General features: G+C 39.5%; 10 protein-coding genes and 1 long non-coding RNA gene across 33 annotated transcripts; 8 read left to right on the top strand and 3 right to left on the bottom strand.

Moving 5' to 3' along the window:
* Positions 1–18,328: 18,328 nt before the first annotated feature.
* On the top strand, positions 18,329–20,669 carry LOC112577100. The gene is made up of 4 exons (XM_025260049.1): positions 18,329–18,575; positions 19,110–19,247; positions 19,718–19,834; positions 20,437–20,669. Exons 1-4 carry the CDS (start codon positions 18,492–18,494, stop codon positions 20,599–20,601), a joined length of 504 nt encoding a protein of 167 aa, XP_025115834.1. The 5' UTR covers positions 18,329–18,491; the 3' UTR covers positions 20,602–20,669.
* A 300-nt stretch (positions 20,670–20,969) lies between these two features.
* On the bottom strand, positions 20,970–27,082 carry LOC112577101 (RNA polymerase II subunit A C-terminal domain phosphatase-like). Its single transcript, XM_025260050.1, is given in 8 exon segments — positions 20,970–23,853; positions 23,856–24,117; positions 24,490–24,635; positions 24,637–24,738; positions 25,362–25,487; positions 26,001–26,091; positions 26,471–26,569; positions 26,834–27,082. Coding segments are annotated over 8 exon segments (3,138 nt in total). The 5' UTR covers positions 27,055–27,082; the 3' UTR covers positions 20,970–21,762.
* Positions 27,083–27,235: 153 nt separating this feature from the next.
* On the top strand, positions 27,236–36,002 carry LOC112577099 (centromere protein L-like). 4 transcript variants are annotated; one of them, XM_025260048.1, is made up of 12 exons: positions 27,236–27,282; positions 27,620–27,776; positions 28,307–28,381; positions 29,914–30,038; positions 30,637–30,718; positions 31,212–31,259; positions 32,789–32,946; positions 33,589–33,676; positions 33,919–34,030; positions 34,300–34,402; positions 34,802–34,861; positions 35,152–36,002. In XM_025260048.1, the coding sequence occupies exons 2-12, from the start codon at positions 27,662–27,664 to the stop codon at positions 35,236–35,238; spliced, it is 1,053 nt and encodes a 350-aa protein (XP_025115833.1). In that variant the 5' UTR covers positions 27,236–27,282; positions 27,620–27,661; the 3' UTR covers positions 35,239–36,002. The 4 variants fall into 4 exon arrangements, with proteins under 4 accessions (XP_025115833.1, XP_025115829.1, XP_025115830.1 ...); XM_025260044.1 differs by having other exon boundaries at positions 27,236–27,314; XM_025260045.1 differs by having other exon boundaries at positions 27,236–27,319.
* A 4,837-nt stretch (positions 36,003–40,839) lies between these two features.
* On the top strand, positions 40,840–44,497 carry LOC112576528. Of its 2 annotated transcripts, none has more exons than XR_003101862.1 (4): positions 40,840–41,132; positions 42,013–42,082; positions 42,314–42,385; positions 42,827–44,497. It is a non-coding gene; the product is annotated as an uncharacterized LOC112576528 (long non-coding RNA). The 2 variants fall into 2 exon arrangements; XR_003101863.1 differs by having other exon boundaries at positions 40,840–41,328.
* A 16-nt stretch (positions 44,498–44,513) lies between these two features.
* On the top strand, positions 44,514–76,302 carry LOC112576527. 18 transcript variants are annotated; one of them, XM_025259057.1, is made up of 12 exons: positions 44,514–44,741; positions 48,166–48,235; positions 53,552–53,630; positions 53,879–54,027; positions 60,858–60,977; positions 63,348–63,452; positions 64,345–64,401; positions 67,682–67,756; positions 68,231–68,436; positions 70,654–70,720; positions 72,776–72,905; positions 74,889–76,302. In XM_025259057.1, the coding sequence occupies exons 2-11, from the start codon at positions 48,188–48,190 to the stop codon at positions 72,863–72,865; spliced, it is 996 nt and encodes a 331-aa protein (XP_025114842.1). In that variant the 5' UTR covers positions 44,514–44,741; positions 48,166–48,187; the 3' UTR covers positions 72,866–72,905; positions 74,889–76,302. The 18 variants fall into 18 exon arrangements, 17 of the variants coding, with proteins under 17 accessions (XP_025114842.1, XP_025114841.1, XP_025114843.1 ...); XM_025259056.1 differs by having other exon boundaries at positions 60,822–60,977; XM_025259058.1 differs by lacking the exon at positions 48,166–48,235 and having other exon boundaries at positions 60,822–60,977.
* A 4,872-nt stretch (positions 76,303–81,174) lies between these two features.
* On the top strand, positions 81,175–86,328 carry LOC112577253 (zinc finger protein 665-like). The gene has a single exon (XM_025260300.1). The coding sequence runs from the start codon at positions 81,358–81,360 to the stop codon at positions 83,653–83,655; it is 2,298 nt and encodes a 765-aa protein (XP_025116085.1). The 5' UTR covers positions 81,175–81,357; the 3' UTR covers positions 83,656–86,328.
* Positions 86,109–96,138, bottom strand: LOC112577258 (coiled-coil domain-containing protein 102A-like). Of its 2 annotated transcripts, XM_025260304.1 has the most exons (9): positions 96,009–96,138; positions 94,370–95,523; positions 93,872–93,980; positions 93,051–93,086; positions 91,684–91,800; positions 91,067–91,276; positions 90,391–90,561; positions 88,992–89,095; positions 86,109–88,656 (listed from the first exon to the last, which is right to left on the bottom strand). In XM_025260304.1, the coding sequence occupies exons 2-9, from the start codon at positions 95,038–95,040 to the stop codon at positions 88,542–88,544; spliced, it is 1,533 nt and encodes a 510-aa protein (XP_025116089.1). In that variant the 5' UTR covers positions 95,041–95,523; positions 96,009–96,138; the 3' UTR covers positions 86,109–88,541. The 2 variants fall into 2 exon arrangements, with proteins under 2 accessions (XP_025116089.1, XP_025116090.1); XM_025260305.1 differs by lacking the exon at positions 93,051–93,086.
* Positions 96,139–96,288: 150 nt separating this feature from the next.
* On the top strand, positions 96,289–101,070 carry LOC112577270 (adenine phosphoribosyltransferase-like). Its single transcript, XM_025260323.1, is given in 5 exon segments — positions 96,289–96,388; positions 97,909–98,006; positions 98,009–98,145; positions 99,496–99,574; positions 100,077–101,070. Coding segments are annotated over 5 exon segments (528 nt in total). The 5' UTR covers positions 96,289–96,311; the 3' UTR covers positions 100,214–101,070.
* Positions 101,071–101,319: 249 nt separating this feature from the next.
* On the bottom strand, positions 101,320–106,745 carry LOC112577275 (NEDD8). Its single transcript, XM_025260328.1, has 5 exons — positions 106,656–106,745; positions 106,399–106,416; positions 103,052–103,081; positions 102,281–102,363; positions 101,320–102,012 (listed from the first exon to the last, which is right to left on the bottom strand). Exons 1-5 carry the CDS (start codon positions 106,671–106,673, stop codon positions 101,925–101,927), a joined length of 237 nt encoding a protein of 78 aa, XP_025116113.1. The 5' UTR covers positions 106,674–106,745; the 3' UTR covers positions 101,320–101,924.
* A 2,031-nt stretch (positions 106,746–108,776) lies between these two features.
* On the top strand, positions 108,777–116,846 carry LOC112577252. Its single transcript, XM_025260299.1, has 13 exons — positions 108,777–109,104; positions 109,773–109,952; positions 110,307–110,541; positions 110,972–111,353; positions 111,670–111,844; positions 112,136–112,993; positions 113,377–113,552; positions 114,309–114,465; positions 114,785–114,876; positions 115,121–115,160; positions 115,253–115,378; positions 116,386–116,556; positions 116,707–116,846. The coding sequence occupies exons 2-12, from the start codon at positions 109,808–109,810 to the stop codon at positions 116,403–116,405; spliced, it is 2,406 nt and encodes an 801-aa protein (XP_025116084.1). The 5' UTR covers positions 108,777–109,104; positions 109,773–109,807; the 3' UTR covers positions 116,406–116,556; positions 116,707–116,846.
* LOC112553133 (fibroblast growth factor receptor 4-like) lies at positions 116,443–119,332 on the top strand. The gene is made up of 6 exons (XM_025220158.1): positions 116,443–116,556; positions 116,707–116,916; positions 118,072–118,160; positions 118,364–118,495; positions 118,713–118,935; positions 119,252–119,332. Exons 1-6 carry the CDS (start codon positions 116,443–116,445, stop codon positions 119,330–119,332), a joined length of 849 nt encoding a protein of 282 aa, XP_025075943.1.
* Positions 119,333–131,096: the final 11,764 nt, after the last annotated feature.

Raw genomic sequence — 131,096 nt, 5'->3', positions numbered from 1 at the left:
CTCCATTTTCGGTTGATGATGACATGGTCTATCTGGTTCTTTGTGGTCCCATCTGGTGATGTCCATGTTGCCTTGTGGATGTCTTTGTGTGGGAAGAGTGTGCCACCAATCAGTAGGTTGTTTTCTTCACAAAAGTCTGCCAGTCTCTCTCCGTTGTCATTGATGGTTCCGATTCCATGTTTGCCCATGACATGCTCCCTGCAGGTGTTGTCACTTCCCACCTTGGCATTGAGATCGCCGACGATGAGCAACATGTCATGGGCTGGAACGCTTTCTGAGGCTGCCTGGAGCTGATCGTAAAAAGCATCCTTGTCTTCTGCCTCAGAGTCATTCGTTGGTGCATAGCAGGCTAGCACTGTCAGCTTGGTGTACTTGGAATGGAATCTTGCTCTCAAAAGCCTAGGTCCATAAGGCTTCCATTCCAGCAGTGCCTTTTCCGTTTTCTTGTTGAGGAGTAGAGCTACTCCTTCAGAGTGCTGAGCGTCTGATCTTCCTGAGAACAAGATGGTATGTCCTGACGCTAGTCTCCTCTTTCCCGTGCCGGTCCATCTGACCTCACTGACTCCCAGGATGTCCAAGTTGTAGTTGTCAACTCCTTGACTAATTGGAGCATCCTGCCAGTCTGGTACAAGGTCTGGACGTTCCAGCACCCCACCCTCAACTTTTGCCTCGGCTTCAGCAAATCCACTGTCGGGGCGCCAGCTCCCTTTCGGGTTTGGCTGTCGTCCGTCATTAGTCCAGTCACCTGGTGTGCTTCATTACCTCCGCCATCTGTGACGAGTTCTCTGGTTTTAGTTTCTGTAACATACTTTTTTTTACATGGTGGGGTTGTTAGCCCTACCACAACCTATTTTACCTCTAGGTGAGGTGTCCACCTTAGTCGCCTCTTACGACATGCCTGGCTGGATGGCAGGGACCCTATTCTTACAATGCTTGCTAGGCAAGCATACCCCGGGGTCCCACAGGGGCAGTCAAACTACATTCAGACTTTTTAAACTGCTTTGGGAGAAGTACTTGATCCACATTCTTACTTCTGACTGAAGGCAGCAGTCAGTGAGAGCACACGCTAATGGGGCGTTGCCATGACACCGAGCCTACCTGTGTTACTTAGAGAGAAATGAGGCTGACCTCCACTCGCAATGGTCACATTGTCTGAAGGCTTCATCCTTGTGATGGGAGCTCAGCTATTTGCTTATAATCCTTGTCTTGATAAAAGACGATAAATCGAGATGTTTGACAGTAAACTGCACTAAAGTTAGTTTTTACAGAAAACTCCGACAGTTGTGTATGTAAACTACACACAGACTCACCGACAGCCTTTACCTCTGTGCGGCTTACTTCAGTCTTTCACTTCTTTGTGTTTGTAATGTCATTTGACAAAAAGTATTTTACTGTCGAAATGGGATTAATTTATATAAAGAAAAGCATTTTTACAAAAACTAATATAACTGTTTCTTTCAAACCTGTTTATGGATCCCACAAAATATTCGGGAATTTATACTTTGCTCTCTTGAACGGCAGCTTTACTTGCTTGTTTGGTAAGTCGTCTGGCTGTTTACTCGGGGTCCAGCGACCGGGTGTAGAGTATGTAGATGTCCTAGACGGATGCCTGATGACTAGCACTTAGCTAAAGTCCTGATACACAGTTTAGCTGCTGTTGGTTAGCCACCCAGCTTGGGGCTAGCTGCGGACTGTGCACCCGCCACCAACATTTTCAATATTCTTTAGGAAGCTTCGTGCAAAGTCCACGGAAAACCCTGAAAATAAAGCAGTTTGGCGCTTTTCCTTGCAATTTGTGTGCTGGAGAGAAAGATTTGTGTGATATAGCAGCTTCAACACATCCATTCTTAGGTCTTATTTGCTTTCGTTAACCAACTTCCCAACAAAATACCGAGAGCACGCAAGCGCGCGCACACACACGCACACACACATATATGATTGCAGTGATTATAGTTATTTTGTTATCCTCTCACCTAAAATGCTATTTCAAATTCACGTGAAGGAAAAAAATTACTTCCTTTCCATTTGTATTTAAAAAAATGTGATCTGTAACGAAAACTGTCACATTTTATGAAATTATTTTGGTTTACCATAAAATATTAAATCTAGTAAATAGAAAATTCTTTTTGTTCCAAGCGTGAGCAAAGTGCTTTTGAACAATAATATTTAAACTTCTATATTAAAAATTTTGCGACTCAATTTCATTAATTTTGTTTATCCTTCATTAAGGATTATGATACAATTTCCGTTTTTCTGTGAAGCAGAATTGCACTGGGAATACACATGTGGAAATCTTATAGTTGCTTTGGTAGAGATATGTTTATTGACATATTTCTTGTTTTACGAGTGACTTGTCTTTAGGACAATCGTCAACTATGTCAACATTTCTTGCAGATGTTTTATTTTTTTAATCACTCTATCAAGTTTTGACAAAATAAATATCCTAATTTTATTTTTAAAAGGGGAAAATTGAAAATTACAGTACAGAGACTATATTTTTCTTTTGTTCTAGATATTTTAAACAAAATTGCAGCAATTACTTTGTACACAGTCGATTTTTCTTTTCAATAAAATTCAATGATATATTAACTTACTGGGAGATAATAACTTATTTTTCAAAGTTCGACCGTGCTCTGCCAAAAAAGTATATATGTATGTCAGAATTAAAGAAAAGGACATTTTTACTAGTAACTATTACTTTAAATGAAACGAATATTAGAACTTAATTATTTTAGTCTTGGAGTAAATGTTAGTAACCACGCCCAACATGTCTTGCTTCTTAACGGAGACCTGTGCTCTTGTAACAAGAAACACTTTTGGATCTCTTACAATTGTTCTCTCCTTAATGCTGCTGGCTAATTTATCGACTGGTTCCGCGCTCACCACTTCAGTTTTTCCCGAGGGTTATCTACTCTGATACTCGAGAAGCAAGATATTCCCTCATTACAAACACCCAGCAGCATTAGCAGTCATGGACTGCCTGCAGTCTCCACATTCCACGGATCGGAACCTACGACTGGTGGTTGTTGACATCACAGTCATGTTGCTGAAGACGCTGTCTCACAAACGCAGGACCTCTCTGTGACATCCACAACGCGGGTAGAACTCTTTCCTTTGCCATGTCTTCGCCGAGAAACAGCAGCACATCTGTTTCTGACACAGCCCAGGGTATGGTTGGTGTTAATGAATATCTACAAACTCTGGCAGTAACTTCTACACTAAGACTGATAATTCATCTGACTGCCCTCCCATTGAATTCAATAAACATTTTCGTGTATTCAAAGAAAGCCATGCGTAGTCCCACAGCTACATACCAGGTGGCCATGAGTACCTCTCAGGTAATGTACCTTCTTGCAGTGCTTGTGATGCCGATCACCAGATTGTTGTACCCGGGGGTCGACTCCAGTTACTTCGGCCTCGTGTATAGCATGGGATTCGGTCATTATTTCATGCTCAGTGTAAATCGTATCATGAACGGTTTAATGTGCTAATGTCGGTTGAGCGGTTCCTAGCCATAGCCTTTCCACTGAAGGCCAAATTATTTAGTATTAGCAAAACTCCTTCAGTGCCCATAGTACTTCTCTGTGTGGCATCTTTTGTGTCACATCTACACCAAGCGATAAAGTATGACTTCTACGAAGTTAGTGGCACCGTGAGTTATTCCTCCTCCGCTTCTTCGTGCAGCGATACTTTCTATGTACCTAAGCCTTCTGTGGCTCCTTACATCGTCTCCACATCCACAAGACAAAATCAAGTAACATCACCTCGACCAGAAACTTTCACGGTGAATCTTTCTGAAACTAATAATAACATCCCTTTCTTATACTCAATGGCACCACAAGACGATCACAGCAGCGGTAATATGCTTTTCTCACAAACATCAACAGAAGTTATAAACTCTGTCTGCACTCCATCGAAAAACCAGTCCGTGTCATCAACAGCTGTCAGCTCCTCGTGGTCGATGCGGTACAGCGACATGTATTTGTGGAACCTCGGCCTGATGGACACGTGGGCGACCGTGGCAAGTGTGGTGTGGATGTACGGAGCCTTGATGTTCGGGCTTCTCGCTAACATACTCCTTGCTGCCTGCCTTTGGAGCTACACCCGTGTACGCAGCAACATCACAACTAATGACAGCACCGGCAAGAGAGACAAGTGAGGAAGATAGATGTGCGCTAGCTCTGTGTACTCTGTGTTTTGTTTTCTTCTGGTTTATTTTGTACATGTTAGTGATACTTATAGTATTGAAGTTTGAGTACCATGACTTAGTGAAACAGTGCAGCTAAGCCCTCTGAAGAAGCTTCTAAAGACATCTTAACATTGCATATACATGTATATATAATGATAAGTCCTCCCAGTTGTCGCATCTGCTTTCAGTTGTACAGCGATCATGAAACTTGCTTTAAGACACCCTGAATGGCAAACCAACCCAAACGTCTATCACCATATGTTCGGAAATCTTTCGGCTTCCTTAAAACCCGAGATAAATGTGGGTAAATAAAATGAAAGCAGTTAAACACAGAATTTAGTGTTTGTGTAGGCCAGGATCCCTCCAATAAACTGGCGTCTGCCCCAAATAAAAAACATCTATTTAGGTTGTTGAGAAGGAACCTAACCTAACCCTGTCAGCGACAACACTAAAGTAACTCGATCTGTAAACTATGAAATTGTACCATGTACATTTGCTTGTTCAGACAGGTCAGGCAGACGACCGTAACGGTGCTGGTGTCCAACCTGGCCTTCGTGTTCCTGAGTCTGCTGCCAGTCAGTAATTCCCTGGCAAACTACCTACAGCCTGCCTACAGTAGCCGCGGCAACTTTCGCTACACCTACCTCCTGGTCCACGAAGTCGGACAGCTGTCCTTTAGCTTGCGAATGTGTACTGACCTTTTCACCTTTCTCCTGCTCAGCTCCGGGTACCGTGCCACGCTCTTGAAGCTGATTGGTCGGGCGTTCTCCAGATTAACGGGTGAGGAAGGGACGAAGTCTAGAGTATACCACAGCGACTCCGGAACGACAGTTCAGTCATTTTCTCTTGTTACTATATAAGCCTTGCCAGTTGTATAATCGTTAAGGTAGTAAATAACAAGATGGACAACACTTCTTTGCACTGAACAAGAACTAATAATGACAGACGACCAAGAAGCTTGTGACTAATCGCGCTGACCTCGACCTGGAAAGCAGTTATTGTAAGGTTTGATTTAAGCACGGGTAGACATGTATAGTACAACAGGCCTGATGATAGAAGAAATAGACTCTCAGAGAAAAAGGCGATGACGATGACAATGACGATGACGATGACGATGACGATGACGATGACGATCTTTATTTACGAGGGTAATAGGATAAGGTAAAAATGTTTTGTTACATTCAGCACTTTCCTAAAACAGGAAAATATGCTAAATTAATAGACTATTACAAGAACAAAATATAACATCGAAAGAACGGAAATAATTATTAAAATACGTGCGACTGTAGAAGCTATTAACTCCTATATTCAGGCTTTGCCTGGAGTCTGGAAGTGTCTGCCAAACAGGCTTTATGGCATTTACTTGTATCTTTTATTCTCCACACCTCTGAACTCTTCGACTGAAACAACAACCCATGGCTGAATAGTCAGCTCTAGTCGTCCATTGGTTGGGTTTTTTTTTCCTTTCCATGGGAAAATAAGAAAAACGATATTGTCATTGGCAGCAAACTTAATTTTTTTCTACGTTTCCTAAGAACAGTGTTTTCTCGATTTTTTCCTCGCTCTGCCTGCGCCAGTGTTAGTTGTATCTTGTTGTTCCAATGTTAATTATATCTGACTGTTCCAGTGTTAGCTGTATCTGACTGTTCTTGGTTCCTCTAAGAATATACGGGACCTTAGTCTTGACCGACTAGCATGGAGTATGGAGTATGGAGTGTGGAGTGTGGAGTGTGGAATATGGAGTATGGCGATATTGCGTGTAACCATGACTAGTCATTTCTCACGAGTTCTTGTTCCTCCCAAATTCTTGCACAAAACCATTTCAAGTATATGCGATCCACACTGAGCCTGTTATAGCACAGGCTATCCATAAGTTTTCTGCATTCTGACTAATTTTCTCTCTTTTATCTGCGTTTCACACGGGTATCGTGTTATGAGTGTTCAGAAAAGTAAGAAGGTTGCTTAATTTTTTACCTGTTCAAACGGATTTCTTTCTCATCTTCTTAATGGGTTAAATCAACATTTTAGCCATTTCTAAGTCTGTTTCCATTGTTTGCAACTAATAAAACCAGGATTCAGCCCTTTTTGAATTTTGTGAACACCTTTGATTTTGCTTCTGTCCTATCATTTACAAATAACTTCTATCATTACTGGCTTCTGATGTTCTAGGGAGGGACCAAAGGTCTACACACAGAGGTCGTAGCTATTTCCAGTTTTATCGGTGCCGACTTCAGAGAGCGACTCATACCCTCTGGTATCACTTGTCAAAATATTTCATATCTCTATCACCTCATTTATGAAGATGTATGTAATCATGACTTCCCGTCGTAAGTGTTTTTTGATCTCACCTTCTCTTTTTATTGTGGTTTCAATCCTATAAATGTCAAAAACATTTCCATTTTTAAATGAAGTCAGAAGGAATTCATAACGCCTCGCTGTTTTGACTAATAACAACAACAATAACAACAATAACAACAATAACAATAACAATAATAAAGTTAATTTGTATAGCCGTTTTCCCCACCGTTAAAGGCGGGCTCAAAGCGATTTACTAAAAAGAAAACACAGAAGCATAATAATAATAATCAATGCTGGTCTCAAACTATGGATTCTATGAAGCAGTTCAAGAAACATAGTGCCAAATCAACTGGTCTGGTTAACTCCTTTATATCTGTGTCATTTAAACATTAAAAACACTTCACTGAGATTGTTTGAATAAGGCAGCTGTTTCTTCAAAACAAGAAGGTTTAAAGCAATTATTTGATGATGAGGCCAACCAGACATTACACGATGTGGTGAATGGCAACGAGTAAGAGACCACTCTTTTTCAGTCTTTTTTTCAACTGAATAAGTTAAAGATAATTCTACCTACACTTTTAACTGTAAAAAATACACCATTACTTCACTCATTGAGTTATTCAACTGTTTGCCATGCATGGTAATTTGGCAGTTCATAGTTGAAACTAGCAGGGTTGACAAGAGCGAAGTCGTGAAATAAGGGATAAGTACAATCGCCTTTCGAGAGATTTATTTTGCGATTTTTCAATGCAAGTGCTGGTTACTTGATCCCCTTTTGGTGACCATGTAGGAAGTATGGCTCCACCCTTATGATCCCAGCGGCACGAAACAAACAATAGAATTGTGGCCTGGCATGCCCATTACCAAGGTCTGAGTTCAGACATCGACTGGACTAATCGTGGCTGTCGCATTCTGGGACAAGGACGGGGATCATCTTTAAAAATGATCAACCACTGCACATTTCTGCTGGACGAAATTTCCCGAAGGAACAACGCCAACAGCGCTTATCAAACCAGAACGAAAATCAAGGAACTGTTTCTCACCTGACCATCCACCTGACCTATTTCCCTGACCCTCCACTTGAACTAATTAACATCTTTTGTGTGAGTTGATATTTCTCTTGAAGGTAACGATATTTCCTTCCGATCACCAGAACACTAGTGCCATAGACGCCAGGTTTGTAGATTAGTCCGATGTTATTTTTGTGGAGTTTGCACAGATTTTCTTACTGGAAAAATGTAGAGATATGTATCTGACGTCCTTTGTGCTCGTTGTGCCACCTGCTGACGACCTGGAGTTGTTGGCCTTGTGTGGTGGCTGTTGCAATGTTCCTGAGTTTGCGACACTGACGATGAGCACATAATAATTTTCTTGCATAACATTCTGTATGGAAATAGGTGTTAATACGCTAAATAGTTCGGATCACTCTCGGCTACTGGCATTTAGTGTGTACCAACACCGAGTACGAATAATCGTATAGAGGTGACGACTACTCTTACTCTACCAATGTGGCGACCGTCTCTAAAGGTTTGTAATAAAATAAGTGCAAATTAAACGAAAGACCGCAATGAGGTGTTATCCTAAAATTTCTCCAAATTACCTCTTTGAACTTCATGTCTTAACAGAAAATAAACAATGCAAAAAAGATCATTTGCACTTTATAAATAAATTATCATGTTAATATAATAGCATTCTATATTAATACTAATAGCAATATCTGTCCGGCTTTCGCCGATTCATACGAGAATTCGCCCTTTTGACACAGTCAGTGGTCACTTAATTGGCCGAGAAAACATGTGACACCCTCTACTGGAGGCACCCTCTTCGCTCACCCCGTCTCTCCTCCTCACTCCCATCCCCCTTCTGCTTAAGTACTGTGAACTTTGTTGTGAATAGTCTTGGGGCGCACATTCACTCACAGGACGCCCTACAACCAGCCCAAGCCTCAATGAATGGCAAAACGCCTCCCTCAGTTTGGAAAGGGAATGGTTTTCCAACGAGAACCTTCCTTCCTAGCTAACCGTCCATTGCGTCTGACCTTTAATTAAGGCCAGTTTACCCACACTCCCCCCAACTTCCCTTGCCACACTGGACACCCCGGTTAGCGACAAATCGTTTAAAAAAAATACATACAGTGTGCTTGCTGCCAGACACGATTGGCAGACGATAACAGGGATGAGTGAAGAACCTGGGGGAAGGGGGAACCACCAGTCTGAGATGGTTGACAGATATTTACATCGATATGATAACAATATTTCTGTAACTGATTAGACGATATTAGCTAAACAGTTCAATATCATTCAAGATCAATATCATTCTATTTTTCTCCCTTTTTTAATCACAATAAAAACAGAGATATGAAAATCGCTCCCTTCCCCAGCAACTGCTATAAGTTTGTATTATTTTACAGAACTACAGTCTTCATTCAGCCACTAAATTTTTATTTCCTATTTTTTCCATGTTTTTCATGACTACTTCAAGAATTATAATAGTGTGTTCTTTTTTCAAATGCGTTACATCAGAATACAAAGAAATCGTTAGGCTGCGGGTTGTAGACCTAAATGGACTTTCAAGTTAACGGACTTTTACGATGTATGTCATCCGGTGATTGCAGCTTTGTCATTGTAAATAATTAGTTTACACTGGCTTCTTTTCATAGTTTATCGTTCGTACTGGTGTTTAGTGTTAATGTTTTGATTAAGTTTTACTTTAAGAAGAAACATGGCCGAGAGACAAGCAAACAATTAAGTCATGAAAAATCTTAATAAATAAATAAATGTGTTGGAATTATGTAGACAGATCGAGGTGTGGCACAGCAGTGACGGTCATGATGTCCAGTTTAGTCTTTATAGTTCTCTGCGGCTATGGAAAGGGAGAGAGTTTCATTGTTTTGTTGCACAAAAAAATAAAAATCTTGTGACCATATCTTGTTCTGGTAACAGGAGTAATTAAAAGACGGTTGACAGATGAAAGCTTACGAATTCTATACATGAACACCATCAAACAACTAATCTTAAAGAGTTAAAACCTTGCTTCATGCCTGTCTGTACTTTACACCCATTGTTCTATCACTGATTGCTATGGACACAAAATGTTGCTCGAGGTGAAGGACTGTTGTGATTGCACAACGAATACCTGCGTTCACAAAATAAGAAATTTGCAGATACGTTTATCATAGGTAAACAAAAGTTTATAGCACCTAAACACAGGGTTATGGTCCGGAAACACAAATTTATGGTGTGTTAACACACAGATTTAACATTTGTAAAGAGATGTTTATCATGAGTGGATGATGACACGGCTGTCTGATGGGTTCTCTGACCATGGAGGTGGACCACTTTAACGAACACATCGACCGAGAAAGAGAACGTGAGTAGGGAAAAACGAGAATGCGATAAAGAATACTTGTCCATGATGAAGAGACAACTTTAAATATCACAGTCTATAGGCAAACAAGAGCCAAAAAGTACACAGAAACATTTATTCAAGAGCCTTTCTTCCCTTAATACCGAGATTTAAAGTACAATGGTCGATTGTTACCGAAGGAATACGGTGAAACTACGTGAAATGCCGGCAGCAAATTGTGGGGAAGACAAGTGTCAATATGGGAGTGTTGAGCAAGACTGACATGCGCCTCATCGATGCAACAGGATGCCCCAGAGCAAGTTTGCTTGATAATTGTCGAGAACTGTGTTTGTAAATATCAATTAGAGTTTGTAAGTCGATTGGGACTGAGGAAAGGTCACGTGCACGCCAGTTCACCTGCACTAAGTATGCGTTGGTGCATGTGTTCGTACATCTGCCGAACAAAGACCTGCACCCACACGCGCATGCAAGCACACAGACTACGCAGTCAACAGTAGGAAAAGTATAGATTATAAGTTTTTATTAAATATTTTTAACCATAACAACAGAAGTTATTCCGAAAAGTAATCGTGCCTTCAGATGTTAGCAACAACTCAAACGCTTCGAGAAGTCAATGAAATCCGATTGTTTTGTTTTTTTCCTGATTTTGAAAATCGTGTGCATCTCAAGAAAGGCGTTAAACTGGATAACTGAACTGATGTCTTTCTTCTCTGTTTGGTCTTTACTGAAAATATTCTTGCCTAATCAATAATGTATTTCTCTTCATTTGCTATATAACTAAACAGGAAGGACGTCTCTGAAAAATAAAACAAATCATCAAAATAAATAAATAACATTATGACATTCTTCTTTCAAGCGTGAGACTGAATCAGTAGGTTTATTCTAAGAGCTAATTCAGGTTTTGATACACTGTTGAAATATTTCGAGTAATTGATGTTTTCATCTTTTTTAAGTACCGGAACAATATTGTGACCTTTATGACCAGCACTGCCTCTCCCTAAATAATATCACGATACTCTCTAGCAATAAACTATACATTCTTACCAGTAACCTAAATGAAAACTTATACAATTGCAAATTCTTGACAAAACCCTCCAGCTTCTCCCACACTGAGCAAAAAGTGATCACATCACTCACTGCCAGTTCACAAGAGAAGGCTGAGACATAAAAAAAAAATATATTTCACTTTTAGGTTTATCTGCGGTCAGAAGTTTCAGTAAATACAACAAAGGACAAGTGATTTACCTTTCCAAGCGAATTTTGTTTTCCTTAAAAGCGGGGTCCTCGTGATAACCGAAGCTGGATGCATATTACATTTACTAATATCATTTTCCCTTTGTTTGAAATATTAATTTGAAATGTTGCCCTATTTAGTTCTTATTTATACTGTTTCTACTTGAGAGGTCTTAAAAGTAAAAATGTTAAAAATAATATATTTAAGCAGACAAAAATGACATCAAATTATTTAATTCTTAGTAATATCCATCATTTATAAAATGCTGAATATATTTTGTGCTCCAACTTTGTAATTTTCTCTCTCTATTAAGTCTGACAATTTCTTAGTCCTTAAGAGATGGTTCAAACGTTTTTTGAGTGCATCCAAAGCAATTACTAAAATAGGTTTGCTGGAAATTTCCAAGCAAACATCCTAAAAAATAATTTCAAGTTTTCTTAAGGACAAAAAACAAATATTTTTGTAATTCAATGTCTTATTCCCATTTAAGAATAATTATTTCAATATTTTTAAATTTACATTGATGTTTAGGAATCCATTTTATCAGGACCTGCTTCCCTCACTCCTTTTACCTTCTTAATGTTTAATTAAAAGTAAACGCACTCGCTAAAATATATTTGTACGCACGCACGAGCGCACAAAACACAAAAACACATATACACAAACTCGGGTGATTCGCACACACATACACACGCACGCACACACACACACACACACACACACACACACACACACGCACGCACACGCACACGCACACGCACGAATACAAATACAGGTGGACAAATGTTATGTGCCTTCCTCTAGACTCATTAGTACGGGTGTATCGACCTAACTCTTCAATAAACGATGTCAGAAACCATTGATTGCAATAACCCATTATTAATGTAAGCTTTGATTGGTGAACTCTGAATAAACGTGACCTTTCTCGATCATTAAGAGACTTTGCGGCGCCCATTTAAACTCTAATGGCGAAGAAAATTTTATTACTTAGTAATTGTCCTCTATAAAAATAGTCAGAGGCCTTCCACACCCACCTTTAACCCTGTTTCTTATCTTAGAGACAGTGCGTCGCCCTGACGAACATCAGATGAAAAAGGGAAAGTTTTATGAGTAACTTCCACGTGTTTACCTCTCGAGTGAAAACAAAGGACAAGCATTGACTTGTCTTTTCGTCGCTTGATGTTTAAACATTCATGGAAATCCGTATTGTCTATCACTTCTCTGCATCCAGGCTTGTTCACAGTTATGAAAAGCTGAATGTGTATGTTCAGAGGAAATTTTTAATAAAATATAGATTGTTTTCTCGTTCTAATTATAGTTTTATCTACTGCGTTTATTAGAAGAAGTGTCCAGTCAAGCTCAATATCTATTGCAAAGGCTCTCTAATGTATGACAAGTCTACAACATCGGTGTTCTGCAGTGAACTTGTCTCAGCATACGAACAGTCTGATAGCGTGTCCTTAGGATGCATCAGACAAAATGTCGCTGCCGGAATCAGTTCCTCTGCGAGAACATCCGTGCAGGCAGATGAACTCATGGGGATGCAGACATATCTCAAGGCCACGGATGTCTTGAAGCATGCCACGTACGCTAGTGAAGCCATCGCCATCGTCTTCAACATCATCAACGTGTGTGTCCTGAGCTCGAGGAGAATGCGCAGTCCCACAATGGCCTATGTCGTGGCGCTGAGCGTAGCTCACCTCGTCTACACTTTCGTCAGCCTCGTCGACACATTTCGACAACTGGTCATCCCCTACTCCCTGAAAGATGTTTTTTATTTGACGTACGGAATTTACATATCAAACTATCTTTTGTCCTGCATCGCTCGGATAATAAACGGTTACCACTGCTTGATGTGTTTAGAACGTTTGCTGGCTGTTCTGGTGCCTCTCAAAGCCAGACAGTTTCGTCTCGTTCGCTCCCCACTATTGTTTATTTTTCTTATACCTGTGGTGACCTTTCTAGCCCACATTCATGTCTGTCTCAAGCTGGAAGTTTTCCAGGTCACGGCGCCAGACAATAGTACCTACCCATTCTATCGTTATACTAGTTTATGTATCTTCGCAACCCGGAGCCCTTCGATAATCTTAGTATAGCTGTGAAGTCCATCTTCGTGTACGGGCAGCTGCTGGTTCTAATGGTAGTAGTATACTGACCATTGCTGTGCTAAAAAAACACTCGGAGCATCGGCGCCAGATGAAGACCAACGTGGATGCTCGTGCTTCTCAGATGTAAGTAAACCAACCGAAACATCAACAGCACCCGACTCAAAGTTCTATAGGTAAAAATTTAAAGTTTTTGAGCAATCAAAAAAAGCCAAACCAAACTGCTCCAGGCATCACTCATGGCAAACTTGATCCCAATCAAGACTTCATTGTAAGGCAGGTTATATTGTTACAGGCATCAGCGATGGCAAATTTGCATAAGACTACTTATTAATGTTAGTCTATGTTAACCAAGGTTAGGGAAACTTAGACAAATTCGACAATAATGCTAGTCTGCGCTAGTCAATTCTGTGTAAATTTAGAACTCAGTGCTAGTGATGTGCACGACATGGTCACGAGTCACACCGGAGTCACGAGTCCGTGATGCAGAGGCTGTGATGATGCCCCACGATACCGCATACCCGTACTCACTAACTCACTAACTATGCGATGTTGCAGGCGCGAGCTCCAGTTGACCATCACCATTCTGGTCTCCACCATCCTCTTCGTGCTCCTGAACCTGCCCACGGTCAGCAACTCTATCGCGTACAACGCTTACCCTGTGACTTACGGCCCTTTCAGCGTCCAGAAATATCTCTTTTACTTCCTCCAGGACTTTGGTGGTGTTTGTTTCCTGCTAACATTTTCCACAGATTTCTTCACCTACGTCGCTCTCAGTTCCGCTTACCGGTCGTGTTTAAGAGGGTTCTTCAACGCTGGGCAGAAGGACAGCCTCGAAGAAGAGCGAGACGAATTCCGAGATAACCACCTCAACAGCTACCTGATTTAAACAACGCCGGGAGCTGATGACAACAAAGCAAGCAAGCTGGAAAATAATTTTGTCAATGATATGTTTATCCGAAGCTTCTTACGCTGAAAATATCTGGAAGAAATATAAAACTTTCCTTTGAGGAATGCAACATTAGAAACCAAAATTTCTAAGTATATATATATAGTTTTCTCTTTAAACGGCTTTTTGTCTCCAACGTAAATGGCTATTTCTGGCATGCATGCAGGATTCTTGACTGCTGTTACTCAGTTTGTTTTTCAGCTTCTTCGTCCCTTGCCTCTTTATAAAGAATTAGAGTATAAAGACCAGGACATCTCGGGGACATTGCATCTAACGCACCACTCGAAGAAAGGAAACAAGCTACCGGACTGAGTAGAGAACGGACATACATGGAGTGGCCACAAAGACTTGCCCCGTAACACTGGATCATCGCACTGCAAAGATATTTTCTGTCTCAGCCTCAACTACAATGACTTTTAATATTTTAGTCTTTGGAACAACTTTTGTTTCTTGTAGATGTCAGTACAATGTCCTTCTCTCTTTTAGCTTTCACTACAGTGACCTCTCGCTCTCCTTGCCATCTCATGATCTCTAACTCAAAATCTCAAAATGTCGTCAACATAATGACCGGTTTTAATAATAATAATATAAAAAGACCTCTCCCACACCCAGTTAGTGCTGGTAGAACAAGGACACCACCATACTTCCAGCGAGATGAACGCTTAGTGTGGCTGGAAGCTGATCCCAGTGTCTCAACATGTGGAGGCTCCTGGCTCACCCTCTCAAAACCACAGGCAGCATGGGGCCTCGATGACATGTAGTCACAGCATGATGGAGGTAGGATATGTAACACTTCAGTTATATTACTGTGCTGCATTTTCTGCTCTCCCCACCACCACCTACCAAAGAAAAAAATATGCCGTCTATCGGTTTCGAATATCGAGCTTTCTGTACCAACGGGATTCCTATGATAACTACAGAAAGAGTTGTTCTCAATGCCTACGGTGTTGTGACTGATCTTCGATGATAAAAAAACGGAAACCGTTGAGAATGAGATAGTGTAAGAAAGCACCCAGTTACTTGATGATTCCTTTTTCATTTATTTATTTATTCTGTGAAAAATTATTTATATATATACGAGTAAGCGAGTAAACCTTCATATCAGTGTCCACTTGCTCGCGGTGTAAGCAAAGGCGTTTCTTTATGTTTGACTTGTATCTCCCATACATGAAGTAAGTATGTTACTTTTCCGAACATCAGGCAGTATTTGTATTTTTAAGACATATTTCAATACATGAGCAATAATAACACTGTGTTACTTATCCATACATCTTATGCTCGGTATAATAATCGGTAACCTACTATCCACTTAAAAATATTAGTCATGTTAAATACCGGTAATATATCTTGATGTTGTTTGATATACAACATTGAGGCAATAGTTCTATGCTTCGAAGATTAAGGCAAGGCAACGGTTTTTTAATAACCCATTTGTGAAAAAAATACGCTTTAAAGATTTAAGATGTAAGGAATAAATTAATAAAAAAGAAAAATTAAGAACCTTATTTCATGACAAATAATTCGGAAGAGAAGGGGGTGTCTGGTGCATTTAAAGAACAGTTTATAGTAGCCAAAGCAATAAAATGGTTAATCAATGGTTTGTAAAATGAAATTAGTACTGAACTTGCAATAAATGATAGACAGCAATAATTAATATTATTTAAAAACCAGACACCACATTTACCTCAAACAATTGTATCGTGCAAACTGAGACATAAATACATAAATAAGATGATGAGGACTGACCTCTGTACCTCAGACAGTCATGCCGCCAATGAAGACCGTGAAGAACCCTGCAAAGTAGAACTATATTTTGTCCGTTAATCTACCCCTGAACAGTATGGAGGCAGAGAAAGTGGTTCACCGTCACGGCTTCTCTTTTCTTGCTGAGCAGCTGCTAGATGAGCATAGGGAGCTGAGGCTTGACGAGACAAGGTGATGATCGCTTCCTGTCTGCGGCTGGAGGTGGCCTTGTTGGTAATGGGTTGCGGATCAAACCTTCTGAAGAATGCTAACGAACCGTCCTCGATTCCTTGTGGGGTTAGGAGGGTATTACTAAGTTCAGTCAGTGAGTGCGTGCAAACTTATTTGTTTCTCTTTTGACCAGATTTTTCTGTTTTTCCCGATCATTGCTGGCAAGTATCTGGGTTAACTTTTGGCTCTAATCTCCGAGTGCTTCTATGACATCTTTCTTGGGTACTACCTTTTAGGTTATGCTTCATTTCCGGTCAACAGTAAAGGTATCCCATGAAGAAGAAGCTAAAAGACTACCAATCTCGTGGACACTGATGATGTGTCACAATATAGGAACTAGGAAGCTGCCTGCTTCTAAGACTGATGGTGCCTGACTGACCTTATCTCTCATCATGTATGTGTTCTCGGGGTGTGTATAGGATACCCGGTGTACAGCACTTCTGCTTATTTGATGTTTCTCTGAAACACACTGCTGTAGCCTGTAGCCAGCTACATCGTGTATCGATGCTTAAACAGCACAAAACAAAGCCTTGTGTGGACTGAACATAATTAGGTTCATACTAGAGGTCAGTATGCAGGTCAACATACAGCGATGCCTGTCTCGAAGGCCACCTGGCATAGAAATCAAGGGCATCGCAAGTGACTTTATGTGATCATGCAAAGAATATGCACATTCCACATTAAAAACATATGATTTTATTATGGTATTGGTGTATTACTCATATACCCATCCAAAGCAGCACATCCTTAATACCGACAATTTGTAATATGAACAAACCTGCGAAACAGATGAAACTATGGAGAAAACTGTAATGAAAATGATACATTCTATCTTACAGAGTTCTGAAACCCCCTGCTTGACAGACGGGCACAAACAAATGACCGAACAAATGTTTTTTTCAGTCTTTAATCTGCGCGGGTTGTTCTCTGGCAATAGTTTAGGAAATTGATGATTGAAACCGTTTTTCGTGTGATTGCGCTTTATAGTGATACATGATAAATTTCGTACTTAGGTTCCTCATTAACAATTTCACTCGGAATTTCGAGTATCATTACTCAGGTGTGTCGGTACTTCTCCCTAAAGTGTTCTAAGTGTGAACCACACAACAGACAAATCGCTAAGATTTAATTTATTATCTAAATATGCTTTACTATGCACGCACAATATAAGAAGGTTATGTAATATATATAGAGAGAGAGAGGGGCGAAACTTCTATCGAATGGTGGGAAAGAATGGTACAGCTAGAGGGAAGAGGAGGGGAGAAGCAGACACAGTTCCGGCGACCCTAGTGGTCATTCTTGGCTGATTGCTTCTATATGATCCGACAATGGACCCACACCTCCCTCCGCCGGATTGAGTCCATTCTTTCCTGAAGTTCCACCCTTCGGTGTACCCTCTAAATACGACTTCACAAAAGCGCACAATGATGTTATTTTTCTTCAACACAACAACCATAAAACGCAGACTCATCGAATTTAAACACATTTTTTCTTACCTTCTTGACAGCATTCGGCCAATGCTTTAACCAGTGATCTAATAATAATAATACAGTTGATTTATATAGTACTTTACGGAAAAAACATGATGATGATGATTGAGGAGGAGAAGGAGGAGGAGGAGGAGGAGGAGGAGGAGGAGGTGGAGGTGGAGGAAGATGGAATCTTTGAACAGTTAATAAAGTTTTACTTTGAAAGGTAACTGAAAGATATTATGATGTTTGTATGAATGCTCATTTCAAAACCGTTGATGCAGTGGCCTAACTTTCTAAGACAGAAATATCATTCAATCTACACAACTATTGTTACAGCACTATTTTTTTTAAACGTAAGAAATAAGTTTATAAAAACTTGATCTTTTAACAACTGCACTTTAAATATACAAAAGTTTCGCTGGAGATTATCAGTTTGTATCCACACAGCATCATCATTTGGGTGCACTGAGCTAAAATGTACATCCACATAAAGATCTTTATTTTACTGCGGATGTCAAATGAACGACTCAGAACTTGCCTGCTTCATCTCTCTAGGCTTCTTCTAGAATATCAAAAATTTATATTCATTCAGAATAATCTAATGAAATTAATAGCAACACCTCCACTACAAAGTCTTCCTCATCTCTTCATTTTACCAAGTGTAATCCACACTCGAAAAAAAAAAGGTCTTATCGAAAGAATTATCAGTGATGTAAAATGATAAGTGACGTTTAGTTAACGATGTAAACACAATACCATCTCTGAAGGCTTTACTGAGTCCGGGTACCCAGGCACTTGATACAGCTACCCCCATTTCGTTGCTGTTCACCAGAAGTGACTGTGTGCCGAGTGTTTCACACAAACCAGGAGACACGGCATCGAAAGTCAGTCTGCAGCAGACGACATGCAGCCTGTGACGACGGGCTACGTCACCAAGGGACACTACACCGAATCCCAACTGCTAAACTATTACCGACAGCGGGTGCAGGCAAGTGTGATGGGGACCTCTTTCAAAAGGGCGTATCAATAAATATTGACAAAACAAACAGACAAACAGATTGACGGTAGGTGACCTTTGTGGCGATAGAAAGATAAGTTGGTTTTCATAAGGTATCGACCGCAATATTGAGGAAAATAATATCGGCTAAATATTTTTTAAAATTCTATCACATCTTTTAAGTAAAAAAGCTTACCCAAACTAACTATATGAAGACGACCCCTTTCGTTACGAAAAGTAGAAGAAATGTTGGGCGCTTATCAGTAGACGGAACGCTGACTAAAGAATGAATGGCTCGGTCGATTGACCAGCAGAGGGGACAGGGAGAATGATAGAGGGCGGATGATAGAGATGGTGAGCATGGGGTTAGATGACCGGCTCCTTTGCATTTAGTTGCACGGATTAACTGGTTGCCATAAATAAAGGACATCGTAAACCAGATGATAGACGATGAAAGTGAACTTGGTTATGCCAAACTATTGATGTGTTTTGTCTGTGTGTGTGTGTGTGGGTTCGTGTGCACAGAAAGAAAAGGCAGCGGTTCGGTTCCACGAGAAAGTCACCAATAAAGCCTTGAACATCAAACCGCCTTTGGCAGATGTCAGCCTGGAAGACCTTGCCAAAGCGAGATCCGTCTATGGCGTCAGGCGTCCGCTGACTACAGTAAGTAGCTACTCAAAAAGTCAAATAATCTAGTGGTCATACGGGAAACGAACTGTGTTCGCTTTGTCTAGGAAACGGTATGTGGAAGGCATTCAACCACTCACCATCCCTTCTGCCCCCACTGTTACCTTCCCTCATAAATCAGATGCTCCCTTCTGCATGACAACTGCTGGTTGGGCAGGTGTGTGTGTGGAGTGGGGGCGATGAAAAGAGTTTTCAAGACAAGCTTCGAACTCCTGACCGAGTGTTGTTTATTAACCCCCAACTGCTGAACTCAGTTCACGCCGACGGTCCTATTCCACTGTTATGATGTTAGACTTGCCCACTTCAGCTTGGGAGGGAAAAAGAAGTGCTATCAGGGTATGACAGTTTGTTTCAGAGATTTCTTGTGAAGACCATTAAAATAATTACTATAATTTCGTTCATGAATTTCTGTTTGGTTTTTTTTTTTTTTTTCGTGTCTCACGCAGTCACCGCCCGTACGACTTTACGATCACTTTCACCGTGTGGACCACTCGTGGGACCAGAAAGTGGCGAAGGAAGCCCTGCGAAACTTGACCAAGTACAAGATTTCTGCTAGAGAGGAAGTACGTAGCTCTCTCAATGTGTGCACGAGCCCGCTATAGGTACGTATGTGCTCTATTCTCATACACGACGAAGTGATTAGAGGGTAGCAATCGCCATGTCGTTTTTCCAACTTTCCTAAAGTGAGAGGAGCAAGCATCCAACTACCAGCCACAGGAGGATAAACACACTCACACACACAAAACACGACCTGACAATATTTCTCCAAATGTATGTCCCAGATATGCATTAACCCGTGGCCGCTTGGAATACTTGTCTGAACCCAAATCATGTAAACCAAATGGATATGCACCGGAAGCATACATGTGAAGGCCAAACAGACACAAAGGTACATAACTCGAGGGCATGACACCGGAAGCAGACGAGAGGGGAGCGAGAGAAATGAGGTACTTGAACAGATGTGTTGAGTACAGCAGAGCTGAATATATTACGTAATAGTAAATGGGACGTGGAGTCAATGAACCGGTTGATGCGTGTTGTTTAGCTTGTTTTGTTTTTTCAAGCCTGGACCGACTACAGTTCGGATGTGTTGTACCAGCGTCGCACTTTCCGGGCTTGAACATAACAAGAATCTATTGTTGCGCTCCTCCTTCTTGTGCTGCAGGAGCATTACCGAGATGTCACCGTGCTGTCGAACAGTGTATACGGTCATCGTCTCCACAAGCCCGTTGAGGAGCTGAGACGTCACCACGTCCGCATCGCCCATTTGCGCTCCAATGTCTTCCGCCGTTCCGGCATTGAATTCGGCGATGGCTACCCCACGCCATGAAATCTTTACAAGAAAAAAGTCACTAAATTCTACTGATCAATGCAGTAAACAAAACTTTTTTTAAAGTCTATTGCTTGCACTGATAAATGATGCCTACTTTTTGTAGTTTTTATTTTTCAATTCGTTTTTTGGTACCGCTTCACTTCTTCACTTAGTTTCCTTGAGAGCAGCAAACATCACAAAAAAACAAAAACAAGAGCTCAAAATTGTGCTTAAAACAGGAAAACATTGCCACATAAAAACATACACATAAAAAGCCAAGCTGCCATAGCTGTCATGCACTGGTCTTTGTGGCAACTGACTGGGTCACTGCCAATTGCTTAGATTCTGCCCTTTCCAAATGTCACTATTTCCCAAAGAAAACAATATGAACCAACACATTTTTTAATGCTGAGCCTAAATCACATTAACATTTAATAATTTTCCACAAGAAAGAACTACTAATTGAAAATATTTTTTGCTGTTTCTCATTTACTGGACTGAATGGGCAAAGGCTATCAGCCTTAGAGAAAGTCTTCAGTATCATAAAGTATCAATTCAAACAATTTAGTTGCAATCCCTCACAAATGCAAATATGAATATTTAAATATTATACAGATTTTAGAACAAAAACAACTTACTGAACATTAAGTTTTCAATTAAACTCAGAAATGAATTTCTTCTGTACAATGTTTTTGAGAATATAAAACTATTGAAAATTTCAACAAAAGTACACAAAAGATGGCTTAGAAATGAAAAAAAAAAAACTATCACAATGTAAAAACAACTCAACATACAAGCTGCCTATGGTCAATTATGACCCACCAACAATGGCGTAGTCTTAATGTGTTCTGCTTTGATCCAGTACACCAGCAAAATGGTATCCTTTTGTGGGGGGAGCTTTAAATGAAGAGATGTGACAATGCTCAGAATTTAAGGTCTGGGAAAAATTATCACATGCTAAACATTACCGCCCATTACATGGCAATAAGCTGGATACTTTTAGTCTTTAAGCAAACTATACCACTGAAGCTCAATGCTTTACTTAAAAGCAAATGCCATATTGTAGAGTTCAAAATTTAATATTATAATTTCATGCAGAGTGAGCTGTAAGTTTAAATATGTTCCAAGTCTCTATCATGCCAATTTTTCACCTTTATCAGAATAGGTTTTTAACACATTTCACAGAGAAGCCAAAAATTCTTTCTCGACTGCATCTGCAATTTCGTCATCTACTGACCCAATAGAATCAGCATCTGAGGAAGAAGTGTCAGTATCTGGTGCAAAAGTATCCACAGTCTTTTGGAAACGGTCAAACTCATTCTCTGTGTCTTCAGTTTCTATCTCAGACTCTTTCAGCTGCCTCTTTTCGAGATCATCATCAGCAGAACGAGGCGAGGAAACTTTTCGCTTCAATCTCCAGCCTCTAGGAAAGTCTCCACTAAGAGAGTCAGACGAAGAATCAGTCTCATCTGCTCCACCAAGTACCTTTTTACGGAGTCTCTCATTTCGTTCCTCAGACTCTTCTGAGGAACCAGAGGCATCCTCGGCCAGGAGATCATCCACTTCTTTGTCCATGCACTCCAAATCTTCATCAGAGAATGAAAGAAGTGGATGTACAGTGCTGGCAAAGGATGCACCACCTGACTCTGACAATATCCCTGCTTCTTCATCTGGAAGCTAGTTCTGCTTTAGCCTGTGCCACAGCTGCCACCCTTCAGACCTCTGAACATTGTCTTCCATTTTCTGACGTTTATTTTGTTCAAAATTAACTGTTTCCTCTCTACCCTCATCCCAAACTTCATCATTATTAGACATACGCTTCAGACACTTCTGTTTGTTGTCCAGTTTCAATCCTTTCTCTGGTATCACTGAAATCAGATTGCTGTTGGCACTGTCCTTGCTGAGTGGAAAAAGACATGGGTCACAGTTTTCCCATCGTTCTGAACACGCCCAGAGCCAGTCACTGCTGACAATGTGTATTTTCCCTACACGTAGAGCCACCTTATGCTTGCTAGTACCTGGCTTGGCTGCAACAAGGTGAGTTGTAGCCAGTTCTTTACTGCCCACTTGCTTGGCATCAACAATATCAGGCTGAACATTTGCTCCAAGAGCTCTAGCAACAATATATGCTTGACTTTTCTCCAGGGGTGTGTTAAGTGGAACCAGACCACTGAACACGATGTTGCACCCCCTAAGTGTCTTGCGTTTGACATATGGAATAATAGATTTGAGATCGGGAAGAGGTTGGTTTGGGAACAAACTTGAGGATGAAAATAAAGGAATACTGGAGTCAGCTGAACTGCTAGCAGATGGGACTGTGGCATCTTTTGAAGGCATCGCTGAAGTTTCAGCATGTGTAGCTGGTGTATCAACTGTGTCTACACTGGAAGAATCACTGGAAATAGTACTGACACTTGCAACATTGAAAATGGATGTCTTTGCTTGATTTGAGATGGATCCCTTATTCAGACTCTCATCATACATTGTGTAAAACGCTTTGTGAATTCTTGTGAGTATGTCTTCAAGATGCAACAGATAATCATCATTGTCATCCCACTCAATACTTTCATCCTTTTCTTGCGGATGTTCCTTATCTGAAGAGGACATTTTGTTTGTGTCTGTGAAGTCATCCACAGGTCTGTTTTTTTCATCACCAGTAGGAGTAATCTCTTTCTTCACATTAGGTTCACAACTGTCAACAGCTAGTGGGATTTGTAACACTTCTTGACTTGTGAGATGGTTATTGTTAATGTTCCCTATTCCTGTGCTGTCTTTTGATTTGTCACTTTTCTTATCTTCAACAATGTTTATATCAATTTCAGATTCATTATTCTTTTCATCAATCCTCCCTGAAGCCTGGGCACTTTCCTCCTGCCTTCTATTATCAACAGATGCCAACATGTCCCCTGAATCCTCATCTGAGTCACTAGACAGAGAAAGATCCTCAGACACTTGGTTTTGCATTTCCGCTGATTTCACAGCACATTCACCTGACGTCTGCTCTGACTTCAAGTCTTTCTGATCTGACTCTTCCGAACTCTTCTTAGGTTCTGCAATTTCATCTATTTCCATCATTTTTTCACATTTTGAAGAATCACCTGTACCACCTTCAGGTGTGTCAACTGTGATCTCAGTGCCACTCTCCTCACCTCTGACACTGCTAATGGATTTAAGTGGAACTTCTTCAGGTACAGTCACATCACCTTCACTTCTAGCCACCTTTTGTAGAATGCATTCTTCGCTGCTGCCTGAAATATCAGTTTCTGGAGTTATGCCTGTGGTGACAGAACAATGGGATTCACATCAGGTGCAGCAAATGTGGTAACTGTTGACTCCTTCTGGTGATCAATGATTTTGTGTTTGATGGGAATGTCATCATTTTCAGATTTTGTCAGGCCAGGTGGAGCATTGATGTCTGCAGTACCTTGGAAAAAGCGATATGGCTTAACATGCACAAGGTTGGGTGCAAAATTCCAAACGTCCTCTCTGTCATCAATGATGCATACCATAGAGTCGCCGCATGGAAATAAAGCCCTGCAGACACAAGCAAATGTTATTATGACTATGATTCATTGTTCCTTCTATCATCCAAGCCTGCTCTACCTTAGAACTGAGTGCCACTAAAACTGAATGCTTAGAATGCATGGTAACCCCACTATTACCTACTGTGGAAGCACACAAGCTCACAATGGTAAAGCACCAATGTCATACTCTACTAAAAGTTAATGACAATTAATAGTTAATGCCATTTAATTATGTGCATAGTTTAATAATGAAACTACTACTTTTTTCCTTCAACAAAATTCAGCAAAACTATTACTACACAAATAAATGAAACTAACAATTCAGCTAAATTATTGCTTGAGACAAAAATAAATAAAAAGCTTAATTAAATGTTAAACTCACTTCAAGTTTGCTGTTTTTGAAAGAGGATCAAAGCACTCATCTCGTGAAAGTATTCTGTGAGAGAAAAATTTCTCATCAGGGTCTATGAGACGTGCCACAGTGTGGGCATACAGTCGAACCCCAAAGGTACAAATGTGTAATTCATAAAAGTTTGGAGATCTTCTCCAAGAATTCTCTTGTGTATGGCCGTAGGCGTGTATGATACCAAACAGTATGAGGGCCTTGCCAAAGCTGGAAATGGTAAACATCCTGCAAAAGTATAAAGATAAATTAGCAAGACTGCTCTAAGGTCTTGTTTTATTTTGTCATTTATAAGTAGATATTTGCATGGGCATACACACAGACACACCTTTCTTCCCAAGAGAGCTAGTATCAACACCACACAGCTATGCTAATATATTTTAATGCAATGTAATCTCTTTTGCCTTGTGACTATGCTGACATGATCTACAAAATATTTGATATCTGGATGAGTCTATAGAAGTATTGAATGATCTGTTTTCTCTGCTTTCATCACAGAAAATACATCAGAAACAATCTGGACATCTAAACCATAACTTATAAGCATCTTAGACTATGAAAATGAAAAAATAGCATTTAGTTCCATTCCATGGAGTTTTTGTTGTAAAGTGACCTGTTTGGCATTTGTGTTTGATGGGAATGTCATCATTTTTAGATTTACGCTAACTTTTGTTTATGCTAATGTATGTGTCCATGCAAGAGAAGGAGCAAAATAAAAAAAACTTCTGAATAAGCACATACAGCCTTGGGACAAGGGATGAACAAATCGTCATTCTCATCATCAATTATTGAGATGGGATGTTTTTAATTTTCTTATACATGAATTATTCAGTCTATCTTGTCACTAATACCTTGAGATTTGGCGGTATGTCATCATTAGTAGTATGGATAAGAGTCTGATCCAAGTCCACAAGCAGGACCAGCTTTCTTGTCCTCAGTAAGCGCTGTTCATCCTCTTTGCCAAGCTCTAGTGCTTGCTGAAATCAAATACAGTGCAGGAAAACTTAAGTTACATGGTATATATCTCTTCACTCATTCTTGAATATATGTCTGGTAAAAAATAGAGATCATGTGGCTGAGATGTGAGAAGGATGAGATGGTAAACTTTGCAAGTACAGATCTCATTCAGTGTTACAATACCCTTAATCTGGATTTTAAAAATGAAAAGTAATTTTGATGATTAAGCTAGGGCAAGCAAAGGTCAACATCTTTCTTGTCACAATTGATCTCACCTCTGAATAAAACTGTCTATATACATCACACAAAGTATATGTGCTGCAAGTAACCCTGTCACTATTACTACTCATGTGATAGATATCTTGCTAACACCCAAAAAACCCACCATAAGCTCAAAGCCTGGTAGGTGCAGATGGAAAGAGAAACCAATTAATTTCAACAAAAATTCAATGGCAAATGGCAGATCCTTGATACCATTAATGTTGAGGCTATTTAAACTGCTCTCAATGCCGTAGACAGTAAATGTTGCTCACCTCTTTGCTAATTATCAGCTCTGGAATGTTGTGCACCATGGCAACAGATGCTGCTACACTTGTCTTACGTTCTCCCGCAACACCTGCTTCCCTATAAACAAAACATTATAAGCTAGTGTGTACATTACATTGTCAAGCTGCAAATTTTGCTTTAAACCTGAAGTAAACCATCTTTAAAAGGGCTGCAAACATGGGTTTAGTTCAAATCCCTTTCTTCACATAAATTAAACGATAAATATCATCACATGCTAAAAGAAGTCAAAATAGCGATATGACAAATGTTACGTTGTTAATATGGTCTCAGATCCTGCATTGGCTGCAGCCTTGGTGACACATGAATATCCATATGAATATGGGCTGACGAGTTATTATCAAACGTTTTGGAAGCAGACAATTCTTTTAATAATAATCTTAAACCAGTTATGTGTAACAAATTATCCTTCAAGCTGGCCTAACACTTGACAAATTACCTCCTTAAGTCGGCTCCACAATCGGCGCACATATCTTTCATCACTGTTGGATGAGTACAACCGCCAGAATTCTGTGGACGTAGATTCAAAAGCAGTGACCTGAAATGGTTTAAAATTTTAACTCGTCTCAAACAATAAAAAATTTATTAAGTATACTGTCTGAGATCATGCGATTTCTTCGTAAGAAGCATTTTTCACAGACTTAAAATAATTGGGTCAGCAAATGATATTTATCTTTTTTAATGTTTTTTTCCTGCAACATGATTGATTTTTACACTGTACATTGTAAATATGGTTATCTAATTTCATCACGATCTAAAAAACCAAACTAAATAACAAATAAAACATAATACGCATTTTTACCCTGGCGGCGAAATTGATCCTGCTTCGACAAAGATTTCATTCACGATTCCAGACTCTGATGCCTTAAGTTTTATCAAAGCTTTGGATGCATTGTCTTCTTGGGGTTCATACAATGCCAAAACGGAGCCCTTCATTACCGTACTATCCTTCTTCACTTTCCAAGTGACAATCTTAATTGCACAATTTGCAGGGGAAAGCACCTGCGTTACGGAGGCAGCCATTTTTAACTAATATACCGCAGCAAATATTGCTTCGGTATCAAAACTGCGTAACATCATCATTAGACATTATTAAATCAAGTATCTTATTATAATCTTTAATGGTCATCCGTTAAATATTTCCAACTTGGTTCCTGTGTATGTTGTGCACCTCTAAGAAACAAAATGAATTTTGTTTTTATCCAATCAACATAAAGCTATCATGGCGCGGTAGTTGAAGTTTTGGATTGAGTATCTAACTTGTTGTCTTGAGTGTAGATGAAGTAATGTTTGTATGTTTTTGTCTGGCTCTATGCACAAAATTTCTTTTACTTATGCACTGTTTCTGACTATTATTGTTGTATATCTTACCCGTATGATTGAGAATGTTTGAGTCATTGTGATACCACTCATGCAGTCACCGATAAAATTCCCTTCGACTCATGCGCTCTCGTTTGCAGAAATAAGCACAACTGTGCATACCAAATCATCGAATTCGTGAACTTAACATTTTATGTAACTAATACGGGTGTGATGCTTAGAAAAGGAATACTGGTTTCTTGTCACTTGTAAATGTAACATTTTTCAGTAAGCGGAGACTTCGGCGTTGGATACATTGATCACAAATGTAATGGAGCAGAGTGAAACACCAGTTACAAGATCATCATCTCCTCTTATTCAACCATGTAGCAGCATACGGCGTGTATTTCCTTTTAAACGCACACCACATCGTCGGAGGATCGATGGTAAGAATTAAAAATTAACTAGAATAACATATCATCCATTTGTAATGAAATTTTTATGTATACGTATGAAGCATAGTATTATGTATATGTTAAAATGTCGTAACATGTTTACTGAAAATTTGACGATGTAATTATGTATAATGGCAGCTTTTACTTATATAAAAAAGAGTAATCCCCATCAGAGGCAACAAATTGAAGGCACATGTTATAACAGAAGGGGCATTCTGACTGCGAAAGATGCTACTTTGTGTTAATTTTAAGGCAATCATTTGTATAGCTTGCCCCCAAAGTTCATGAAAGATGGTCATAGATGGCATGCAATATTTTTCAATTGCAGCTTAAAATATTTGAGCAAATAATTAAAAACTCTGTTAGTATCTTGTATCCAGTACCTTTGACTTTGCAATACTCCTACTTTACTTCCAGTTTTGGGTTGTTGACATCTAGCATTTATAACATTTACATTGAGAGGCATTAACTTGTGTCTGACTCTGGTTTACTATGTTCAGCTCTCAGTTTGTTTTCTTCAGATGTGCAACCAACATCTAACATTGATTCCACTGAGTCTCAGGAACCAAAGCATCCCGAGTCAGCTAGTGAAGGAGGTGAGATTGATAGTTTTCAGTTGATAATAATCATAATCACTAACATATATCTTGACCCTTTAAAATTTGCATACCAGTCCAAATGAAGTGTTGATGATGCTAAACTGTTTATCCTTCATACTTTGTTCAAACACTTGAAGAATACACAAGCCTGTGCACGACTGTTGTTTGCTGACTTCTTATCGGCTTTCAACAGCATCCAACTACATATCCTAGCTAGAAGATTATTTGACACATTTCCCTTGACCATCAGCTAGTGTCATGGATCATTCATGTTTTGGTTCACAGGCAGTGATGAATACTTGTCAATGGCACTTTTTCCAACTCCGTCACAATGTGGACCAGCTGACCACAAAGCTGTGTTTTATCCCGGCTTCCATTTATTTTGTATGGCAACACCTGTCGCAGTGACCATAAGTCATACCTTGTCAAATTCTCTGATGACCTGCACTGCTCTCTTCTTAGTGTGTCAGTAGATACCCATTGTGTAGCTTTGGATGAATTTATTGCCTGGTGCAATGGCAATTTCTTAGAACTTAATGGGGGTAAAACCAAAAGGATTGTCTTTGATTCCATTTGAATTCTCCACCAAGTCCTGTAAGTGTCACCCATGATGAGATAGATATTGTCCCTGCTTTTAAATACCTGCTCATCATCTTCATATGGAGACTTCGCTGGGATTCCAACACTCAAGCTGTCATGAAGAAGGATCAATAGTGCCTCTTCTTTCTCTGAAAGCTGGACTTTCTTGGTCTCCCAGCAATTACTGTCCTTGTTTATCTGTTTTTGCAGCAGTTTATCGGTGAAGGACAACAGCAGCTTACATTGTGTTGTATCCACCTCCTCCAAAGTCATTAGGACAGCCCAGAGTGTTCTTCAACCTCTGTATACCAGGCAGACACTTCTGAAAGTGTCAGAAATTTTTCGTGATGGCGTGTCCTGTCAGGAGAATTTTTCCTGCTCTCATTGAGCCGCCAATTCTGTGTAACTACATGAAGGGCCAACAGATTGGCTGTCTTTCATTGTTACTGGATATTACTGGTGAATGAATGCAGCTGTTTGAAACATGAATGCAAGAGTTTGTTTGGCAGATATGGAGAGGTTATAGTATTGTTAAGTGCTTTCATATCAAACTGCCTCTAATTACCCTCTAGGATAAGTAAATTGTAATTTTATATGGCATCACTGCAGGCTGCAGAAGCAAGTTCATGTCCTATCTTTGGGTCATTTGAAATCAAATATTTTTTAGCATTTTAGAGCTTGCCTCTGTTAGCCAAGTGACAAAGACTGGCTACTAGTGTTTGTTATGTTTGTTTATTTTGTTGCTATTTTAATGTGATGAAGGGGAGGTAGCTGCAGAAAACAAGTCAATGTGCACTTACTTCTCTTACTCAATTTATAGCATAAATTTCAATCAACAATGCATTTAAATCCTCATTAAGCCTGATAGAGGCAAGCTTATGTCGTGACCAGATGCAGACCAACATCAACAAGTGTGTATGTGCATGTATGCATGTTTAAAAATGTTGCAGTTTCTTTACCTGGGCTGATAAACAAGACATGGTGTGTGTTCTACTTGTCTCCCCTCTATGGGTTTTCATTGGATCCACAGGCACTAAAACAGTATGGGAGATCACTGACCACATACTTTGCTCAGGTTAGTGTTGTATATCATTCATGCTTCGGATGTGCAGGTACAAGCCTATGTTCTCTAAACAAATGAGAGATGAGTGTTTGACTTGCACTGAGTTCTCCACCACACAATGAAGTGCACTTTATTTTTTAAATAAGATTATTTATTGAATATTGATAAAATTTATATCATCGTATATTAATGATTCCTTTTTGTGTATAACTTGGGGTTATAAATGCTATTCTCTTCAAGAAAGTGTTAATGTCTACCTATATTAATGCCTAAATTCAACGTGCAGGCACTCATACACACATATATTGTGATTTACCCCATGTAAAGAGCTAGAAGAGCATATAGACAGTGACTGTTTGGGCTCTCGAGGGAGAGATAGTTTTGGTGCTTTGACACCACTCACAACTTGACACTGAAACTTTACTGGTGAAGAGATGCAGTTATGGCATTTGTTCAGGTCTATTCAAATGAGGGGTAGTACCTTTTGCTGACTCTCTGCCTGCTTTTGGTTGACTGTACTGGGGAGAAAGTTTGCTTGCATTTACTTCCCCACCACCACTGGGTTTCATTGGTAACAGAGATTTAATTCAGATCAATATCTTCCTTCTAGGATCGGAACAAAGAAATTACTGGAGATGGAAATAAAAAAAGCTGCACCTTCAGTGTGTATAAGAATATCAAAGTTGGAGATGGTAAGCTAGCGTGTGTCTGACCTATTTTGCATTGTTCAGATATTTTGTTCTACTATTTCATAATATCTTATACTTCCTTGACCTTCCAGAATTGACAACCTTTTGCCCAGTTATTATTATTTTATCTTTTTTTTGTTTGTAAAGAATTTTAAGCAACCTTGATGCGGAGGAAAGCTGCGATAGAAATCACATCATTGCTATTTAATAAAGGATATATTAGGTCATTCACATACATTTATATTACATACAGATATATATAAATATATGCACACACCCACACATAAAAATTAACTTTTAGATACTAAGCTCACCCTTTCCTTTCACATGTCATCATGTTGTGTAATCTTTTCATGTTTTGTGCTTTATATAATTTATTTTGCTTACAGGGAATGATGAGTGAAATTGCAAGTCAGTGCTGTTTTTTCAAAGAATCAAGAGATTTTGTCTCATTTTTCAGTCATGTCTATATTATTTATTACTTTGGTGTTTTTAGCTGATCCAGAAGCAGTGCAGATCCTTGTTACAGGAAAGCCTCCAAATGGTGAGCCATATGATGTTGGGAAAGTGAAAATTATTTAGTTTAAGTAGAGCTTCACAGTTATTACTTTCTATACGATCCTATTTAAAGGCTTATTCCATTTTTGAAGGAATTAAGAAAACTCCATCGTCCTATAATTCATTTGCCATCTTGCTATTTGCCAAGTATAATTGATCTTTGCATCACACTTGTATGTGTGAAGTCATTTTATCGGATATAATTACTGAGGGTTTTATCAACTAGTTACATAAAAAATATTTATGTGGATTGATACATATATATTGATATATATCAATACAAATATGTAATTGTTATCATGAGGCTGTAAAGAAACTTCTTTAGTTATTGTCTGTCTTTATGGATGTGAAACTGTGTCATTGACTTTTAATAACAAGTAATGCTGAATTATCAGCTTTCATATATCATACTTTTTACTGAATGTCTTATGCAGTTAGGCCTCTAACCCAGTGGTTCTCAAAGTATTTCGGACCGTGGACCACTTTACTTAAGTAAAAAATATGGCGGACCACCAAGGCCTAAAAATCACTTTGTACTATGAATTTCAAATTTAAATTGCCGCATTTGTTTCATTACAATTCAAAACTAAATGTACTTGTGTGACAGTATGATAGTAATACGTTGACATAAAACTACCTCATTATTTGTAATTAAAATGTTAATGCGAGGAATGCATCACTTTAAACATCACTTTGCTGACATATGACGACTGTCAGCCGCGGACCACCTGACCTATGCATGCGGACCACTCTTTGAGAACCACTGCTCTAACCTATGCCCTTACATTTTGAGGTCTCAAATACCAAATCTTTCATTCCCCCCTTTTCCCCAAGAAAATATTTTCTGTGAGATTTGGAGCTCTTTTACGGGACTTACATATTTTTATTCAAAGAGAAACATCGATTATATGATTAGGATTTCATAATTTGAAAATGTAATGGTGTGAATTTGCTTGATGTTGTGTTGTAAAAGTTCTCTTTCACTTTCTTTCTTGTCTAAGTGATTCCTGTCTACTCTTTCAGTTCACTTTTTACACATCATTTGCTGGTCACTAACAAGAGTCGCTAACAAGTAGAAAAAAAAGCATTAATATGATTCTGTGCATATGTGCTTTAAAACACATATGAATGTTATGGCTTAACTAATGAACTAAATAAATGTTTATACTTGTTTATTGATTGTTGACCTCACATTCTTGCTTCATTTTCTGGATTTGAATTAAAATTCATTAGTGATTATCTATAAAAATGAAGCTCTCTGGCATCTGCCATGAAATTTGGCATATGAATCTGCTTATTTCCAGCAGGTATCATTGTTGAAATTGCTGTTCTTGTGAGCATCCACATTGCGTTGTGCAGTCAACCATAACTTGATGAAACTGTACAGGAAAAGATTTTGTAATCAAATTTGCAGGTCTTAGGGGAGAACATAAGTGGTCTTTGTAAAAGTGGAGGAAAACTTAGATGTATACATATAGCAGTCATTCTCTTTATAAAAACAGACCTTTGTTTCAGGGAAGAAAGTGGGTCCTGTTCTCTTGACAGCCATTTTGTGTGGTGTTGATATTGAAGTTGATCCGTGTGTTGGATTTAAAGAGCACTTCGTCTACTATCCCATCATGATCATCAAAGCAAGAATTATCCTTTCCTCACAGCTTTGTTCATGGCTTGAGGTTAGTTAAGTAAAATTAAATAGTAATAGTAGTAGTTATTGTATAGTGGGAATAAACAATTCTAAATCTTCTTTTAAATAACATGTCCCTTAAGTCTCTTTTCCTGCTTCATTTCTGAAAGCCCCTGGAAATAGGGCCATGAAAGAGTAATTCCGCCAAATGATAGCAACATACTTTGCACTCAAGTTCAGATGCGGTTGGTCACTTATTGCAGTAGTAAAAATTTGTATCCTTTATTTCAAAAATTATTTGTCATAAACTACTCCTCAGATAATGCTCGCATTTTAATTGTGCTGAAAATGTACATATTTTAGTTATGCTTTGAAGAGGTACCACCAGTAGTTTAAGACCTTACTTTAGATGGTAATCAAAGTACTTATTAATGGTCCTGTATTAATCCTCTGATTTTCCATTATGAGTTTTGTCTTTGCATGGGACATTTGAAAGGTTATTTAATAGTTGTATGCTGCTGTGATTTAGCAGTGAATGCTGATCCCTCATTGTCTGACTGTAGTTTGGTGCAGCAATCAGCTTATATCTCATGCTGTAATGCTTGTCATCTTCTGTGTACATCATCATTCATGAACTTAGAATGGTGCCAGAAGGGTACAGAATTTAGCATTTCTTTCTCTGTGTTTTCAGAGTCACTTTGACTGCCGCATTGCTCCCTTGCGCCCTACTTCCATGGACTTAGCCTGGATGGTAGGAATGTGGAGTGGGAATGTTACAGGTACAGGAACTTGTATCACATCTCTGCACTAGTGCTGCTATTGTCTGTTCAACCTTATTTAAGTGATTGTGTACTGTACATACTGTATGTGTACATTACTGTCCAACAATTGTAAGTGTTAAAATGTAAAGTGAAAGTTAAAATTATTCTTAAAAAATATTGGCAGACTGTAAAATCCTTTTCTGTTCATATATCAAAGAAAGATATGCTCAAGCTGTTGTTCTGGTCTATTGTATTGGCAGGAAGAAAAAGCAAGCCTGTAGAACTTCTGTACACTGTACCAGAATACTGCTCAGGCATGACCAAAATCACATACACCATAGATGCTGATGACTGCAAGGTCTTGTGGGACAGGTGAGAAAAACAAGGAATAGTCATAAAACTGAGCAACTGCTATTTTAAATTTACAGTTAAGGATGTATTGATAAGGTTTTGCGTTATATTGATGTTAATGATTTGCAATTATTCTGCTTGTTTTTCTGAAACATTCATTTGAATCAGAAATATTTTTCCTTCTTGCACATTAAAGAATGTTATACACTGATAAATCTTTAGAAAAAAAATTAAAATATGTGTGTATGTGCATGTTTGTGTCTGTGTGCATTTACTTCTATGTGACCCAGTATCCACACCGCAGAAAGTGCAGAGTTCACTGAGGAGGAAGTCGGAACATTTATGAAAAGCTTGGAAGAACATTTTTATGAGTGCTTCAAAGTCAAACTGTGGGTAAGGAAAACAGTTTCCTGACAATGGTATTATTTTGATAGAGACTCCTTAGTAACTTTTTCCCCTCTTTTCAACCATCCCACCTTTTTGCTCTTTAGTTTACATTTAATAATTTATTTTTCAATAAACACTTAAATTGTTAACAATTGATTGTTAAATACATTTACATTTCCTCATTTTTTTTCCAAGTCGTCTTTAGACAATTCTGTCTGCCATCTTTTGTTGTATTAAGATTGTTCAACGGTGACATTAACTGTCTTCATGTGATATGCATGTCTGTCAATGCTGACAAAGTGTTTCATTGACTTACTAGATTCAACATAAAGCAAAAAAAAAAATAAAATGCAAGTTGACATCTCTTGTGTCATTTGTATTCATGCTTGAAAATATTTTTTCCAGAAAATGCAGTTAACAAGAATTGGCACTCCCCTGGCTTATGTTGGAGATGGAAGGTTGAAGGTGAGGACTACTGGACAGTTCTCCAACCTTTATTGATTCATGGTTTTTTTCTGTGATGAAGGACATGGATAACAGTCACTACTGACATGATTTAGCCTACTAGAAGTTATCGTTCAAAATAACTTCAATTTTTCCAAATGATCATATACTGTTTGTTCAGTATATAATATATTAATTTCTTTCACTATTGCACTCAAAACTATATTTCTAAGAGATATCACCATGAAATGTGTCTGCTTTGATGTTTAAAAAAAGGGTAGATAACAAGGATAAAATACTTTACATTTCAGATATTTTCTGCAAAGGAGGCCTTGCAAGTTCTTCGATTTATGTCAATTCTTGCTGTTGAGCAATTTCAGACTCTCAGCAATATATAACTTCGTCAGAAATCACCTATGATACAATATGTTAAGACAAGGGCATTAATTACTGACAAGAGCTGGCAAGGTGGCGGTGTTTAGTGCATTTACTTTTGTTTTATTTTTGTTATAACATTACATAACTTTATGATGTGAAGTTGCTACAGACAAACATTCTTCACTTTGGCAGTGAGTCCTGAGAGCGGATGCACATAGGCATTATACATTAGCCACTATTGAGGCTGTTAAACTGACCTCAAGACAATAACCATATGGCTAGCAACTGTGTTTTGCTGTACAGCTGCCCTATGAAATGTTCATTTTAAAAAATAGACAATATACTTATGATGCTATGTGATAATGTATTTCTGCAACTTTTAATAATTAGAACTAATGAATATATTTACTAAGTTGTGGGTATATTTGTACAAGGTATGTTGAAGGACTTAGAATGAAGAGAAGTAAATAGTTGAGCTTTTAAAATTTCTTCACAATTAGAGTTTGAAAAACATTTTACTTGGATAAATCTGGCCACATACGAGGCATCTTTTGCTTTGACATGTCTGATGTTTTCTTCCTTTTATTATTCTGGTAAATGGTGAATGAGACTATTCACTCAAAATGTTTAGGCATTCTTGAGCTGGGCAAGTAATGAATGAAACATGCCTTAAACTAATAGCTTTTTAATTTAAGTATAGTGCTGGAAATGTTTTAGTTAAGATGCTCTTTACTTTTTTTAATTTTTGAGATTTTAATGTGAATAAAACTGTCATTGGAAAGTAGATGTTTTTGAACATTTCTATAAATGATGGCAAGATGACCATTATCAGCCTCGATTTTTATGAGTGCTCGACATGAAAAACATCAAGTGTAGTGCAACATAATTGTGTACACAAGTTTTTGAGGTGGAATTCCCTATTCATCATCCTCATTTTGATATCCTGCATCTTGACACACAAGATTGAATGTGAACTAGAAGGCTAATGACTACCGCATGAGGCATTTTAAAGTGACCAGGACATGGTTTACAAAGTACCTTTAATACTGTTATGTGTTATGTTAAGTAGAGTATCTGGCCTAAGCATTTTTATTAAAATTTCCTAAGCATTTTTATTAAAATTTCCTAAGCATTTTTATTAAAATTTCCTTTTCTGCCAAGTAAATATGCTTGTATAATTGTAAAATATAAAGATTTACACAAATAGTTTTTAAAGGTACTTCAGAATCTTATACCTGCACAGTAATAGATGACGTAAGCATCAAGAGGAAATCTCAAACTGATTGAGTTAGTAACATACCTGTTCCTTCTGAACCTTGTGCTGCTTGAAAAAAGAAAAGGTCATCAGAATGTGCATCTACCAATTGTCACAAATTTGATGTCGAAGGCTCTTTACATAGCTTTCATACATTTCGACAAATCCCAAAACTGTCCTGCAGTGGCCAGAGAACATAAACAGAAAAGAGATGGGAAAGCTTTTGATGCCTGATGATAATGATGATATGGTTTGCTTATGATATTTTACACAAGAGTGCTTTATGACACAATATAATAATTGCAAGAAAAATGGAATTCCCAATATGCCACCACTTTATTGGCCACGTAACATTGCACTCAGAATATAGTCTGATGATGGAAGAGACAAAATAAAGAACAATCAGGACTATCTTGGACGCATGCATATACCTACGCATTATCCCTCTTCCTCGCTCTGTCTGCCACACTCCCTTTCTATCACAGAGAGTCATGACACGTATTGCAAGACTCAGTCAAAACCTGCGAGCACAAATGGATGCTTGGTCACCGACGGGCATCAATCACAATCAGCTATTATGGGGGTTTACTCAAAACAGTTTACAGAATTATTTCAGTGGTCTTTCAAAACATTTAACATAAGTCTGTTTTGAATTTTTATTTATAATGATTCTTGCTTATCAATTCAAAAGGCATACTTGTTATTTGTAAAATCGCTAACATCTGTGTTCATTCATTAATCTAAAGATAAATTAGGTACATATATAAATAGAATGAAGAAATAGCGGCTACCATTGTAGAGGGTAAATTGTTATACTGTATATTTTGAAAGGTTGATTTTCTCAGACCTGTTTCAACATTAATGATTTTAAAGCATAGAAGATACATGGTGCTGTGTTTTACAAAGTTAAGTGAGGCTTTTCTTGTGTTTGCAGACAAGACTAGCCTTCCACTTTTCACGTCTATTTCTTCTATATACCAATCAGTTTTATTTATAATATCACAAAGCATTACCAATGTATCACAAACAGCAAATGACACTTTAATAGCCTAAGGGACTATATATTGTCCCCATGAGCCATGCATCTAAAACAATAATTATTCTCTGACATACTAAGAATGCATTTAATTTAGACAATCTAATTGATAATTATAATTGTTATTCAACAAGATTTGGTAAAATATGTCTTAAATCACCTTAAAGAAGTGTCAGTTCAGCATTTAGAACAAGATCGTTTTCATTCATAAGGAAAAAAACGGGCTCCCAATTTTTCGATATTTTCAAGATATTTGGCTTTTGCTTTTCTTTAAAGACATTAAGAAAACTTTAGAAGAGCCCAGAGACTCGTGGCATATATATATATAGGAATACTATATAGGTGATGAGTGTTTGTGTGTCTGAACTAAACTTGTTTGTGGATGGCCTTGGTAGATATGTAAAAGTAAACAACTACCGCTCAGTTTCAAATTTTCCTTTTCTCTTTAAGATAATTTAGAAAGTAGTTTTGACACAGTTCTGGGATCACTTATAGGAACACCACCTCATCTCTCAGACTCGTCGGCCTTTTCGCGGTGCTGAAACTACTCTCCTTAAAGTAACCACGGACATATCTGCCCTTGGCAATGGGGATGTTTCTGACCTGTCTGCTACATTCGACATGGTCGAATACTCTTTTCTTTTTTAAAGACTCCACACCCTCTGTGGGATTTCTGGATCCGCACTGTCATGGTTCAACTGACACGACCCAGACTGTGTTTATCGAGGATCAAACATTCCCGTTTTTTTTTTTTTTTTTTTTTTTGCGAGGTCCCCCAAGGCTGAGCACTTGGCCCCATTCTGTTCATTTTGCATGCAAAACTACTTTCATCATGCATCTATAGTCTCATTATGTTTTTTATCAATTACATGCTGATGACACTCAGCTGGACTGCTCAATATATCCCGCTGACTGAATCTTGCTCTTCTCCTAACACCATTATAGTCTGTGTTATAGTTAGGTCAAAAATCGGATGGCACAGAATAAACGTAAGCTTAATGATGATAAAACGATCGAGGCCCTCGACTGCTCGAGAAGAAGCAATCGTCCATCGCTCATCAGTCCACCCAAGCATGTCAAGGGGGACGACGCCAACATCACCTCCTCCTCGTCTGTCCGAAATTTTGGATTCATCGTTACTGCAGACACTAACCTTGATAGACCAGTTACAGCTGTCTGTCAGTCTGTCTATTATGATAGACAAGCTACTGTTGTCAGTATGCCATATGAGCTGTAAGATCAGCGCCATCCGCAACATTCTACAAGTGCTGCCGCTACTCGCTCGTCTGTGTGTGTTTTCTTCTTTCTCGGCTTGACTATGTAACTGCTTGCTTGCAAGCTGCCTTCATACCTCTTCATCAACTCCAAGAAAGTACAGAGCTCCACTGCACCTCTGGTGCTTAGAACCACTCCTCTCCTTTGTTTTCTGCACGACTACCCAGTACAAACAGTCTGTGCTGCGTTTTAATTTCTTTGCAGGCTCCTGCCCTGATGATATATTTCTCTGAGCTTCTCTTCCCCTGCATCCCAGCCAGATTACTCCACTATTCGTCTAATGAACATACTATCTATCCCTGTCACCAGAGTAACAACATAATTATGGTTACTGGATTTTTAGTTACTGTGCTGCAAAACAATGGAACTCTCTTCCCTTCCATATCCACCACCTAACCTACCCTTCAAATGTGCACTAAAACATAAAGCATCTGTCGACTATTCTGATTATAGTCAATTGACTATAGTCCGCCTGCTCGTCTTTCTCTGCAGATTTCTGACATTCTCCATCCTTATTGTTTGTTTCCTGATTCCTCTTTGTGTCTTCTATGTTTGTATTTTATTACTTGTTCGCACAGCTGTTTCACCTTCCGTTCTTCGTGTTCTCTTCATGTCTCTTACTTGTCTTAAGCACCAAGAATATGCTCCTTCGTGAGCGTAATAATGCGCTATAGAAATCATACTTTTTTTTCGCTATTAAGTAAAGGTAAATATTTGAGATGCTATCGAATACCAGCATCATTTTTAACATTAAAAAAAGGGTTTGTGGTGTTGCATTGCATCTCATGGACATTTGGCATTCACTCGAATATATATATATTTGCTATAAATGTCATTTAAAAGAATGGTGGTAGAGACTGATGCCACTTAAGCACCGAAAAAGATTTTTTTTTTTTAATAATGTGTGTAGTATTTGACTTGAATTGGTAACTGCAGATTAGCTTATCACACTTGGGACATGTTGTACCTTGTTCCCTTTATTTAATATTCAAAACTGAAAAAAAAAGTGATGAGGTAGTTTGCTCTGGGTATGTCTCTTGAAAATAAGTTGTCAACCTGACCTCAAAAGGATCATGTGTGTGTGTGTGTGTTTAATTTACACATTTCCTTCTATAAATGGCAGTCTTTGTCTTTATCAACTGAGCGATCATTTATTTTTGTGATTTGTGTAATGAATCACGACTTTGTCTTCTACTTTGCTGGTCTGGCGACTTTCTCAGCAGATCAAAATATGATGTATCACGTGAAGATTTGAACGTTTGAAATAATATAATGGCGAGGGCTGTAATGAAAGAGAACGCTTGGTATGCGCGATGCGGTCTTCGCCTGGTCCTTGCTGGTGACGTCACGCGAGGGCTATCCCTTCAGGAAGCCGCCCACGATTCTGGATCTGGTATTTGCCCATCCCCCAGTGGAAAGATACCTATTCAACTTGATTTTAGTGCATAGCATTTTCTTCTAATATCGACCATGTAATAATTTGTCTGGAAATGCAAGTGAAGGGTTCAAACTTTATCATGATAGTGACTATATAGGTGTCTTTCGCGGTGAAGACCGAGTAAAAGATGATTTATGGATATGAAGCAGGCTGTTCCTCACCTGGCAGTCGTTACCCTGCTGTTAGGCAGTTATCCAGATATTGATATCTTATAATATTGTTGTCGCTTTGTTTTCATATCAGTTTTGTTGACAGCTTGTCGGGATCCTCCGCTGGATTTTGTGTTTGATTGCGCATTTTATTCTCTGACCGACGTTTTCAGGAGTATCTCATGAAAAAAGATACAGGTCAAGGTGAGCTCCTCGCAGTCAGATGTTAAATGTCCGACTTAACTGCAAACTGGACTGAACTGAGTGGCGAGAATCGACGTCGGTGTGCATGAGCGCATTTAACTGCTTATACTCAGTTAAAAAATGAGTCAAGACAGTGACCTCTCACCTTGTTCGGAATATCCGGGGATTCTCTGACGTCAATTGCTATTTATATACAAACAGCCAATGAACAATCGCTTAGTTCGCGCGTTACGCGAGATCGAGATTTGCCTGAAATAAAAAATGGAATCTAGTAAGCAGAAGATCGCACGGCCAACTGGAGGGATTGTGAGATTCGGCTCCTAATTACCATGGTTGAAAAACAAAAAGGACTATTTGCGACGCTTTCCAACACATGGACAGCCAACAAACAAAATCAATTATGAAAAGCTATGGCAGTTGCAATAAATGCTCATGGAGATCAGAGAAGGGAATGGCGGCAAGTAAAAATAGAAATGGTCCAGTGTAAGAGCTAGGGCCATTACCTATGCTAGCATGATGAAAAGGGTGCCAACGGGAGGATGACCCAAAGAAGATTGGTGGGTGCAGCCACTACTTAATATCATCGGCAGAGATAACATGGTTATCATCGGAATCGATTTGCAAGCTAAGCTCATTATAACTGATGCATGACGGACAACGGCTGTAACAGTTTTTGCGTCAGTTCCCAAGATTAGTCTACTCGGAAGTCCCTTTCATTTAATTGTACAATTAAAAAATTTCTTAACTGAATCGGTGAGTTCTAATATCTATCAATAGATCAGGTACAAGGGATAAACCACTGCCCACTTAAAATTACCCCATGCGTCTATGAATAAATGTTTACATCTATTGTAGTTCATTTTCACGACTATACATGCACTTCTGGGCAGGTTCTGGTGAGTCAGCTGTGACTGTAGATAGACAACAGTTTGCGAAGATGATATTAAGTTTTTTTCTTTAGACTAAGAAACACAAACTACACGTAGTAACATTAATATATGGTGCTTTATATCTAATATGGGATATCATTTAACCAGGTTTTGTTTAATGTTCAGCTTTCAAAATCGTGCTCAGCAAAAACATGTGCTGATATCATTATTTGTATACTGTGCAGGACATTTGTCCTTCTTTTGGCAAAAATTGATCTGTTAGTGTATTTAGAATTCTGAATTTTTGTTACTGCCCAGGGTAGACAGTCCTTGTTATCAAAGTGTAGCCAAAACTTTGTTGTAAATACAAGTTGTTGATTACCTGCTGTACTCACACTTACACTCTCACTCGCTGGTATATGCTAAAAACAAACATTTCTCTAAATCAAGATGGTTTTAATGGCACTTATGGAAACTTACAGAAAATGCAGTCATTTCATAATGGTAGAATATCAATCATACTATAAGGCATATGTATACAAGAAATTTGTATGGTACCTCTTCACAGGTTTTGCCATTGCCACTGCAGGCAATTGCTGTGCAACAGATGGTTGAAGAAATTAAGGAGAACTATAACAGTATGCAAGTTAATTTTTTTTCACAACATATTTATCTTGCAACCAAGGATCGAGATGAATTGCTTTTATCATAAAAAAACATGAGTTATATGGGATTCAGAATTTGGTGCATCGGCACAATTGCCAAGGTTAGAAAAAAGAAGGCGCATGAACAGGGAAAAAATACAGTAGATAGGGAGTGTACTTTGGACTGTCTTCACTACTTACTAGTAGTTCCATTGTGTTTTCCAGTTTTGGCTCATACAATCAGTTTCCACATGCGCAAGGAAACTGATACTGTGGCTGACTCATCACTTACATTAAGTAAGTAAATAATTGCAAATGAATTTTTAAAACAAATAAGGATATGAACAACATGATGACAGGGTTGTAACTTAGGAAAACTTCAAGGGAGGGAAAGTCTTATCAGTTTAGAGTACACATAGCATATCATCAAAATGAAGTGTCTTCTGAAAGTCATAGATTCTACTTTTTCACTGATTACTTAAAAGTTTTAATTCCCTCAGTTGGTCACTTTATAGTATAAATTAACAGGAACTATGTTTCCAATCCTTGCATTTCAGATTTTTACCTTTCTGAGAGGGGGAAATTAGTTTTATGTATGGAGTAAGTGACAGAACCTACAAACATTATAAATTACATTATGGATTTTTTTGTGAACTCGGTTTAATTTTTCTGAAACGAATAATGCTGTGTAACAAAAGGTGCATTAAATTAAAGAGTAAAAAAACTCCTATGTTACAGCGTCTACATCAAACAGACCTGTAAGTACCGTAGAGCGCAACAGGGCCTTTTTTTAAGGCTCGAGAATGTGACCACTACTACTTTACAGTCCACCATGACAGCATCCACTGGAGGCGCTTGCACTATCACACTCACTGGAAAATCTGGATCATCTTCTTCAAATAAACCAACCAGCAGACTCTGTCAGCTGAAACAATAAAGGCAGCACAGCAATGACTCAAGAAAAGAATCAACATTGACTGTAAGAGATCACAAGGAGATGTTTTTAATTGACAAGGAGATAATATCTCTATCGAAGGTGAATTAATTCTGGAAAGTAGGACTTAAGAATTTGCAGACGCATGCCAGCGTTCAGTCACTATAACCTTGGTGAGAGACATGGCACTCTATCGTGCGCTGTCTGTAGAACATAGGCTGCTGAACACACACAGTTCAGAGCTAAGTCGACAGGAACTTTGAAGTCATCATTTAAGCCCAAACACCACAGTCCAGTTTTTAAAAACGTAAATACGATAATGATCAATATAAACACGCGAGGTCAAAATCCTTCTCTCGAAGCACACGGACGCTGGTATAAAAGTATATATAAAAGTGGTATAAAAGATACGACAACCTGTGTATTCAATAAACACCCGCTTTCAACTGTGGATGGTACATATATAGTTCCCCGCACTCAAGCGCTTCTTTCGCAGTGATGCTAAGCTTTTAAATATTTTTGTCAACTCTTTCTTGTGCGTCTCTCTATCTGAAAGTTGAATTATCTTTATATGTATCATAAAAAGGCGGTCGGATGTTTTTAGTCCATGTAATCTTTCAAGAAGGAATACACGTGCAAGGTCATCCCAAAAGACGCCCACTTGTATTGAAGAGCCTGCAGCTCTGTAGTCTTGTGTTGCTGTATCCCTCTCAAGGTCATATGTAACGAATCCCTAAATAATCCAAACACCATCTTTAAGCACGCTTAAACATGTAAGAAGAATGTGAAGACGGTACTGCACAGCTTCCGCGATTCCCCCTCCCCCCAGCAATGTCTGCGGATGGGGAATTGCGCACACTGCATAAAATTGCGCACTCCTCCTACATCCCTGCCAAAAAAAAAATTGCCAAAGAGGTTTTAGCTGTGACAACTATAAAGGGTTAGAAAGAGAGGCGTGGGGGAGGTGTAGCCAGGTGGCAGCTGCGGCTGTAGTTCATTTAACAAGAAGAGAGTATCAGATTCTTTACCTTTTGCTGTGTCAAGTTTGTGACTTTGCGTTCTGTGTGTATGATTGTGACTAACGCGCTTCTCTCTTACGCGCGCGCGCAAGCAGGGAAAAAAGTTCAGTACACTGTCAGGACAAAAGTCAAGGTAGGCATTTTCAGTGGAAAGAACCGAAATCTCTAGTAGGAAAAGAAAAGAAAAAGAAACCTCCGGCATCAGCTCGCTGAGTCGTCTCTTTATAAATAACTGCGCGTGCACACCTCGCACCTTCTCCACGCTCTCTCCTTGTATAGGCACGCACCACATTGGCTTACAGGAATCCTCACAGAGCGAGTCGACGTTTTCTGGAAAGAGGGGGAGCAGATGGTGATCCCGCTACACGAGCAAAGCTGAACGGTTGCTAGCCTCCATCTCTAGCCATCGTCCCTTCTCCACTCCTAGCGGAGCGACTCAGGACAGTCTGCAGCACGCAGACAGACAGCACGCAGCCAAGGGAAGGAGCTAGCTTAGAACAGCCACGAGGTGTTGGATAAACACTGAAGTCACTCCCTGCCTGCTCCATACCTGTCCTCCCTCGCTGCAGATAGCTGGCTCCAGGTAGAAGCAGTGAGCGGTGGTATCAGCAAATTACCAGTCCGCGTCCACTGTACCACCGTTTCCTTGCCGGATTAAGGTCGCGGAAATTTCGGGGTTTCGGACAGGCGACCAGTGAACGTAAGTACAGTCTTTGCTGTTTATTATTTCTGTCTTTGATAGTATACGTATTCTAAAGTAAAGTTTGTGCAGGATCTCATATGTTGTACAGACGACCTTCTTGCGCGTATGGCACCCCTAGAGTACATGTGCTTACCTTGATACCTGTAAGAAATGTTGTCGCTATCTTATTAGAGTGTAAAATAAAGTACAAGATGGAACGAAGTTTTCAAAAGAATGCAGAATCAATGTTACATTTTCTGAACGACTACAAGTACAGTGACCACATGTTGGCATCGTTGCGGGGAGGCTGATAAATGGCAGGAGATACACCCTATTTGTTTTCGGGCACGCAATGACGTAAACCGGTCTTGCCAGGTGTTTACAGGTGTTTTGCTACCAAGCAAATTGTTAATTCCGTCTGATCGGAATTCTGAAGAAAGCGTTTCCCGTTTTGTTGGGCATAATAAAGATAAATAAACTAAGACTTTTAAAAACTTGTATGTTATGACTTGCTAGAGTAAGTTTATTCTTATTCGTTAAATTAAAAAAAGGCATGAAGGACAAGATAATCTTTTGCTTAAAGACTGTTTTTGACACTTTTTTGGCAATCTTTAAAGACTAGCTTATATAGACAGTACCATCTGTAACTTTTCAAAATCTTTGCACATATAGTTGTCTGTTAATTCATAAAATGCATTTTTTCATCCTTTCTGGATGCTCAGGTGTTCCACTGCCGTTACATACGCTAAAGCTAATTCCAAAGTGCGGCTATGTTAATGCATGTGATAACACTATTGAGCATTTATTATACATTTCACACGTTTGGTGTAAAGTAAGTAAATTATGAGCATTGGGTTGTTGTGAACGCCAGATATGAGGTTTTGGGAGAAGAACGTCACGTATATCATCTGTTAGATGTCCGCGCACACCATCAACACTTCTTGTGGGAAGAGTAGAGTCACGTGCCTTGTCTAAAGCGCTTCAGAACCAAGCTGTTTAATGCGGGTGTGTTAAAAGTGTTATCATTCATGCATTCCACGGCAAGACCGATGCTAAACGCACCAAATAAGTCTAGTGAATAAGTCATGATATTTATACTACAGAACAGCTACCAGACAATCGAGAAAGAGGGAGGGAGAAGGGGGAGCATTTTTATGCCGAGTCAGCAACTAAGGCGATATCGCGGCAAAGCAGTCAGTCAGTCTTGTAAAATGATGCCACATGCAGAGAAAAAACAGCGTGCTCGAGACGAGATCTGAACCAAGAGCAGTGATTCCTCAGTGTATTTATGAAAGGCGCTAACCGTTGCGCACGGACCGCCTGAAGGGGGAGGGAGGAAGGGAGGAGGAGGAGAGACTGACAGTATCCTTATTATGAGTAGTTTTATTCCTGTTATAGCATCAAGTATCTAGAAGTTTTCTTTTCCTCAAACAACCAAAGGGAAAAAAAAAACAAATTACATTGGAACTAAGTTTTATTGCTACTTTCACTTTAGAGGATATTATATGTATTACTGATCTCCAACTACGGCACAATTTAAGAATCTCAGTTTACTTTTGTCGTGGACATCTGAGCCACACATTCCAATCTGCAGTTAGATGAATACGCTCTTGTAAATTTGAGAAAATATTCATGATTTATTCACTAACCTTCAAAAAGGTCATAAGGGGCGGGGGGAAGTGATGGGGTACTGCAAAAGTAGAGATTCCCTGCAGGAACTATTAACACACACACACAAGCGATTGGAAGTAAGCAACAGGCCTGTTGCAAGCTTCACGTTTTAAAAATATCTGAAAGTAGTCTTGTCTGATATTAAGCAAGTAAATAAAGAAAGTAAGGAAGAAATAAAAAGCAAAACAAATAAACCGAAGTCTTTGAGTGGCATATTGCATATTGTAAATGCTAACAAAGATGTTTACACACAATGATGTAAGACTTTGCTTTGGCCTGTTTTGTTGTGCATCCTTGACTCCTGGCCTTAAGTAAATGTACTTTTGCGTCTGTTGAGCATGTATTTTCTCTGTGTTGAGGAGCAGACACCAGTCGTTATGGGTGCATCTTCTCCTTACTCCAGCATCCGGTCAGTGCTGCTACTGGCATAAATGTGTGATATGCCTTGGCCGGAAAAAGTATAATTTCTTCAACGTATTTTCTACCAGGAGAATGAGTGTTGTCTTTAAGATCTTTCCATGGGTGTGTTCCTTACTTAGTCATTTTGAAGCTGATATCCCTTTCCTGAGCAAGTCTAAAAAGCATTTTCACATTTTACTGTCCGCTGTTAATGGCTCTCATTGCACAGGTGAAAATGTCATCTATCTCTTCAGTTCCACCTGGCACCTGATGCTGCTAAAAGCAGTCCTTTGCGGACCAGCTGGTTATCGGTACGGAGGGCACAAGTGTCTCTTATCCCTTTTACTTTTTTTCTTAACTTAATTAAAATCAGGTTCAGCCAAAGACTGGTGCTTCTTTACAACTGGTCTGCTATTTTTAGTAGAATAAGCTTTACTCACACTCTAACTGAAAATTTCTATAGTGCACTCGGGGGCGCTGCTCATCTCTCTTGTTTCTCTCTCGAAGATAAACCGTATGTGGTATTGATTTCTTTCACACACCTGTTGGTCATCTGCCATCTGCATTGCTTTAGAATTGTTCAACCAGTTAAAATAAAAGATGGTCTGTGATCTCATAATTTGAATATTTCCAGACCGCAGAAATGTTTTCAATCTAAAGAAAATGTTAAACAGTATTTTGGCGTGTCTGAGATGACCGCTGACTGGAGGGGAAGAATTAGAATTTTACTTTGTGCTTGACCTGCACTTAGGATGAGAACACTGCTTGAGGGTAGGCAAAGTGGATAAAAGTGAACAAGCTCTGTCCTTTTTTCTAATGATAGATTTCAGCATGACGTATTTTGAAAGATCATGACGTCACCGGCAGCCATCTTGGTAGTCTATATGATGAACAAACTATCGTTATAGTTGTTTTCACTAGTGTATCAATCCACATTGCCTAAAGATAATTGAAAATATGCGTATCAGGACGGGGATCCGTAGAATTGTTAGCTACACATCACCTACCAAGATGGCGTCTCATGCCGTCTCAGCTATTGCATACTCCATAGGCTTGGTGCAGACACCTGCATGTGTATTTGTATGTCCACACCCACGCGTGCCGTTGCAGTAACCAATTTTCTGGGCAATCAAAATCTTCAGACAACAGGCATAATATATCCAAGTAACTCGTAAGTAGGTTTCCAGACTGATGTTTTCCTCAAATACCTTTTTACCCTCAGGTATTATTTGCCTCTTCCTCCAAACCTTCAAATCATGCACGCACGTGCACCAGCGAAATGCAAAACACGCACAACAAGATGGGGATCTGTCTAATCTGAGCTGCATGGCTTGCTGTGATGTGTTTGTTTGTGTGTCTCCTTACCTGACAGGTGTGCTGCTCGGCGGGTAGCGATGGCTATCAGGCGCAGGCTGTTCGCCAGTACCCCGGGCTACTCCGTGGTAAGCCACGCCCTTCAACGGTATAAGCGCCATGACTGGCAGGGTCTTTGTCGTTTCATGGTTTGAATTAATGCTAAACCTGTAAAGTATCCGTGGTATTTTTATGAAATTTTTTTTGGCTTATTACACACGGATCAGTAAGTTTAATAGATGAAATTAATAAAATTTTATCCAAACAAACCCCTGCAATTTTGCAGTTCTCAAAAATACCAAACAATTGCTCTACCTCTTCTAAAGACTATAAAGCTGGATGATGAACTCAAGTAGGGGGTGCTACTTTGTACATGTTCTCTGTACGACAATGACCCTAGCAAAAGTGATGGTGCCACTACGTTCCCTACAAAATTTAATTGTTTATTTTCATTCTCATCGAATTTTCCATTTCTCTTTTACCCGTGCTTCACTTACTAGCATTAAGTACCGCATCACTGACATTTGTCTAAGTTTCATCATCGTAATAATGAAAACGAGAAGACTCAAAAATTATTGGCTACACGAAGAAGTGAACTTTTTTCAACAATAAGGGGAAACTGTAAATGATATGATTGTTTCTTGGCATAGACACGTATACTGTATGACTATTTTTGGTCCAGCAACAGCTTACATGCTGCTCTAACTTTTATGCTGCTTCTGTACGATTTGACTATAAGCTATTGTATGCTTGCATGTGCAGTGTTGAGAAACTTTCAAATATAATAAGGATTTATGTAAACACAATATTTTCTTGCTCTACCGACGGCATGTTTCAAGGCAAGTAAAAAGCATAGTATTATCCAGTTTCGCTTCTACGTGATTGTGTTAAGAAATGTGTGTATTCTTATTGGTTCTTATTAGGTTTTTATTTAGCGCTAGGTATCTTCCGGCTTAATGGTTCTCAAAAGCAGCAACACAGTATTGCCAAGCGCATTTTTAGCGGCTCATTTTTCTTAGGAATTATTTTCGATGTAAATAATTTTTTGTTCTATTTTTTACCTCTGACCTTTAATTTTAAAGTTGAGTGTATTTCTTAGGTACATAACTTGTACAGAAAAATTCGTTTTCGGATGTAAATAAAAGTACGAGATTCAGTGCGCATGACAACGATGGCTTCCTATGAACGAAAATCTGTTAATTTACCAAACATAATGCTGACGGTCTATCTGTAGCTTTTTGCGTTAAGTTAGAAAATTTTAGTTTGTAATTTCTTTTTCATCCTCTTCTAGCGATCTCTGTGAGAAAATGTCTGTGAAATTATCTTTCTGGAAAATTGCCAGGTGGAAGTTAAAACTCTGGAACAGTGCAATGAAGTATGGCTTTGCAGCCAGCGCACGCCAATGGAATTTATCACATTAGTGTAGATGTTAAGATTTTTGTACAATAGGAATGTTATCGGCATAAACTTTCCGTCAGAGTCACGTAGGTTTCAAGAGGCGCCTTTTATATACAAAAAAGAAGGAAACTTAATGGAAAATGTACTATCTTTAAAGAGCACAAACAAATCTGGTAAACGCTTGATAATATGTACTTGATAAAACGTATAGGTAACTCTAGCTTGAGAGTAAGGTTACAAACTGACTATAAAATGTAATTTAGCATAAATAAAACATTTATATATCTATTTGAAGAGAAATTTCTTTAATTCCGTTTTCGAGAAGATTTCAAAAAACGTTAATCGTGACTATTTTGTGAGTAAATGGTTTCTTCTTACCTGGTTTACTTATGAAAACGGGACCAACAATCTAGCTGTTTATGTACACAATACTAATAGCATCACTGCTGCTGCTTTAAAAGCTAGATCGATGTGTCTATATACATATAGCTCTGTTCCTCTGATACCTTTACAATCGTTAACAGCTCTGTTGAACGCAGTGTTAAGGCTGGTCTAGGCGTCTGCTTCCTTATTCTAAATTTTTGTGACGACCAGAAGTATATTAGTTTCATCAGTATGACAAACTGGAAGATTCTCGCCCCATTTTGAGAAACAAGGATTCCTCCAAACCATAATGTAGTAAGGACACTTTCGGTTCAAGATCGTTTTTCGCAGTGGGATAAAAAACGCTTAGTCTGGAAGCGAAGAAACTTAGTTTGCAGGGTATGTCGAACGGTAGCACTGTATCTACATACAAGCAGCATCCCAGAGGAAGGTACTGATTGAGTTGGCTAGGTGCCACGGACTGGAGCGAGCACTCGAGCTTCTTTTGCTATCTCTGAGTTCTTCCCGGGCTGGCTTGGAGCTGAATCCAAGCCAGTTTCAGAAAAGAGCATGTTTTTTTTCTTTTCCTTCTTTTCCATTTTGTTTTGTTTTCCTTCCGTATTAACGTGTAGATGTCTTCCCTCGCGCGCGCGCGTGCGCGTGTGTGTGTGCGTGGGGGGGGGGGGGCGTGCGTGCGTGTGTGTGTGTAGGCGTGCATGTGTGTGTGTAGGGTGTGCGTGTGTGTGTGTAGGGTGTGTGCGTGCATGTGTGTGTGCGTGTGTGTGGGCGTGTGCCTCTGTACGTGTGACTGTGGCATGTTGCGCCTGTGTGCTCTGACACCCGCATCCTGCTGGCATTGGCATAATCAAGACCGCACGCCTTCCTCTCGCGCGCTGAGCACGCGCACCTTACCAAATAAGTGGCACGACCTTGGTGATGTCTGCAACAGTGGCGGGGTACTTTTCCTTTGCCTCATCTCCATGTTGCTTCGACCTAAACACTTAATGCCACTTACAGCACCAGCGACATGAATCTGATAGACTTACTAGTGGAAGCCATCCGTGTGTAAGAAAATACACTCCCTAGTACCCGTGTACATATCTATATAAAAGTATTCTTTGTGTTTGCTTGCTTGGTTGCTGTCGGTGTTTTCAAAATACCTGCTAGCGCTCAACAAGTTTTTTTTGTTTGTTTCCTTTTGCCTTTATTTTGCTAGATTTTTCCTTTTTATCTTCCTTCTTCGTCCATTTTGTAAGAATATTCTGCGTTTCTGTTCTCGATATGCATTATGTATATTTTGTAGTCAAACATAATGAGGACAGCCCTCCTTTTGGAGTATTTTAAACCAGGAATATTTTATTTTCCTCTTTAGTTTATTATTCTTATATTTTATTTATTGTTATATTTTAGCTATCACTCACTTCCTAATCAATCCGGTAATTAACGAGTAGATCGACCAAGTAACTGCTGATAAAACCTAAATATTCATTCTGTTGATGCAGCTTTTCGGATACTGTTTAACCAAAACAAGCTACGGGAGTGGTTAAGCATTCCAGGTCATGGAAACTTCTGCAGGGAATTTACCAGTGAACCGACAGTTGCGATTAGTAAGAAAGTGCTGACTCTTGGCTGCAGGACTGGCATCGCACGTCACAGACTGCGTGCATGCAACGGGTTGCTAGGCAGGGAAGACAGGAAGAAGGGACGAGCGTGGGATGAATGTTTTATTATTTGGCTCCACTCAGCAGCAAGCTTGGAAGATTCCTGTCGACCACGTCAGCGGGGAATGCCGCACACAGCATCTTGCTGGATGCTGCTGACTGGCGAAAACAAAGCCGTTACTGCTAAGAAAAGCAAAAACAATAACAGTTACAAGATATGCTTGTACTTCAGCTTGAGTCATTATGATTGTGTGAGCTTGTCAGTGAACTTTCTTTCCCGTTCTGGAGGCTGAAGCCTGGAGAACACTGACTAACCAGTGTACAAAATGTTCTCGATTATATTTGACCGAAGCTTCTAATAAAGGTGCCAGTGTTTTATCCCTCAGATGTCAGCATCTTTAAAGACACGGGAAGAATAAGAAAGACAGAAAAAATAGGAAGATAAGGAAATATAAAAAAAGAAATGTTATTTGCCTAAAAAGTTAAAAGGCGAATAATACAATTTTAAAGGCGAGAAAGTAATCTTACAACAAAAATTAAAATATTTCACATAGTAAAAACACCACGATATGTTTAGGGTTTATACAAATATTTTGTTGGTCACCAAGTAATCTATAAATCTATATTTTTCGTTTTTTCTTGTCTTTTTGTTTTTTTTTTGGGGGGGGGGAGGGGTCGTTTGTTTGCTTGGTTTGGTTGGTTTGTTTGGTTGTTTTGGTTTTGGTTTTTTTTTTTCTTCTTTTTTTTTTTTTGTGGAGAGGCAAGAAGAAAGTAACCGCAGTGTAAATGATAAGTTGATCGGTGGGAGTAAACAAGGACCAAAGAAAAGGAATAATGCTGTTAGGATGTTTCTTGTCCAAACATCTGATTTATAAGAGATTGTAAATGTCAAAGGATTATTGGTAAGTTTAACATTGTCGTTTTCATCTTTTTACTACCACTTATTCCATCTTGATTACACAAAATGTTGTATTTACGCTTTAAACGGTATTTAAATTTATGTACTGCCAGAAATGTTATTTGCCAGATTCTCAGATGACCACAGAGTCTCAATGGATATCTGCCAAGGAAAGCAAATTATTGTGTAGTTTTTCTGGCATGTTTTGATAAACCGAGTAAATCGTCTGTGATCTCCTACAGAGCATCTAGATAACAGTTGGCTGCTTCCCAGTGGCCTGTGACACTGATCTTTCAAGCAGTGCCAGAACTGCACTTTTACAGCTGAAAGATTTACAAGATCAACCCACTGTGGGTACATGAGGAACTTTTCTACCAGACGGTGGCATTCGGGATCAGTGTTGACTTAGCAAAATGATATCCTTATCGGGGATGGCTATATATGAAACAGGATGTTGTTCATATTCTGAAATCAGATAGCCACACACTAGACTAGCGTGCATTTTGCATGTTCACTCTGTTTCTGCCTTTTTCTTTCTTTTTGATTTTTCTCTTTTCCATAGAGTATACGTTCAGTCTGTTTATTCTATTCATTTGTATTTTTGAAAATGGGATATCTTCTCTTCGTGAGTAAAAGCAATCCTGACCTTGACTAGCTCTTGACTATGAAACACAACACTTGAAGAACTCGTAGTAGTGAAGTCTGACTGCCAAACAGTTATTCCTTACTTGATACTCTTCTCCACAACCAACCAGTTGTAACTTAAAGGTCTGTAACTTGCATTTTTAAGCAGACGTACACGATTACATGCCAGAGTTATGCTAGTCTTTTCGTCTGTTTGAGGTAATAGAGAGAAACCGACTGAAGGAAGACTGAATCTGTTTCTGCCCATAAATACAGGCGCAACTGTCTTCATGTCATTTTACATTGTCATTGTTGCACCGTACCTTGATCTGACTTGAACTTTCCGAAGTTTAACTCAGTCATTTGTACGCATAGTAAATGTCAGACGACTGTTCCCAACAATGAGTCTGCCTTTGCCTTTGCAGATTGAAGAACCTTAATTATTATTATTTATTTTGCAGAGTGCGAAACAGAGAAGTTACGGTATGCCGACCCGAACGCTTCCCACCTACCCGAGGTACTCCCGTAGTGGGCATTATGGTAAGATGTTCCAGAAAAAACAGCTGTCAACACAAATGACACTGGGTTTTTTCAATATCAATTCATATTGGTTTTGTCTTCATTTTCCTTTCTTCTTTCGTTTAAGCCTGAAATACGTTTTAGAACAAACGTCTTTCTAAACTACCTATGGGAAGTGGAAAAGAAATTTAAAATATAACTGTACTCGCCACTAACGCTTTGTAAATGCAAGGTGCAAGGGGTTGAAATGTTTGCAATGTCTGCTGTAGGAGACACGAGGTCGGAGGACACTCTGCTGTTCGACCGGGTATCTCAGGTCAGCTATCTTTCGGATGCCCTTCTAGATGAGGGCTACGACACAGCCAGACGATCCAGAGGGCGCGACCAACAACTGCTCCGGGAGGCCACCAATGCCATCGTGAGTAAATGGATCTTGAGACTGGTATTTCTCCTGTCTTTTTCTTTATTTCTCTCTTTATCTCTGTATAGATATCGATACTTGTACACGATCTGAGCAAAAGAGAGAAAGTATGTGTTTCACATATAAGCACACCCTTCAAAATGTAACTTGCTAATTATGGGAGAATGGCTACAAGCGCCGATTGAATAGAAAATTAAAGTTAGCATATAACGCGTCTTTCTGCATTGTTTTGGGCCTGCTGTTGTTCTGATGTCCTGCACTCTTCAAGAATCTGATTTGTTGTTATTCATCAACATTGGCTAGGAAGTACGCCGTGGGTTTGTGAAATGAAGATGAAGTTCTCTTGTCCAGTCGGTTTCTTTATAACCTTAACTCGACCATAACTAGAGACGGCGGCATACGCTTAATTGCTGATCCCATGATATCCGTACTATAGAAAGTAAGCCCTAATCAGACTGGGCAAACGCCGGCACGCGGGCCGGATCCGGCGCCTCCTGCCCGGCGCCCGCTGGCCCCCCTTATGTATACAGTATTGGTAAAACGGAGTTAACTATATAGTCGGCCCTCTAGCCATTTCTCATGGGCCCTTAGGAAATTAATGCCACCCCTGCCCTACATCCCTTAAATATGGATTTACCGTTCGCATCCGCAGTAAATTTATATAAACTAATTCTAACTCGAATGCCTCGAATTTATTCTCTTCTGCAGTCGAGACTGGATGTAACTAATAAAACATGACAGACTGGTCCACTTTTGTCCGGTTAAAAGGGCCTGTAGGGACTAAATGTCAACTGACTATTAAGTCTTTATTTCCGACGGAGACCTCTCAAGCGGTATGGCGGAAAGGTCACTGGAGGTCCTTGATGCTGATACAGTCTGCTCACACAATGTTGAATCATTGAGATTGACTAACACACTCGAGAAGCCAAACGACAAGTGTTGGTGGCAAGGAATGAAGCTATCGGTAGTGCTTGTACATGAGACCGACATCAAACGAAAGGACGAATTCGTAAATGAAGATGTAAGTGAGGTTTAGAAGGAGTGCATATATGTGGAACAAACTGTGAAGATGTACGTGTGAGCGTTTGATTGTATCCATGTCTGCACCAACAGTAGACAAGCGAACTTTTTTTTAATAGGACATTCAATTGCAAATAACCAACACTGAGACTAACTAGACTGTTTAATCTTATTGAAGTCATCAATATTTTAACAGAATTTATCTTTAGTACATGATGTCGTTCAGTTAGTGAATTTTTATCGTCTACCTGTTTTTAATTAGTAAGCTTATCATTATTAGTTTTGAAGCTAGCGCTTATAGTTGTTACAAAGATTATTATGTGGTGTGGAAGGATGATGATGTGTGTGATGATAGGGTTTCAGGATCATTGCCAAAATATTATTATACTGTATTTTGTTAGTTTTATATTGCTTTCATGAATAGACTATGTGCCGGGTGATATTTTCTACACATATTTCTTACATGACTATTTCTTTTATATATTGTAGATGCTCCCTTTAGTTTCTGTTTGACTGTTTTTAAATGCAGGCGCATTTTCAGAGTGAAAAACATTGTATATATTCTCATTCTTGCCAAATGATGCTCTATTTCAGCCATACGTAAATGTCTTGTGTTGTCTTCTTAAAAAAAGGCCTAATCCATCCGTAGTCCCCACAGATCCCAGTTAAATGAAAACGATAAAACGAAAACTGTCGAAATCTCCCTTTTACATCGACCACTACAACTCATACACGACATGCCCTTCTCTTTATCTCTTTTTTACGGAAATATAATAAGCCTTTTCCATGTTTTCCCCAATTTTCTGTAATGAAACATGCCACTGTTCGTTGTCTCTTAATACAGACTTTCGTGTATGGTCATCTTTCTTGCTTTCGGTATTCTCCAAGACAGGACAGCCCTACGCAGTACGGTTTTTGTCCTTTTGCATTTTCTTTTCTTAGCTTTCTCCTTTTGCTCTTATCCTACCTTTATCCGGCTTTACTCTTTCCTCAGCCGCTTGCCCCGCCTGTCGTGTACAATACGCAGTAGAGCTCACCCGTACTGTAGCAGAGAGAAGAAAGGAAAGGAAAGAAAAAAACGTTTGACACAGAATACTTGGTAGACCCTCCTTTTCTGAAGTCCACCCATGCACGAGGTAGCCGTCTGAACCGGTCCTGCCACTGACATATAGCCTTTGCTTAGAAAGTAGCGCAAAGAATTTGCTGTCCGTTAGATGCAGGGGGGAAATGCATGTACGTAGAGCTAACGTGTGTCTATAAAAGCCTCGCCCTTATTTTAGAAGAGTGACCTGTCGCTGGGAGTCAAACTCACGACGTTAAGCTTCATATAACATAGATAAAGTCCTACGAACCTGCACAAGAAATGATGGATTTACTGGTGCCCACGATGAGTCATGGTGGGAGAAATGAGTAACATAAGGCTACCTTTCCCTGTTGTACCCGCAGCCAAGATCATCAAGCCGGGACACATCCTCTTCCACATCGCCTGCGAGGCCAGCTCCTACAATCTCGTCCAGGCGCTTTGGCCGCTCAAATCTGCCCAGAGCAAGCGAGTGAGCTTTGAGGATGACTCCAGCCCCACTGGCAGGACAACTGCTCTCTCTACTTCGGATGTAATGGCTAGCCCTCCTCCTCGACCTTCTGTCATACGGCATCGCTTTGGTGCTCGTGCACCTGTCCTTCAGTCTTTTCTGGACGATGAGCCCAGTCTGTCCAGAACCCTGGAGCACTCAGACTTCCCTTATAGAGGTCAGCGGCACACCTCACCACCTTCCAAGATCTTAGCAGGCTACAGACCCTCCTCCCCCTTACGACATACCTTAGCTCCTGCACCTGTCAGCACGCTGAAAGAAAGCAAATACCTTGGACGTCCACGAGCATCTCTGCATCCCCGTCCGTCGCCATACGCTTCGACTGACTTAAATTTCGACAAATCAGAGCTGCCCCGTTACGACCTCGTGTACGTAGATCACGAGCCGGGGGCTAAACCATTTCGCCGACGTCCGAGGGTGTTGGGATCCTCGCGACGCCCAGCTGGGAATTACTATGAGCGTCTTCTGCGCAAGCGTGGCAAACGTCGAGGAAAATTCGGACCTTACTACGATGTGGAATCAATCGAAGGCAGCGATCTCACTGACGTCCTGAGCGACACAGGCTCCCTGTCTGACTTGGATGCTTCGTATGGTACGTATGACAGTAGTGTTACCCCATCCTACACTTTTCAAGACTACCCTCTTTCGTCGTCCCCATCTTCCGCATACTACGTTGACCAGGATACGGAATACGTTCCCTATGGACCCTCTCGCCATCTTGAGACCACTGGACTTTTAGAAGTGTCGTCATACAATGGCAATGATGACGAGAATGAAGAGTGTTCCGACACGGCGTCTCTCCCTTCTCCGATGAACGACCTTTCATTGTCCACGTATCTGCCCAACAGTGTTGTTTCGTCTGCCCTCTCCCGATCACCTTACCGTGCGGTTGTCCCCTACACCTCGTCTTTTTTAGATAACTGTCTCGACGTGATGCCATCATCGTCCCCGAGCCAAAAGCTGCTCGATTCTCTTGTGCAAACGGCTGTGGCACGCGCTCGGTCGGCCGTCGACGCCTTAGCTTTGCCTGATTACCACGGCGCTAGCCTTGTGCTCAGCGTGGAAGGAGCGGGAAAGATGGCTGATGGGAAGATTGTAGATTTTACCTACACACCGCCACCCATACCGCTTTTTGGCAGAGCACCCAGGCTTGACGACCGGATCATGGGACTGTCGCTTAAGCGCAAGGATGTGCTACGACCTGTTGATGACTTCCTTGCTGGCTACGTCAAGCGCATGGAGTCGCTTCGTTCTCAACTCTACGGAAGGCAGGACAACGATAAGGATAAGGATAAGCACCCGCGCTATGGCCTGACTGCTGCTGAGACCCCTTCTCGCCAGTACTCGACTCCTTCTTACTCGACCTACAAGCCTTACACATCTTCACACACCTACGTCCCCGTCAGGCATCTGAGCTCGCAACGAACAGAGCACGTGCCCGTGACGAGCTATCGCAGGGACCTGGATGATGGGCGCTCCCATCGTATGGATGTTTTCCCCCTCAGCGTGATTAAACCGCGCATTGCGGAATCGACTCCCAAAGCCATCACGCTGCCAGGAGCTGTTACAAAGGACGGCTCACCGGTCCAACTGTCTGTACTCGATAGGATTAACATCAAGGTAAACCGCTGCGGCTTGGATCGGAAGCCCTGCACGTGCAGTTTTGCTGTTGTATAATCAGCACGTGCGGGTTGCCTGTGTGTGGACTGACACGTACCACGTAGAAGTGTGACCTGGCTGCGACCTAACTCATAACTCTACCGTTTACTAGCAGTCTTGACAGTAGCATGGAGGCAAGAAGGGTCTTGAGCCACTGCAGGGCAAACGAGCATGGGGTCCTTGCGAGGGTTGTAGTGGAGACCTAGCGTTCCTCGCCGCTCTCTGCTCTGTCTTGCCAGATATCTATATGCACGGTATCCAGCTGCTCAGAATAGGTTCATTTTGCTGCTCCTTTCGTTGCCGCATTCCATACGAAAATGGTCCATTTTAACCACAGCCTCAACAGCTCTGGACAGCACCTAAGTATCCCATTTATATAATTTTTAATAACAAGTATTGTTCATTCCAATCTGCACCAATGTGACCCCATTGACTTTCATCTACAATGTGGTTATGCAAATCCTTACCAAAGTTATTATTGTGGAAAGAATTTTCACGAGACTGGACCATTTTCCATGGCCTGAAAATAGCTTGCACTAATCCTTCATCAGCTTTCATTACACGTGTCATGTCCACGATGCACGTTTATATCAATCACTTAACAGCAGAATCACGATTCCGATCTTTGGCATTGTAGCTGAGTTAGACATCTTGGCATTAAAATTGAAAAAAAAAATCAGTATAGATATATATAATTTTTTAAAAACTGATAACGTAAGCGATTTCTTTACACGCATCCGCATCTATTTTTATAGAAAACCTGGCTTTTGTCCGTTTCCATTTGCTAGAAAATGAGTATATTAGTTCAGAATTGGAAAGAATTGTGCGGAAGTCAGAACAAAAATGAAACCTGGAGTGTCCTTTTCAGTAGAATAGGCACACTTTCACAACACTTAGTTGGAGGATCTGTGGTGGACATGTCACATCGCTCATCGAAACTTGTTTCTCAGGCTCGAAAACAACTTCTTTTTAATCCTAAAATAAGTTGATTATTTATGCTCTTATCGTAAACATGCGTGAATAATGTGTATAACACACTCGTCTTCGCATACAGGAAGAAAAAAAATTCTAATTAATATTTTCTGTCAACTGTTTTGTAATCATAAAAACAAGTTATTCTAAAGTAAAGATACCTTTTACAACCCAAATTTTTTTTACAAAAACTTAAGAAAAATCATATATTGATCACTTTTCTGCAGGTAATAATTACTATTAAATTCGTTATTTAATAAATTTTATTAAAAAAGATTTCTCAAATTTCAGTTTGTGTACATTTTAAAAATTTGTGTTGTTTTATTTAAAATAATGTTCTTTCTCAGTATGAACCAATTCAATCGATCTAAATTATTTTAAGAGAAAATTAAATATTTCACTTTTTATACAATAATTAATGTGTTTTGAAACTATATTTCGAAAAAATCAATCTGCTAAAGTTATGAATTAATTTACATTAAACAACGAGCCTGAGGAACTCTAATTCTGTTTTTGAGGTCGTTCTACTTTTTCATACATTGCATCACACTTCATATTTCGTATGCATACTCATTTTGCTGTGGTGTCATCGCTTAATGTGTGTCCAGCATAGCCAGGCTGGCGAGCACATGGTCGTATCTCACAGTATTTAATAGTTCCAGGCTATAATGTCCATATGCGAGGGCTTTGGTGATAGTCGCAAAGATTATCAGCAATAATTCATCGCTTTATACTTGGCATTCGCTTTATTGCTTTGTAAAACTACAACAGCCAAAAATTCATAGTCAAAACCTGCAGGTTTTGTGGTAAAATCCGAAATTACTCATCAGAACTCAAATGATCCACTGGAAAAAATGAAGTGAAAGCCTTTTTTTTTTTTTTTTGCTTATCCCCTTCGCCATTTTTCTCGCTGCTGCTTAAACGTGCGTGCTCTGCTCGCCACCTGACTCAGTTAGGGAGGGTTGCCGTGCGAATATATCTAACACTGTTTGAGTTTCTGTAGGCACCGACTCCCCTAAGAACATGAAGGAACCAGATTTATCAGGTTGCAGTGTAGGTAGATGTTAAAACAGGCCGAGGTGATCAAACGGGTAGGTCTGCCGGAGTCGTCACACATTTTCGGGTGCCGCAAAGTTTCATTCTGACCTTGACTAAAAAGCTGCAGTTATGTCTTCCCTGCTAACACTCTCCACTGCGTTCCATATGCGTGGCAAGAACAGTGATTTTGTTTCTTATCCTCGTATTTTCTTCACCTTCCTTTCTTCTCTCTGCTCCACATTTTAAGTAGAAGATACAATTCTTGAGTTTTTTAAAAGAAATTATCATTCTTGTTTCCTTTCTTCATATCCTACATCCTACCCATGGTTCAGTTTTGTATTCTTTTATTTTCACCCCAAAGTCTCGATTTTAACGCTTTTTTTTCCTCCATTTAGGTCCTTCCAGAGTAGCAACAAGAACCAAAAAAAAAAAAATCGTCTATTTTTCTCCAGCCCAATCTGACCCTCCTAATTCTGACTAAAAGCACACCCCTTCCTGTTTTGTGGTTAGGTGAACCTAACCCATGTGTGTCCTGCCTTCCCACAGGTGTCATCGGAGAGCTACGCCACGCCTCAGACATCAGTCGCTTCACGGCGGGTGGCGCGCGGGCGAGTCATTAGAGCTGCCTCCGTCCCACCCCGCTCCGCGCCCCCAGCGTACTCTGAGGTAGACCGCATCAAGGCCACCACTGCCGCATCCACCACCACCACCAAAACCTCCGGCATTAAGTTTGTCCCTAGCCGTCCAATAATAGTGTATACTGTTCGACCCGAGTACGACCGGCGGGCTCGCTCTGTGCCACCCCAAGTGAAAAGGGCCGAGGCCAGGGCCGCTTCTGTGCCCCCGTCTGTCTTTTATGGGGGAAGGGCCGAAGAGAAAGCTCAGCCGCGCGTGGTGACAACCTGGCGGTCTGTAGCCGAGCGCTGGATACGGTCCAGTAGTGCTCCCCCAGCTCGTCGGCGCCGTCGTGCGCTGAGAGCTACCCCCCGCTTCATCTTTGACGAACCACCACCGCCACCACTGCCAACTGCTAACCTCAGGGCTCACAAGGTCCCGCGGCGCTTTCTGTCGCGAGGACCTGTTCGCACGCCATTCAGTAGCCTGTATGGTTACTACCAACATGACCGGCCTCTGGTAAGAGTCAGGAAACCGGATCGCACAGCAGAGGAAGAGCAGAGAGCCAGGATCAGACGGCTTGTACTGATGAGCCGCGTGCTGGGCTCTTCCTCTATGCGTGTTTCCCCAGCACAGCCCAGGTCACGTGTTGGAGCCAGAGTCCGCAGCCTGTTAGCCCCAGCTGCCCCTAAGCCCAAGGCTTTGCCGGCCCGTCAATCTCTGATTGGTTTTCCTCAGGTATACGTCCCGAGTAAGGGGCCCAAGCCCAGCAACCGAGCAAAGGTGACCTTTTTTTTTTTTTTTTTGGCTATTGCACTCACTGTGCTGTTCTTTGTAAGTGTCTTGCCACCGCTGCACGGCATTTACTTGCAAGTTATTGCTCAAACAGAACTGAGTGATTTGCCTTGGCTCAGCGAAAGCGTTCTATCACCCTCGCCATATTTTTTTTTGTGGTCAGAATTAATTCAGAATTCTCCGCCGAACGATCTCCTTTTAAAAGGCTGCTTATGTTTATTTTTATTTTTCTGTAGCTGGTCGCTTTTCGCCTTTGTCTCGTGAAAGCTCTTGAGATAACGGCGTTCTGTGACGTCACTAACGGGTGTTGCGCTGCTCCATTGCTACTCACAAGCTTATGGCCACGCTTTTCAGCTCAGTTTTTGGCTATTTACACGAGAACAAGCTTGCAGTTTCTCATGTCACCAGAGTCCTTCATGTTCTTGGCAACGAATGCGTTTTACTGACACTTGTTTCAGAAAAGTTTTGTGCGCACCACTGTTTTGAACGCCATTGATGTCATCATCTTCACTCACTCCTAACTACCCATCGTCCTGTATCATCAGTTTCAGCCTCCAGGCTTTTGCATCTAGCATGTCAGCATCAAGACGACCACCACCAGCGCGGCGGATAATCTAATGAATGATTTTAGTATATTCTAATAAATGCTGCTTGTTTAACTCACGCATGCATTATTTGTTTTTTTATTATTTTTTTTGCCTTCGAGATATTCGGCGGAGCATGCTCTGAATGGTTAATATCCTGTAGTACCTTGTATCAAAGCCCCTCCCATGCCATATACATTCCTCGTTCATAGAGTCAAATTTCCAGATTGGTTTTGGTGGTTTCCGTGGTGAAGCGTATGGTGGCGACGCCTCATTGTCATGACCTCTGTCGCACTCGTTGACAGATGTCTTTGACCATGTGGAATCCATGGAGGCCGTATGATGTTGCTCGCTCATCGTGCTTTATTCACCTCGTTGACATTAGTACCCCAAAGAAGACAGAATTTTCGTATCGTTGCTACGTTTCAATAAAGAAAAATATATAAAACTGGTGGCGGTCATTTGAACGCAAGCGCATGTGGAAATGGGCACGTTCGCATGGTGTGCAGCCACAATGCGCATGCGTCAAATTTATCACGTGATGCTGACACGTGATGCGCTCTAAGCTGGTTGGTAGTAAAGACACTGCCTGCCAGAAACCAATTTCCTACTAACCCGCGCAGTTTGAATGCTTGTTGTCTTGTGAAATGCACGTGCGTCTTGTGCAGAATTCATTTCGGAGAATAGTTATCGTGGAAAATATAATCTGGTAATACTTTGTATATTATCTTATATTGAAAAAGACATCCAGTAATAATTTACAATTTAAAATGTTATATAGCCAGAAATCGAGTCATGCTTTGAAAGAAATGAATAAAGTTAAACGTCTACCTTTAACTTTCCCTGAAAAAAGAAACTAAGCACTGATTTTTGAAATGTTTCTAATGAATTTTAGTCTGAAAATCTAAATCGTCCACGGATTGCATCAGTTTGCGTATTTGTGACAAATAAAGTCAATGTGAGCAGAAGACCGGTTTTGGTCAACCTGGCTAGCAATGAGCTATAAACCACCTGACACCCTGTTTGCCATTCCCGCCTTTAGGCTGCGATTATTGCCAGCAAGCTGGAGCCCGATCCAATCAAACGCAGGCGACCTCGCTCTCAGTTCGCCGCTGACAAGCTCCGGAACATGCGCAAGGAGGCTCAGGTAACTACTACCGGTTCACGTCTTCCTGTGCTATTAAAAGCATTCTTCTGTGCACGCACGACACACCTGCGGAGTCGGTAGGTATAGAAAAAATAAGCGATCCACACATCTGATGGCGTGATCTCGGTTCCAGGAAGTATTTTGCTAGAACAGAAACGATCGTAGACATCATTTTCCAGAACTGAAAGCTGAACCACACCTCTTCAGGTCTGGAAGCTGATATTACAGGTTTATGCAGCCTCGAGCCTACTTTGCGTCTGATTTAAAAGTCCTAACAATAGAATAATAGACCTTTATTTATTTCACTAGCTTATTTACAGGAAGAACCAAGTCCCGTTTACATAACCACTGTCATTATTTTGAGAAGAAAGTTGATGTGAAGTGTGCACTTATATAGCATTTCGTTGTTTTTTGCTAGATGAGAGCTTTAATTTTCTTTCTGGTTTTATACAGCAGGTTCGAGGTTGCATTAGTATGACAGAGTATTCAAGGCATCAAAAATAACAGTCGTTAAAACAGAAAAAAATGGCGTGGAATGTTTGATAATGCTTCAATATGCGTATGGAGTTAGCATTTATATATTTACCTATAAAGTAAGTCTACACCCTCGGATGCTCTGTCTAAATACCATAACGATATGCATGTGTTTCCCATATTATCGTGTGGACAAAGTGTACAATGAATAATCAGTGTACGCGATGGACGAGTACACATTTTGACTTGATGCCATCTGACCTACATGAACATTTGGTAATTTCAGCTTTAGGATCACATCTTGCCTCGGAGACTGCAGTCTCTAACCATTCTCAGTAGTCTGTCTCTTCATCACCTTGGTCTTTCAATCATCCCTCCCAGATCCCTGTGGCACCCCATATACTTTGTTTTGTTTCAGGAGAGTGTCTACACTGGAACTGCTTCTGCCGGGATGACAGCATCCACCCCACCTCTGGTAAGTTTCTTCCCAGGCCCTCCCGTCCCACCCAGTACATTTCACCCCTCAAACGTTCATACCGCACATAGCTAAAAATAAAACGTCATGATATGTATCTACATTTTTCTCACTTTGGCTAGAATTAAACTGTTTGGGGTTTCATTCATCATTCATAGTTTCTATTCATTCATTTTCAAACCAAGAATTTTCATAAGCGCTTTGCTCTAATCCGATTTTGCTCCTCTTAACCGAGGGTAGATGCTGTACAGTTCCACTCTGTCTGAACATTTAAGAAAGCTTTGCGCAATAAAAGATAGTATCCTGAAATCCTGATAACCTGTCCTTCACATTTCTATCCGTCTCTCCGTCGAATTAAACATAAAGGGCAGTATGTATCTTCATAGCTTCTTAGCAGCTGGGAAGCTTTCTAGATAATGAGACCAGACTTCTCCGGCGAAAAAAAAAAAAGAGATAACAAGAAAAAAGTAACAGAATCCGTTTGACTTAGGCACTTATACTTTCTAAGGACAGCTCTATGCATTTGTTCGGTAACCATAACTAAAAGAAATGTAAGACATTCATAGATTGGGGTTTTACATAAACGTTTGCATTTCCCATCCGTTCAGAAAAGTGTCCACAAACTTCAGATGCTCAATTCGTCCCCAGGAGCAATTTAATCGAGTTGGGAAAGGACTAGAAATGAATACCCACCATAGACATAACAGAATATCAACAGACTACCATTCCCTTGTAACGAACTCTAACGCATTTAACTGGATAATGAAACCGCTGTCTTTTGAAATTCAAGCAGTCGTAAGTATTTTGGTTATCCTGTAATAAACTAAAAGTCGACGCAAAATTACAGTGTTTATCAAAGAAATTAAAAACCAGTCTTTCAAAAGGCAAACGGCTTACCTACAGACCTGACGGTAGATTAAAGAAAAGACGGGACGTTATCATCAATGCTTGAATTTCTTTTTAAATTTCCTGTATATGATCATATGAACTTTATTTTATAAAGTGCATTTAAGCACACCACTCCCCTGGTTGCAGGTCTGAAGGTTATACAAATATTGCTAAATAAAGAACATCTCTTCATACACACGTCCTTAGTGACAACCATATACAGCCACTACGAAAGACGATAGATGGATATATATTAAAAAGAAAACTCATTTTACTTTGGGACTCTTTTAAAACTCCCCATCATCAAAAGCGTAGGTAGCGCCAAGAGATTACCAAAGGAACTTACCTAAGTCATCCTGGTCTCTGATGTACCGTTCTTGTAAACATTTTGTTACTGATAGGATACAGTACTGTCCCTGATTAAAGGTAGTCTTTTACACGTTAGAAGGAGACAGACATGCAAATGACGCTTACAGAGATGAGTGCAGCCACATAGTGTCTGCTTCTTTCTTGAAACCTCAAAAGGTTGATATACACATACCACGAGCAGTAATAAATTTGCTTTTTTAACTGGTGTTAGCAAATAAAACTTTGATACAGAAAAGTTTACCAACGACTGCATAATCCTTTTGTTGGGAAATTTAACATAGGTAATAAAAAAAATAAAGGCGAGAAAGCTAATATTTATCAATAAGATCTTAAAAGAACAATGCTGAAGTGAAATGAGCCCCTTATATATATATACACACACGTGTATATATTTTAACACGAAACGTGCGCTTTCCCTTCTAACTGAATGTGTGCCATCACCTGATTGCTTGGCGTATTTAGTAGGAAAGTGCTTCCACCCTGAGGTGATTTCGCACTATGGGGGGAAGGGTGCATTAGTTTTATACCCGTATGACGGAGCAAACTTCCCTAGTCGACCCACTTGTCGGAAATAGGTGCGGGGTAGGGGTTGAGAATTAGATTGGTGATTTACGCCGACAACAACTAATGATTTATTACGGTAAAGAATCCAGCCCTGTTAATTAAGTCTGAGTAGTAGGGTTAAGGGAGTGGAGCTGGAGCTGGCTCCGAGAAAAGCGTGGTTTTGAACACTTCGCTCCCCAATGATTGAAAGATTAGGGAAACGACCCTCCTCCTCTTTTTCTTCTGCCTTCGTCATCCGTAGATGGAAATCGTAATAAGATCCATCACAATGCTCAACATTTCAACAGGGTTAATATTTAATGTTATGATGCGCGTTATTATGATTTCATCACTCTTTTCATATATATCATGTGCGAACAATTGACTCTTTTACTTCCCCCTCTTTCATGAAAGGGAATACATTCACTAACTTTAATAAGTAACTGCATGCTGCGCTGTGCATGGGAACAATCTTGCGATACACCATCTTGGTATGGCAAGGCGTTGCACCAGTGAATGACCTGCGTCCCTACCACGAGACTTGTGGGACTGATGGGTCAGTTGTTGAATATATTAGCTTGTCATAGAGCATCTGCTGCTGCGATGTGCTCTTGTAAGGAAAGTGACCACTGGAATGGCTTTGCTTTGTTGTGGAGTGTGCCTGTACATGTTGTTTTGCCGTGTCTCTCACCTAACCGCATGGAAAACTAAAGCGGCCTTTTCAAAGGACAACAAAAGGAACGGAGAAGAAGAAAAAGCAATGGCAGGAACAATGAAATGTCTTCTGCTGGTGGTCATTCCTAGTCACGAAGATCGCACTGACCAGCGACAAACAGTGCTATCATTATTTCTTACTGTCCTAAACCCTAAACAACCATCGACATCCCTAAAATACCCGTAATGCTCAGTCCTTAGATTATTATTAGATTTTCCCCGATCCCTAGCTTCGGAAGTAGGTACGTATAAAGCAGTTAAAAGCATTTGCTTATTCCTTGACTTTCCTGTAGTTAATGGCCTAAAAACGCGCACACACATACACACATGTATATTATACATTCATAGATATACATCTTTAGTTAAAATTACATTTTAGGATTCTGTTTAAGTAGCTTAAACATATTGAAAGTTTCATTCCTGTACAGTTTTGTTCGTTGTCGGAGTAAATCGATGAAAAACTTTTTCTTTAAATCACTGTAATTGTAACTTTTCTAACCTTATGGGATATAACAAAAATTTGTTCTTCTGACTTTCTTATTTATTTTCACAAGTATTCGAAGTTCTTTTTATGACATGTCGCTAAATAACAATGTCAGTGACACAAAGAGCAAAGATAAAGATGCCCATACGTAAAATATTGCAAGGAATCTTACTCGTTAAGGAAGGCAGATATTTGCCCTATCAGCTGAAGCACTCAGTAGCCTGTAGTCTCTGGTCAGCGGTCACGTGACACCCCAGAAAAAAAACCCACATATCTTTGCAGCCAAGATTGACGGAGAGGAAAGCTATACGCACTGAGGAAGGCTTCTCCAAACCCAAGAATATTCTATCTTGGCAGGTAATCAAGCAATTGGATACTTCGCACTTCTCTGAAAACAGTTAGCCTACTCATTAGTTTTAGTATCCGGACATTGTGATTTATGAATGTGGATATTAGGTTTATATTTTCTATGGATGTACAAAAACGGCATTGCATTATTTTTAACGATATAGAAAAATACAAAGAATAATTACTATGACTATACATGCTGAGTGACAGAAAGTTGTAGAAAGAAACGCCTTCAACAAGCAGTTTTTCTTCTTGGTATGCTTTAAAGGCTTATAAATGATACCATTTGTGAGAGAATAAGCGGTTCAGTGATTGTTAGCAGTGTGATTACTAGTCCAAACTTTGTGGATGAAATGTCTAAAACTGATAAGGACAAGCATAGTGTAATCCTCTGATAGTCCTGTCCTTCCATTTACAAACTTGACCTTACCCCGGTGTTTTTATTCCTGTCCCTGTCTAATCCCAACTCGGATGGGGCCGCAGTATCGGGTGGAGTCCCGAATACCTCCCAACGACCTGCTGTACCAGCCCTCCTCCTTCATTCGCATTCGCGAGCAAGTGCGTAACGCTCAAGAAAGGATGGACCGACATCGCCAGCTTCTAGACAGATACCTCCCTGATAGCGAAGATACCGGCGACATTGCTGCCAAAGTTTTGCGCAAGACGAGCGAATTGGAGAAACGGAACGCGTAGGTGGCGCTGCTCACCTTGCACCCTTTGTTTAGGCCTTGTAAACCGGTATTTGGTGTTACAAGAACTGACTGACCTTCCGTTTTCAGTTCTTCCTAACCGAAGACATTTTGTGTGTGAGCCTTTTTTTCGTTTGCTTTTGGAAGTTTATTTGTTTTTTTTTTTTAGAGGTGAAGGAGAAGACGTTATTACATTGTTTTTTGTTGTTGTTTTTTTTGTTTTTTGTTGTTGTTGTTTTTTTGTGCTGCTGGCTGTTTATTGCTTTTGGTGTTTTCCAGTTATTTTGTATGCATGTAATTTTTTCAACAAAAAATTAATTTCTTTCATCATTTTGTTCACACTTGTTCAATGTGTTTGATGTGACTTTATTTCAGTGTGTATTACAAATCTTGCTTTGATTTTTTTTCCCCCGTGCAAGAGACTCACGCGCATCTCTGTGTTTCAACTCTAAATCTTATTCTATATTTATGAGTATCTGTTTTAGTCTGATGCATTTGGCATTATGTCTATAAACATTTTTCGTGAGTTGCGTTGCATATTCATTAACTTGTTAACATTTGAAAACATATTTCTAACATGTTTAGTTTCACCCGAGAAGCATAGTTCATGGAGAAGTGAATAGCTTTGAAACACCTAAGTTACACAGCCTTTGAACACACGCTGGATATAGAAGCCACCAATCACTGACCTCTACATGCAGAAGATTGCTTATAACAGTTTTGTAACTGCTTTGTCCTTTTATCTAATTCTCAGTCCAGCACCAGCCATGAGCTTAAGATTTTTTATCTAGAAATCTTTTCAGTAAACTATTACTACCACGAGTTTACTGCACGGCAGTTTAACTATTTTGGCTTCATGTGTGAGTTAAAAGTATTTGAATAACTACGCAAAATACATTTATTTTTGAGAACACAACTTTGATAAATCAATTGCCTAATCGGTCAGTGATATTTTCTGAATGTTATTCTCAGTTATTAGCAGTCAGTTCTGTGTTGGTAGGATTACAGAAACAATGTCTTACTGCTTGCCTTATGATCTACCTCGATCTGTCAGTAACACACCCACATTGCTGCGTGTAGAGCGAAGAAAACATGACAACAGGTATTGCGAATATAACAAGACTATTAGTATTTCTACCTACAGAGGAGGGACTGCGCAGTAGAGATATTAGATGTTTGCTGTGACCAAAACCCTGTCCTTATAGAAGCTTTAGAAAGAAAAACAGGTATTATCGTAGACTTTTTAAAGAATGCTGGTCTTTGTTTTTCTTTTTCTCAATTTAGAATCCTCACTTAGAGAGCATGCCGTCTTGTTTATTTTGTTGTTTATTTGTTGTGTAGGGTAGAGGAAAGTTCTGTAAAAATAACTTATGTATTGTCTCCAAATAACTTGAAAAGATTTTTAGTGCATGATTTTTGCAATTATTTTATCGTTACTTCCATAATAAGTTTTAATTATGAAAAAAACTTTTTAATTGTTATACTTAAATGATGCCTTTTGTGAGAAGCAAACGTATTTCTAAGTTATGCTAATGTTAAGTCCAGAAATTTATGTTTGTATATATGGAAATGTATGTCTGTCGTTTTAGCCCTCGTTGTCAAACCTGAATGTTTCTTACCAGCAATTTTACAAGTCACAAATGTAAGCGCACCCAAAAGGCTTTACTATTTCTTGCAAGGGTCCATACTATAAAGTGACCACGTTTTCGCGAAGACAAAGTCTTAGTCTCCAGACACTATAATTATAGAGGCCCTGGACCGATTTTCATACTTGAGTCAGAAGCCAAGGAGAAGTGGTGCCCTCAACTGTCAACAGATGAAAACAAAAAGTGAGGCAGACAATCGTCGTTCTGCTTTTCGTTGCAGAGTAATTTGCTCTCTTGAACAATGCTTCTTCCTAGGGTAATAATTGTTTTAAATCTCGCAGCTTTCAGTTTATACTAATCTCGTGCTCGCGAGGAGTTTCTGCGTTGCTCAGTTCCGCATCTGCATAAATGCACATCCAAGATGAAACGTGTCTGCGCTTAGTGTGATTACTCAAGACCTTTAACCGACCTCATCGTAATTTATCTTTCATTCCGTCCCCGACCAGAACAGCCAGCCCTTTTCATTACACTGGTCACTGCCCAACTGTTGACTACCATGTCTATGCAGCCTTTTGTTTCGTGTGTGCATCTTGACTAAAACCCATCCTTCTGTTTCTGCTCACCAATCTAGTTCTTACAGAGCCGGAGGAGGCGCTGACTCCACTACAGCCACGGTAAAAAATCCTGCCTTGTACGCAGTAAGTAGTGCTTTGCATGCGCCAGCTACACTCACACCTAACCTCCCTCGCCTAAAACTCAGATTAGTGGTCGTTGTTAAAGCCATTCCCATGTTGCAACGATTATTGTTATAGCTGTAACATGTCATGATTTAGAAACCATTTAACCATATCTGAAAATATATGCATATGTCAAAAATTAAAAAGTACTTTCCTATTTGAGGACTTTATTTTCGTTTACATATTTTCTAATGATGTCATAACTTCCAGCTTTATTATATCCTTCTGCTATACAGACTCTTTTGATAGTTTTAAGTACCATTAAAGGAGGGCCTTTCAAAAAAAAAATAATAATAATAACAACAACTCTACTTTTAGTTCAAAGCTACTGGGAAAAGAAAGAAAGGTAAAAAGTTTAATTACTAAATAAAAATCATTCTTCTTTTTCTTTATTCACAATTGTCAAAGATGCACACACGCACGCGCGCACATTAGTACACTAACAAGAGACCCTTTTAAGTGTGATGTGAGCTGGTAATAAACATGTAAGCTTCGTTCAACTAATTAAATAATTTAACATGTACAGGCTTTAGTGTCTTAGAGCGAAGCCAGTAATGCCCCTTTATAGATATATATCTCAATAAATAACAGGGTATTTTACCTCCCTTGTTTTTATATATTTCTCTGTTTGCAAAGTTATAATAAATTGTTGTGATGAGTCACGACAAATCGTACTCACAAACGTTTGTCAGCCCACACATATGTATATAAGGAGGAAGCAGACAAGAGGTAGGCTGCACACGCTAAGTAGCATGGCGTCATGTTATACCTCTGTTTTGACTGCGCGCGCAAGTAGATGCAACTTAACCTATGCTAACAGTCCTTTCGCCTGAGAAGCATATCATGTCATAACATTGTCATCAAAGCCATGGTCGCATAAGTAATTCATATTTCACCCTATTTTCTGCTCTGCATTGCATTGTTATTGCCATCCTGTTTCTTTGCTATCATGATCACCTTTTCCGCAAATATTTCATCACCGAGTATAACGCAGCACAGGAATACAAGCTTGTGGAAACATGTGCAAAGATTTTTTATTTTGATCCCTGTCGGAGTGAACTGTTTCACAAAGTAGCATCTGTTTCATTAAATAATTTTTTTTGGTGTGCGAAACAATATCCATTCTGTTGTAATGTTTTCATCTTGACAGTAGGCAACCAATTGTTTTTATTTACGAGGAGGAAAGAGGAAGGAAAGGAAAATTCCACAAGAATGTTTCCTGAATTAAGTAGAAACATGAGTAGACTAGTCGCTCAAGATCAATAACACAATAAATAATGCAGCCCAAGAAATGATTTGACAGAATGTCAGCTGTCTAAAGTGCAAAAACTGGCACATTAAACGGTGCAATATTGTAATTATGCAAGGACAATAAGCCCGCTTACAGCTGCCTGAACCTTCAAGTTCTTGACATTCTGTAAAGCATTTCTGTTGACAAATGTTTACTGAATGTAGCGTTTTGATGCTTGCTAATTTATCTTAATTTCAGCTAGGTGAACAGAAATTAAAATAGTCTTATGAAAATGGTATCTTATTGTTAACGATCAATAGAAAAATGATTAGTTATGTCATTACTTTCATTAGCATTATTTCAGAATTGCTTGTAAACATATTCATGCGACAAGCCTCCCTGTCTAATGAAATAGCATTTCTGGGAAGTAGTTCGTGAACAGCATATTTAAGAAGAATACTAGGGAAACAAACTCAGGATAGGACAGATGTATGCCACTCGGTCAGAAATGTCGAGATAACAAATTAACTGGGGAAAATATACTCGATGTTGTCTCGAATATTTTATTTCATAAGAACGTCCTTAACAGTGGAGTTTCCTACTGACATTTCCACGTCGCTGTCTAGTTTTATTCCTTCTTGAGATAGAAATCAATGAAGCTTGAAGCAGAAAAAGTTTAGGACATGCGTGTCCTGTACTACTGAGAATACTTAAAAGAAAAGTCGTTAGAAGCCTAGTTCAGAGACCTAGGTGAATAAGAAGTGACACAAGTGATGATGTCACAGACTGGTGTAGAGCAACGCACTTCCCCGGTGTCGGAGCTGAGGAGACGTATCAGGAAGACACTCAACAAGAGCCGAATGTCTTACAGCTAGACCGCCATGACACCGGGCGGCCGCCTGCTCCACTGGGAGGGTACGTAAAGTAGGAACCTCCTTTTCTCTTGGGATCTTAGTTCCTGAACTTCTTTTCGTCAGTTCTTTAGCGGAGCGGACTTTCGACATCCACACTAGTCTCTTTCGAGTCTCATTAAATCTTTATTTTAATTGAGCTGTAGTCTTTTCCTTTAAAGATGACATGATGTGTTTAGGAGACATTTTAGGCAAGAAAATTGTCAGCTTTATTTTTGTCTTGTCAGTTTTCGCTTTTTTCCCTTTAAGGCTCATGAAAGCTGTTATAGCATGCTTTGTTTATTGACTTAAAAATAGTTTGCTCTATTCTGACAATTCCATGCATACAATAACTGCATCTCTCAAAGGAAGTCTCTTCATCTGAGATGCACTTGTTAACATTTAAATGCTGCGCATTAGAATGTTGACAGTCTGGCTTATCCATTCTCAAGTTTCTTGCTTGGCTTTGCTCCGTTACTATTTTCATGTGGCTTGCAAGTGAATGTTGCTGAATTGTGATTGGTATGTTTATTGATGGGAAAACCAAATAACTGTTTTCGAAAAAAGCGTAATGTCTTTACTTTGATTTTACTCTCTGACTTTATTTGCAGGTGTTGAAAGTATAATCAACGGTTATGTGCAAGTTTATTTTTCTGATAATTTGTAATGTTGTTAACATAGGAAAGAAGATTAATTTGTATTTAAGTAGGATTTATTTATCGGTGATTCTTAAAAAGTAAATGAAAGAATATGGTTTACACTTTATTATTGCTGTCGATACATTTCCTTCTTACAGACTTTGATATGAATTGTTGTTGTATAATATTCCGCCGTCTATACTGTAACTATAGTCACACGTATTACACAAACTGAAAATAAACGCGGTGCCCAATGCAAGCGTCACTGTAGATATTATTAGGTTTGAAACAATGAATAAAATCGATGTGTATTGCTGCTGAGTATGTTTCGTGAATATTGTTGTAGCTCAACAGCTCAAGATTAGACGCTTTGGGGCCAAGAGTAAAGGGTAGAATAGTAGGATAGTGTCTGTAGGAGCCTATAAATGTCTAGAACCCGGCACGATGAAAAAAATAGACTACCCTATTCCACCCCATTCAAATATCAGACACTGATGTACAGAGGTTTTCCGGTTATTCACTAGAAAAAGCCTCGAATCTGCGACGTTCTTTTCCGGTCCACATATCCTGATTAAAGGGATACGGGATAGAGTATGTTTGACCAAGTCTAGCAAAGTGTTTACATAAAAGTAAAACGTTGCCAAACTTGATGAACGTTCGTCTGTATTTGTCCGGTTAAGAAGGGCCTCAAATTACCATCGCATGGCAAGAAAGAAGTGGGTAAAAGAACTCCATTGCGAAACTTTAGAAAACTTGATACCCATTTCTTTTTTAGGTAAAAATGTTACATTTAGAGGTACATCTTACAAACAAATGGCTTGAAAATGCGTCAGTTCATGTTCTTTCCCGTTCGTGACAAAGAAAAGGAAGAATGAGCACAAGTAGAAACCTCATCGTCTAAAAATACTTTAATCGATGATACACGCGTTTTCCATGATCAACAAAAATCGCTACATTGATGCATACACAATTATGACTTTGAGATAATAAATTGTGTAAGTTCCGTCTCTAGTCGTTCTTTCGACTTTTATAATAATAATGTTGTAACCCATCCACATAATACAATTTGACGTTTTCTCGATCAGACACTAATACCTTAATGTAAAGCAGAAATCATCTCGGTGAGTTGATAGTATTATGACAAACATTCCGATACAAAAAAAAAAAAAAAATAAAATCCCCGACCAGTGAAACCCAGCTATAGGGAAGGAAAATAAGATCCTAATGTGATGAGCTACTGTTTATCATGAACTGTACACTTATTAATTACCTGTTTATTTCATTATCGTCGACCTTATCAGATAATATTTCGAGATGTTTTGAAAACTTTGATTTTCCTGAACAAAGAAATCTTTCTTGTGGACTTTCAGCGCAAGTAGGCGTCAGGAGACTGAAGCTGCTGAGGCCGAATAGCGAGGTGAATATGGATCTGAGGACTCCGACTTTTCTGTGAAGCCTCGGTCATCTCTGTCACTTCTGCAGAGCTTATCTATAAAAAAATCTCTTACTTGGTTATAAATATTGACATTTCTGCCCCTCTCTGCATAACTTCACGATGAGCTATAGTTTAATGTTCATGCTCGTAATTTAAAATAAGCTTAGACGTGCAATTGTGAAAATTTACATTCACCGTGCCGTTGCAAACAGGAGTGATCTTCTAAAATAATTACATGTATGCGTTCATAGCACTCTGAAAAATAATTTATCGCAAGGTGCGTAAACAAATCAAAATGACAACTAGTATGTCTATATAACGGTAATATATATGATGTATAAAACTGATTATATTACACAAAACTTGCCATTAAGGGGGCTTCCAACCGATGTACAATATATTCTACTTTCATTTTGTATTTCATAAATATCGCCTCTATTGTTCACGTGTTAGTGGCAGTGTCGCATAAAAAGTTTTTAAGGAAAACGCCACTTTTGCCTCATTAATTGGCCTGCAACTTAGATAGCTATTGCTACATTTCCAAGGTAACTTTATTGTTTCACGGCCTGACTTTATCATTGGTGTGATACTTGCAGTTTCGACTTGTAAAGAGACTTTTCTTGTACAGTTTTGTGCTTCATGATACAAAATTGGTTATGTTGTTTACGTTGGCTTTGGTGGAAAAGTGCAATAATATTGCGGATCTATTGAGAAAATGCATTACTACTTCACAGCTTTCTGTATGGAGCTGTTGAACAATAACTGTATTTCCGCATTACAGTTTTTTTTTTTTTAAATAAGAAAAGAAATTTGCTTGTGAAGAAACTGTATGCCTTCGTTGCTTTTTCTTAATCGGCGATCGCTTTGAAAGAAAACACATCGGTTTGTTTCGCGAGAATAAAAACTAGGTATGAACAGGAATCTTTCTGTGAAGGCCTTACTGCTTTTTCTTTTAAAGTCACATTTATGATGATTGAACAACATCATGTTTCTAAGCTAGTCTGAAGCGCCGCCGTGCAGTTTTGACAAAAGATGATTCAACAGATTGCGAATAAATATTTATGTGTGTAAATCAAAACCGAGTGAAATATTGAACATTTGACCCTATGAGTCAGTCACACGTGTGCAGTTAACAAGTAATATCCACGATTGCCTCCCAAATATAAAATTGCCTTTTCATGGACCTCTCCTTAAAGGTAATGTAAGTAGTTTCTTCGTACTGCCATGTGAGCAATAAGTCCACTCACTTACATGAGAACAATGCGAATGTGTGTATTTAGATTTTCGGTCCTTTTTGGCAGATTGAATGTCAATTCACGGTATGGCGTTAAATAAATTTCTGTCTTTGAGTTGTGAGACTTTCGTTATATTTGTGCGTCTCTGTATATGTGTTAAACTGTGAGTGTGCTTGGAAAGTGTACTTACACACGAAAAATATATCACTTTGAAAAGTGAAAAAAAAATTGTTTGATGTCTTTTAGCAAATCGTCAAGCTTTTAAATACTAATCAAGAATTTGCTAACTACTCTTCCACAAGGTGTCGTGCCGGGTCACATGACCAACGAAGACCACATATACACACAGAATCACGATTCCTTCAACTGACCAGAGTTAATGAAAATGATGGCAGAAGTCTGTCTTGAGTGATGATTTGAAAGGAGAGACTGACGATGCAAAGCAAGAGGTCCAGCTGATGCCCAAAACTTGAAAAAGACGATAACCACGTGAGCGGAGGTTGTATTGGTTACGCTGACAAAGCCTCGTGCATGAGAAGTGAAGAGAACGAGTATAGATAACGAAGGAACTCGGTAAGTTGGTGGCGAAACTGTAACCGTGTTAGAGCAGAGATCAGTTCTATAGTTAGTTTTTTCTGGAAGCCAGCGTTGTTGTTCTAATTATTGGCTGGCAATATGGGGCGCTCCAAGAATTACGTGGGCAGCGGTATTCTAAATATTTGGAAGTCTGAAGAGTGAAGTCGGAAAATTCAGCAACGAGATAACTACACTAATGTTTTTTTTTTGTTTTTTTTTTTTAATAATGCGAAAGAAGCAGCAAAATATTTATTGCACCTGCACTACAAGTATCGTGAGACAAATTCCCTTTTAACTATAAAAACGACGTCCAGAAAGCTCAAGCTAGAAAGTATGTAACAAACCATTCAAAAACCAGGCTTAAAAAGACACAAAAAAACAAAACAAACAAAAAATAAAAGTAAACTTAAGGTTTTTAAACAGTAGTAACTAATATAGCATCTCAAACTAAATAGAAGTCTAGAATATGGAAACACGAAGGATCTTGTAACAGGGTACACTACGGCGGACATGACAGGCCTCTGAGACACCAAGAGAAAGTGATAACAACAGGTAATGAAGATAGCAGCAGCGGCAAACAACACCTGTAGAGTCTCGTCTTTATCCCTTTCTGTCTTCTGTAACGTATTACCTGGCTCCCAGTATATCAGGTAAAGGAGCGAAAGTGAACAATTTATCAACATATACGTTAGGACTAGACTGATAATCATGGAAGGCTGAACCACTACCTGAAAGAAAGGGAAATGTGCTGCCCTTTACTTTAATCGGAAGAAGCCAGCATCCTTTGTTCGAGACCAAAGAGCACATTTGCCTTTTTCTCGGTGCCTGCAAGTTATGTCGACACCTAGATTTCCCTGCCTCTGTGGAGAACATTCCCGACGATCATTTGTGCGAACTTACAGCGAGACCGTGAACAACAAATAAACCAAGTGACATGCGTAACGTCCCGTGTGAAAATATTGCGCGTGCGTGCAGTGACCAACAAATCAGTGTATAATAAAGGCTAATAGGTTTGGCTTAATTACTGAAACCACATTACACCTATAAAATGAATCATGTTACATGAACTAGTTTTTTAAAGGGATACAAATCAAACCCGGACAAAACCTACCCATACGTCGTGAACCTCGGGAAGTGAGTACGCACACATCGCATCTAACAATGAAGGTCGTTAGGCAGATGCAACTTGCAATTTCACCGCTGTTTTAGTAATTATTGGCCGACGCGGTCCAAGGAGCAAGTGGTCTGGCAGGCATGTAAGTTAGTCTCAAGAAAGGAATGAATTCCAAAGGCTGAGCGGCTGTAATTGTTTTCAGGCTAGCGACGATGCATGGTTGGTTGTGTTATGTAGATAGATGGGATGAGCCGTAAAAATAGTGACCACTATGCATACGAGCAGAACTTCTTCCGAGAAGAGAGAGAGATGAGGCTGCCACGTATTCCCCGTCCCCTCTAACTCTCCGCCTTTTACTTCCCCGCTGGTTAGCTGATCCCTTCAATGCGTACTCCAATGATGGACTTTCCTGTAATGCATGAACTGAGAAATTAGCGTGAAGTCAACTTACAAGAAGAGGAAAGATCTCGAACAAATGTCATTACATGAAAATTATATTTTTTCCTCACATTATTCATCTTAATAAAACACACACAGGCCATTTTTGCGTCCCATCCCTCCGTGACTGCGCACTAGGCGACTGCCTAGTTCGCTTAAAGGGTTACTCAAGGCTTGTGATAAGGCTCTGGCGACTGTCAAACGTTTAAAAAATATATTTAGTTATAATTGCAGAAAAAGGAATCAGAATCTGAATCGACATTACTGATGAACAGATATAAATAAGGCAAGATGGCTGCCATGCCAATTGAAATAAAATGGTCTAGAAAAATAAAGCAAGTGCAGAAATCAATCCAGGAACATGGGGCGGGGGGGGGGGATTGGTGTTTTACGCCGTGCCAGCAACTGAGGCTATATTACGGCAAGCAGCCAGCCCTGTAAACAGATGCCACGTGCAGAGAAAGAACAGCGAGCCCGAGACGAGAAATGAACTCTGGGCAGCCAACCTTCACTGTGTTGGTGACAGGCGCTAACCGTTGCGCAGACAGCTTATCCAGGAACATAGGCAATGGTGTCACAGATTCACATATCAATATTAGGCAAAAAGCAGATAAAGGGACAAAGACCTGTATTGAGACTCCTTCTTAAATACGTCATCCCCCCCCCCCAGCTAAAAAAAAAAAAAAAAAAAATGCGGATTTTTTTTTTTAGAGTCTTTTTTAGAAAGGCAAATGGTAGGCCTGAAGCAATTTCTATTTTAAAATTAAAATAATTCGCAACTTCTTCCCAAAAAAGTCGTAATATAGCACAAACTGTCGATCGAAAGTCACGTTTTGGTAGTACATGTACATATATACAGTAGTAACTGACAATACAAAGATAAATGTACATCCGTGGTGTTTTTTTTTTCGTTTTATTTTTTGTCGTATCTAAGAATGCATCTCAATACTCAAGATTTTAATAAAGAGGCTTTACTTACCAATGTACTTCTTCTTCTTCTCTATGTTATGTTGAGAAGTTGCTATCCAATTCAATAGGGAAAGAAATTTCTAAAAGAAAAAGTTCCCCTCTTGGAGTCATGGCGCCCCTAACGTACGTCTACGTGCACTATGAAGGATCAAAGACAATGGATTGAAAACGTAAAAATATCTGAAATTCTGTATACTGGGCATACAAGAGCTGGCATACATAGAGGACAATGCGGAGAACTCCTCATTTTCATTTTGTCTTTTACAGATATTTGTGCACAACCAAATAAACCCTGACCACCAAGAACAGTAACACCCGCTAAGCTTCAATCCTGCCAGAGTACAACGCCCTTGACTGCATACGTCACATGCTGATAGCATGGCGGTACTGGTGGACGAATCTAAAACAAAGATACACAGATTTTCAATTTTCTTTGTAAGTGGGAAGGCTTTTAACACAGCCAGGGGTTAAAAGTACGTGCAAATATTGAATAATACTGCATAATAAATTCTTACAATTTGCGCATTCTTTATAAATGAGCATGAACATGATGAAAGCTAATCTTACACAAGAATAACAGTAACAGTGCATCTCTTATTTCCCTGCAGATTTTGACCGATTTGATTGGCATTTTGGTACAAATGCATAACTTGCATGTTCGTTTGATGCCACGTAAAGGTACTTGATTAAAGGTGTCGTGTAGGATACCAGTGAACAGAGGATAGTGGAGCTCAGCTGAGTGAACAGAGGAGACCAGACGAGTAGTGTGCGGTTAATTGAATTGCTTTTAATGACCAGGGTGATTGGCATACGATACATTTATTGCATTGGTTCAAACGAAGCCCAGCAGATAAAGCTCATGGCGTCGCAAACCACCCGAGTAAACCATTTGTTCGGGCTTTTAAAATTTTGGATAGCGTAATAAATCAATAAAATAGTATTGCAGACGGTACTTAACATGAGCCTTCGGATTTCTCGCTACTCACGCAGAACTGTATCAAAACAATTTCTAATCCAGTGCATTATTTCAAGTCAGCAGAAAAACAGAATACGTTATCTGGTACTAATGATTCCATAGTATCTCCACACAGCAGTGAAAGTTCTCAGTCAAAATTGTATAGGCTGGTGATTTTATTGCTTAGTCACAGGAAAGAGAAACACATCAATCTAGATGTATTAATTGTATGGTAATCTTGCTTCCTAATGTCAGGAAACTGCTTTAATTATGAGTAACATGTTTTGTGTAGTAAAACTGTGTCTCTGATAACAGCTTTCATAATAATTTGGTTCTTTACACACTATATTTTACTGATGAGACTTCCAACCTAATGTTTTGTATGTATTTAGACACCCCTCTTCACCTCCAATTTCAAATTGTTTATGTTTTCAAAATTTATTTTCATGTTTATAGGTTTCTTATGTTTAAGTAGACATACTTTTATCAGTTGGGAAATGTTGTATTTAAAGGGTGTCTAGGCATCACATCAACCAGTCTGAAGCCAAGATTATTTCTGTATGTACACATCCTTGTGCATGGACAGACACTGCTGGTTCATAGTGTTTGATCATGCAGTCAATCTGTTAACAGAGTAATTCTGTCAGCAATGAACTATGTGTTCAGTATAAAATAGCAAATGATTTAATTCCTCCCTATTTAATGTTTCAAACTCTGTAAATCATATATAAAATGCTTGTTCTTCCCTAATCTATGAAACAGTGTAAATTGTGAAGCTTTTTATTTTAGAAATAGGTCATTTTGAGATTTGGCTTTCAGATTAGTTGAGAATGTATTAAAAATGCTCAGAACATAGTTCAATAAGCCAGAAATCAATAGGGTAGTATCTATCTCAGTTGCAGTCTTGAATGCTGTCAATTGTTTAAACTTAGATTTTCATTTTTGATTTACAGATAATGACCTGGTTTCTGGTTTCCCAGTTTACAAGTCAGAGGATGAGTTAATTTTTCCAAAGATGGTAGTACAACAGACTGCTACTCACTTTCTAAAAGGAAGAAAATGAAATGTGTGTGGTGAGGTGCAAAAGATGAAGCAAGCAGCATTAGAAAAATTGTAAATGGATTCTGGCAGCATGAATGTTACTGATAGTACAGCTGTAATGACAACTGAAGCTAATCACAGAGTCCAAGATGTAGAAAGTCAGACTCATCAAACTGGTAATTCTGAGTTTAGCAGAAAAAGCAGTAACATTATGACCTGGGAAATTTCTAGCCCATGTCTTCATTCAAAGGAAGAGCAGTCGGATGACCACAGCCTTTCACCAGTTATTGCTGCCAGAAAGAGGCTTCGACCAAGAAAATCAGAAATGATACAGAGACAGGCATTGGAGACAGATGGTAGTGAGGATGATGGTTCAGAAGTTAGCTCACCATGCAATAAAAATAATCAAAAGTCCAAAATCACGAAGCAGATTATCACAGAAAAGAGGTCACCTTTTAAGCAACCAAACAGTGAGAAGCAAAGATTAAAAAAGCATGTGTGTAGCATTTGTGGAAAAGATTTTGCAAGGGGAGACAGTCTAACTGTTCACATGCGTGTTCACACAGGTGATCGACCTTTCCAATGCGCAGAGTGTGGTGCTGCATACAAGGTATCAGGTCACTTGGCCAGTCACATGCGTACCCACACTGGTGACAGACCATTCGTTTGTACCAAATGTGAGAAGTCATTTGGCTACTCCTCAGCCTTAAGTCGACACATAAAAACCTGTGGGGTACAAAAATCCAACCCCAAACTGTTTGAATGCAGTAAATGTTGTAAATGGTTCACCACAGTAGGGAGCATGAAACGTCACCAAAAGCAGTGTGGGATGGACAAAGCTACACTGAAAGACCAAGAAGAAGGGAGACCATTTAAATGTATTGAATGTGATAGAGAATACACACAAGCTTCAGCATTGCGAAGGCACATGAAGTTAGCTTGTGGCAAGACGAGTCCAGAGAGAGAGAAAGAGAAACTGAAAAATGCCAGAACATATGAGTGCACCGAGTGTAAAAAAATGTTCAGCAGGGCAGACACCTTTAGAATACACATGCGTCTTCACACTGGGGAGAGACCATTTAAGTGTTCTGTGTGTCAAGAAACGTTTATTGAATCACGCCTTTTGAAAAAACATATGGAAAAGCACAGTGAAAATAAAAAGTACAAGTGTACGTCTTGTGACTCTTGGTTCAACTCAACACAGAATCTTTCACTGCATGTTATAAGAGTACATGCTGGCATCAAGCCTTACAAGTGTAAAGAATGTACCAAGTGCTATGCCAGAGGTGACAAGCTTTCCAGACATGTAAGACGAGTTCACAGAAAGGAGAGACCTTTCAAGTGTTGTGTGTGTGAAAGGTCATTTTTTGAATCAAACACCTGGTTGAAACATATGAAAATTCACACTGATCCTGATAGTGTCACTGAAAATTCCAAGTCATATCCTAGGAAACTAAAAGAGTACCAGTGCAAAATCTGTGAGAAGTATTATATTCTACGGGATATGCGAAAGCACGTTTCTTTCATTCATCCAGAGAGTTCCCTTGGTGAAGCACTTCAGATTCCAATTTTTAAATGTGAAGTCTGTTTGATGGAATTTGTAACAACAGAAGTTCTTCAGAATCATATGCAGAAACATAGTACAGAGAAGCCTTTCAAGTGTGACTCCTGTAATGCTGCTTTTTACCGCAATGCTATGCTTTTGGTTCACAAGCGTGTTCACACAAATGAGCGACCACACATGTGCTCAGATTGTGGGAAGACATTTCGCTGGCCGGCATCCCTCTCGTCCCACATTCTCACTCATCACACCATGGAGGACCGGTATGATGCAGATGGCAACATTTTGTCGTTTCCATGTGAAAAATGTGGGAAAGTGTTCAAACGCAAGGCCTACCTAAAAATCCACATGCTCCGGCACCAGACAGTCCGTCCTTATACCTGTCAACATTGTGGAAAAGGACATATCAATCAAACACGATTGAAAATGCACTTGGCTGTGCATGATGGACCCAAACCCTTCTTGTGTGACTTGTGTGGTGTGGGCTTTTTCTACCAGCATCAATTGAGGGCTCACACACTTCGTAAGCATTCTCCCAGATCAGCTGTGGCCACAAGGACATGGCTATGTGCACAATGTGGAAAAGCCTTATCTACCAAGGATTCACTCAAAAAACATTCTCTTCTCCACTTAAAGTATGCGGATGGCAAGATACCACGGCGGCGTAAGATGGAGGACACTGCAGTGCAGCTTAATGCAGAGAAAGACTTGTCAGAGACATTTATAGGTAATGAAGCCCAGGGTACTATAGCAGAGGTTACCCTGCACCTAGACATGTACCAGGCTCATTCACAGCAACAAGGGCTTGCATAATCATAAATTGTTACCTGGCTAGAGCTGTGTAATTTAGTGGATATCTACTTGTTTATTATGGATCGAATTCAGGTCAAGTTTTGTTTGTTTTTGACACTGCTTTATTTGAAATGGCGTACATTTGCCAAGAGTACTGTTTTTTACAGGATTTTATTTTCACCTCTGTAATGGATGACAGGAATGATATAATGAAAGACTTTCTGGACTGTATTTGATTTTTTTGTATGTGCATGTGCACACTTGTTTATGAGAGCATGCATATGTGCATGTGAACTCCCACCATGGAAGAAGGATAAATGCTAATTACACTTTCAGGCCGGTTTATCAAGTAGATTTATCTATTTCGCATTTTTTTTTGTGCTTCATATTGCAGTGGTCATACTTTTATGGACATTGTTAACAAAACAGCTATATAGTGTGCATAGTAGGAAGTGGTTTTGTTGTGGATGGAATTATTTGTTCTGTGATACTCAGTAAGATGCAGCTTTTCCAGCCAGTTCCTCAAGTTAACTAAAACTCCTTAGTTGACCAATGATGCAAATAAAGACAGATGAAGGTGAGGGGTTGAAACAACCCACATGTCATAGCCACTGAAGCAGAACTTGATTTGCCTTGGGAGCACTTTGAGGGATGGTTGTGTCTTCCCCATCTTTCAGATGACATAAGACTTCTGATCTCAGATTTAGCTTCATCTGGAGTTCCAAACTTGGTATGAAGTTCAAAAGCTACAAAAGCATGATGCACCTTACAGCAAATGACCTCTGAAAATTGTCTTTTAGTTAGCCTGTCCCATGGACATTCAGACATCATCTCTCCTCTCCGAGGCTTCATGTTGACAAACTCAACATACGTCTTCAGTACATTTATGTCTTAAATTTTCTTAAGTGCCGTAACATCTTCACTTGTAGTACAGCGCTACACTCCTCAGACTAGAACATACACTTTTAACTTTTATATCTTCTTCATTGTTCTTTCCATTCTTTAATTAAATCTAACCTCTGGGCCTCCTGTAGGACTGAAGTCCCATGAACACACCCAACCTAGGTTAACTATTACCTTAGGCTGGTTCAATGCAGCCGCTGCCTTCACTAGTATCTATAACTAGTAGAAAAGATTAACATTGTGCCATTGTATATTCGCATGTCTGTTGTGTGATAAGCATATCATGCATATGTACTTACAAATTTTATTTACTTTACGTAACAGGGTAAACATGCAGCTGTCATATGGCCTTAGTTACTGGCATGGCATAAAGCACAAACGTGTATGTGCATGGTGTGGGTTGTTAAATTGCATTCAACCTTCATCTGTCATTTTCTTGTCACTATCATCAACAGTAATTGGTTAGCTAAGGAGTTTTTGTTAACTTGAGGAAATCGCTGGAAAAGCAGCTCTTTATTATCACTGAACAAATATTTCCTTCCACAACAGAACCACTCCCTATTATGCCCATTACTGATAAGTGTAAAGTGCTACATTATATTATTCTTGCTTTGGTGTTGCCCAAGATGTTGGATGTAGCATCATCAAGCTTTTCACTTGAGTTTTTGGCACACATCACTGATATGATTTCTGAAAATGTTATTTTTAAAATGGTATTTTAAATATTTCTGGCTGATGAAAATTGTTGTTCCTACTGTGGCCACTGATCTCATAAACTACAGATGTAATTTACACCAGCAAATGTTTTTAAGAAGGCAGGCTTTTCAAAATGCTATCGAATTCTTGTGTTCTGCTTGGCAGCTGCGGCAAAGAAAAGTAAAGCTTTACAGCACTCTAGAACCTAGTGTTGTGAATGTAGCTGCCTCTTGATGGATGTAAACTTAGCTGGATATTTCTGTGCATTTTGTTTTTAATGTCAACTTAGAACTGTTGTTACTTGATGGTATAAAATGTGCTTTTTAGTAGACTTTCTTTTTCTTCCTTAAAATGGTAATCAGGTGTACCCATATCTGTTGGACAGCTCAGTTCTTATAGGATTTTTATTGGAATACAGGATATTTAATACATATGCACACTGTTCTTTTTGCTCTTGAGATTATTTTTTATAGTTATCTCAAATGAAACATTTACATATCTACTTAAAAAAAAAAAATTAGTTTAAAATCCCAACAGTGCTGTTTTGGTCAGCCTCTTGTACTTTTAGTTATCATTGAAAAATTCTCATTTCTTCCTAAAATAAGGTGTTATTTTTGACAATTGAGTGCTAGAACCAGCTCTAATAATTATTCCTACCCAAATATTTGTTCATTGTTCTTCCTTTATCTAGAAAAACTGGTATCTTGGTGCACATCTATATTTTTTGTTGTTGGGAGTTTTAGATTTTATCTACTGATGTCAAACTTTGCTAACAATACCTTAAAGTTTAAAATTTGCATAGCAGCAGTGAGAGAATCGGGGGAACTAATAGATCTAACAGCTTGCTTGCGCCATCTAGACCACAACAGCACAGAGATATTCCACAGTTTCTTTTATTGCATCTTTGAAAATGTACATTCAACTTATACAAACAGCAAAAAGATTGTCAGATAATGATGCAAAAACAGCACTGCATGCGGCATACACACTGGCTGTGGTGGGAGACAACTGGCCAACAGCAGTATGTGATATATGTTCTATACAGTGACCAGATGCTGTCGCATAATAACTTGAACTTAAAAAAGAAAAAAGAAACTGTTAACAAAATATCCAGTACTTAATAGTTACAGTATCTGTATTGTTTTCACCTGATTGTTCAAAACAAAGAAAAAAGACACAACCACATTCAGCTGTATAAATAGCAACAGCCCAACAGCCTCTTCAAAGCACATACAAAATGTGACACTTCATATGATTAGAACGCAATAAATGCATGTTGTATGATATGTGTTAACATTTCCAAAAGCCCATCAGATACTTAGCAAACAACTGATAGTTGTTATACATGATTTATTGCTGTCATTTAGCTATCAAAGGCAAATTTAAAAATAATTCTAATCAACTTTTAGTTTCTTATTTCAAAGCCCAGACCCAAGATTTTGCCTACTCCATTAGTCAGTCTCTATCTGTTTTTAATCTTTTCATCCTCTCAAACCAAATATATCAATTTTCACCGTACAAATGACATTTGGAGCCATTAAAATGAACAGACACCATAGACCACAGAAGTCATTTCTTATATACTGAGCAATCCAATAAAGAGGCCTGACTTAAATTAAGAAACAACATCAAGTGCTTGTCTGGCTCCCAACAACAGGAAAGATATCAAATTTGCACAATACAAAAGATTAACAGGATATAGCATGTATTTTAATGACATGTTAACAATATTTACCACAGTAGCACAGATCACAGAAGGTATATATAAACACTTAATGCTCAATAAGCAGTTGCAAGGCAGTTTAGTTAGCCTGTTTCCTTCCACCCACAAAGCCACATTCTACAGAAACAATGAACAAAAAAAAAAAAAAATAAATAAATAAACAGCCCTAAAACAGCTCTATACCATTATTCAGTGCAGAACTGAACTTTGATTCATTTTGCTCTGATTTCCTTGTTACTCTTACAGCAGTGGAAATCATGTTTTTCTGTTCTCCATACCTTGCTTGTTGAGTATTCACACATAACAGAGCAGTCTGTGTACATAATATACATGTTTACAAAAGGATGGCTTAATTCTCTATATTTTCTGTTGGAGGTGGAGGGAACTTGCAAACCCGTAAAAGTATATTTGAACTAAAGCTGATATGTCAACCAAAAGTTAAATGTGTTACCATGTGAATCGAAAGATTCTGATATGAGAAAATATCTTGAAGTCACAAGATGAGATTTCTAACAGCAATTCATTATCACAGGATTGACTGATTTCACCTCTACAATATCTCCAGTACAGATACAATTGTAATCTCAAACTGAACCTTGATTAAAAAGGAAAATTATTTCCCATATCTGACAGAAGAGCTATTGCATTAATGTATCCACAAATGTAATATAATTTTACTCTTGACTGGACCACCTTGTGATTAAAAAGTGAGTAAAGATAGTCATTACTCATCCAAAATACAAAAATGATATGATAAATTTGGAGATTACTTTTAACCAGAACAAATATCAACACTAAACTTAAGGTTAGTCAGTCATAGCAGGCAAAACTCCACTCCATACACTTATCAGAAGATGAGAGAGAACCATACTTTGTTGGTTTCACTGAGAACATTGGCTACTGAAGATTAAACCAGTAGTTGGCTGGTTACAGCCAGCAAAGTGTAACAATCTTTACTACAGCAAAGTCTGGTGTTTGGGAGTAATTTCCAATCCCCCCCCCCCACCTTTCCCGAAAAAAATAAAAATCAAGTAAGTCTTAAAGTCTTATCTTCATATTTCTTTCTATACAGGTGCTGTGATCGTAAAATTCGTAGTGACTACTATTTTTAAACACTTCCTCACTTAGCACTCCTATCCTTAAAGCAAAATGTTATACCATTATTTTACTAGGCATGTAAATAAAAGATTAAAATGTTTTTTATATTGTTAACTTTACCTTAATTTCCACGCAATGTGAACCTAAGTTTTCAGTGATCCACACTGATCTTATATTCCTTCTTGTTTTGTTTGTGTGAATGTTAACATCTTAAGACAAAAACAGCCCAACACCTCACTGAACCTACTTAATTATATATATTACCATATATCCATATACAATTAAAAATATTTTTAACATGACACTCAAATAATGGGAAGTGATGAGCAAGTGGCAACAATGTACACCAGTGTAACCAGGAGTAAGTTCACAAAGGACAGCCTCACTGCGAGTTTAAAAAGGAAACGGTGGCAAACTCCCTGAGCAGTCACATTCGACATTGCACATGCTTTATGACTTTAACTGTTTAAACTATTCCATACCCTTTTTATGTTTCCTCTATATCATCTTCACTGTCTGCAAGCTCAGCTGAGTCTTCCATAGTAAATGATTTCAGACTTGAGCTGCGTGTCTTTGGAATGGATTGGCTTCCACGGCGCAACCTATAAAATGATAGTTTATGCTGACAAGTAATAAAATGGACTTTATTCTCCATTTAGGAACAATTAAAACCCAACAAAACTCTATAAAAATCACATAACAAAGACTTGAATGTAGTGAACATTGAAAAGGATTGGCAAATAATACCTTCCATTATTCTGTTGTAAGGTGAGTTCTATTTAACATCAACATCAGTACTATTTAATCCATGAGAAAAAGCTAACTAAAACTACTGTTTGACAAGCAGATATGTCAATCATCTTTGTTTACAAATGTTCTCTTAAGACAACATATCCTAAACTTTTTTTTTCTTTTTTTTTTTCTATTTCTTAATTACCTATTCTCAAGGTGATCAACTTGCACTGTAAGATTGTCCACTTGTTCTTGAAGTTCATCATTGGTACGCTGAAGTCGTCTTGACATGTTAGCTTGCACATCAATCTGAAAAAGAAATGGCATGGTCTTCTATAAAACTGCTTGAGTTGTTTTAGATCAATGTGGCCCACGAAAAGTTGTGTACAATGTCACCCATGGTCTCAACTATGATTCAGAAAGAGACAGCTTACAAAAGAGGAGTATGCAATGTGTGTGTGGGCCTCTCTCTTATAAGACGAAAGTAATGTGAATCTATGTGTGATCATAAAATCTTGTAGTCAAGGTTTAGGCTTGGAAAGCTATATATGCATGTACAGTTTTGGAGCATCTTTGTAGTAGTATATTGTGTAACAATTTCACAGAGAATTTCAAATAAGCGCCATTCAAATAGAATACTTATAAAAATACTTCACTAATAATGATTAATTGGTGAGGTAATTTGTCAACCTTATATCTTTGGTGCTTGTTTTTTTAACATGGACTCTTCCTGCACTTGATAAATCAATTCACTCCTTCAATTTACTAAGAAAACAATAAACAATCCTCATTGAAATGCTTTTCTTTTTTAAACATGCTTTTACCAACTTAATGTCCATTACATCTGCCTCACCTCAAGGTATAGGATATCTAAATTATTGCGTAGTCTAAAATCAGTGCCTATAAAGTAGCTCCTTTGCACGTCTATAACAACTCAATCTCAACTATCTAAAAGTTAGATGACATTTACCTGACACTTTCAAGATGGACTACTTATTTGGCATATTTTTATGTTGTTTTTTTGTCCTTCTCTTATAAAAGTTTTTATTTGGAAAACAGGGCATTTTTGTGCACTTCAAGACAACTAGCACCATTTCATCCCTGTGCTGCCAATGACTTAATATTACGCAAACTTAATGCAAACATGCAGAGTTCTTGCTTTCTAAAAGAAGTCAGAAAACAAAATTATCCATCAAGAGTTAACAATTCTTCAATGTGTTTTAACAAGAAATGTTTTAACGTTTGTTAAAGATTTCCGTGCCCTATGCTCCACTGGGGGTGATTAGGAACAAGAAGAAAGATTTCTGCAAGGTTGAGATTTGTAGATCTACTACTGGAAAATATGAAAAATGCCATAAACATATACTACCTTCATTTCACCGCAGGTTCCTTAAAGTTCATTAAAAAATGGGGATAAATTCAGAAGCTCAAACTCTGAGATTAACTGCTGGATTTCATGAATATTATAAAAGTATTAAAGGGTTATACTCTGAGCACTGATCAATTACAAGAACAATATAAACAGTTAAAAAGTTCTACATGATCTTAAAACACATTATCTTCACATATGATCTTTAAAAACAAAATATAATGTGAAGGCATACCTCATCTTCTGCAGTGGCAAGATCTCTCTTTAGCTCCTCTACACGTCCCCGGAGTTTCTTGACCTCAGCTTCATACTGGTCTGCTCGACGACGTGTATGTTCTAGTTCTGTGATGCGCTCACCTAAGGTCTTACGCAGCTTGCTGTGAGTGTGACGTAACTCTGTCAGCTCCTACACACAGAAAGGAATGACTATTTCAAACTCTACAGCCAAGAAAGAAATGTTCTTCCTCCATATTCACTAACAATCAACATGCAATAAGAAAGTGGTTTTTCACATCTTTTGTATTTGTGTAGGCTATTTTGTTGAACTATTAGGTGACATAACCTGGCAGTTTTTATTTTCAAGCTTAGTTTTGCCATTGAAATTTCATGACCTACAATGTTACAAAATATAACGTAGAACTTATAAGTTCAATAGTAATAGATCATTGCATGCAATGTGCACACACAAATGCACTGGTTAGATGGTACATGAACCTTCTTGACAAGTGCTAGTTCAGTGCTTTTGGTGCATAATATGCATTTCTCTAAGCCTTTTAATTATTTTGCAAGATCTTTATTTGTTGTTCCAGGCTGAGAGATAATACTTAGAATATGAAGACATTGACTTTGTACATAACCCTTGATTGAAATGCTTTTAAAAAAATCCAGATTAGTCATTCAGAGAAAATCACCTTGTTTTTCTCAGCAAGATCAAACTGCAGGGCACGCAAATCTCCATCCACACTTGCTGCAGCTTGCTGATGTTTGCGTTGCAGCTGCTCTTCCAGATCTGCCACAGCACTGCGAAGTTTGCGATTTTCACGTTCTAATGACTGCTTTTCTGACTCTAAACGTTCGCGTTTGCCCCATTCAGCAGCATTCTCAGCCTGCAACCTCTCCAACTGAAATCACAGACGACCGTCACCGAACAATAATTTACCTTAAATGCTTGTGCCAAAGAATGCAAAATAGTGTACGCTTCTAAAACCTGCAGGATAAAGAACTCTGCAACTGTTTAGGGGGGTTGGGGGGGAGAGAGAGATTAGTGTTTTATGCCGAGCCAGCAACTAAGGCTATATCACGGCCAGGCAGCCAGCCCTGTAAACAGATGCTACATGCAGAGAAAGAACACCGTGCCCAAGAAAAGAGCTGAACACAGGACAGCCAACCCTCACTGTACAGGTGACAAGCGCTAACCGTTGTTCCACCGGACCGCCCTACTGTTTGAGGTGGTTAAGCCATACTATACGATTCCAATGAGTAATGGTATGGGGTTTCATGACCATCTCTAGTAATTAAATTTACTCACCTCCCTTCTCAGTTCTGTCAAACGTCGATCCATTGAGGATGTTCTTAAACTCTCATCTTCAAGGTCAAGTGTCAATCGCCCCATCTCATTTTCATGATCCTCTCGTAATTTTGTTAGCTGAAATTAACATTACACAGACTTTTAAGCAACAAAAATACTACTTAACAGGATCTTCTTGTCATTGTCTTAACTGTAACACATTAAATTTTAGGTGTCCACTGAGAAAAACACATTGATATAAACACCAGAATCGACTAGCACTTCAAATTTTAATTTATTAAATAGAGAAATCAACATGCTGTAAAGAAAAGGATGATATGGCACTTAATTACATCTTTTAAGCATGACTGTTTAACTTCACTCTATCCCTTATCACATGAACACACAATAAATAAAGACATGTAAATCTTGTTATATACAAAATTTATTTCAAGAAAATCACACTTCTAGCATCTATAAAAAGATCATAGACTATGCAAAAACTGCAAAAAGAAAGAAAAAATAAAAAAAAATAAAAAGTGTATTTGACTGGTTAGAGGCAGCGGCTATGGCATGATGAGTTTTGGTGAAATGTTATCATGTACTCCACCTTGGAAAATGAAATTGTAAGTTTCATAACTACAAAAAAGTTCCAGGTTAATGGTCAATTTATGCTGACTCCAGAAATGAGCTGGATGGTCACAAACTGACAAAAGAATGTTTCTAAATAAAGAAAAAAAATCACACCTAGCAGCATGCTTTTCCTTTATGAAAATGAATACCTCTCTAATCTCTTGCACATGAATTAAAATGCAAGTAAATGACATGGAAAAATAAGGCTTGTACCATTAAAAGCACATTATTTTTACAGTAAACAAAACAAAAAAAGTTGAAACAAACAGATTATAATTATGCAAATGAATACAGAAACTTTAATTCTGATTAACACTGTGTGTGTTGGGAACAACCCACTGGTAGACATAAATATTAACACATACATAGTTTTAAACAAATGTAAAAAAAAAAAATACAAGAAACTCGAAGAGCTGTCTTTGAACTCAACTGTGGGCGAATTTGAGAACAAGTCCATGCTAAATTGATTTCATGACAAGAAACCACCACAAATTTTGCAGTACTCTTTCAACACCCAGCTCAAGCAATACAGGAAACAAAACATAGATGGCCACCAGTTTTACTCAGGAGAAGTGCATAATGTTTGACTTAGGAATGTTGCTCACTGTGTACTACATAAACCAAGTCTTCTTCTTACAAACACCATCATACTCCATCATCATGCTTTGATTCTCAACACAAGGCTTTTCTACAACTATTACAAAAAAAAAAAAATTTACACTGAAAGTTCTTGGACTTATTTTTGTGTGTCTTACCGTTGTATCTTCCACTTTATGTTTGTCATCTGGCTTCTGAATGAAAATTGGTTGAGTACACATCAAAACATTTCCCTTATTTTTGGGTAATTACTAATTTCAGGTTAATTTCTTCTGTCAATAGCAACAAAACAGAGCTTTTAGTTCTGTTAGTCATCTCTTGTTTGCAAATGTAGGAAGAAACATATAAAATGTGTTCTAGAAGTTCTAGAAACAGATTATTTTCAAATCCCATGGTTCTGACTAATCATATCAAAAACATACTATATTAAAGCAGCTATGTGTACTTTAACTGCCATACTATAAAGCATTTTTCCCTTGGAAAAAAATAGTACATTGTCAAAATGATGTGCAATTAAATAATAATAATAAAAATTTCATACCATCCAGACATTCTAGCGAACAGTCTAGACAAGAAACTAATAAAACTGTTGATACAAATACTACCGTTATTGTACAGTGTATAATGCAAATAGGTATGCAAACACTAATGAACATCCCATCTCCAACTCTGACTGCCTCCTTGCACCCACCAATACAAACACACAGAATACAAAGAAACTAACAACTTTTTGCAAACCTAAGGCACAATGCACTGACAACATTAATGCATATAGAGATTTACAATGGGTAGTGAGCTCATCATGTCCACTTTACTTGACATGACAGCAAGGGTTTGTTAAAAAAATAAATCTGTCATTATCACTCCTATTTTCATGGTGACAAATAAATAGTTGTTAAACTACAACTCATACATTTAGAAACTTGTCCTTTAACTTGTTTCATAGAGATCAGGCTGCCATAATTACTCAATATATTACCTGCTGCAGTAGTTCCTGTTTGGACTGCTTGATTTCATCACACTTAACACGCAATGAGGACAACTCTCCTTCCAGCTGTTCAATGGTCCTTGATAGTGTATCTTTCTCACTGAAATATTTCACTGTGAATTATCCATCATGATATGGCCCTATGCTCCTCAAGGAGCAAGGACTAAACTATATATATAAACTATATATCACGAACCTGTTTTAACGATCATAGGATCTAATCTGACTTCAAAAAGCAAGCATGGCTTCTCAAAGCAATATGTCCAATTCTTAATCTTATTGTTAGCTCATTAGTCTAAAGGAGGGCGTTTAAAAACTGGAAGACATACAGTCAGGGTAATAATAATCCCAATGTTGACAAAAGCATGTTCATTTATATTTAATTTATATTTACATGCCAATAATCTGAAGCATATGACGCATCATTACAATTTTTAACTTTATTTTTTCACAAACAGTATACTAAACATATTTAGTATTATTACTTACTACTTTTGTGACTGGATTGTCTTCTGTGCTTCATCTAACTGAAGTTGCAGTTGGCTGGCTTGCTCAAATGACAATGCCTCACTACTTGGTCTGCTGGAATTGGCATTTTCATCAGCTTCTTCATAGTGCACATCTAACTTTGCAACCAGATCTTGCTGTCTTCCTGCTCCATCATCTGATTTCTTCCTGAGTCTTTCTTCTAAGCTCACAGAATCTAACTCGTCTGTATCCTTCTCTTCTACATCTTTTTCGCTTTTTTCTTTCTCTGCTTTGGCAATTAATACATCTGAAGAAACGCTGTCCTTTGATTCATTTTTACCATGCTCTACACTTTCATTCAGCTGGTCCTTACTGCTGTCTGCTAAAGGCGATTTAATAGGAATTTCTATTTCTGCTGAAAGTTTTTCTCTCTGAGCTCGCTTAAGACTTGTGCACTCTTTAACAAGAGCATCTAAACGAGCTCGCAACATTCTGTTTTCCTCTCGAGCTTTATTACGTTCATTTCTAGCCTTGTTCCACTTATCACGCCAATTAGCAGTACAGTCAGACCACCACCGCATTGTTTTTTCCATTTGTGCAACTCGCACTCTTGCTTCTTCCAGCTCTCTCATCAGAAGTTCTTCTCTTTCACTAATGCCAACATTCACAGGATCGGCATTTCTCACTGCCATGACCCCTATGTGACCAACAGGCAGCTGAGTGTGAGGATGACTTAACGAATTCTTGTCACGAACTGGAGATGGAGACACAGGAGCAAGATGTCCTGTAGGAGTTGCACGGATGTAAGACACATCTCCACGAGGATTGTTAGAACTGCTACCTGCTGAAATTCTGTTTTTGGCTCATAGTTTTTAAGTTTATCTGCAAATATTTACTAACATTCTTTTATATGTGGAGAACTGAAAATGCCAAATTCTAACCCTAACAGTTTATGCTGGTTATAAGGCCTACATGATAAGATTGTTCAATCTGTGGTTCTATTTCTATTAAGTTTCAGTTGATTTTCAGTTCAATAGAATGCTATTCTGCATGCCAAATCAATCCTAAAATTTATGTTATAATTGATTGGTCCTAAATAAGTGATCTGCCACTTCCCAAGAGACGTAAAGTAACCAAAGGTCTGAGCAGATTTCCATCTTCATGATCCTTTAGACCTGAAATAGAAAAAAGGTGTTACTCCTATTTTAGATAACAGTGAACCGAACATTCTTTAAAAACTGTATTTCTTTCGTCTCTAATTCATTTTCAATTAATTTTTCATTAATGAGTTATTAATAAGCATCCTTTTCGATAATCACTGACAGTGATCCTATATCGCCAGTTTGTGACCACCCTGCAAAAATTAACGCTGTACAGATCCTGGGGAATACTGGAAGTCTGATGTGAAATAAAATTTATCACAAAAGTATACTGTATATGCAACATAGTATAAGTCAGTCTCAATTGTTAAAATTGTATTGCAGTTTGCTATTACTATCAGTACTATTGCTGATTGATAGCATTACTAAGCTAATATCTTGCTTTCATTAATCTTCACTCAGTCAAAAACATAAGGTCTTTCCCATCCTAATTTCACTTTGCCTTTCCATACCCTACTAGATCAAGGCTGGGGACAATATAAAAATTGAATTTTCCTTACTCGAGAGCCAGTTCTAGTACGCGTGTCTATGATAATTCCTCTAGCCATTTGCAACAACTTCCTGTTACCAGTCTATTCTCGCGAGATATTTGAAGATAATAGATCATTAAAAGTTGTATGTTCGGTTCCCGACTTGATTGCTTATAAACTCAATAATGCCAGTTTAAAGTTTAAAATACATCGCCTAAGATTTTTGTAGCATACGCAAGAGTCTCTCATTGATTTTCGATTCGCTGATTCGTCAATCCTCATATTGTACGTATCGCCATTTATTTTTCCGAGCCCTTGATGCAAGTCTGAGAAATGGGGGATCGGCTGGAGAAAATCAAATCCCTTATCGCATCATACCCAGATTTTCCCAAACAAGGTATCCTGTTCAGGTAAAATGTGCATTATCTTTTAATCACTCTATGATGCCTGCGTCTGTATGTGTGAGGAATTTATATGTAGCATATCTCATTGAAATTTGTTATCTAGCGTTTTGTTTTTAGTAATTTTTTTTGTATAGCTGGAACTCTAAATTGATATATTGCTTGCTTTTTAAATCTTTCAAACCTATTCATGCAGTATTCTGAGTTTTGTGACATCGGTGAAGGATGTTTCTTTGTAAACGGTAAATCGACGGGTTTTGTTTAAGCCACGGACCTTCATTTATGAATGACCGTGGTTTCAGCCGATTGTGACAGCTGCTGTCCATGAATAATACCCTCTTCTAGCGCTCTTTGGCTGAAGTCACATGGCTATCACGTGACACAAATATGTCGTCTGCTTTTCAGTTAGTTTTGGAGGTATCAAGCAGAATGATTCGCATTTTGTTATTGTGGTTTATATATTCGTTATCGTCTATATTTCGAGGACTTCATAACTCACCAGTCCGGCATAGCGTGGTATGGTTAAAGGGTAAAGCAAGAAACAACAACAACAACAAACAACCCAACAAAAAACAAAACAACTAAACAAACAAAGGAAAAAGCAAGCAAGAGAGCCGAAAAAAAAAATATATATATGTAGGACTCGGCCTGAACCTGAAATTAAGATGATTTGATTTTGTGGCTCCAGCCCACAATAGTCAATGTCACTACATTTCTCACCATTGCTAAAAATCATAGGCATAGCATTTATATGTCACAAAATTAAACTGAAACAAAGAGCCCATGGTATGAAAGCTAGTAAGAGAACTAGTGCTAACAGCTGCTCATATGTCATTAAACAGAACTTATGTATGTTTGTCCATTACTTTACACAGCAATATTTTACCATTAATAATACTAATAACTATGTTTATTTTATTTCCATATTTTATTCTGCACTTTATTCTTAATTTTGAACACCAAAGAACCTATAACCACTTTCCATCAGCACCAATCAGAGCTGGTGGAAAATGTTAAAATACAGACTTATTGTGACATTTTCCTAGATTGTGCAAACAGGGGTAAGGTGTGCAGTTGTTGATCCATGCTCTGACCAATCCGGTATGATGTTTCTTTTATGGCGAATATCCACAGTCCTGTCTCTAGGCTCTTAACACCTGGCAGCACCCGTCTTACTCTTGAAGTGAATTACAGCCTGGTCTCAGACACATAGGCTGTGGGCCCTGGTCAGTACTTGCATCATGGAAAGTCTTTGCCTGCTGATGCCATGCTAGCATCATGATTTTCAGTAGAAGTTTACTCCCTTTATCATTTCCAGGATTCCCCAACAAGGCAACACAAAAGGCTTGGTGCATAAAACAGGAGCGGAAAGTACAGAAGGCCCACATATTTCTTAATTAATTGAAACAATAAATAAGCGCCCCTAAAAAGCTTTCTTATATAGAAAAAATCATAATCTTATAAAAAACAAAACCTGTAAAATTCTTGTTTTTAATAAAGTTGTATAAATGTTTAAACTTGTATTGCAGGGATATTTTTCCAGTCTTGCGCAGTCCCCAAGCACTCCAGGACTTGATCGACTTGCTTTGTGAGCGTGTCACAGTGATTCAACCTGCTGTTGAGATCATCGTGGGTTGGAGTCAAGAGGGTTTCTATTTGGACCACTGCTAGCAAATCAACTGGGGATCTCATTTGTACCTGTTCGAAAAGCTGGCAAACTTCCTGGCAAAACTGTCAGCGTCTCCTACACACTGGAATATGGGACAGTATGTTCTGCTTACTGTGGAATTTGATTTTCATGCATATGAAGTCAACTTTAAAAAAGTTTATATTATTGGTCAGTTGCAGAAAAACAATCAGGGCTTCTGCTTACGCAAAAAATTGCGTACAGTACGCATTAAAAGTTCGGGGGACCCCTTCAATTTTCATCAATGGGGTCCCCTTTGAATTAGGGCGAACAACAGGGACCCCTTAAAAATGTGAAGAAGGGGTCTCTGGGACCCCAAAGAATTTAGCCTTAGCAGAAGCCCTGACAATGGTTTACATTAATACAATAACCAACTTTATTTGTCTCAGTGGGCAATTTGAGTGGGAGATGTGCTCTGTTAAACTTAAAAAAAAATCACAATTACAATGCAGTGGAATAGAGATATTAACATTAACAAGAGCAATGAGAGATTTGGGCAAGACATTCCTATGCACACCTACTACATCACGCACACACACCGCTGACAGTTCATCAGTGATTGAGCAGCTGGACTGCTGATGGCACAAAAGATTTCAGATGCCTATTGCTGTTGCATACAGGCACGGCATAGCGCTTACCTGAAGTTAATAATACCAATTCCCCCGCTAGCACATGTTCAGGTATTGACAGAATGCGGGAAGCTTTCCTTACTAGTTGTTGATTACAGAAGGAAGTCAAGTCCCTCTGTTTGATGCCAATTATCTTAGAACAGATGTGGACAATGCTATTCAAACTATTCCTATCATGGACAGATAGATTGTGAAACCAGCATACAAATGAAAAAGATAAAAGACTCTCAATAAACGACTGGTAGAAACGACCTAAAATTGCTTGGCTGACTGAAAAACTATTTAACTTCCGCAGAAGGTACATTCTCTGCTGGCCACGTTTAAGAATGTGTTCAGTGTTTAGATTCCATTTAAGCTGGCAATCAAAAACAGTCTCCAGGTACCTGAAGGAAGTAACGGTTTCAATAGGTTTGCTTTGTATCACACAGAGCAATAAAATCCTCTTTGATTCTCCTAAAATCTATATTCAGCTCTTTTGTTTTGTCTACATTTAACTCAAGAAAGTTCTCATCACACCACTGCACAAAGTCTGTTAAGGCATTTTTTGTCAAATTATTTGTCATATGTCAAAGAGTGGGAGGAAATGAAAAAAGTATTTTTATTCCGTCTCAAAACCAACTGACGCAAAAAATTTTGTTTGCAAACATTAGCCAGTCTGCATATATATATATATCTCAGGACAAATTTGAAGCTCAGATTCTGTTAAGCCTGGTCAGATTTTTATTGTGACTGTCTCAAAATCAACTGACATGAAAAATTTTGTTTGCAAAGTAACCTTAACCAGTCTGCTTATATTTCAGGACAAATTTGAAGCTCAGGCAGATTCCATTAAGCCTGGTCAGAGAGTGATAATATTGGATGATTTGCTCGCCACTGGTGGTATGGAATTTTTATTAGTTAATAAATTGCATACAAGATTTAGCCAGTTCACATTCACCAATTATTATTCTACAAAGCAAAAAAATTGTCATATAAACCCATATAAGGTTCCAGATATATGCTATTTTTCAGACTAGATAGATCAACATGCTATATTCTACCAGCTAAATGACAACAATGAAGATTAAACTCCTGCAATTTTAACCTTCTGATGCAAATCTACTACTGGAATGTTTCTAAATAAATGCATATTAGTGTGCTGTCTCCTGCACATAGTTTCCAAAGCAAAATATCTATATTGTTCGCATAGCTAATGTTATATTATTTCATGTTGAACTTGCTATATAGGTTTCATACGAGCATGGTTTAGGTTTATCAACTGATTCTCATTTATCATCAGCAGAGCTGTTATTTAACTCGGCATTTTTACTCTTTTAAGTCTTATAAAAGTATAGTCAGTTTGCATCATTTTTAATTTTTGTTTGTTTGTTTTTTTTTGAAGGAACCATGAAAGCTGCTATTGAACTGATGGAACAGCTGAAAGCAGATGTTGCAGAATGTTTAACAATCATAGAGTTGACGGACCTTAATGGACAAGCACAGCTAACAAAACCATTTTATTCTTTTATTCAGTATTAGTTATGTTGAGCTGTCAGAAAATTTGACAAATCGAGGAATGTTATAGAACAGTAATTAAGTGTATTTGTACACTTCTAAACTGTTGTACAGCCCTCAGCTTGGTATTATAATGCATGCTTTACAGATGATGATTGTTAATGAATCTTTAAGATGTTTCTGCCATAAAACAATGCTCTTGGTACTGTCACTTGGATGTCTATGGCTGTTGCTTGTCCATTTCCATATAAGAAAGAAAAGGTCTGGTACTATGTCACATGTATTGGAAGGTTGCATGCAGTGCCATCACTAGCAACTGTTGTGAAATTTGTTGCAAATAGTTTTTTTTAAAACAAATTTAATATAGAAAGCTGCAGTTAAATGAATGCAAATTTTTTTATGTACATGTAAAATCTTTGGAAATGTTTTATTTTCTTAACAACAGGACAAGATTTGTTTTTATCTTACACTTCTACTAGAGGTGATAGCACAAAAGTTACTCTTGTTTTCTAGATCGGATTTCATTGTGTACTGCATTCATGAACAGCTTTTTTTACTGGCTCAATGTCAACAACTCCCTCCCCAAAACCCGCTTACAGCCTTCTAACATGTCAAGTTTGACATCTACATTTTGTTACTTTTGCATATTTGTACTTTGTTGTGGTCATTATGTTTTACAAGGGATTTAGCTTTTTTATTATCCTTTTAAGATTTTTGAAATGATTGGTAGCATTTAATACTGTTTACAGCAGGTGCTGTGGATTTTATGGTGGTGGGATGAAGGCCCAAAGAAAAGCAATACTTTTGAAACATTTTCTATTTTGACAATCAATTTGATTCCTATAACAAAACAATTAAAAAAAAAACCCTATTACTGAGCATACGTCGGCTTTGTTTTTGTTGGGTGTCTCCTTCCTGCCATTTGGGTTTTTATCATGCATCAGGTTTTCTTTAAGAAATAAAAAATCTCACCCATGTAACTAACATGGTATATTTAAGATAGCTCAGCGTTTGGATGCTATGAAACTATCATTTTCTAAGGTTAATAACAATTTCATGTTAATACCTTGAAATGTCTTTAGATGCCACACAATCCCTCCACATCATCACAACTGCTTGCACTAAATATCTAAACCAGTGTTTCAAGTTTTAATGTCGTAGTCATACCAACAAATCGCAATGAAAGCAAAGATCTGGACAATGCACCAAACTCACAAGTACACATTTAAATTGTCAAAAAACAAAACTGTACAACATTTGACTCCTACTCAATTATTACTAACACCAGATGCGACTAGTCTCATTTTTTTTTCCAAAGGCAAGATGTATATTTCCAAAAACTTCCTACCTGGCTCATAAGCAATGAAGAATTTTACATAATGCAGGCTCCTGAATAAAAGCTGTGTAAGTTATCATTTTCTGGAAATGCATATTTCCAAAACCTATTCCTACCTGGCTCATAAGCAATACATAATTTTACATAATACAGGCTCCTGAATAAAAGCTGTGTATGTTAATTTTATTTTGGAAATGCCTGACATTTCAGATAGCAAATGATGGACATTGCATCAAAAACAAAATCAGCCTGCAGTAGCCTGGGTGACACAATAGTGGCTAATGAATTCTTTCTAGCAATATCTCAAAAGGATTGTGAACGCAGCCGTCAAAAAGGGTATTCTGGTGGCTGAACAGCATAAATAAGTTTCAAGTCCTTTACAGTCTGCAGCCTGAAAAACTATAATCGTCCACCACGTAATGCAAGTACCAGGTGGAGAACAGAACCCCCTATCACTTTGTAGTCTTGGGCTGTCTTTTCATCATTCCTGGAAATCAAAAAATTCGCAAAGCCATTATGCTGATTACATCAGAAAGTTACAATCAAATAATATATATAGTTTAAAATCCACTCTTTACTTCTCTAAAGTTCTTGAACTAGTTAATGTACTGAACATAAAATTATATTGGGTAAAATCTGCAGTTTGTAGTAACTGCACTTGACATTGTGAGCCCCATTAGTACTATAGGAAGAGATATAAATCTCTAGCATACTGGCATCAATGTTACCAACAGGCAACATCCTCTATTACTTACATCTGCTTGCCACTAAAGATCAGGCGCTGCTGCTGGGGAGGAATACCCTCCTTTTCTTCCACTCTCTCCTTGATACGCTCCACCTGCATGAAATCTCATCTTTTAATAGCTTGCTTCAGCATTGATCCAACGTTTTGAAATACCTTTTAATCATCAGATGAAAGATTAAAATCCAGAGGTCAAGAGAATACCATGATGAAGTGATAAGCATTACAATTTTAATGTGTTAGTTTTCAGAACAGTTCAAACAGCGAGGAGAATTCAAAGATGCACTGGAGAAGATACACAGTCAGGTTTTACACAAGTACAATGGAACAAAGTTCCAGGCCTTTCATATTTCCCTGTAACTATGACATACAAAATAAAAACATTACTGAGCTATCATTCACTCAAAAGCTCACAGTCATACGCAAGATTTTAAGGAAATGGTCTACAGGTTATACTCTATAGTATTTGAGTTCTTTCTCAGTTTTAGTCAAAACAAAATGCCCCAACTTTTCCTGCTCTGGAAAACTATTTTCACCATTCCACGATTCTTCTAGACATTTAAAACTGTTGAAATCTTACATGTTACTTTAGCATGCTGAACGAAATGGAATACTAAATTACAGTAATCACACCATATGGATAATGAAATTTCTGTAACTGAGAGGCGCTCGCTCAGTAAGATTTATTTTTAAATGAATGACATACATAATAAATATTTCAGTGATCCTTCAATCAGAAGCTTTTTTTTCAAAAACTAAACAAATCTTAGTCTTATTCTCTCACCTTGTCTGTTGGCTCAATATCTATCTCAATCTGGAAAAAAATAAATATCACATTAAATTATAAAATTAATTATGATTTCACAACAGTTCTATCTATAAATATACTCCTTATTCTAAACACAAATTTAATCTGATATGCACCATTTCTGTTTAACCTTCGGAGCATGCTGAGCCAGGATAGTGTCTTTACTGGGCAAGACAATTTTCATTATTTTTACTGCAAAATTCAAGCTTTCTCATTTCACAAAATGTATAGGTTTTTTCGTCTTGTTTAATTGACAGCAGCAATAACAAAAAACAAACTTCATCCACTCCCGTCTTCAGTTATTAGTCTTTGTAACACTTATGTTGTGCTCAGACGGTTAAAAATTACCTTCAATAAAGGGTAGCATGAGATAGCAATGAACTGCAGAAATGAGTAAAAAAGATTTGATACTAATGTAAACAAAATGACAGACTGTTTCCAAGCTTTATTTTGGCATTTCCCATCCACAAAATGCAAGAAAATTCCATTAACATCATACTTCCTGTTAGTGTTGTTCAACCACCAAGTAAAATTTAAAATAAATACAAATCAATATTATTTTTGTGATCATGATTCTTGGTATGCAAAACTGCTTCAATTACTTCCTTAAATTTTCATAAAATTGTGTTACCAGCAATAAAGTTCTAAAGTAATATTTGTGTCATATATCTAGTTCATCACAAAATTCATCTTATGAGACGTCGAACCTTAAGTCCCATGTTCTCAGACTTTGAACACCAAACTGTTTACATTTGCCATGTCCCCTTGGCAAATTCGATTGCATGAAGTATATATTTTTTTATGTGGTTACATGTATTTCTATACAAACAAAACCACTGAATTTATAGCCAGCTAAATGAAATACTTCAGAATACAGTTCTATAAATGCCTATGTGGGTGTCCAGACACTTAATCCCCAGACACTTCATCCCAAACGCTTCATCCTTAAAATGAAATTTTAACTATAAAAATTATGAAGCCAGCGAAAAATTTAATTGAAATTAAAATAATTATCTTCATATAAACATCACAATAAGTTTTACAATTAAAATACTTTAACTAATGTTGTAGAGCAGGGGTGTCAAACACCCGGCCCGCCAGGAAATTTTACCTGGCCCGAGGATTAATTTTAGTAAATCATTGTTAATGGCACGGCGACAAGTAGAAGGCAAACAACAGAAAAGTTCCCGTCGAGGACAGCCAGAGATGAGATGAGTTTAGTGAAGTTTGTACAGACCACCAACAGTGCACTGGTCAAGTTACCACCGCTCCTGTTGATGACCTGAAGGGATGGTGAAGGCGTGGCCCATAAATCTGACCTTTGACACGGGACAGGATGGCCTGAACACGGGCCGCGGGTCGAAGATTTTTAGTACCTGTTAACTTCCCTGAATCGGTCCGAGATCAAAGGGTGACTAGGGGAAACCCACGTGTATGATGAGGCAGCTCAGCAAAAGACTAATAGAAACTCATCACTGTCTGACTCTGCGGGCTGGCGAGCGGAAGTCGTCTCGATGAGACGTTAAGTTGTGAGAAGCAAACTTGTGGAGATCTAGTTGGTGGGAGTATAGCTTCTCCAAGGACTTATATATATCTACCATCTGGAATTATATGTGCGAACTGTGCATGATACGTGTGAATTGTGAATTAAACACGTGGACTGTGGATGATAAGTGCCAACTGTGGAATACTGACTGTCAAGAGTTAATGACTGTCGCCAAAGAGATAAGTACCCAAGTATAAATAGCAAGCCACGGTGTAGAAATAATTGCTGCTTGTGTATTGATGATTTGTGTCTTTTTTGCCTAATTATATCTTCTTTTACATACATATACTGATGCAATAACATCACATGTCATAGCAAATAGTACTGAGCAGAGCAGAGCACGCGATTGTTTGAAAGCTGTGTGTAGTGTGCGAACTTAACGCTAGTCGTAGGTATTGGTGCGCCATCTGTCGGGGAACAAAGGCAGATGATCAGAGCTAAGCACGTGTTGTGACTTTTCTAAAGACTTTTACTTAATCTTAATTTATTTAATAAAGATCGAGGACATTACACTGTGTAGTGAAGGGACTTTTGTAATTTCAATACCAATCATATTTCAAATTAAAGTTAGCCGTTAAAATGGCCACGAGAAAAGTTGATTTTGAAAACAGTCTTTCAAAGCCAATGGGAGGCTGACTACATGTTTACTAATATCAGCGGTAAACCAGTGTCTACTTTGTGGAGGCACAATAGCTGTGACCAAAGAATACAATCTGAGACGGCACTACGAGACTAAACATCAGGACAAGTTGAAAAGCCTGAATGCAAAACAGAAGCTAAAGAAAGTGTAATGAGTGACTGAAGGCAAAGTGCGACTGTGTGGGGCCTGCACAGTTCACTCATTCCTTCCCACAAACGATGCCCCAGCTTCGTCTACATGCGGCTCGAATCTTGAGCATGTTTGGCAACAGATATTTGTGTGAGCAACTTTTGTCTGTGATGAAGATCAACAAAGCATCACAGGAGTCGTCTTAGTGATGTACACTTGCAGTCCATCCTGAGAATCGCCACAGCACAGAAACTTACTCCAAACATAAACAAACTTGTTGTCAAGAAAAGATGTGAAACGTCCACTTCTGACAAAATAAATGAAAAAGGAAAACTGCTAAGCCTTGGTTTGTATGATTTTGTTTACACAAAATTAATAACAAACAGTTCTTTTTTTTGTGTTCAATAAAAAGTTATCGGACTTAAATAATAACCTTCGGCCCGCCACCTTGTGTGTGATGTGAGATTTGGCCCGCTGGGTAATTGAGTTTGACACCCCTGTTGTAGAGGTTCAAATGACGTTGAAGTTAATAGCATGATTTAAATATTATTAATGTATTTCAATAGTTATTTTAATTATAAAACTTATTGTGATGTTTATATGAAGATAATTATTTGAATTTCGGTTAAATTTTTCGCCGGCTTCATAATTTTTATAGTTAAAATTTCATTTTAAGGATGAAGCGTTTGGGATGAAGTGTCTGGGGATTAAGTGACTGGGAACCGCCTATGTGTATAATGGTGTAATCTGCCCCTTAGTCTTTATAAAACACTGGCTCATAAGTAGTTTTATGAATTATGCTAGATTTTGTAACAAATTACTGTTTTCATCAAGTTAAAGATCATGTGAGAAATCAGCATGACTTGTCTTTGACACTATTCTCCTTATTTCTTGACCAAAACATTATCTGATCTAAAAGTACTGAATGGTAGTAAATACGTAAAAACCGAATGAAAGACAAAAAGTTTAAAAAATATTAATAAGGTAAATTCATTAAAGGAAACTTACCTCCTTTCCCGTAAGAGTCTGGAGAAAACAGAGATTTAAAGTAGTTAAAAGATTATATTCTCTGCATTGTTTTAAAAATTACATCGAATGGCGTGTTAAAAACATAATGATCGTGAATGTGAATGCGAATGCGACTCTGAAAAGACTCCAGCGTCCTGATCATAGTTTATCCATTCATTCTCAACATTTCTAAGAGATAAAAAAAAAGGTTCCGCAGATTCAGTGAATATTATTCATGAAGTAAAATGGAATATTACCTTTACTTTGATCAGCATTTTGAAGTCTTTATCCCCACTACTGGTCGAGAGACTGAGGCCTTTTGCCTAGGAACTTCCGCTGTTCTGCGCAAATAATGAAACTCGCGCTGATTGGAGGAAAACGACTTTTTAACACCGGATGTTCTTTGAAAGCATTTCGAGCAGACGACAAGATGTATATTACCGTCACATTTACAGTATTTAGGTTAACTGTGCGTGAAACGCAGCTATTAGAAACTGATAGTTTGCAAATTATTTACCATCAAATTAAACAAGTCATATGAGTTCCTAATGAAAGAGAAGATAATACTCATTTGCTTATGAAGAGATTCTTCTCTCGCCCTATCACCAGAAACTAATATCCCTGAACTGCTGGCAGACGATTTTTTTTCAGTTAACTGCTAAAACGAGCATGAGACAAGAATGCTTCCGGTTTATTCATATTTCAAATTAATTACTAAAACGACACATGATTGAAAGAAAGCTTCCGGTTTAGTCACATTCTTTGTTACGGCTCGCCGAGACTATCAGCGGATCACTCCTCAAGAGGCTAAGCGTTGGTCTTGGCAGACAGCAGCAGTCCACCTATACACGTCCTCGCTATCACAGTCACGTTTCCAACATATTAATTGTTAGCACTGGAATATTTCATCGTACAAAAAAATCTTTCCAAATTAAGACCAAATCCAAAAATAACTAGCGGAAATATAAGCCACTATTTCTTTTTAAACTATCGAGCATACATATTCAAAGGGCTTTATTCGGCAAACATACTCAACGGTCACCGGTCATTTCGCCCCAAGACCATTTCGCCCCAGCTATGTCAAGTTCGTTCCAGGTAGGACCATTTCGTCCGAAGACAGAAAGTCAAATCGTCCCTACCCCAAAAGACGAATAGATCACATGTGAAACAAGTAGCTATTAACATCAAATATAAAAGGTCACAATAAAATTGAACAAAACCTTTTAAATTTAATTTACAGAGGAAAATCATATTTATTTGTCATTGTAAGAAACTTTCTATCATGGACGTGTGTACAAGTTCGTCGTTCTATGCATTCGTATTGCCAAGCGACAGGTTTTGTTTAGTAAAATGGTGGCTAAACTTATTCGTATGGCTCTGTTTAAAGTAGACAGATGCATGAGCTTGCGTATCTCTATTGTTAGAACAATATATAGCTCTTTTGGTTATATTTGACGTTAATAGCTATATACTTGTTTCATTGGTGATCGATTCGTCTTTTGGGCTTGAATCGATTTCACTTTTCTGTCTTGGGACGAAAAGATACTCTTATACCTGGAACGAACAAACTTTTGCCTAGGGACGAATTCATTCCACCGCACACACACGATCGACCTGTAGCAATGACATTGCCTCCGGCGTACCTAGAATAAGGGAAAATGAGAGTTAGTTTCTAGAACCTTCGACAGGTATAGTATAAATAAGGTGGAATTGAAGTGTCGGAGGTGGGAAGGGATAAGGAGGTGGGAGCATCACTCCACCAAGCAGTTTAAAGATTTGTTCTCTTGTGCATGCTTCGCCTTGGCCGGAACCATCAACCAGCGTTTGAGTAAAGCAGCTGAAACCCATAATGTACTGACTTGTGTTTATTGTGGTGAGACTGGACAAACAAGCCCCATTTACCCTGTTAACCACCCCTCGAGAATTGTGAGAATCATCAAAATGTATAAGGAGATGAGGGATAAAGAGCGAAAGACCATGTGCTTGGGTTCGCTTATGCTATGAAGACTACAGTAAGGGAGTTAGGGAGGTATGTTAATTAGCATATGGCATGATTTTGACAACTTTCTGAGCATGGTGGTATTTGTATATTGGGAACGGATCGGAAGGTAGGGAACAGTACATTATACATGAAAACAGATCGGGAAAAAGTTATCCACTGCTGTAAGATCTTAAACCCAGCATGTCATTCAATACCACCTGTTACTTTAGACTTTAGAATAATACAAATACCTTGAGTGATTTACTCGACAGTCACAAAACCGTGTGTCATTTAGCTTTTATACTTTCCCAGAAACACATCAACTGCATCTTGATAGACGGTATGTCTTCGTCTAGACCTTCCTACTTACCCCCGCACAGGTGACGAACAAGGAAGTGTGTAATGTTATCTTTGAATAGTCTCTCCCTTAACCACGTCAGTACTGAGTCGTCCTGCGAAGTTCCTTGTTCAAACAACTTTGCAGTGGTATTCGAAGTGGGAGGCGGGGGGCTAGACTTCTAGGGGAGTGGGTGGGGCTTCTACCATTTTGGCACTAGTAAAACCCAGAAAAAAATCTGAGCTCACTGGTTTGATTGGCTTGAATTTGGGTGAACACGAGTTATCGTCATTTCGTTTTTTCCTTTGGTGAGTATATAGCTGTAGGAGCATAGACACCACCAAGTCAGCGGGTTCATAAAGGCGCAAACGTTGGACATTCCTGACTCGTAAGTAGATTACCACTACTGCCGATCATCGTAACCTTTACAGTTATTTCCCAGGTATGCGTCGGTCTGTTTAATATAGAAGAAAGAGAACAAAAATCATCGATAACAAAAGATTACACATGTGTAGCCTGCATGTGGTGTATGTACTTCCTTCACGTAAGCTCAAGATTCACAATGGTCTGTATTGATTGCAGACGGTAGATCACTGAAGTAGGGGTGGACAGAGGGGAGAGGGTAGGTAATCGTCAGACGTTTGTTTGTGATAAGGTCTGGGGTTCGAATCTCGTGTCGGGGCTCACGTAGGTTTCCCAGTATGTGACACTTGTTCACTTGTTCACTTGTTCAGGCTGGCTGTCGGCCACTCCCACTCACCCCCTACATTACCTTTTTTATATAGTGTGACATTAGTTTTATTAATGTTGTGTTCTATTAAAATTACCATCCTACTAGCATGAAAGTTAACTGATAATGAAAATTCAAGCAGCGCTTGCATCTCTTTAAATTAGTCATTGATTCCAAAAAAGATTGCAAATAAAATAACTTTTATTACAACTGTTAATATATAGACTATGTGGTTTGGTTGATTTGCATATGCATCTGTTTCTTCGAGTAAAAAGAGATTATTCTGATAAACCATTTACCGAACTAGTGGATTATTTTTCCCTCAGAAAGTCCTCTACCTGTTACCACCAAAGGCGAAAAAATGGACCCAGCAAGTGTACTGAACTTTGTGAATAAACGCGCGAGAGCCGATTTTGTCGGCTATGTAGACGTGGTGACTTTGGCTCCAGTTGCGACACCTGTCATTCGAGGGATTCGGGTCTTCAACACCTTGGTGAATGTTCCAGGTACATGTGTATTACACAGCGGTATTTTTAAAGTTCACCAGCCAGTGACGATATGTACCTGCTGCGTGGTATCGGCAATTCCCATTATACTAAGCTTGAAAGAAAGCTCTCTATGCACTCTCCCATGCTAGAGCAAACAACCAGGTCGGAACTATAAACTAAGCCGTTAAGGCGAATACGAGAAACAAGCTGACATGTGCAGGTTCAGTGATGTGTGCGTGAGAGAGAGAAGAAAAGAGCGAGCGAATGAATGATAGACGTAGAGGAAACAGAACTTTCTTTCAGCTCAGATGTTGTGGTCAAAAGTATATTAATGTAGATATTCTCCATCACTTTACATCGGTTCTGCTGCAGTTCCCCAGTTCAGGCGAACCCTGCAGGAGGAGCTGAGCAAGCAGCTGGAACGTCTGTCACTTGATTCACGTGAACAGTGGACCACCCGCCAGCTTCTCCTCACAGACATCCTGCCTAGACTGGGGTATGAAAAAGACCTCTGCGCTATCGCGGCTGCCTTGCCTGCCTCACTTCCGGCCGTACGTCAAGATGCTGCTGCTCGTCTGGAAGGACTGCTTCTTCTGTTTGACTACAGGTGTGATACTCCGTGCCTGGAAAGCTTGATCCGTGATAATGTTGCATCTCACCCCCACAGCTCCCAACTTCGGGACATCAACCTTCCATTCAAATCAATGGTTCTTTGTAATTTACGTGTACGACATTTATGTCTACTAACTAGGTTGACTGACATCCGGGGCCTAGACCTATAGTTATGTTAACACACTCAGCATCGTCATCCATTTGCTTAATATGCAGGCAGCGTGTATCTGTTTGTTAACATATTTTCTTTTCTATATTTTTAGGACCTTTGGAGGAACACACAGAAATAAAGCAATGCAATTTGGTAGTAGCCAACTATAATCCAAGGTGTGATATTAAGCCCCATGCTTTTATGTTTGTCCAGTGAATGTTTTTATTCCTCAGAACGTTCTGAGGTTCATTTATATACTCTGTGTGTGTTACAGAGACAAGGCTAAGGTCAAAACATTGTTGCTGTCGGTAGCACAAATGACTAAGAGTATCCTCCTCCAGCCGACTAATGATGAGCATGACATGCGAGTCTATGTCAATCTCCACATGATGTGTACCTCGGCATTGCTCACCAAGAGTGACTCACCAGCATCAGGTAGTGAGTGCAAGACCTTCATGCTCACACCAAAAGAAATAAAAAAGCAAGCAGGATCCAGGCAAGAAATGCTCAAAGCTGTACTGTCCTTCTACAACCATTTTGATTCTTGCAAAAAAGGACTTTCACTGACAACACTGGAAAGAACGAAGAGGCCACAAGAGTTTTCTCGGAAACATTTTTGCGAGCAAATGTCTTATATTTTTCAGCTTTTGAATGAAGTAAGTGAGCAAACCAGAAGATATTACACATGAAAAAGCACAACATTACTGCAAGTTAAATTAATATTTGGACTTTATAGTTTTTTTCCTGTGCATGTCGTGAATACTCTTGACAAACGCGAAATCTTGTCAGCCGTTGCGTTAGTTCGATTTCCGCCTTTCCCGAAAATACAGTTTTGCTTGCTGTCCACACAGCTGTTTAGCTAATTAAAGAGTATCTCAACTGTTTTATCTCACATTTTTAATCCGGGTAAGGTATTTGTGAGTTAAAAGCAAAGTACAATAATGATAAAGTCGTAGAGTTTCTTGTCTACAGGTTTCGCAAGAAGGATGGAGCAAGCAAAGCTGGGAGCTCTTGAAGGAGCTGCACGAACTGTACCAGGCCCTACCCACTGCCGGAAAATACCATCTGAGTCCCGAGAACAATGCAGTGCTCGACTTCATGATCCTACGAGGGCTTGTGATTTTGCTCAACACAACATTTGCAGCAGGTGGGCAGAAGAAACGCCCCAGACCATTAGAGACAATAGTTATTGAACAACTTTTCATATTATGAAGTATGTTTCATATTAGCGTAGTTAATATATTGTGTATATATATATATCATAGTAACTGTTTGTATAGGCAACACATTATTTTTATTTACATTTCTATTAAAACAATTGTTAGTGAATCATGTATTCGTTGTAGCGAGACAGTTGAATAATTGAAGAAAGTTATTGATATGATAAACTTCACTTGTTCATGTATTCTTTTGAGAAAGTTTTTGTCCATCTTTCCAGCAAAAGTTGAAGCAGGCAGTGTCCTCTATGACCACGCCAAGCTAGCGGCAGAGATAACGGTTGAGGTGGCGACAAAATGTCTGGCACGTCCATCTGGCAGTGTGGACGTGTCGGCGGGGGATCTGGGCAGCTTACTCTTCCACGAATCGCACTGCGTAAGGAAGGCCATTAGCAGCGCTGATATTCTCTCCCTTTCAAGCCTGCTGCTTTTCTATAACAAGTATTTGAACGACAACCTGAGAATTGCTGACCTCCACATCTCGGACCTCGCCACGACACAAGAAAACGACAAGGGTCAAGGTGAGGGCACGGGTCAAACCTGCGGCTGGCATAGATTTAAAGGACGGATGGGTGCAGGGTCCGTGGAAGGGTCCGTACTGGTTCACACTAAAGACTGCCTAGTGGAGGACTCGACAACGTGCTTGAAGAAGATACGGCTTGGTGGTCAGATTCGCCATTTAGAGATGCTGCTACAGCTTTCGCCTAGTACTCACATCATCCAGATGCTAGCCTATCAGGTCAATCCTTTCCCATTCTACGTCACGGAGCAGGTCAAAGGGCAGCGTTTGCTGGATCATCTTCTGAGCCATCGCACTGGACAGCGCTGGCTGGACACGCCCACCCTCTGCCGTGTGTCGCTGGACATCGTTAGTGCCCTCGAGTTCCTCGACTCCAAAAACATCGCCAGCCGTGACATCACCGCTTACGATTTAGTCGTCGCGGGGCGGCGAAGGAGGGGCGGAAAAGCGGGAGAACTTATCGAAGTTCTGGCTTCTGACGAGTTCACAATCAGGCTGGCAAACCTATCTCTGGCACATCAGTACCGATCTGCTCAGAACAGCGAAGCAATAATAACAGGTGAATAATAATGATGATGATAATAATAATCATCATCATCATCCATCCATCATCATCATTATCATCATCATCAATCATCAATCATCAATCATCAATCATCATCATCATCATCATCATCTCTATTTCTCTACCGACCTATCGATCCCTCATTTTGTTGTTCTTAAGCCGGGAAGTAAAACTAATATGAGACTGGAAGAGGTTTTTCACCTTGTTTCAGTCTACGATCTCTCCCCACCTCAACCTCTACATTCAGACACGCATGCGAATATTAGCGAAAGGGCAAGAGTTAAAAAGCGTAAAGCAAAACAATGAAACCTGTGAACCAATCGCTAAACTATCTTTTCAATGCCACATGGTTAACTAAACGAAATTCTCTCTCACAGTCGCCGAGCAGGGTCCAGTGCCAGTCCTGTGGACGGCCCCAGAAGGGCTGGTGAAGGGAGAATACAGCTGCAAGTCCATGGTGTACTCGCTGGGTTGTGTTATGTACGAGCTGTGGACACATGGCTTTGAGCCCTTCAGCAGCTATCAGAAGACCACGGTTGAAACTCTCACACAGGTGAATATTAATTCATTGACTGTAGAAGTCGTGATGCACGTGCAGTGGAGTGTCGCCAACAGGTCTCACGTCTACGTCCTTGATTTTGTTTGATGGTTGTGCTTTCGATTTGGATAAAAGCCTTATACCTTCACGTTAACACGTTGCTTCTACCGTTTTCTTCCTTTTCTGGTTTGCAACAGGCAAATGTATATAATGTATATAATGTTATTTTAAAGTTGATTCCACTCCACCCGCTTCACTCGCTTCGGCAGAGACCTTGAGCTACAGTGAGTAAACTGAAGTGATGATCAGCCTCTTGCAGTTTCATATGATAACATTTCTTCATATTCTCAAGATGACTCAGTATCATCCCAGTGTTCTCCTGAGGTCACTCACCTTGTCCTCTGGAGTCGTTACCGTTACATCTACAGTTATCACCCTTTGCTGTAGGCACGCAGCGAGTCCTCTCCTTGTTCTTCCTTCTAAACCTTTGTTACTTTTTTGTTAACTTGTCCGACATTTTTGTTACTATTTTGTGATCTTGTTCAGTGCAATCAGTCTGAATTCGGTTGAGATATTGCGTTTTATAAATTCATACTTCTTTTTCTTTCTTTCTTCTTTTTCTTCTTATTTAGTCAATGTACTCTGGATTTTCTTCTCCGAAATTAATATTTCCGCCGTCTGTAGTGTTGCTTATTTTCCAAGTGGTGTTGCTAAGCCAACACGAGCACTATTTTTGGTGGTATTGTATTTATTCCCTCCTGTCTGTTACAGATGCTTACGGTTGAGGACAGTGTAACACTCGTCCACTGGCCATGTATTCCCCAAAATGTGTATGAAGTGATCAGAAAGTGCACATCTTTCAATCCTTCTAGTCGACCTCTGCTCACGGACATTAAAAACGTGCTGACGGAACTCATCTCTAACTCAGGTTAGAAAGAATAAAAGAGATAAACAAACAAACAAACAAACAAACAAACAAACAAACAAACAAACAAACAAACATTGGAAACAGTACCAAGTCAAGAGAAGGATGAAAGGAGAAAAAGGGAAGAGAGAAAGAAAAAATTAAAGACTTAAATTGCCGCTTAATGTGATGACCTCAATATTTATCATTACCATTATAAATCTCTTTTCTCTACTATTTAAAATACGAGTATATGACAATAACAAGAGGGAATGGTCCATCTCTAGTGTAGTCTGTATAGTCTTGTGTTAGAATATATTTTTGTTAAAAATTCTCACAACAGGTAAGGCCACCCGTAGACTATCCGTGACGACGGAAGAAGACTACCCAAGATTCTACAGCGACCAACGACGGCGTCAACATGTCCCTGAGCGGGTGAGCATCTTAACATCAATCAACACCAAATCACATCAAGACAGTACATCTAGGGATATGATGTGACACCACTGTACTCTGTGACTCAATGAAAAAAACACAGACGGTAACACAGGACTGCATACCTTTAAACACCGTTTTACATGCCTCATTACAGGATCGTTGTACCAAAATGTGGGATAGTTTTCTTCTGATGGAGGGTATCCGATACAACTTTCATAATCTGAGTGTTTTCGTCTTTCAGGGCATCCCGAAAGATTTGCAACCGGTCCTTGATCGTCTTAGTGAGTACATTTTATCTGCTTTCTTTGTTATTATTAAGTCTCCACTGGACATACCAGCACGTGCAACACTTGTCCTTATTTTCAATCAACAGAGGCGAAAGGTTTTGACAGCCCGAGCACTGCACGCGCATCCGAATGGTGCATTGATGACGACAGAGTAATTAAGGTCAACGAGTCAGAACTGATGACGCGGGAAGTCGTGCAAGATCATTCACAAGGTGAGATGACGGGCCTATATATATATTTGTAAGTTTATGATGTTGATTTTATTATACAAATAAGACAATCTTTTTCTAGGTCCTTCATTTTTCGAATATTTGATTAGTCAGTTTGAGAACCCACGGGGTAGTTTTGTCGCTTCTGTATCACCATTCTCATCCTACCACCTCTCTAGACAAGGGAAAATAGTCCCGCTTCCTTGTTGGAAATCTTGGGACAGATAAAAGTTAAGGAAGAAAATCCGGACAAAAAGTCATGACGCTAGCACGGCAATGGTAAAGGCCTAGTGCCCATGTGTTCGCGACCCATCAGTTCACTTGGAGAGGAAGATGAGCGCCACCAAGTGTATGTCCAGAGACAGGACTATGGATATTTGGCGTTGAAAGAACTTCATGCCAGAGAGACTGATACCCGGATCAACAACAACCAAGCACCCAACCGGTAAGCTCCTGAGTGAGGATAACAGAAAATGCACTAGCGGGATCGAGGCACAGATATAAAACAGAGAGAAGGAACATCCATTGGTGCACATGGAACGTCCGCACATTACATCTTTTCAGGAAAGTGAATCAACTCACCCATGAGCTCCACCTTCTCCACGACAGATGCTAGCATCAATATCGCGAAAGCAGCAGCGGCAATAACGACTTTACAGGGCCTGGCACAGCCATGACATCAGGTTTTATATAAAATATAATCTGTACAAGTCCCTCTTAGCATAGATCCTTAACACAACAATGTGGAGATAGAACAATATCGATGCTTTACTGATGTTCAACGTAAACTTTGCTTCCGGTACGAAGAGGAGAATCCAAGCATTCGAGAACAAGTGCTTGAGGAGGCTGCTCTGGAACTCGTACTGAGAATACAGAACCAATATATTTGTACGAAGCATGGTCGCTACAAAAAGACCATTACAACAGCCAAGCAGGTGAATGTGGATTGATTTGGTCATGTGCCCCAACACGACCCTTTCTCTGTCAATCAATCGCTCTTAATGTTCCAGGAAAACGAAACATCCGTTAGAGAGAATCTGTCACCGATGTTTGTGAAGGACGTTCTGATGTCGCTGCTTGAATGTTGCCCGCCCAAGGGGTTGCCCCTGCCCGGTGTGACAGACTGCACACATGCTGCCACCTTTGGGAAGGACAATACACCAGGCGATTACTTACTGGACGTAAGCATTGACACATACTTTCATGTCAAACAATGTTAAATATGAACAAAGTGCTTGAGAGATTAGCGATACAGCAGCTTGTTAGACCACATTCATCTGTGTGTGTGTCCGTCCTGTTTTACCATTTATTTTCAATGAATAATCCTGTAGGAAAGAGTCTATCCACGCTCCTGGACTCTCAAGGAAGCAGCTGCTAAAGGTTTGTTGATTGAGGACAGCAATTACGTCCCCATGGGACCGCAGGGCGTCTTCGACGTGTTTGCCGCCATTGCAAAAACTGTGCACGTGCTGCATGAACGACACTGGTTGCTACGAGACCTCAGAGCATCTTACATCCTACTCACCAGAGACAAGTACAAGGTAACAGACGCACCCGATCTTTACTGGTTACTGAACATCAAAGCAATTCATGTTATTGTCTGACCATCAGAGCAATCCATCTGTAATGAAAACGCAGGAGTGTCGTCACCAGATAAGATTCAAGATTTAAAATTCAAAATGAATCTGTGACTCTGTATGGGGTATTAAGATATTAAAAATATATGTATACATAGAGAAAAATTATATAAATATATCTTGCTATATATCTTTATATACAATATTTCTTATTCACATCCACACACGATTTCACTGGTCGGTTTATAACAATATATTAAAAACTAATTTTCTTTATCATTCACTCATTCTTTCCTTCTTCTAGCCATTTAATGTATATCTGCATATTTAATCAAATAAATCAATACACATAAACAATGTAAACAATGGATAAACTTTCATCGTTTGATGTTGCTGCCCTCCTCATTCTTATCTTAGTCACAGACGCATACACACTCTCATATCCTCATATATAATTATATATATAATCTTTTTCTCATACACACACTAATTCTTCTAGGTCACCATCCTCAGTTATAACTAAAAATCGAGCTAATGTAGTAAGGGTCTTTTTATACCTTGAAGTTAGTAGTGAATGGAACATGTAAGCATTAGGATTTTAAGTGTAGTAAGATGATAAATTATTTTTACGTGTCAGCAATTTTTTTAAACAATTAAATAGTATGAGGAAATTCATTCCCTGCATTAGTGTTGCAGAGTATACAAAGCCTTTTATTTCTAGAGATCCCAGTCTGCCTACATTTATTGGCTGGAAAGTAGTTATTTGAAGGCAAAAATTTTAGTAAAGGGAGATAATCATGAGGAGAAAGTGTTTTTCAAAAAGGTTCTAGGGAACAAGGTGCTTTTGAACATTCTAGATTTTGAGTTTTTTGTTTTTTTTTAATGGGGAGAGTCTAGTTCTTCTGGCCAACTCTGGATATACTTGTCCTGAAGGGACCTATCTTAAACCAAGTACCTGGTTTACGTTTTCTAGTTTATCCATATTCAGACATAATTTAAATACCACATCAGTTTCTTGAGGAGTAAGTTTGTTGGGTGCCAGTTTGGTTAGTTCTGAAAGACCATTGACAGAAGATGCTATGAAATGTGCGATATATAGTCTTTCATCGACTGTGTCAGGTTAGCTTTTGCCGCATTGGACGCATGCTCCATCTTCCATCGTCAGAGATGTCTTTTGTTCAAGAACCTTTTGAGGACAGCAAGCGATGGTAAGCGGATGACTTGCAAGATATCGAACACTTCTACATTTGCTTTTCGGTTCACATTGTAAGACGAGTTTACTGTCTTTTTTTACCTGGAAGATTTTTCAACAGAAGCGTAGTGTATCTTCTTATTAGCTAAAAATGTCAAGTAACGTGCATTTCCAACAAAAAATGGATAATAAATGATATTAAAATACTTCTTTTATCAGGCTAGCACCGGAAGTACTGACGTCAGGCAAGTACACGACTGCTAATGACATCTTCATGCTGGGAACTGTCTTCTGGGAGACGTTCAGGGCAAGGGAGGTAGCTCGTAAACATCCATCAGCATTCGATCTGCAGTCAGTTCCCTTTGCCAGCTGTGAACAGGAAAAGGTGATGATTGTTACTTCAACTCTCAGGGTTTTGTGTTGTTGTTGTTGTTGTTGTTATTATTGTTGTTGTTGTTGTTTCTTTGTTCACTTTTCTTGAGCTGGCTTCAGCTCTTTCACTCCATCCACTGAGATAAGTCGCATAGACACAAGGGACAGAGATTTTATTGAGGTGATTCTGCTGCAGGACGTCCAGTCTGGTGAAGGCAGGTACCCCACTACCTCAGCCCACCCATTGTCCTGACTGGCTGTACGATGTCATCCTGCAATGTCGAATTTGTGAACCCAGCGAGCGACCGTCTGCGTTGCAAGTTCTCCAAACTCTGGAAAAGTTTATGAAGAAGGAAGACCTGGAGAGACGATCCCTGTATGGCAATGAATACTCACAAAATATCTCGTTTATGTCTCATGTATTTAAAATGACTGAGATAAATTATTCTACTTGTACTAAAGCAGATTCTCCCTATAATTATTCAAATTCAATCTATGTAGTAGCTTTGATGAAGCCGCAAATCCCTATCGCTAGTGTAAAACCAAATCTGATTCTGTTAATGTTTCAGTTCGTTTAGTTTCTTGATCATCAAAGGCCTGAAAGAGAAAACAAAACAAAAAATAAATGTTAAAAATCCAGATACAAAGTATTTTTAATGTTCCTACTTCTTCCTCATAATTTAGCCAATAAACTGGAATTTTTAATTTAGAAATCTGTTTTCTTTATATCGGCAGCCCTTCAGCACGAAAGGTCCAGGATACCGGGAATGCACCATCAGCAAACCATCATCTATCTTTGCCTCTCCCGTTCCATAGCAATGAAATCAACAACGATGACGACATGTGCTCACCTGGCCATGTCTCGAAAAGAAAAGAAATTGGAAGGAAGCCTTATCAGCCTGTAAATGTGCTTCCTACCTTGAAGAAGCCTGTTGGTAACCTTAGACACGACAAAAAGTCCATTTTCAGTGAACCGGCAACAAGAATGGAGGAGGGCGAGAGTGCGGATACTGCGAGGTCTAGATTGAACAGAAACAAGTCTCGCTCGGAGCCTCATCTGCTTGAAGACAGAGAAGATGAAGATAACCACTTGTACGATGTATTATTTTAAAGTTATCTTGTATTTCATATGATAAGATCTGGTTTGTTTCAAGTTTCTGAAGTATCAAGCAGGTGGGAAAGGCAACAATATAAACTCTCAATCCTGTTTTTCGAACGTTTGCAGCACTTGAACTCTTGTTCCTCTGCTACCATTGATAGTATACAATATATTTCCTGTTTGTGTTGAGGACCTACAGAAACGACAATAACAGCAAAACAATTGTATATTTGTGGCTAATCTTGAAACTAAACCCACACTGAAGCAGTTGTCTGTTTGATTATGTAGCGAATATATTTTTTAGTATCTTCCACAAAGATGATCTGTGTCATTCCAGTGACGTGTAATTGTATTACTTTGTGCTACATGTTATATATATTACACTACTTATTGTGTAATACAATTTATACGTATCTGTCGCAATATTTCATTGACCTGTTATTCCGTTCGTTTACAAACCATCAAATGAGTGCGTATCTTATGTTTTTACATTTATTTTCAGTGCTTATAAAGGAGGTAACCATACTTTCAATGATTAGTAAGCTTATTTCAACTTGAGGGCTGAACTGCTGTATTGAGGGTATTGTTGTGTTGTTATGTCGCTGCTCATGTCACATGACAATGACTAAACATATTTCAGCAGCTTGAATACAATTTCTTTCTAAGAAATACTGTAGTTTTATCATGGGGTGGACTGGTCACTCAGTGGGACTAATAAGCAAGATCTCCGGAAATTGAACACAAAACAGGGTAAACAGTTAATCTCTCTCATTTACCCTCTTCACTATTGGGGAGCGAGGAGCAGTGAATTAGCGACAACAGCCACACACACTAAGGAGGGACGAGAGAGGGAGGACATCAGCTTCAGATTTCAGAAGTAACTATTAAAGTTAACATGTGGACCTTTGTGTTTTATTTTTAAAACTTTGTAGTTGAAGCAATAAAATATTGTTGTGAGGAAAAAATGTGTTATGGATTACCGCGTTTTGGTATTTATCCATTGTTATCTTCTCTTCCTTTCTTTCTATTGTGTCATCATTTTCTTTATTTATCATCTCCCTGTCTTTCTAACTAATAAAGGCACGTAGCTTATCGTGTATTTGATAAGGAAAATACCTGCTAATCTCAGGTAGCGAGGTCCATGGCTATATTCTTTTCTTTCTCTCTCTTTTCTCATTATTCTGTAATGGAGACTCATCTTCCCTATATGACAGGTCAGGGCCGCCCCGTGATAGTGTTATTGCTGCATTACATGAGAGTGTGATGACAAATATTAAGAATGTTGATGTATCTTTTCTCTTACTGTATACGAAAGAGCGTGTGTGGACATGTGTGCGCGATATGCTTCAGTGAGCACAGTACAAAAATATATTGCAATCGTGTTGTTACTCCAGTCTGGCAATGATTTTGGCTTGTATTTTTTGTTATTCAAGTTCCTTACATAAGCAGTTCTAAAGGAAGTAAGAAATAGTATTGTCCACATAGCTCACACATGACATACTAGCAGTTGGGTCCCCGACATTCACGGCCAGGGTCACATAGCACGCGGTCTGTAACGGTTGATGGCGCTCTTCACGGCCACCCGAGGTTTTCCCTGGCCCAGACTATGGAAATACCCTGCTTCGGGTATCAACACGCCTTTCAGGGTGCAGTCTACTCAGAGCATGTCACAGTGAGACTCCAGTGTCTTCATTGTCCGGAGCTTGACGTACGAAAGTTATACAGAAACTTTGCAAACATTTAACCATGTAACTACCATAGTGAAAATAATACTTAGATAATAGATTTTTATAGTTTATTCCAGCATATAATGTGAAAAACGGAGTGTGTTGGTGTGAGTATTCATAAAACAATTAAAGAGAGACTGTTTCATATCAATTTTCCATACTATGCAATGAGAATGGTTGTAGAACAATAAATAAAACTGCCAGGGTCCTCTGCAATGACGAACTCTAACGGAAGTGGTAAAGCCTGGGTTTTGTCCGGTCTGTTTGCTAAGAAAACACACTGTTGTGCACGTTCACACCAGTCTCCTGATTGTTTCGTGTTTCTAGTTTCCTTTAGCGAAGTAAACATTATTCATTAATACATTTCAGCTTTGAGCACATCATTCCAACACGGCACAATCAGGTTCCCTAGGAGCAAAAATCTGGAGTAAAAATTCCGCAAACTTTCCGACCTCCCATGGTAAAAGATTTGAAAAGCGCCCTAACAACAATGGAAACCGGTTAATGAACATCTCTGTTTTAGTGTCGCCGCTGGTGTTTATCTTGACTAGGGCCTGTCAGTGCAAGTTTCTGTTACTTAAATATTTGCACGATTAGTCAGCAAGTTGTCAAAGTCTGGCAGTTTGTTGTTGCTACTTGGCCTCAGGTCAAAGTCGCCCGCAAAGCTGCGGATAGGTAACTGTTGAGCAATGAAGCCTACAGACTACACCCCTGAGTGCACTCACTGTTGTGTGAAAAAAAACTCTGCTAATTAGTTATAGAGATCATTGAGCTTCTCAAGTCTGTTAGGCTAAGGGACACCACTCTCCAATCAATTAAACTGATTAAACTGATAGTTATAAAGCTGCTTAGTGTTTTCTATCTTTTTTAAATATATGATTAGAGATATTGACTCCATTATTTGTCATTCTTTGCATTCCCGAATTTTTTGGCAAAAAGCAGTGAGGGCCTTTGTTGTTTCCTCCTCACCCTGTCCACTCAGCCTGGACAGACAACAGCAGATGACTGTCCTCTCTTCAGACTGCTTACCACTGCCTCACCCTCTTGCATCAGACTGGTAGTTAAGCAAGCTTGGTGGTTGTAGTCTGGTTGTTCAAGAATTAGATGACTTTCTTCAGTTTAAATTTCTTCTCGGAAATCAGTCAGCCACGAAAGAGTACACAGCTGATGACAGGTCCAAGCACTTAGTAACTTCTCGGTGGAGGTTGCACTAAGACGGAGGTCCGGTTCAAAATACATCTCCGCATCGACAGTAGCTTTCTTAGTTAACTGACCTTTAGACCGAGGTTATGTGTATTCTTAGAACCATGCTATTCTGGTTTTAATTCACTTCCTGAATGATTGTGTAAACATATGACATAATTTGGAAAGACACGTAAGATGCTTTAGAGAACATCGAGGAACACGTATAACCTGTAGAAAACTACAGACGGTGTCACATCTAGGGGGCGGACTATAGAACCGAGTTTCGAACCCTCGACACTGGATTCTCACCGTCGTTTGTAGCCGCACCGCCACACAGTGTTGATGTATAAAGCTGTGTGTGTGTGAGAGAGAGAGAACGTCCATAGGTGTACATAACTATCCACACCGCTTGTTGCATTCTAATTAAAATTTGTAGAAGTTCTCCTTTCGTCTGCAGAAATATCTTCGTCTATAGAGCATCTTTGTTTCGATATTTATTTTATCTGTTATAACATGGCTCTAAGACAGGGGTGGGCAATTAATTTTCCCACGGGGCCGCATAAGAAATTGGGATGTTTTAGAGGGCCGGACTAATATAGTTAACTCAGTTTTACTCAGTACTGTATATTAAGTATGACATCTACCGTTCCTCTTTCTCACGGTCGGCCACATCAACCTCTGACTCCCGCGACACTCAGTCCAATTCAGTCATTAAGCATCGGTGTCCGGTTGGTGGCAAACAAAACAAAACAAACTGTTCGCACGGCCGAGTGTACCTGTCTTTCAACACCTCACCTGTCAAGTGGTGACGGCGGTGACTGGCCAGCAGGTGCGCAAGTGTGAAAAGTGCGTGAGAGACTGAGGCTGAGAGATTTGTGTATAGACGTGTGTGCGTGTGTGTGTGGGAGAGACTTATGTGCTGAATCTGTATTTTGGAGGATTTTTGTTTGTGTAGCTATGATATGCGCTTAGCGTCTAAGACAATGTTGTGGAATTCCCTTTGTGTAGATAAGGTTTGGAGTCTGTCGGGGCTGACGACGCTGTTGTTGGAAGGGAACAAGAGACGCTTGTGATTCTATGTGCATGGCCGTAGAGTGTGTTGCTGATGTACATCACTTTCTGCAGACTCAGTCGCCACACTCGATCAATCGGTGTGAAAAGTTAACGGTCAGGGCTTCTGCTTACGCAAAAAATTGCGTACAGTACGCATTAAAAGTTCGGAGGGCCCTTTCAATTTTCGTTAATGGGGTCCCAGGGGACCCCTTCAAATTTCGGAGAAGAACAGATACAAAATTGGGTAAGTGTAGTGTCTGACATCGTAGCCATATCTATTGTTGTCGTCTGCTTCCCTTGCACTGAGTTTTTTTACCTTACCGGGAAGAGTTCCTCTAACCCAGTGGTTCTCAAAGTATTTCGAACCGCGGACTACTTTACTTAAGTAAAAAAAGACCACCAAGGCCTGTACTATGAATTTCAAATTTAAATTGCCGCATTTGTTTTATTACAATTCAAAACTAAATGTCCTCTTGTGACAGTAGTATAGTAATAAGTTGACATAAAACTACATACCTCGTTCTTTGTAATTAAAATGTTGATGCGAGGAATGCATCACTTTAAACATCACTTTGCTGACATATGACGAATGTCAGCCGCGGACCACCTGACTTATGCCCGGGACCACTAGCGGTCCACGGACCACACTTTGAGAACCACTGCTCTAACCTATTTCCAAGATGTCGTTGACAGCGTGGTTAAAATCATCGTATCAGAAACGGAAAGAAAGTGAGCACCCCAAGTACAGTGAGCACAAGCTCATCACAGATGCTTGCACACTCTTCATGGCGCAGAAATCTCACCGTTCTGACTAGACATTACAGTAATTTGTGTGCCTCAAAGGCAGTTGAACAAAGTAGTTGATTTGTTGTTGTTTTTTTTTTCAACTTTGTAAATGGACCCCTTAGAGTTAGCCTGGGACCCCTTAGAAATGTGAAGAAGGGGTCCCTGGGACCCCAAAGAATTTAGCCTTAGCAGAAGCCCTGCAGGTAACGCACAAAGTATCAACAGTCAGCAAACTGAGGACTGAGTGCTGTTGACCACCTGCATGTGACCAGACCGTTGGCCACGCCCCGACACCCGAGTTGCGAGGAGCTAGATAGGCGGGTGTACATGTTCGTGGGTGTGTGTCTGATGTTTTGTTGCTGTTTTTTTGTTTTTTTTTTTTGTGCCTGCGTTTTATGGTGGGGCTCTCCCCTATTTGTTTTGCATGGCCACCAGTTTGAAAGGAGTTTTGTTTTCTTTTTTCAGTCCGTTCTTCCATCTTTTTTTTTTAAATTTTATTTATTTATTTTTTGAGCTGGCGGTAGTATAGTGCGACCGGTCTTTCAACACCCTCACCTGTCAAGTGGTGACGGCGGTGACTGGCCAGCCGGTGCGCAAGTGTGCAAAGTGCGTGAGAGACTGAGGCTGAGAGATTTGTATACAGACGTGTGTGTGTGTAGGGGGGGGGGGGGACTTATGGGCTGAATCTGTAATTGGGGGATTTTTGTGTAGCTAGGATATGCGCTTGGCGGTCCGGTGGCGCAACGGTTAGCGCTGTGAGCGCCTGTCACCAATACAGTGAAGGTTGGCTGCCCTGAGTTCATTTCTCGTCTCGGGCATGCTGTTCTTTGTCTGCACGTGGCATCTCTTGGTATGGCCAGACAAGCGTGACAAACAAGAACAAACTGAGGCGAGTCATAAACACAGCCAGCAAAATCGTAGGCTCACAACAGCTGACCCTTTCCACCTGTACGATTCAGCCTTGTCCACAAAGCAAAACAATCATGCTTGACCCCACCGATCCACTCAACCCCCGCTTTCGAGCCTATGCCAGGGACGGAGATTGAGGGTCCCTCTTGCGAAAAAGAACGTTTATAGAAGGTCATTCATTCCATCGGCCATCTCTGCTCTCAATAAACAAAAAAACTATAAGCGACTAGTAGACCGAACCTGACGTGTTACACAAAAGGAGGATGACGTAATCCCATCTCTGTTATCACTGTTATTATGTAGTCATGGAAACTGGTGTATTGATGCGGGCGTGTGTGTGTGTGGGTGGGTGTGTGTGCTCACTTCTGCCATTGCTGATGTTGATGTTTTTGGTTTTCTCTCTGACTGCTTGCATGCTGGAAGACACATCTCCTTTGCTGGACAATAAAGTTATCTCATCTTATCTGTTTACAGGGTTGGCCGCCCTCCGCCAAGGACGGTCCCAAGCCCGGCTGAAAAAGGAAGAGGTTTGGGCGTGGGGCCAGCACCCCCACCCCGTAAAACAAATCCCTGCTACCAAAACATCGACAACAGTTAAGACTGTAGTCGATGGCCAATGCCCCAGGAGGGGCGAAGGGCCTAAAAAAAAAAAAAAAAAAAAATGATATGCGCTCAGCGTCTAAGACAATGTTAGGGAATTCTCTTTGTGTAGATAAGGTTTGGCGTCTGTCGAGGCTGACGACGCTGTTGTTGGAAGGGAACAAAAGACGCTTGTGATTCTGTATGCATGGCCGTAGAGTGTGTTGCTGATGTACATCACTTACTGCAGGCTCAATCACACACTCGATCAATCGGTGTGAAAAGTTACCGCACAAAGGATCAACAATCAGCAAACTGAGGACGGAGTGCCGTTGACCACCTGCATGTGACCAGACCGTTGGCCACGCCCCGACACCCGAGTCGCGAGGAGGTAGAGGGGCGGGTGTACATGTTCGTGGGTGTGTGTCTGGTTTGTTTTTGTTGTTGCTGTTGTTGTTGTTTTTTTTGTGCATGCGTATTATGGTGGGGCTCTTCCTATTTGTTTTGTTTGACCACCTGAATGAAAGGAGTTTTGTTTTCTTTCTCTTTTCGTTCTTCCACATTTTATTTTATTTATTTTAAAAGCTGGCGGCGTATAGTGCGACCTCCAATAACTTTAGTTTTGTGTTGTCACTTCGTGTGCGCGTTTTGTCTTCACTGACGAGATGACTGGCTTCGCTGCTCGCGTCGGGTGGGCGGAGGTTTGTTCTGTGTGATTGCGAGTGTGTCTGTGAGAGAGCGAGTCCCACAATAAGCCCGATCGCGTTACGCGACAACCTCTGGCACTGCAATCAACACACACACCCGCGCGCATGCGCATCTTGTTGTAGTCCGGTGAGCTTCTGTTGTTGTATCAGTGCCACAATATTGAGATGATGCTTCTCTATCAACTTGTCATTTTACAGAACTCTGCAGCTTTCCTTCCTGCAATCGCCTACAGAGGGGCTGTGCAGACTGATTAAAAAAAAAATAAAGAAAGAAATAAAAAAATAAAAAAAATACCAGCCCTAACAGTGACATTGATTTCCACTCGCAATTCTATGAATACAAATCATGCGAATGACTGAGATACACATTTAGTGACTGAGACAAAGGTAGATGGCGTTTGGGTGTGTTTGTGTGCGTGAAGAGTAGCAACCAATAAGTGTGTGAGTTTGAGTTTATAAAGAGTATGTGTGTTTGTGTGGCGAGGGTTTGTACCACAAATTCCAGGTGTATAAAACACACCACCTCGCTGTATCCAATGTTTGGGGGCAATGACAAGATGAGGTTTATTGTCTTCCACCAGAACATTGCAACCGACAACTCGTCACACCATGTTGGTCAGCTCGTGAAATCTATTATAACTTAGTGTTTATAGTCCTGCGTGTGAAGGTCTGTAAATAATAATAACAACAACAATAACAACAAATAATTTTCAAACCACATTTTCCCAAAGTTACAGTAAGCTCAGTTCGATATATACAAACAAAAAGATATTCAACTACAAAAATGCCTAAAGCACATTGGTACACAGACCAAGCAAGTCAGTAGAGAAGTACAGACATACTAACACTCTAACAGCCATGAATGTGTCAGAGACCTACACCAAGTACTACAGGACTGAACACGTGCGAGGGCGAAAGGGTGTGAATGATGGACGTTTCCGGAATGCGTGTCAGTTAGATGTTTAAAACAAAAACAAAGAGACGTGTGATTGGAGAGAGAGAGAGTGAAGGGTGAGAGTAGGTAAGGTGACCAGACGTTTCGGGGACGCGCGCCGATGATGGTGTCGTCACCGACAAACAACGCCGAAAAATGAGGTGGTGGTGGTGGTTGTGGGGGGAACCTTTCCTCTGACTTTTGCCGAGTAGTGATATTTTCAACGGCAGATCTGTCCACGCCACTACAGTATTCCATTTTAAAAGAAAAACTTTTTTTTTTTTTTAAATTTAAATACAGAAGGCCGCTGGAGACAATGATTTATCGCGCAAGAACCGTCTAGATCAGGGGTGGGCAATTAATTTAATTTTCCCAAGGGGCCGCATGAGAAATTGGGATGGTTTTAGAGGGCCGGACTAATATAGTTAACTCAGATTTACCCAATACTGTATATATAGTATATATACTGGCAGGCGGGCCAGCGGGCGGGCCGGTCAGAGACAGAGAGCGGGCCGGCCCTTGCCCTGGTCTGTTCTAGAAGAACGCTCGTGCATTGAGGTCTGTGAATTAATGTGCCACTGAAGGGGCCTGCAAGCAAGTTGGAACTGACTGTAAAGAGGTGATATGTTACTGATGTATGGCCACTCTGTGAATGGAGAAGATGGGGCCTGCCGCTGGCACTGCAACCTCTAAGCCCGAAGTGAGATGTCAAAGGAACTTGTTTCCTGTAGTTACTCCACGACACCGTTAACTTTCTCTTCCCGTCTCTCCTTCACCAAGCAAACTACATTAGTCTACAACTCTATACCAGGGGTGGGCTTAAGTTCGGCCTGTGGATGCCTTTGGATCGGCATCGTCTCCCAAAATGTAAAATGCACTTGTTTTTTTATTTTTTTAAACATCGGCCTAGGTTAATTGCTAAAAAGTTAGAAATCGGCAGTCTGTAGCATCTAACACAGAGACAGTAAAAAGATAAAAAATAATAACAGACTGACATGTCTGATGGAGTCGTTAGCGCTGTCTTCAAAGGAAAGCGAGCGACTTCCAACAGCTTCACTTTACAACAAAGTCGGCAGGTGAAGCCATTGTGTACTATCATTTGTTGTCCATTCCATTATCACTAGGTTGGTGTGTGCTGGCGTGGGGTTAGGGTAGGGAGGAAACTTAACCCCAGTGGGGAGTGGGGGAACTCGACAACCTAAACCACAGAATCTGACACCTTACGATGGACGAGCAGACGACCACCGGCGATGTACTAGCGGCGCGTGCAATAAGATGTCGGCCGGCAGGTCATTGTCGTCACGGGTCAAAGACCGGAGCCCGCAGAGCAACGGAAAGTCAATCGGGATCAACAAGACACCGCCAACACCAAAGGCGTGGATGTCAATCAGTGTACTTTATTTTTAAAGACAAGAGGGACATTGATGGACTTGCCACAAAGCGGGACATTGGGCGTGCCGCCCGGACATTTTATGAGCAGGCGGGACACGAGGTCTCAAGCGGGACTGTCTGGTCACTTTACCTCGGGGCTGAAGCGCGGGCCCCTTCAAGAGGGGGCCTGGGGGGGGGGGGGGGGTCCGCCCCACTTGCCACCCAGAAACGCCGCCGCTGCCTATGACATCTACCGTTCCTCTTTCTCACGATCGGCTACATCAACCTCTGACTCTCGCGACACTCAGTCTAATTCAGCACCGGTGTCCCGATGGTGGCAAAGACAAAACAAAACAAAACAAACTGTTTCGCCACGGCTAGTGTACCGGTCTTTCAACACCTCACCTGTCAAGTAGTGACGGCGGTGGCTGGCCAGCAGGTGCGCAAGTGTGAAAGTGCGTGAGAGACTGAGGCTGAGAGATTTGTGTACAGACGTGTTGTGTGTAGGGGGGGGGGAACTTATGTGCTGAAATCTGTATTTTGGGGGATTTTTGCTGTAGTATGATATGCGTAGCGTCCGGTGCGCAACGGTTAGCGCTGTTAGCGCCTGTCACCATACAGTGAAAGGTTGGCTGCCTGAGTTTCATTTCTGTCTCGGGCATCTGTTCTTTCTCTGCAGTGCATCTCTTGGTATGGGCACACAAGCGTGACAAAACAAGAACAACTGAGGAGAGTCATAAAACAGCCAGCAAAATCGTAGGCTCACAAACAGCTGACCTTTCCCACCTGTACGATTCAGCCCTTGTCCACAAGCACAAAACAAATCATGCTTGACCCCACCGATCCACTCAACCCCCGCTTCGAGCCTATGCCCTCAGACGGAAGATTGAGGTCCCTCTTGCGAAAAAGAACGTTTTATAGAAGGTCATCATCATTCCATCGGCCATCTCTGCATTCAATAAACAAAAAAACTATAAGCGACTAGTAGACCGAACTGCGTGTTACACAAAGGAGGAGACGGTAATCCATCTCTGTTATCATGTATTATGTAGTCATGGAAACTGGTTATTGATGCGGGCGTTGTGTGTGTGTGTGGGTGTGTGTGGTTGCTCACTTCTGCCATTGCTGATGTTATTGTTGAATGTTTTTGGTTTTCTCTCTGACTGCTTGCATGCTGGAAACACATCTCCTTTGCTGGAAATAAAGTTATCTCATCTTATCTGTTTACAGGGTTGGACCCTCCGCCAAGGACGGTCCAAGCCGCTGAAAAGGAAGAGGTGGGCGTGGGGCCACACCCCCACCCGTAAAACAAATCCCTGCTACCAAAACATCGACACAGTTGTTAAGACTGTAGTCGATGGCCAATGCCCCAGGAGGGGCGAAGGCTAAAAAAAAAAAAAAAAAAAAAATGATATGCGCTCAGCGTCTAAGACAATGTAGGGAATTCTCTTGTGTAGATAAGGTTGGCGTCTGTCGATGGCTGACGACCGCTGTTGTTGGAAGGGAACAAGAGACGCTTGTGATTCTGTAATGCATGGCCGTAGAGTGTGTTGCTGATGTACATCACTTACGCAGGCTCAATCACACACTCGATCAATCGGTGTCAAAAGTTACCCACAAAGGATCAACATCAGCAAATGAGGACGGAGTGCCGTTGACCACTGCCTGTGACCCACAGACCGTTGGCACGCCCCGACACGAAGTCGCGAGAGCTAGAGGGGCGGGTGTACATGTTCGGGTGTGTGTCTGGTTTTGTTTTTGTTGTTGCGATTGTTGTTGTTTTTTTTGTTTTTTTTGTGCATGCGTATTTATGGTGGGCTCTTCCTATTTGTTTTGTTTGACCACTCTGAAATGAAAGGAGTTTTGTTTTCTTTCTCTTTTCGTCTTCCACATTTTATTTATTTATTTTAAGCTGGCGGTGTAATAGTGCGACCGCCAATAAACTTTAGTTTTGTGTTGTCACTTCGTGTGCGCGTTTTGTCTTCACTGACGAGTGACTGGCTTCGCTGCTCGCGTCGGGTGGGCGGAGGTTTGTCTGTGTGATTGCGAGTGTGTCTGTGAGAGAGCGAGTCCCACAACGCCCGATCGCGTTACGGCGACAACCTCTGGCTACTGCAGTCAACACACACACCGCCGCGCCATGCGCATCTTGTTGTAGTCCGTGAGCTGGTGTTGTTGTACCAGTGCCACAATACTGAGATGATGCTTCTCTATCAACTTGTCATTTTAC

This window comes from Pomacea canaliculata, linkage group LG12 (assembly GCF_003073045.1).
Source record: "Pomacea canaliculata isolate SZHN2017 linkage group LG12, ASM307304v1, whole genome shotgun sequence".
NCBI classification, from domain to species: Eukaryota; Metazoa; Mollusca; class Gastropoda; order Architaenioglossa; family Ampullariidae; genus Pomacea; species Pomacea canaliculata.
Note: the sequence above shows the minus strand (reverse complement) of the source record. Positions and strands in the feature narration are given on the sequence as shown.

Coding starts and splice junctions, on each gene's coding strand:
- LOC112577253 (XM_025260300.1), top strand. CDS start 81,358: ATGGATTCTGGCAGCATGAATGTTACTGATAGTACAGCTGTAATGACA.
- LOC112577099 (XM_025260048.1), top strand. CDS start 27,662: ATGGAGCAGAGTGAAACACCAGTTACAAGATCATCATCTCCTCTTATT. Junction 28,382..29,913: donor CGAGTCAGCTAGTGAAGGAG/GTGAGATTGATA, acceptor AAAATGTTGCAG/TTTCTTTACCTGGGCTGATA. Junction 31,260..32,788: donor TACAGGAAAGCCTCCAAATG/GTGAGCCATATG, acceptor CCTTTGTTTCAG/GGAAGAAAGTGGGTCCTGTT.
- LOC112577258 (XM_025260304.1), bottom strand. CDS start 95,040: ATGGCAGTGAGAAATGCCGATCCTGTGAATGTTGGCATTAGTGAAAGA. Junction 93,981..94,369: donor ACAATCCAGTCACAAAAGTA/GTAAGTAATAAT, acceptor GAAATATTTCAG/TGAGAAAGATACACTATCAA. Junction 90,562..91,066: donor ATCTTGCTGAGAAAAACAAG/GTGATTTTCTCT, acceptor TTCTGTGTGTAG/GAGCTGACAGAGTTACGTCA.
- LOC112576527 (XM_025259044.1), top strand. CDS start 56,667: ATGGCTAGCCCTCCTCCTCGACCTTCTGTCATACGGCATCGCTTTGGT. Junction 58,263..63,347: donor TCGATAGGATTAACATCAAG/GTAAACCGCTGC, acceptor TCCCGCCTTTAG/GCTGCGATTATTGCCAGCAA. Junction 68,437..70,653: donor GAATTGGAGAAACGGAACGC/GTAGGTGGCGCT, acceptor TCACCAATCTAG/TTCTTACAGAGCCGGAGGAG.
- LOC112577275 (XM_025260328.1), bottom strand. Junction 102,364..103,051: donor ATATTGAGCCAACAGACAAG/GTGAGAGAATAA, acceptor GATTTCATGCAG/GTGGAGCGTATCAAGGAGAG. Junction 102,013..102,280: donor ATCTTTAGTGGCAAGCAGAT/GTAAGTAATAGA, acceptor TTTGATTTCCAG/GAATGATGAAAAGACAGCCC.
- LOC112577100 (XM_025260049.1), top strand. CDS start 18,492: ATGCAGCCTGTGACGACGGGCTACGTCACCAAGGGACACTACACCGAA. Junction 18,576..19,109: donor ATTACCGACAGCGGGTGCAG/GCAAGTGTGATG, acceptor TCGTGTGCACAG/AAAGAAAAGGCAGCGGTTCG. Junction 19,835..20,436: donor AGATTTCTGCTAGAGAGGAA/GTACGTAGCTCT, acceptor CTTGTGCTGCAG/GAGCATTACCGAGATGTCAC.
- LOC112553133 (XM_025220158.1), top strand. CDS start 116,443: ATGTCGCTGCTTGAATGTTGCCCGCCCAAGGGGTTGCCCCTGCCCGGT. Junction 116,917..118,071: donor TCACCAGAGACAAGTACAAG/GTAACAGACGCA, acceptor CGACTGTGTCAG/GTTAGCTTTTGCCGCATTGG. Junction 118,161..118,363: donor TTTGAGGACAGCAAGCGATG/GTAAGCGGATGA, acceptor TTCTTTTATCAG/GCTAGCACCGGAAGTACTGA.
- LOC112577252 (XM_025260299.1), top strand. CDS start 109,808: ATGGACCCAGCAAGTGTACTGAACTTTGTGAATAAACGCGCGAGAGCC. Junction 111,845..112,135: donor CAACACAACATTTGCAGCAG/GTGGGCAGAAGA, acceptor CCATCTTTCCAG/CAAAAGTTGAAGCAGGCAGT. Junction 115,379..116,385: donor CGTGCAAGATCATTCACAAG/GTGAGATGACGG, acceptor TTAATGTTCCAG/GAAAACGAAACATCCGTTAG.